Below are 144,179 nucleotides of genomic sequence, written 5' to 3'. Positions count from 1 at the left end.
ATTACATATGCTCAAGAAGTCATTTGGTACTTATTCTCCATGGCAACCACCCCTTTAGATGTTGAATAGGTATTTATGTGACAAAGCTGACCACTTGTAGTAGCTACCGATACATGCAAATCCGAGGTGGTAATAAAGGGCTTATTCATCTAAGATCAACATGAACTATATGTAATTCTAGACTCTATTCAGTGCGCTATGCCTAATTTAGTGCAAATCGAGAGATATATAGGGACTTTGGTGCACTATTTACGTAAAATCGGACGAAAATATATATGGGAGCTATATCTAAATCTGAACCGATTTTCACCAATTTCAACAGGGTACGTCCTTGGGCCAAATAAGTGACTTGTACCAAATTTCGTCCAAATCGAATCATAAATGCGACCTGTACTTTGTTTACAATTTAACATCTACAGACGGATGGACGGACGGACGCACGGACGGACATGCATAAATCGACCCAGAAAGTGATTCTATGTATATTCTCAATAGGAACCATACGGCTATATCGTTTCCTTTTGCCTGTTACAAAAATATGCACAAAAAAAATAATACCCTGTACCACAGTGTGGTGAAGGGTATAAAAATGGAAAAAAATATTGCCGTGAGGTTTCAAAAAATTATTTATGGTTTTATACCATACACAACTATGTTGTCAGGGTATTATAGATTTGTGCAGCCCCAAGAGTTTGTAACGCCGCGAAATATTGGTCCTAGACACACCTTTAAGTATACCGATCGTCATATCTCGACTAGCTGAGTCGATCTAGATATGTGTGTCCGTCCGTCTGTCCATTATAATTTGTAAACATGATACAGGCCACAGTTATGGACCAATCTTCATGAAATTTTGCATGTATGATAGGTTCTGGCCAATGAAGACCCCTATTGTTTTTAGTAAAGATTGCTTAATATTTAGGGGATGAAATGGACCAAAAACTTTATTTTTGTCTGTTTTTCTGGTCGCTCTACAGCCCGCAATTATGGCCCGAACATCGCGAAATTTTACATGGACAAGCGGATCGGGGCAGAGAATAAGCATGCCTGTTTTTTATAAATATTTAGCGGATCAAATGGACCCTGGCTTTTGTGTGAAAAATGACAAAATTTGTATACTGTAGCGTATATATTTACCTTTAAGAAAATAGACCCAAGAAGTTAATAGTCTACCCAAGAGGAGTGATTGACCTTTAAATTAATACCAATTATATCGTCGAAAGTACTCGGATGTGGGAGTTACACTTAAATATTTACAGGTGCTTACGTATTCAGATATTATTTAGTAACCCATTACCACACTAGAGGGCGGAAATATAACGCTGATCACTTTGAAATTTTCCACGGGGATCCTTGGATGAAATGCACCGAAAACTTATTTTTTGTGTCTTGTCGAGTCAATAGGGCACAATTATAAGCCGAACGTCATAACACTATCCACGGTGAAGAGAATCTGTACAAGTAAATAGAAGGGCTGTACAAAATATTAGTAATATTCGGAAAATATGTCACTTAATCGAGCAAGAGGGTGCAAATATCACGAAATATTGCCCAGGCTCGGAATAAACATACACAGAAAGTTAAAGTTCCGTGGTAGTTGTGTAGGGCATCGTATGGTCGGCCCCATCCGACTAGTGCTATATAAATAGCATTAAAAAATGGTTCTTCAAATGATTTTCCCATACAATTAATATTAGCAAATTTCTTTGTTCAAAGGAAAGAATATTCTTCCTTTCACTTAATGATGAGCAACCATTAATCTTGTCATAGTTATTTTTAATATTAAATAATTAATTATTATTCAAAAAAAAAAACTCCCCAGCAAGTACTCAAGTTTATTGGGGAGTTTTATTCATTATTGAAAGAAAATATTTGTGTGTGTATGTGAGCAATCGTGAAATTTAAAATTAAACAAGTTATTCATTAAAACCCCATAATTTTTGTATTCGACAGCAGCTTTACAGGTGATGGTGATAATAATAGTCTTCTTCTTCTTTTTGTTTAAATTTAATTGAATATTTAGTTAACTATACGACAGGTGTTGAGGAACTTAACAATGTTTGATGTGATACCCTCCGATTTTTTTTTCTTAATTTAATTTGTTAATTTCAATTAAAACAATAAGTTATTCCTCAGTAAACAACAAACGATGGCAATGAATGGAAATACATTTTTCGACTTGGAAGTTGCATATCAATGTATGTATGTATGTGCATAGCTATTTCACAATGTGTGGAAGTGAATGTGACTTGCAGCAAGTCATACAACAAATATGTATGAATGAATGCATTTTTTTCTCAAAAATGCAACTTGCATTTTTTTCATAGCTTATAAAACGGCATGCACATTTTTTATTGTTTTGCTGTTGTTGTTTTTTTTTTTTTTGTCTTCGTAAAACAAGAGAAACAACACGTTTAATCATATGTATTTTTTATAGCAGTTATTTGCCGTATGTATGTCGATTATTTATAGACAAAAATATATTTTTTTTTTTTTTTTGGCTTTAAATGAAAATAATTATATAATTACCATACAAACAATAATAATAATTTCCTATGAATTTTTAATCAATTTGTTGTAAACAAATTGTGAAGGAAAATTAAATGCCATACCACAAATTAGCATTGCTTATATACCAATCATTTTTCATTTTACTGCAAGGAAGTAATTATGGAAAATCAAGAAAATAAAATGTATAATTTTCTTATATGAATTTTTATTTATAGTGGAGAAATTTTCATGATCACCTTTGATCACAAGAAATTCCCCCCAAACACTCACAAAAAACATGCAAACATGGCACCACCCATTGCTGCTGTGTCACAGCCTCAGACCATCCCTCCCCAAATTTCATTTTAAATACATATGTTTGTTAATACGTATGTGTGTTTTATTTCCCCTTTCGAAAAAACTCTCTTCAAATTTATGACAAATATATCTAGCTGTCATTTCAATTAGCTTGCAATCAACTCCCAAAAAACCTCACTTTTTCTGTTCGTTCTACACTTCATTGATTTTGAAATTTATGAATGAAGGTTTTCATGCATATATTTTGTGATAAATGAAATTGTTTTGAAAATCCATGATGATGATGTTTGTGTGAATTTCTATAAAAAGACTCGGAAACAGATGAACTTCAAAAGGCAACAGAAGCAGTTCACTAAGAACACCCAAGACTGAAAAAAAAGAAAGAGAAACAGAAACAATGACGCACATCAAAAGGTAAACACGAGCTATTTAAAGAGTGAGTTATACAATGGCACAAATGTGATAAGAAAGAAAATATTTGATTTGATGAATAGTCATCTCAGATAAAAGGGGAGTGAGTTTTGTGCACCCTGTAAATATGGCAGACCCACAACCAAAATATTTTTCCCTTGACTACAAGTAGGCGTGGATTTTTTCAAAATATTTTTTCGTGGACTACAAATATGGATGGATTTTTATACCCTATACAACTATGTTGTCAGGGTAGTATAGCTTTGTGCAACCCCAAGAGTTTGTAACGCCGCGAAATATTGGTCCTAGACCCACCTTTATGTATATCGATCGTCATATCTCGACTAGCTGAACCGATCTAGACATGTGTGCCCGTCCGTCTATCCGTCTGTCCATTATAATGTGTAAACGCGATACTGGTCACTGTTATGGACCCATTTTCACGAAATTTTGCATTTAGGATGGTTTTGGCCATTGAAGACCCTTATTGTTTTTGGTAAAGATTGGTTAATTTTTAGGGAATGGACCAAATACTTAATTTCTGTCGATCTTTGTGGTCGCTCCAGGGGCCGAAATTATGGTCCGAACATCACGAAATTTTACATGGAGAAGGGGATCGACCTGTTTTGATAAAGATCGGTCAATATTTAGCGGGTCAAATGGACCTTGACTTTTGTGTGAAAAATTACAAAATTTGTATTCTATAGCGTATATATTTCCCTTTGAAGGACATAGTCCCGAGAAGTTGATAGTACACCTAAGTCTGTTTTTACACGGTCTCTTTGTACACGGGTTTGATATAACACGGTTTGAAAATCGAATATTTTTAATTATTTTACACGATTTTATTCCATTTAGCACGATTTAAAATTTTATGTACTTAATTTTTTTTTTTTTTTTTTTGTCAAATTTAATTTTTGCGAAGTACGTTTATATCACAAAAAAGTATTTATGAAAGAAAAAAGTCTGAAACCATCGATAGTATCGATAGTTTGCGAGCACTAGATTAAAGATTTAAGTGAATTCCCCTTTAGCGCGTACAAACAATTTTTACTGGTCAAAGCAAATGTGAATAGCACTAATTTAGGGGAATTCCCTTTTTTACACGGCTTCTTCTGGAACCAATCTACCGTGTAAAAACAAACTTAGGTGTATATCCAAGAGGAGTGGTTGACCTTTAAATTGATACCAATTATATTGTTGTAGGTACTCGGATGTGGGAGTTACACTTAAATATTTACAGGTGCTTACGTACTGAGATATTATTTAGTAACCCATTACCACACTATATGGTGGAAATATGGCGCTGATCGCTTTGAAATTTTCCATGAGATTCCAGTTGTGGTCAAGGACAACGCCTATAAATTTCTGTGATGATCAGATAATAATTTTGGGTGGAAGTGAACTGAAAACTTAATTTGTTGTGTTTTTTTTTTTTTTTCAAGTTGATCTATAGGCCACAATTATAAGCCGAACATCACAACACAACTCACGGTGAAGGGAATCTGGACAAGTATATAGAAGGGCTGTAATATTAGTAATATTCGGAATATACGTTAGTGTAAGGAAGAGGTCCGATTGACCTCTAATCGGGCAAGAGGGTGCAAATATCACGAAATATTGCCCAGGCTCGGAATAAACATCAGCTAAAAGTTTGAGTTCCGTGGTAGTTGTATAGGGTATCGTATGATCGACCCCGTCCGACTATACTGCTCCTCTCACTGGTTAAAAAATATTTTTTCATGGTCTAAAAATTTGCGGAGATTTTTTACAAAAAATATTTTTTAAGTCCAACAATTCAAATCAAAATGAGTTTCCCTAAACTCAAAACATATGTTTGAAAAAAAAAATCCAAAATGTTTTATGATCTTTTCAACAAAAATACTCAAAACTTCATAGCCCCTAAATATAGACTTATTTTATAGCCTATTAAGGGAAGGGGTAATTTGAAAAACAAAACAAATGTTCATGCTTTTGGTCACAGACCATTAAATAATTTATTGATGTAAAGTGACAGATCTGAGCACCTATACTTCAGGGCATTGTTTAATTTATTAAAATCTTCCGAATGGATGCTGGCTACAATAAAAAATTCAGTGAATAGAAATATCATCGGGGGAAAGTCATGAGCCGTCAACCAGCATTTAAATTTCGTTTCATTCATTTTAAAGAAAACTTCCGTAGAGTTTGGTAAGCCAAAGAAAAAAAACCGAAACAAAATATCTTTTGTGTTTGTGTGAATACTTTTTTTGTTTCATTTTAAAAACAATTTAAATTTCAAAACGTGACATTTGTTTATATTTTGTTATCGATATTGCTGCTGTTGTTGTTATTATTATTGTTTTTATTATTTTGTTTAAGAAATTTAAACAATGCAATTAAATCACTCAGGAAAATAGCTAAACAATTAACTCTGTCGCCAGTCACATTTCTTAATTTCCAGTTTTTTTCTTTGCAATTCAATTTCAGTCTGATTTTGTTGGCGCTCTGGAGCAGTGATAAACGAGGCCGGTCCAATTTAATAGAAATCGAGCACCGAAATATGAAGGCTCAGTAACTTAAAAATTCGTCATCAAAAAAATAAATAAAATATTTACTTGGTGTTGTTGCTGTTGAATGCGATAAAATAGCAGATAAACAGAGGAAAACGCCAAATCAAATACAAACAAATGAGACGATATTAACAAAAAAAAAGCGGCCGAAACAACAACAACGAACTCAATGCTAACAGTTTGTTAAATAATTAGCATGAAAATTATTATCAAAATTCGCCGCATTTTATTTTAGGCGAAAAAAAACGCCAAGGGGTAAAAGAGAATCAGAAAAAAATAAACAAAAAAACGTAACGAAACCAGACATAACTAAACTAAAGAAGAAAGCAAGCGGAGTGCTTGGCGGATTTTTGTAAAACTGAGAAATTCAGAAAACTAATAATAAAAACAAATCAAAAGTGATAAAAAATAATAATAAAAATCAAGGCCTTATACAAGTGATTTAAAAAAATATATATTGAAAAGCCGAAAAAATGTGCCTTTAAGTGAATTTAAAAAAATTTGTTTAAAATATTTTTTTACTAAAAAAACATACACAATGTCTTTACCAAATCTAAGTATACTACCAACAACAAATTCTCCCTCCCCCACCACCACTACCACTGTGAATAATAAGAAATCCGCATTATCGTTAAACAACAAATTGCCACCACTGATAGTGACACAATTATTGCCACCCGAAGAAGAAAGAGAAGGGGGTGGTAGCACAACATCCTCACCACCCATTACCGATACCACTGGGATCTCCACCACCACCCTATCCTCCTCCAAAGATCTTCAAGATACTTCCCGCAATTCGGATAGCGGCAAGAGCAGCAGTTGCAGCCCCACTCTGCTCGATTGCAGTTTTGACAGTGGCATAGCCGGGGTGCTGATCGACACCAGTGACATGCAGCTGCACAAACGTATACAACAGTATCAGCGCATACTGTTGGCATTGGAACGGGAGCGTGAACATTTCTCCAATTTGAGGAGTCGATTAAGGTAAGTCCTTTCACACAATTTTTTCTAAAGTTTTGAATAGAAATAAATAAACCTAAGAGGTCAGTATTTCTAAAAGATTATTTTTTCAAAGCCTATCCTAGGCGTGAATATTAGAAAATATGTTTAAAGGACCCAGAGAAATGAGGATTTTTTAAGAATATTTTTTAAGGCCTATCCGATTTTTCCAGGGGTGGATTTTTAAATGTCTATCCGAGGCTTGGATTTTTAAAAGAATATTTTAAAAGGCCGGGATTTTAAATAGAATACTTTTGCAAGGTATATCCGACGTTTGGATATTTAAAAGAATATATTTCTAGGCCTATCCTAGACTTGGATTTTAAGGGCATTTATTCAAGGCATATAGTTTCTTAATAATTGTTTTTCAAGGTCAATCAACGCCTGGGAGTTGATTGTTTAAAAGAAAAAACCATTCAAGCTCTAGCAGAGGCATGGATTTTTATAAAAAAATGATCAAAATCTATTTTAGCAGCTCGAACTTTTTAAAATTTTTGTACAAGGGCTCCGATAAGCGCGAATTTGCTAAATACGATTTTTGGAGGACTCGGAGGTACAAGATATTTTAGGGACTCAGAGATGTTTGGATGTTTTTAAAAGTATTCTCTCAAGACCTCGGAAATATTGTGACTTTTTAGAGACGATTTTTCCAAGGAGCCAGAGAAGCTTGATTTTTTTCATAAGGACTCAGAGAGGCTTAGATTTTTAAAAGATGACTTTTTCAAGCATTCTGAGGCGATATATTTTTTAGGTACATCGAAAATTTAATTAAATTGAGAATTTCTAAAAAATATTCAAGTAGAAACCTTAAGTTCTTAATGAAAGCTGCAAGAACTATGGCAAGCGTGGATTAAAAAAATGGTCGTTTTTCGGAAGAAATAATTGTAACCCATGTTTTTCCTGAATTTTTCCAACTCCTTACTCTCTATAGACCCTTATTAGATTAAATGAAACGTCGACCATGCGCCACCAACGCCTTTAAATCTGGTCTAATTTAGACAATCAGACAAACTTACATGGCCCCCACATCCGACTTGGGTGCATGGAGTGGGGTGGGTTTTTGAGAGCACATAAATATGCATGTAAACGATGCCATGGCATGGCATGACAAAACAGCCAAGCCCTACCTTTTTCCTCCATTACAACTGTATGTCTAGCTTTTTGGCATTTCATTACTACCGGCTGATCTGTAAAAAAATTAAGGCCCCAGAGTTCAGTTAATGTAACCCACAAAACAATGATTATATTTTTTGGGCAACAAAAAAAAATAACAACAACAAAAGCAACGTCAGTGCCACCAAAAAGAGACCGACACTAAATCAAGCGAAAAAACACATCAGAATACAATAAATGTAACGACGAACGAAAAAAAAAACTTCAAATCACAGACTCACTGTCATCATCATTATCTTATTGCGATCTGCGTCATTCGAAACAGATATGTAGCAGGCAGTCAGGCAGCTGCAGCTAGGTTGGGTCATAGTCATGTCAAGCAAAAAAGTAACAACAATGTCTGCTTCATGTAAAATATGCAGACATGCAACATTGGAAATAGATGTGCAATTTTTGGGAGAATTCGACCAAAAAATCTGGAAACCATAAATAAAGACGTAATATTCCATACATACAAACCGATGGATCTCGAGTTCGAATCCCATAGGAGGAGGCAAAAGTCTTCCTACTTATACATCAGAAGCTGTTGGAATGACAACGGAAAATGGCAACACTAAATTAGCAATGACCCCAACCATTGCAAGAATTCAAGGAGGCATTGTTTCTAGGCCATGATAGATGGCAGTCTTATTACCAAGCACAGGCTACGGCAGACCAATAACCTAATTAGCTAGACTAAAACCAGTGAGCAAAGCAGTATAGTCGGACGGGCCGACCATACGATACCCTACACAACTATCACAGAACTCTAACTTTCTGTGAATTTTTATTCGGAGCCTGGGCAATATTTCGTGATAGTTGCACCCTCTTGCCAGATTGGAGGTCAAAAGCACCTCTTCCTTAAAGTGACATATTTTCCGAATATATTCAGTACAATCCTTTTAATTACTTGCCCAGATTCCCTTCACCGTGGGTTGTGTTGTGATGTCCGGCGTTTAAATTGTGACCAATAAATCGACCAGCGCTATATTTACGCCCTCCAGTGTGGTAATGATTTGCTAAATAATATATGAATACGTAAGCACCTGTAAATATTTAAGTCTAACTCCCTTATCCGGGTACATACGATAATATAATTGGTATCATTTTAGAGGTCAACCACTCCTCTTGAATATACTATCAACTTATCGGGGCTATGAGCTTCAGGGTAAATATATACGCTATAGAATATAAATTTTGTCCTTTTTCACACAAAAGTCAGTGTCCATTTGATACACTATATATTGACCGATCTTAATCAAACCTTGCATTTTTATTCTTTGGCCCAATCCCCTTCTCCATGTAAAATCTGCGGCCTCTGGAGCGACCAGAAAAACGGACAAAAATTAAGTATTTGGTCCATTTCATTACCTAAATATTAACCGATCTCTACCAAAAACAATAGTGGGCTTCATTGCCAGAACAAATAATAATGGACAGACGGACGGACGGGCACACATGTCTCAGCTAGTCGAGATATGACGATCAGTATACTTAAAGTTGGGTCTAGGACCAATATTTCGCGGCGTTACAAACTCTTGGGGCTGCACAAAGCTATAATATCCTTACAACATAGTTGTGTAGGGTATAAAAACAGTGATATAAGGGTCCATTCTACTGATAAAAAAGGCTTGCATCTTCCTCTAGATGAAATACAACCGAAGCTGCTTGATACAAAATAGAAAAAACATAGGGAAGTGGCAACACTAAATTAGCAAGGACCCCTACCATAGAACAGAATTCAAGGAGGCATTGTTTCTAGGCCATGATAGATGGCAGTGTCATTGCCTAGCACAGGCTACAGCAGGCCAATAACCGCTAGAATAAAAAAACAACGATATAAGGGTCCATCCTACCCATTTTAAATATTTTAGTGCGAAACTCTTGGCATAGGAAATAAAAGTAAGTTCTTTTCTTAATTTTTGGTCGAATTTCCAGGAAAATAAAACATTCGTTCAAAAATGAATATAAGCAATGGTAACTTGCAATGTAACAGCAGTTTGTCAGTCATATGACAGTGACAACGATTTTTTCTTCTTCTGAAAATGACGAGAAATAATCATAAAAATATGTATTTTTCCCCAGTCATCGATGCGTTTTATTTGCAAGCCAAATTTTCTATTTCTCAATTATAATTGCCAAACATAAAAAATAATGTCAAATTTTACATTGCAAAATAGTAACACAAACAAAAATGACATGCATATGAATAGTTACAAAAAAAAAAGGCAACAAATTCAAGATTTTTCCATCCGACACGAATGTTATGACAACAGATATGTTGTGCAAATTTCATGCCTGACTAGTTGCAACAAATAATGTATTTTTGGCGAAATCTTTAGAAAAAATGATAATAGTAATTAAGTGAGTTTTTTTGTTATTCGGATGATAATAATTAGAGGTCTTAGAGTCTCTTGTTTTTGGATAAATGAACTTTTTGTGAGTTTCGTGACCGGTACCCATACTTAATTTTTGTAACCACATCCCTTCATCAAATGTCTTGATTTCAACTTGCCTTTTCGTTTGTAACTAATGATACCTTTACTATAATATTGACCTTGCTCAGAGATAATTCATCATTTTCGATAAGATTACTCAATTGTGGCGGAGATAAAATTGAGATTGTGGATGTTGTGACTAGTTATGTGTTGCAGGCAAATGGGTGAGTAATAAAGATTCAGATGAAAAATTATTTAGAAAAAAGTAGTCTGACAAAGTCAAGTGTTGCAAAATAAAAAATTATGAATGTATTCAGAATACAAAATATATCTGAAGCCCCATGACATCCTAATGAGGATAATATAAAATAGAAATGACAGTATATATTGCCACCCAGAGGAAAATTGCAACACTAAATAAGCAAGGACCCACACCAATTCACAAAATGCAAGGAGGCGTTGTTTCCACATTGCCACAGATGGCAGTATCATCACCTAGGATCAGTTACAGCAAATCAATCATTTACTTTGTTGGAATAAAAAAACAACAAGGAAACAGCACAAGGTCTAGAGGAGCAAAATTGCGATACTCTTTGGAAGCCTTATGCTCCCAAGATGTTTAACAGGACAAACATAACAATATTAACGATCACAGGAAAAGTCTAAGACAAAATTTTACCGAAAGAAATGTCTCCTGGCAGAAAAAGTTGTGATATAGGTCCCACATTTTAGGTATTTTGAAGGTAACATTTGCAGCTTCCTGAGGTTAAAATATATTCCGCAGAAAATATTAAGTATGACAATATTGTGCAAAAAGTACATATAAATGTCTCGCAACATTGCTGTAACCATAATTGGGATATTCGGATAGCTTTTCAGGTCACTAGATAATGAAAGATCTCCTTGTAGAAAAAATACATATCGTCAGCTTAAATGCAAAAACGCGTAACTAACAAAAGCATAATTGTGTGAGAGAAGCAAAAAACTGCTTTGAATAAAAAACTATAAACATGTTAAAAAAAGTATGCCCGGCAGGGTGATATTGCATATGACGAATAATAGACTATAATTTTTTTAACAAATTTAGTTATTTAGTTTAATGGCAGTCATAACAATTAAGTAAAAACGTGAATTTTTTGTTAGTTACGCCTTTTTGCATTTATCAAATAAACCCACTTGTAGTTATGTCTTTTTGTTTTTTGTTAATAGAAGCTCCTTTTTTGACCGCAGACGTGTAAAACTTTGTCAACACATGTAGTTTATTGACATTCACAATATTCATTCAAAAAGTCAATTTTCAATTTTTTGTTAGTTACGCCTTTTTGCATTTTAGTTGACGATATACAAATTTGCAATATATGTCAATTTTTAGAGGGTAATAACCAACTGTATAGAGAATTGCCAACATAGATCCGGGCGTTGCCTTTTTTGAAAGTCGCATTATTCAAGTGAAGTTTGGAACTCCGAGTTCTTGGTGGGGTGAAAGTCAGGACCTTCTTCATTTGCGGTGCATTTTAAAAGTTTTTACGGTATTTTACCACCGAAGTAACTGTTTGGCATTGTGTGTTCGTAGCAGTTACAAAATTTCTTCATCGATATTCTTTTCTTCTTTATAATAGTATTCGCATTTTCCCACCTAAGTGGGACATTTCCTAATCTTGGAGGGTCAAAAATATTTCCAGAAAAATGTTCATATAAAAATATGCATTGACATAGCCCCCATATAAAGATTCCGTCCAGTTTTATCAATTTTTCAATTCCTAAGCGTAATTAAGCATTCCGGGTTCTTGGAGGGTGAAAGACAGGTACCTCCCCCTTTACGGTATTTTAAGTTTAGACCACATTGTCCGTTAGAGAGTGACAAATATTTTTGTAGAAATTTGACAAATTGACAGTCAATTTCCAAAAAAATCTCAATGCCTTAGGCGTATTTCCAACAAAATTGCCATTCCAAGTTCTTGGTGGCAATTAGCTAAATAGGGTACAAATCCCTACCGACTGCAAATATTTTGAATCCACACTCATCATGGTATAAACAGTTCGGAACTTCGTATTCATCAAAGTTGCTACTTGTTTCTTTTTGTGGTGATATTTAATGGTGGAGAGTAGAAAAAATGTTGCCCAGCCTTCTTTTTGGAGGCACTAGAAGTAATGAACCGATATTCTCCTTTTTCGAACATGCTGATTTAAGTCTGGAAGAAATATTACTATGTACAAAGGTCCAACCTTTCGGTTAGTTTCTTTAAAAGTTATTGTGCGCACCAATACAGACAAACTGGCATTTCTCCAAATTGTCCGAAACGGATCTGGTTCAGGACGCATGTAAGGCTGAACGTGTAAACAAAATACCTCTATATGGAGGTTATGTCAAAGCATTATCCTATATTCGGTCTGAATACCTAATAATAGGCACATCCAAGAATATGAAATTACTTCCGCTTCGTTTGGTAATTGTGATTTAAACCTGTTAAATACCGAAAATGATAAGGTCTCTAAAATATAACGGGAACATTTCCTACTAGGACCGATATGTCCCCTTTACAAGTTGATCACCAAAGTTATAAATGCACAGGTCGAATTATGGAGAAATTACATTAATATTTCGGATTATCTCAAATAGAATAATGCAAAAAATAAATAACTTAAGGGAACCCCCTCCCCTTTTTTAATTTTTCAAGATTTTCAATGGGCTGGTAAATCAATACCAATGCTTGTTAATGTTTGTAACTGTGCACATATATATTTGAAGATTTAAAAAAGAAGAAAAATAATTTACAAACAATTTTTCTTATTGTTTTGTTGTTGTTTTTTGTAATTAAAGAAAAGCCCTTATTTTTGATGGCGGGCATGGTAACTCCCCAATGAAACATCGGAATCCGAAAATTCCAACGGTGTTAGAAAGAGCACATCGCCGATTTTTGGCCAAAAACCAAGTTAATAAAATAAGGAAGATCTTCACCGATTGGCTTTATCCTAGTTCATACGATAGCTATACACTCACGGAAAAACGTGTAAAAATTTGGAATCGATTGGGTCATTAGTTTTTGAGTTATCGTGCCCGCCATTCACAAAAAGAAAAACGCGTTTAAAGTTTGATAAACCCTTTAGCCGTCACTTGATGCTGACACAATAAATCGGCTATATCTTTAAGAGTTCTTGAGATTTTCTCTTGAAATTTTGTAGGGACTTTCTTTAATTAGTGTAGATTCGAATTAAATCAAAAAAAAATTGACCCCGAGAATGGGGGGGTCCCCTTAAGCCGATCAATAGGAATAAAATCGTCGAAAACATGTGCTCTCTTTGAGCACATGTTTTCGATGCTGAAGACATTCGCTCCACAGAAGGACCAAAGAAGGTCATCTATCTGTATAAGATCTATACAGTAGGTCTTTAAGGTATAAAATACTCGCAGAAGGGTATAGAAGTAATGTGGTAACATGACAGAGGTGACCAGAACTTTATAACCTAATCCCTGGCGGCGGTTAATATCCTCATTAAATTACCGGACATTTCTGAGCATTTTTTTTCTTGTAAAAAATGTCTATATTCAATTCTTCTGGCAATAAGATTCCCAAGATTTCGGAAGTTCAGATAAGCAGAAAATTCATTATCACTGAGCTAAACTAAGATCAGGATACAATCTTCCAAATGTCGTCGATGTCGACTAATCCATTTTTATATAAATTTTCTCTACCATGTACGAGTTGTGACTTCAGATTAATTTCTTTATTATGGATAATACCATAACATTTTTTCCTATTTGTTTTTTGTTATTCTTTTTTTAATGTTAATCATCTTCGCGGCCTAAATTCTATCCCGCATTCTATTGTGAATATAAATTGAATCCCAATAACCACCTCTGTTTCAATTTACATGTCTATTATGAGCATGTCATAATGTCTGTAACCCCAAAAAGCGAACATTCTAATATTTCTATTGACTTCTAAGATTACTACGGGTACTCATATGCCCCATAACACTTTTCCTTTGGGCTGGGGGACTACATTTTGTATGCAGCTCATTGACATGATCCACTTGTAAAGCACCACCAGCATTTATTCATTCACTCGCTCGAAACTACCTTCTTGTATTCTTGTCATAAAAATACGACTTTCTTTCTGCACGTAAATAGGAGCAGTGGCACCGAGACGCACCAGACAAGTGACAAGAGCAAATGGGGAAAAAATACATGACAGAAAGCTAGAAGCAGAAGAAGACGACATGTCTTTATGAAATTGGTTATTATTGACCGAATCGTATTCAATTTCAATTGTATTTTTTTCTTCAGTTTGTCGTCTTCGTTATGTATTCGGATTATTTACACTTCTGACATTTGACTAGCTAATCGCATTGTAATTGTTGTTGTTTTGCTGCTTGTCTGATATTTTCTGGTCTCGTTTCATGATTTCTTTTCATTTCAAAAGAATTCTTCTTTTACGACAAACACAAATCAAATTTTTCGAAAGAGACAATAGCCAACAATAGTGAAGAAGAACAAACAAATAGGAGAATATGTATGAATAAAATTCGAAGACAAAGAAGCTGAAGAAGAAAGGGGGAAATACAACACAAAAATTATAATAATGGGTCATTCAAGTGGTTGTTTTGTTTTTACTAGGCATTTACATGCTATCCATCAACTCTACATCACTAACATGTTCGATATTACCCTACAGGGGATAATAAAAGTATACAATTTTTTGAACTTGACCTGTAGTATGTATTTTCTTCATAGAAGAAGGCATGCAGATTTTGGTGGGTAGAAGACCTATAAAAGTTCCTCAGCCAGAAATAGAAGGTCTTCTGTCAATAAAAGACCTGTAGGAAGACTTCTGAATACAGAACACCTCTTCGGTCTATAGGTCTTCCATCTTTAGAAGTTATATATAAGGTATATTATCAATATAAGGTCTGTCTTCAGAAGACCTGCAGAAGGTCTTCTGCCTATAGAAAACCTAGACCTTGTCTGTACAAGGTCTTCTGTCCTCAGAAGGCCTGCAGAAGGACTTCTGTGTACGGATGATCTGTAAAAAGTGTTCTCGAGATGGTCTTCTGTCTACAGAAGACTGCCTGTAAAATACATTTAGAAGGTCTTCTTTCTATAGACATCCTGTAAAATGCCTTATATCCACAGAAGACCTGCAGAAAATCTGCAGAAGGTATTCTGTCTATAGAAAACAAGCAGAAGCTCATCGGGTTTTGTAGACGGTCTTATGTCTATAAAAACCCTTTGAGGGGTTCTTTGGACTATAGAAGGCCTATAGAAAGCCTTCCTTCTGTAGAAGACCTGTTGAAAGTCCTCTGTCTATATAAGGCTAGTAGAAGGTCTCCTGTCCATAGAAGGCATGTTAAAGGTCCCCTGCCTTTAGAAGATCCGCAGAATGACTTCTGTTTATAGAATCCTATAGATAGTATTCGGTCTATATATGCCTTTAAATGAGTTCGGTCTACAGAAGACCTGTAGGAGGTCTTCGGTCTATAAAATGTCTATAGAAGGTTTTTGTATGATGACATCTTTCTATAGAAGACCTCAAGATGGTCTTCTTTCTAAAGAAGACCTGTTAAAGGTCCCCTTCCTATAGAACATCCGTAGATGAGATCTGTCTAGATGAGATCTGTAAAAGATCCTGGGTCTATGGAAACCAATAGACGACCTGCAGAAGGTTTTCTGTATAGGGTCATCTGTATATTGAAGACCTGAAAAAATTCTTCGATTTATGGAAGGCCTTTAAAGTGGCTTCTCCCTGTACACAAGACCTGTGAAGTTTCTTATGCCTACAGAAGACCTGTGGAAGATCTTCTGCCTATAGAAAATCTATAGAAGGTGTTTTATATTTAAAAGACCTGTGGGTGGTCCTGCGGACCTACAGAAGATTTTCTGCCTTCAGAAGACTTGAATAAGTATTTTCTGTCTTGCAGGAGATCTACAGAGAACCACATTACACCTTTTGAACTATTTATTTTATACAAGATATAGGCCTTCTTTTTAATCCTGTTACACGTCTCCTGTTGATAGCAGATCTATACTAAATCCTCAGCATCCGAAATATCCTATTTGTAAAATGTATTTTCTATACAGATTTGAAGAAAGTTTTCAGCCTATATGAGATCTGCCGAAAATCCAACCCAATTTTTATTCAACGAATAGGGCAACAATTTGTCGACCTTTCACTATTTACATATTCTTAAAATAAGGTTATTCCACCTAAACGATTTCCCCAACCTGAGATATCTGCTTGTAATACCGTTCTGGTGTGTGCGTGCTGGTGGAGGCTCGGCAATCTGCAATGGTATTTTGCCATTTTCCAGCTTTAAGGTCTTATATTTCATGTAAATCTGTGTTCTTTTCTACTTCTTCCCGTCGTTTTTCTTCTCCTTCTTTGTTATATCATTTTACAAGGGTTGTTGTGAAAAGAACACAACAAAAATCACAAATGGTTAAAAAAATCAGGCAAAACATGCAATACCGGAACATAAAGAATAAACCAAAATCCATCAATTGTTTAGTTCCGTATTAGTACTGAACACGAAACGCACAGATTTTTTTTGTTTTTTTTTTTAAGTCGTGTGAAAAAAATTTCGAAAAAAATCTTAAGCAAAAAAATTTACTCCCCATAACTTTCCCCTAAACTGCTGAATTTTTTTATTTATTTTTTATTAAAATTATTAATTTTGAATTACAAAACAAAAAACTGTGTAACCGTTTTCAATTAAAATTAAAAAAAAATAAAAAAAGAAATAATTACGTTTGGAACACTTTAGAAAAAAGCTTCGTATCGGAAAAGCTAACTGCAAGAACTTCACACTTATCTAAGGCGTTTTTCTAACAATAAGAAGTATATATGTGTTAGTGTGTTTTTTTGCATTTTTGTTTGTTTATCAAATTTTATTAATAAATGAACGAGCGAAAAGAACGTTGGAGATTGCAGAACTGGAAATCGGCAGCGAAATTAACAGCAGCAGCGTTTCAGTCGCCAACGACTAGCGGCTGCTTATCACAAAATGAATATCAGAGAAAAACAGAAGAAGAAGACGAAAAAAATACAAATAAATGAAAAACAAACACTTATTTATAAAGTTGGACTACTAAAGTTAAAAAAAGGTACACCACTGAGGTTAATGCTTTTAGAAGTTTAGTATTAAACGCGAAATATCAGTTGACGTAACGTTGTCACATACGCGTTCGTAACCCACGTCTGTCCGTGTCCCGATCTAGCCAAAAATTTCAAGTGATACGCGATAATCGTCGAATAACATCGGGTATTGAAACGAATTTTGTTGGACGTCTATCTTCTAACAACAAAATCACGTTCTTTCAATTAGATTTAGTGTCCCGCTGCCATATAGATTACTTCGATATTATATCATATCTTCAGACAGAGAGAAACAAATAATAACAACAATTTCATCTCAAATAGTGCGTAGAGAAAAAGATCAAAAGAAAATATTGAATAAGAAAAAAAAAAACAAAATTGTGTTAATTGAAGTTAATGGTGGTTTCAAGAATTTTGATTTTAGTGCCGACTAATTTGTGACATTTGTTTACATTAATTAGCATCGATATTCAAATTGGGGTCAAGGTTGCAGCCAAGGTTTAGCGTCATTAAACCTTACCTCAGAAAAAATAAAATTCAGATTTATTAAAATAATTTTATTTTATTCTGAGTACAAGTTAAATGGTTTTAAAGTTTGCGCCGACCGATTTTCTTTATTCCCTCCACTATAATGTGGGAATTCAAAATACCTAAAATCTCTCCGGACTTTTATATGGGGGCTATGTCATTGTAAATTGCTACCGAATAAAAGGAAATACAACAAATTGCATGCGGTTAATTTTGAAAGAAGTATTTTTATTTACAGAATTCCTATAATGAATGTGAAAACTTAGTCACGTTGGTTGGAAAATGTGCCTAGGTCCATATAGCCCAAAGGGCTATGCCCCAAGATCGACCTATATTATAATTGTTGTTAGGAAGATTTCCGAAAAAAATAGTACCTGTAATGGCCTCCAATTTTTTGCTATTCAAAAATGAGACCAAAAAAACTGCATTAATTGTTATGAAAAAAAGCATAGATTAGGATGGCTGGATGTATTTATTCTGTATGCAGAAGATCGGCTGAGACACGTCTTTTGTCAATATGAGACATGTAGAATGATATCTACCTATGGAAGATCTGTACAAGTTCCGCTATAGAATGCCTATTGAAGGTCCTCTGTCTATCGAAGTCTTGTGCCTAAAGAAGGTCTGTTGGAAGTTATAGAATATTCGTAAAAAGCCGTTATATGTTCGGTCTAAAAAGAACTGTAGAAGGTTTTCGGTCCATAGAGGATTTGCAGAAGGTCTTATTTATATGGACGGCCTATTGGATGTCCTCTGTCTATAGAAGACCTTCTGTTTATAGAAACTCATAGGAGATAATCGGTCTATAGAAGAGCTTTAGAAGGTTATCGGCCAATCGAGTTTCGTCTATAATAGTACGTTTACATTTAACCGGATTTCGTTAACCCAGTGGGTTTCAATTGTTAATTCCTTTGCATATACGTCAAATAAATCCTCATAAAGTAGGTTAACCCGGTAAAAAGTTCTAATGTACAAGGAGTTTAAAAACACTTAGAAAATCTTCTGTTTATAGAAGCTCTTAGAATGTTGGTGGTCTATAGAAGAACTATAGAAGGTCTTCTTCTATAGAAGAACTATAGAAGGTCTTCTTTCTATAGAAGAACTATAGAAGGTCTTCTTTCTATAAAACACCTGTTGAAAATCCTCTATCTATAGAAGACTTGTAGAGGGCCTTCTGTCTATAGAAAATCTGTTTAAGATCTTCAGTCTATAGAAGTACTGTTGAAGGTCTTCTATTTTAATTCATATATCGAGATTCGTCTATAAAAACCCTTAGAAAGTCTTCTGTTTATAGAAACCTTTAGAATGTTGGTGGTCTATAGAAGAACTATAGAAGGTTTTCTTTCTATAGAAGAACTATGGAAGGTCTTCTTTCTATATAAGACCTGTTGAAGGTCTTCTTTCTATAGAAGACCTGTTGAAGGTCTTCTTTCCATAGAAGAGCTGATGAGGTCTTCTTTCCATAGAAGACCTGTTGAAGGATTCCTTTCTATAGAAGACCTGTTGAAGGTCTTCTTTCCATAGAAGACCTGTTGAAGGTCTTCTTTCTATAGAAGACCTGTTGAAGGTCTTTGATTTTAATTTATATATAAGAGATCGGGCCTAGAATGAACCGTTATGATCTGATCAAAAAATTAATGGTTTATTTGTTTATCGATATATGTTTAAAAGATAAGACCACTTGTGTTGGTGTACCGATAGGATTAGATTGATCTGGGATTGATAAAAATATTCCTCTGTGCAATGTTTGGATCAAATTGGAAACCGAATCAGTGTCATATGATATTTACACAGGTCAAAATGTTTACACCTTGTAAGGGAGGAACCATAATGATAGGCTCCATATTCACAAAACAAGCAGATAGGCAGTCAGATGACGATGGTCAATCGACTCCAAACTCTCTTATTTGGTCAAAAGAAACCTGGGGTTTAAACCCAATATTTCATATGACTGAGAGTATAAAAACATCTTTTCTAACAAGAAGACCTCTGAGCCGATAATGAGTTTGAAATTTCAAGAGTATGGCAAACAATAAATATACTTTTTGTTATAAAATTATATAATATTATACGTTTAAATAATATTAAATACAAAAACACAAAACAATATTTTACTCTATAAAGCTTTGAACACCATAGGTAAATATTTCTTTGTTGAAGAAATTCTTGTAGTGTTATTCGAGTTTTATTCTACAAGTGTTTTTGTATAAAATGAGTTTCAGCCACTTTCATTTAATGATGCTCAGGAGTTTCAGAACGTTATCGATTTTGTTGCATGAAATTATCCATTTCTAGTCCGCACTAGTTCTAGTTCTTTCGCACTCTTCTATTGAATTATTGATTTTTTTTCAATTCATATTTTTAAGCTTCATAAAATGTGTGTAATATCGGCTTGTTTACACCGGGTTTAACGAAAAAAGCCATATTAGAACGCATGTTTTCCAAGTGGAAAGGTACAACAAGCCAATCAATAATTAGGTAACTATTGTTCTCGAGTGTCTAAGCCAGAAAAAACAATACAACGATTGCATATTGAATGGTGAAATTGGAAAATATATTTTTATAAAAAATTCTCAAAGGTAAATCAATATGTTCGTGGCTCTTAAAAATTTCAATAAATGCAATCAATATTCGTAAAATAACATCAAAAATGTTGAAATTATTGATTGAGAATAGGCACCATTTTATTTTCAATTTTTTTCAGCTTTTCTCGTGACTTAATGCTAAAAAAATATTTATTATTCAAAAATTGTAGGTAGATATGCTCAACATATTTTGTAGACATGTTAATATTTAAAATTTTTATTGTAAAAATATAAAACATCATAATTAGAGAATGCAACTATTTTTATAACCATCAACATGTCCTTGAAAATTCAGATTCACCATCTAACAACTGTGGCCTTCAATGTTATGAAAACATTTTTTTACATTTTTATTGCATGGAGTGTGTAAAAGAGTAAAAAAAAAATATTTCGAATTGCATACTGTAAAAATAACAAAAACAATAATATTGTCACAAAAAAATAAACAATGGATGGCACTGGAAAATCGCAACTCAGTTATTTTTTAATTTTAGTGGGATTTTTATGTATCCGAACCTAATACAAAATCTAAATATTTACTTAATATTATATAACACACAAATTGAAACAAGCAATTTATTTTTCTTCTTTTTGCATATTCACACTTCACTAATGCCTATCAGCAACGACAACAGCTTGTGGTCAACGACCACGTCATTGTCTACCCCGCCTTTAATTGGTGTCCAGCCAATTACTTGTAATCAATCAATTCCTATCAATGATTTGTAGTCGGTTAGTTTTCATTTCGGCTTATTGTTGTTTGTTTTCTTTCTCATTTTGTCCATTCATGGAATTTTGTTTTGTGTTGAAAAAAGTCATTTCAAATTATTTTTGGCATTGTCCGATATCAGTTCAAAAAGATACTAATAATGGAAAAAATGTGACAGATAACAACTGACAGACAATAATAAATTACATGACAATATTATTATATATATTTTTTAAATATTAAAAAATAATTAACGTTTTTTTACTTGATAAGAAATAGAAGGGGAGAGAGAAAATTGAATCGAAGAGGTATTATTGGATATAGTCCATACATGAATGTAAATATATGAACATGAAAACACACACTTTGGACTGAAATATTATTTCTTATTTGGGTGTGTTTTCGATAAAATATTATATTGACTAGTACTCTAAGTCTGTCCGTTAAAACGCTTTTGAATTAAACAGTTTAACAAAATAATAAAGTTCATCACATTTAGAACTCGGTATAATAAATCAAAACAAATATTATATACGTTTATTGGGGCCTAATAATGGTCATGGTATAAGACATTTTAATCTCCAAGGTCATAATTCACTTATCAAAAATACCTCCTCCTTCACCTCTCAAGATAATGTCTAATTCAATCATTTTTTGTGTACGCTTAGTAATCGGAAAACGAAAAACATTTTTTATTGGGGTGGACACAATCCATAACATTTCTATTTATATCAAGTCAATTCGATAGAACAAGGTTCAAAAATATGGGAATTTCAGAAAAAAAATCATCCAAACCATTTTGGGAATTTTGTTTGTTCCTATCCGCGATGCTGTGACACAAGTTACAAATTATATATTGACTTACCAGTTAACATACAACTTCTGGCAGAGTAGATTGCCTATTCGGGCCAATAAAATCCGCATTTTATATTCTGCAAAAAAAAAAAAAAATATATTATTGAGAAATTTGTAATTTCCTTTGACTTTTTGAGTATTGAATTTCGGCACATCCCAATGTACATATATACACCTGAATAATTTTCAAATCTAAATCATATTCATCAAATCTAAGCGTACAATAAGGAGTGCACGTTCCATTTTTTGCTACACCAGATTAGATTTGAAAAACAAAAAATTACCTAAATTTAAAACTATGAACAATTAATTAGTGGAAACTATTTAGTCAAATGTTTAATGGGGTGGAATGAAAAAAAAAACAAAAAAATGAAATTTAAAAAAATATAATTTTAAAAAAGTAAAGAACTATTAAAAATTTTAGATTAGAAACAAAACAGCAATTGTTCGTTATTCCAAAGATAGAAATCTATTAGTGGAGTAAGGGAATCCTATTTCCTTCTGGGTCATGAACTCGAATCCTTTGTTCCGCATTAGAAATAGAATTTGGTTCGTCGTAAATACCCTTATTTTGAATTACACTGTACAGTCAAAATTACCTAAATAGTTTTCGATTTTTTTTTTCAAATCGAAGGACACGTATCAATGCAAATTATAAACTCGACATACGACGTAATCCTCAGATGCTCTAAAAACATGCAAGATCTAAAGGTCTTGTAAAGACAGAGAGAGAGAGGAATCTTTAGAGGACTTGATCTTCTATAGACAGTAGTTGTCTTGTATACCGAAAGAATATTTTATCGGAGTGTTCAATAGACAGAAATACTTCCAGAGATCATCCATGGACAGAATACCTTCAAAATTTCTGCTATAGACAAAAAATGTACTGAAGCCCAAACCGAAAATCTTAAAACGATTTCATATATACAGAAAATATTCTAGGAATCTTCTTAAGACAGAAGAATTTTCTAGTCAAAGCTTTTCATATCGACAGAAGAACTATAAAAAAGCATTTTAAGGCATAGGACATACTAGAGATTTTCCGTAGAAAGCATAGCTTCTGGATATCTTCTATAGAGAGTTAAGGTCTGTAGAACTTCAAAAGGGAGAGAAGGAGAGGAAGAAGTATCTCTAGAGGACTTATTTTACAAGAGGGCCACCTAAAGATTTTGATGTCGTCTAGTGTAGTAGTATGACCTTCTAGAAGTCCTTCAAAGATTCTCTAAAAAAAGAATAACTTCAAGGGCTATTTTATAGCAAAGCAGCTACCAGAAGTCTTCCCTATACATAAGATCTTCTATAGGTCTTCTGTTGTCATACGACTTTTCTATAGATCTTCGACAAGTCTACTACAAACCTTCTAGAGGATTTCTTTTTATTGAAATTTTAATTAAAGGATCGAATTATTAATAACAAATTTCTCTACTTAATTAATTGGACCCCCTTCTGAGCCCCGATAAATCTTTGAACTCGTAAACCGAAACAAAAACAGTCTGCCATCATCAGCCAAGCCTCTCAAACAAAAAATATTCATAATTTACTTTTTTTCCGTTTTTTTTTTTATTTTCCTTCGTTTCAACCTATTATACACAGAGTTAGGACTTATCAAAATAAATGAAAAAAATATATTAACGATAACAAACTATGGCAAATTATATGAGTGAGTGATTATTATCTCTCGGTTAAAGTATGCCAAACAGCAAAAATTGTTGAACACTGAAAAAAGTGATGCAAAGCCAAGATAAGCACCACCACCACGAACCCTATTTACAAAGCCAGGGTAACCTTCAGCGAAATTCCCCAAAAAAAAATTGAACAAACCAAGAGACCTAAAGAAGGCAAACGAAGTTAAACAGCCAAAAAATTATTAAATATCAGATATTGTGATAACCGCTTACGAACAAGTTCGAAGAGGCGTTGACGGGTTTTCGTCAAAAGAATACAAAAAACGGACGATCGGAGCGGTCGAAGCTAATTGTGAAATAATTAACACAGAATAAATAAAATAAATAAGCGAAGATAAATTTGTAAATAACACACACACACCTTTGCAAACAGAAAAAAATGACATGTGATTGATCCATAAAAATACGTTTTTTTTTCCTATAGAGTCTAACAAAAAACAAAGTTGTATAGTTATAGCAAAATATTATGTGTAACAAAAGTGTATTAAGTTAGAAAAATAAATAAACAAAACAAAAAATAGTTTAGTTTTTTGCTAAAAAATAAAGTTAAGTGAAAGAAAAAGTGCAAAACCAAAACAAGTGAAGAAATAGAAAACCTCACACCAAATTAAGAAATTATTACAGCATAACTACAACAACAACAACAGCAAGAGAAACAAGAAAAAAACAACTACAACAAAAACAACACCAACGAAATGCGTAATCACATGCATATTGTGGAATTTCCACCGATCCGTTGCAATAACCTGGTGGCCGGCATAACAGCCGTTGTCGGCATCATTGGCGGTGTCCTACTCTTAACGCAAACAACGAAAACCTATTTGGGGTAAGCAGACAAAATGAAAACACCGACGGCTGGACGGACACACACATACACACAGTACAAATAGACCGACACACTAAGCTAACAAGCTTGAAAACAACACCACCACCACCACCATCAACAACAACGATATGTTACAATTAATTGGATAACTTAAAATGTATTATTATTTTTGTTATTGTTGCTATTTTTTATATTTATTATAAAACATAATTTAGTTACGAGGATGCATTTGTCAGGATCTTGTTAGGGTCTTATATAGACAAACGTCCTTCCAGAGATCATCCACAGGCAGGATACCTTCAAACTATTATCCACAGAAATTGAAAGTTCTTCCGAAGACACAAACCCTTCTGGAGTCTTTTCCTTAAAAGAAACTCTTATAAGGGGAAACTCTTATAAAGGCAGAAGAATATTTTTCAGTCAATAGACCAGACTTTCTCATGGACAGAAGATCACCTAGAGGCATCCTATAGACAGAGAACTTGCTAGAGGTTTTCCATAGAAATTATAACTGAAAGCTCTTAAGGTCTTCTGAAGAGAGAAAATATTATTAGATATGAGGATGCATCTGCGAAAATTTTCTGGACTACTAGTGTACGAAAAATTATGTACATTTATATCGGTATAAAGCTCCTTCACGGAAAGAAGACCTTCAAAAGTTTCTCTATATAGAGAAACCCTGCTGGAGGACTTTTCCAGACAGAAAATCATAGAGATAGAATGACCTTCACAGGAAGAAAAGCTTCTAAAGGCATTCTGTAGAGAGAGGACGTAATGGAGGAGTTCCATTGAAATCATAGTTTTTACTATAGACAGCAAAGGTCTTCTAAAGAGAGAAATAGAGAGAGAGAGAAGGACATCTAGATGGTCTAGACATTTTTATAGACAGATTTTGATTTCTTCAATAGACAGAGGTTGTAGCATAGTAGCATAGCCTTCCATAGGACTTCTGTAAAAGGATAAAATAACAGGGTGTTTTATAGACATACTAGGTTTCACAAATCTTTTATAAACGGAAGTTTTCAATAGGTCTTCTATATACAGAAAACATTTAGGGATCTTCCAAGGGCAGAAGTATATTTTCTAGTCTCCTATAGTAATGCTTTCCTATTGACAGAAGACATCGAGAAAAAAACCTCCTGTATAGAACGACGCCCTTCCAGAACATCTTTAAAAAGTCTCTGTAGTGTGAAAAACTTAAAGGGGTACTTTGTAGAGAAAATAGGTTCCCGAAGTCTTCTATAGACAGAAGATTTTTCGCAGACCTTCTGTAGTCATACGATTTTTGAGAGTTTCCATAAATTATAGACGAGTTTTTTACAAACCTTCTTCGATAGACAGAGGGGTTTTCAAGATTTTTCAAATATAACGCCTATGGATGTCCTCTATAAAAATAAAACATGAAGACTTTCTTGATGCCTTCTACAGACATAAATCCTACTAGAAGTATTCTACATACAGAAACTAAAGACTTGCTAAAGGCATAATACAGTCTAGATATGTTCTATGGTCAGGAGACCTTATGGAGGGTTTGGAAAATTGCGGTTTTCTAAAGTTAAAATAATTTCCTACGTATTTCTATAGTCAGGAGAAATATTGGAGATTTTCGATGGACTGAAAACCGTGGGCAGTAGACATTGCAGAATGCCTTCTAGGGTTCTCAATAGACAGATCTTCGACATGTTACGTAGAGATACATTTTACAGATATTTTATGTGCTTAGGACAGTAAAAATACAATATGTCTTCTAAAGGTCTACTTTGGACAGAGGACATGCTAGAGGTATTCCGGATACAAAAGAGCTTCAGGATATACCCAAAAGAATTTATAATGATCTATAGACATCAGAGGTTTTGCTACCTTTTCTAACAAAGGATACATTTTTTCGACACCTTCTACAGACAGAAGACTTGTTAGATTTCCAAAAAGCAAAGGCTTTAATAGACAGTAGAGTTATTGGGTGGTCTTCTATAGACTTAAAAACTTCTAGAGGTATTTTAGTCAGGCTCTTCTATGGATAGGAGTTCTTATAGAGACACCAGCACTTCTGGTAACAGTTGACCTTTTGTTGGTCTTATTTAGACAGACTGGAGACTTTCTTCCCGCAGAAGACCTCCTGGTGGTTTTAAATAATCTTAAAACCTTATTGGGCTCTTCGTGGAAAAGAGACAGAAGGTTTTCTAGGCATCTGATATAGTCAAAAACCATCTAGAAGTATTTTAAAGACAGACCATTTTTTGGGGGTCTCCTATGGACAAAATACTTTCAAAAGGCTTTTTTTAACAGAAAGCCTTCTAAGGTCTTTAAAAATTATGACTTTCCACAGGACATATGACCTTTACTTGTTAAAGTTATCTTATGGGAGATTTATATTTACTTCAGAGTTTTTAACGGTTGTAATACTCCGAAGGCATACTTCATAAGTTCGATATCCGTCTGGAAATCCCTTTCTCCAAAATTAAGATCATCTGAAGGTTTATACAGAAAGAAGGCTTTCTAGAGGCTTTTTACAGACGGACAATTTTCTTGTGGAGATTTCTATTAAACGAAGATCTTGTGGAGTTTTCTATAAACTGTAAATCTTTAAGAGGTCTTCAACAGGCATACGTTTTTCTACAAGTACTATATAAAGTACTATATGAGGAATTAAAGGACCCTCTGAGGGTCTGGGTCTCGACTTTTCTTTACAGCTAGGAAGTAAACCTTCTGTAGAAAGAACACTCTTTTAAGTTTCAAACACATTCTGGTCTACCGACCTCGAGAGACCACATATTTCATCTACGTATTATTTTATTTCGTCTAAGCATTCCAAAGCAAATATATTTGTAGCGTATTGCAGATGACGTATTTAGATAACACGATATTTGAAAATGACGCAGAAGATCATGCTATTTATCTTATCTGGCATCTGTATATTATAGCTATTAACATTAGTTTTTCGATAAAAAAAAATTCTTCCGAAAATAGGTTCAAATTAGAATCCACTACATCTACAAAAATCCACGCATCTGTAAAAATATCAGACCATAAGAAAGAAATGGTGGCAGAACTTCGTGAACTTCCCTTGCAGTAATATTTGTCAAGTACATTTCAATACTGAATATAAAATCCTCAACCTCAGCTAAAAAAGAAAAAAATCGTAGAAAGATTCTGATATTTCAACATGAGTTAGCCTCCATAAATCACCACAAAATGTTCCTGCAATCTAACCCCAACTTTCCAAACTCTCTCTCGTACTTTCATAACAGAGACAATTAAATTACAACAACAACAAAAATTACTTCAGTAGTGACAACAAAATTATTACATAAACTCCCCATTTATGGGAACAGTGAGTGATACAGAGAGACAGGAAAACCTGCAAAATGACAAAAAAAAAAAAAAAATGTAAAGCCCAAATAAAAAAATCCAACCATAACTTGGCCATTAGTGGTTAGTTGGCTAATAAAAATCCAAAAGTAGAGGCAAACTCTTTTTAATAATAGTCCCAAGCGTATGAACGCGGATCGGCTCATATTACCTAATGGTTCCATTTAAATGCTGGGGACGTTTTTTTTTTTTTTTTTTTTTTTTTGTCAGGAAAGTAGAAATAAAAATAATTAAAACAATTTAAAGAAAAAAACGACTTTAAGAAAACAACATCATTATCGTAAGCCAACAAAAACAACAATCTATAATGGTCAGAGCGAGCAATGCGTATAGTTATTGTTTCTTTATGCAGATCACCACCACCACGGGCCAGGCCATCACTTTAAACGCCGCATTAGGTTTGCCGATAAACTATTCAGGTCTCCCCTCAAGTCATCAGTGGTCGCCATTCGCTACCTCTTATAGGTGTCATTTGTGCAAATAAAATGTCTTTATTTTCTTTCTCCTGTTTTTGTTATTATTTTTTTTCATTCTCTGCCTTTTTGCCATAATTAATTATGCCACACTGAAAAACGTTGAAATGAAATAATGCCCGTTTATCCATTGAAATTGGCGAAAGACTGTCGCCAAAGTCATCAGTATGGAATACCTATCTCTTCTTCCTATCCACCACCTTCCAACCACCTACCAACCACCTCATGCTGAGCTGACAAGCCATCATTGACATGAAACGTAAATAACATTATAATGAAATGAAATGGAATGCAAAAAATTAAAAAAAAAACGAACGAATACAAGAAAAGCCAAACCAAACAATGAAGTGTCAATATTTTTTCCATTTGAAGACAAATTGAAGACTTCCGCCACACTTGAAGTGCATGATTTTTATGCTCTTTGCAAGAAGTTAATATTTCTGCCTCCGATATAGCTGGAAGAGGGGAAAAGGAGGATTATCGTAATAGTAAATACGTAAACTATGGCGTCATGGGTATTTACAAGCAGGAAGGCCAAGTACTTCTATTCAGAACGTTAAAATTGGGTATTGATGCAATTTCCAACTTCCTGAAAAAATATCGTTTAGCGTGGCCATATTCCAAAGCAACTCTCGTAAGAGCGGTATGAATACCTTGTCGGAGTCCAGGCATTTCTAACAAAAAACTTTCGTCCAAATGTAAATAAAAGAAAAAAATCGACGAGAATATCTCGAAAGGGGAAGTCGATATAAGATACAATCTACAGAATACCTTTCGAGATGTTGAATTAGACTGCTAAACGCGTTTTAGTCGGTCTCATATCATCCCAATAGAACTTATTTCAGATGATGTATTATTACATTCTCTCAAACCTAATGGTCTTCTATAGGTTCTCCGAGTCAAAGGTATTCTATGAGAAAAAATCACTTGCTCTGAAACTAATTGGTTGTCTATCATAACCAATGATCCTAAACCATAATTGCCTTATGTCAAGCCAATAATTTTAAGACACTTGGTGTTCTGTGGAACTCCCGAGTTTACTATCAAATACAATTTCTTAGAGGGCCTTCTATCTAGACCGTTATAAATACTTTTGTCAATAGAAAGCTTCCAGAAGCTATTCTGCCTAAAGGAAATATTCATAAAAAAATTCTGTAGATTATCTTCAAGTTTAGAACCCAATCATACCGTGTAAATTTCGTCATAGTCCCCTGAGAAGAAGCACTGTAGTCAGATTTGCAGAAGCTCTTTTATTTTTTACTATTTATTGAAGACTTCTAGAAGATTTTCTGTCCCCCACAATCTTTATATATTAAAGGAAATTCTAGAAGGTCATCTATCTAAACCTACAAAAGCTCTTTTGTCAATAGAAGCTCTACTGCCTAGATAAGATTTCTAGAAGGCCACCTTTCTATAGAAGTCCTGTGGATGATCCTAAAAGGAAATAATCTAGAAGATTTTTTGTCTACAGGAAATATTTAGAGGGTTTTCAGGCAACAGGCTGGCGATCCATTATTTTCTGATGGATGAGTAAACCTCCTCTTCCTCCTGAGTAATTTTACACAAAGTCACACCGTCCCATTTTTATCATGGTCCCCTGAGAAGAAGCTTTGTTATCACGATGACACAAAACATGCAAATCCTTCCCAGATTCCTAACGAGGAGACTGGAAAGAATAAAAAAATCTTATGATGATAACGCTTAAAAAAGAAATAACCAGATTTCAGGTATTCTCACAGGGCATATTAGTCTGCAGATACATTTACACAAGATCGGGTACGGAGGAAGCAGCAGGTGTAGAGTGAGTGGGAAAGAATTCGAAATGCTGGAACATTGTCTATGCCACTGGCCAGCCTTTACAAGACTTCGTACACGATTCTCGAGAAATTACGCTATCCACGAAATAACCGACATATGGGGGTGTGCATGAAAGTATAATAAGTCTAATCTTGTGATGCTTCTCTTCCAACTCTCTTTCTGGAACACACAACAGGCCTTTCACTGGTTTATGTGATTATACACAACATTATTGCATATGTGGTGGCCTAAACCATTCCTCTTTTCCATCTAACCTAAGGAACCTAACTTCTGATGTATACGTATTACCTAACAAATAACTATGTCATCTGGCTCATTCCATTCCATCTGTGGGTCCATTCCAGGATTTTAAAGATCTAATAACAACCATTTGCTTTGACGTATACTTAATGAAATATGCATTAACTGATTGTTATTATAAAATCCATTGGGTCTTATTAAATACCGTTAGCTCCCACAAATTACAATGGCTCTTTTATTACGATTATTTTTTCTCTCAATTATATTTTTTTTAATTGACTTTAAGCCAAAAATGCAAAGTTCTTTGACTTATTGATTATATATTGTCTACGCTTTATAATTCAATGCCCCTTTTTTGCCGTTTTTGGAGGTGGTTTTAGCACAACTGATGCCACCAACTCCTAATATATTTGGCTTCCTTCCGCGATTTATAAAAACAATCATAAACAAAAAAAACATTGCCAAGACGTGTCTGGAAATTAGAAACACTTCGACACCCACCAAAAGACACGACCAACATCAACATCGATCGTCGACAATATTAACGACAATTGGTGACCATATTTGCCAATATTTTATTGGCAAAATGCCGGTATGTTCATTAGACACAAGCGAACGAGGCAGACTGGTTGAAAGAAAGGCAACAACACAAAACTCATGGCTGAATTTGACTAACTGCAAATGCAGTTGGCTGGCAGTGCATTTGCAATCGAAAAAGGTTAGGAGGAAGAAGAGAAAGAGACTCACCATCACCAACGAAAACACATGTCAAAAAGCCATCCGCAACTATTTTTGGGATTTAGTTGGTCGCCTTGTGTTGTTGTCTTTCGATTTTGGGTGTTAGATATGGAATAGTCGATAAATAAGTGGAAATTTATAATTTTTGTTGTTTGCTGCTCTAGCGGTTGTGTCTTGGTGTTTTCATTGCTGTATTTCCGGTTGTTTGGAAGTTAACTGGAAATACCACTTTTCTTTATGGGAAGTTGGGTCTTTTGTTAGTTTTCCCTTTGGTGGCATGGTGGCAGACCAAAAAATTAGTAAACAAATTAAATTTATGTTTTAATATGACATGATAATGGTTATGTTAACAATATTACATGGTCATAATTATGGTAATGATGATTTCGGTGATTTCGGTTAATTGAAGATATAATGGGAGTATATTTTTCGGCTTAACTCTAGTTTAGTAAAAACGATCAGATTTTTCTGAAAATTTTTCCAGAGGTAGGTATTTTTACCCTAATTATGGGGATATCTTTTTTTCTTGGTTGACGTACCCGGTTACCCGGTTATTTGACCCGGAAGTTCGGGTACGGGTACCCGGTTATATCCGGTTCTACGGATCCGGTTAATTTAATATGGGTATTATTTTAAAGGTTATAAAAATACCTTTCCATTGAGTGGTAATATGATGGGGTTATCTCAAACCATTTAGGAGATATAGTCAAAAAACTGGGTTTTGGTCCCCGATTTTTTTGAAAAACTCCCTAAAAGTCGAACTTGGGCCCATTATAGTACCTCTCTAACCCAAACTCAAATGATAGACCACAATTTGCCCTTTCCAAAATGGTGCGATATGTGGCTGTATCTGTTGTGGATCAAAAGATATGGGCCTTAGAACCCTACAAAAACAAGAAAATTCTGTCGCGTAGCCGGTGTTGGTATCTGTCCATAGGAGAAAGTCTTAAATCCCCGGCCGAAGGCCGGCTACACAAAAAATATTATATTTAGAAGGATTTTCTGCCGCGTTAGCCGGTGTTGGCATCTGTCCATAGGTGAAAGTCTTAAATCCCCGGCCGAAGGCCGGTCACCCAAAAAAATATTCCATTTAACAAGAGATTCTGTCGCGTAGCCGGTGTTGGTATCTGTCCATAGGAGAAAGTCTTAAATCCCCGGCCGAAGGCCGGTCACCCAAAAAAGTATTCCATTTAACAAGAGATTCTGTCGCGTAGCCGGTGTTGGCATCTGTCCATAGGAGAAAGTCTTAAAATTTCGGCCGAAGGCCGGCTACACAAAAAACATTCTATTTAGAAGGAATTTCTTTCGCGTAGCCGGTGTTGGTATCTGTCCATAGGAGATAGTCTTAAATCCCCGGCCGAAGGCCGGTCACCCAAAAAACACAATGCTATTTAAAAGGAGATTCTGTCATGTAGAAAGATTTTCCTTGTTTTTATAGGGTTCTAAGGCCCATATCTTTTGATCCACAACAGATACAGCCACATATCGCACCATTTTGGAAAGGGCAAATTGTGGTCTATCTTTGGGTCTTTGGACTATAATGGACCCAAGTTCGATTTTTAGGGACTTTTTCAAAAAAATCGGGGACCAAAACCCAGTTTTTTTACTATATCCCCAAAATGGTTTGAGATAACCCCATCATATTACCACTCAATGGAAAGGTATATATACCCTTTAAATGATACCCATATTATATTAACCGGATCCGTAGAACCGGATATAACCGGGTACCCGTACCCGAACTTCCGGGTCAAATAACCGGGTAACCGGGTACGTCCCCCAAGAAAAAAAGATATCCCCATAATTAGGGTAAAAATACCTACCTCTGGAAAAAATTTCAGAAAAATTTGATCGTTTTTACTAAACTAGAGTTGTTCCTTCGTAAAGTCCATATTCCACCCTACAATTTCCGAATTAATAAGAGCTTTAAATTGATGTGATTTAGGAATCCTATAATTAATATTTTGTTTCCTGTTACTCCTCTTGCATATAATTTGTTTGCTGTGATGAGACTGCCATCTATTGTTGTCTAGAAATGACGTTTCCATGAATTTGAATACAATGGTCAGGGTCTTCGCTTATTTCGTGAACCCATCTTCCACGGGGTGGCGCTTATCCTAATGTACTGAAGTTGATGGCGAGTTTGGATATTAGAATAGCATAGATCATATGGAGGGGATATACGTCTCTTCTTAAAAATATTCGATAAATAATTTAAAAGAAATTGTCTTCCTCATCTGGAACCCGGTTTGTAGTCTTGTACACTATCCAATGCATAGGCCCTATAATTAATAATTTATGTAATTCTGTTAGAATAGGGCTTCCACAAAGCATAACCATCTTTTTGATTTCGTTAATCAGGTTGTTTTTATTCCAAATAAATAGACAATTGGTCTACTGGAGCCTGTCCCTGGAGATGTGGCTGTCATCTATCCTTGCTTATTTAGAAAATTTTCATTTAATTCTGGGTTAGTGTCCAGTGATTATTTCACTTGTTTTGAACTTGTTCCTAGAATGATCATCTCCTTGAATTTTATGCAATGGTTCGGATCCATGCTTATTTAGTGCTGCCATTTTACTCTGGGTGGCGCTATTTCCCGTAATTCAAAATTGATGCTGATTTTGGTTTATAGAATATCAGGGCTTCAGATGCATTTCATCTGGAGGGAGATGTAGTTATCTTTTTACAAATGTACAAAAAACAATTTTGAAAGATCCCAATGACATTCGAACCCAATTTGTATTGTGGCACACTATCCATTGTTCGGTGCCCTATCATTAACAATTTGTTTCCTCGTGTTACTCCTCTTGGTTGCATAGGACTTCTACAAAACATCGATAAGTCCTTGTGTTATTTCCGATAATTAATGTTTTTATTCCAGCTAATTATTATTTGTTTGGTCTGATGTAGTCTGCCCTAGGTAATGGGGCTGCCATCTGTCGTTACCCAAAAACAATGCCACTTTTAATTTTGTGCAGTGTTTGTTTTTCATTTTACACAATGGCTGATTTGACAAACGTTGGTCATGTAAGTCGTTTTGGGAACGTAGATTCCACTTATCCGATTTGCAAGTCCGTGTCGGCCTGTGCTATCCTCATGTGTTAATGAGGAGATTGGTTATTAGAATGTCTGAATAATGAAGTTGTAAGGATCTTTTTACAAATATTCAAAAACCAATTTAAACGAATTTGTCTTCCTCCGCTGAGATTTGAACTCGAGACCCACTGCGTGGTACCCTATAAAAATATTTTATAATGTTATCATATTAGAGAAAGTGCCAGGCATTTTTAATAGGAAGATCCACGACACTTTCAGAATATCCCTTTATAATAAATCAATTTGAAGTTATTTGTCTTCAATCGGTGACTTCGTTGGACTTTGTCGATAACATTACCATTTATATTAATTTTTATGTTCAAATGTCTTTTTCAAATTTCTAACGGCCATTCGCATTTAAAAGTCTTAAGCCTCTGGCCAGCCAGCAAAGTCACAAACCATTACCCTCAATGAATATTTAATAACTTTTTTCGTTAACAAATTAACATTAAGCTTAAGTTATTTTCAATAAAAAAATTCTCATTCCCTCCTACAAAAAAATTCCCTCTTGCGAACTCTCTCCCATACAATTTCTCTCACACTTGACCATTTGCACTTAAACGCTTATTAATTTCGATCGAACATTAGGGTAACTAAACTTCTAAAATACCACGCACGGAACAAATGCCATTTACCAAATTTAGGCATGGACAGAAATTTCTATTGGCACTTTCCCCCAAATCAAACATACGGATACACACACAGTCACCCTCACACACTTCGAAAGGCCGTATTGATAGGTAGCATGGTGGTTAATGTTGATCGCCGGTCTTTTCGTTTTGGCCCATATGAAAAAAAACAAAATACCAATTAGAATATAGGAAGTGATGCAAATGTGGTATAGGTTGGTAATGTGGTATAGTCACTTTTTTTGTAAACTGAAAATTTTAGAATAACTGAAAGATGTTTTATATTTTGCTGTTCTCAAAAAAATAAGATAGGAATGATCTGTTTAATTTATTTAACTCACGTTGAGAGTCAGTAGCATAAATTAAATTTTTCATGAAATTGACTTTTTTTCTGTTGAAGTTTAAAAATAATTTTTTGTTTTACAGATTTATTTTAATCTTTATTATGAAAGCATTAAAATAATCAGTAAGTACTAAAAATCAAATAATATGCGCGATTGCACCACATATTTACTAATTTAGGAAAAAAACTAGACAATTATTCAGTGAACACAAGTGCAGGTAATGTGGTATACCTGGAGTCTGTATGAAAAAAAGCCAGCACAAGACAAAATTTCATTACTATTTGAAACGTTTGTCCTCTACGGATGAAAAACAAAGGTTATGTGATTTTAAATACTTCTCCGTACAAAAATTAAATATTGCCATATGTAGACATTATTATATAATAAAAATTAAAGTTCCACTCAACGTATCCGTTAAAAATCTTAACAGACATAAATCTCGAGCTAATTCACATTCATTAAAAACAATAAATTATATAAGATATCAATTGGAAGTGAAAATTATACTATACCACATTAACATCATGTGGTATACCACATTACCAACACTTTTTTTAAAATCACTTTTAATGGAATTTCAAAAATTTTCTCAAATATCTCTTAAATTGTTAGAATAATATTATTTTCAAATTGATACATGGAAAGACAACACATGTAGCTTGTTAAGTGTAAAATTTCAATTTAATCGGATAAAAAATAAAAATTTGGCAATCTAAAAACAAATGGGTATACCACATTTGCATCACCTCCTATACTAATACCAATCGACAATTTAAGTACAATTTTAAAAATATGACTGTAGAACTGCAATGGGTGTAAGGCAAAATAGCCTAAGTCGTGTTTCTAGGGAAACTTGATATTTGATAACACCAAGATTTTTGCTTTAAAAGTTTGGGACAATTTTGTGGTATTTTCTAAAGACAAAGGAATGCCAACAGATTTTTCATAGATTGAAGACTTTCCCAGATATTTCACAGACATGAAACCTCTACTATACACCAAATACATCTCCAGACCTTCTACAGATAGAACACCTTTTAGGGTCTTCTAAACACCTTCTATAGTCTAACACCATCATCAGGCTTTTTATACGGATATCTTAAGGTCGTCTATAAGCAGAATGTTAGTTCAGGTATAACGACTCCCTTCAGTTTCTTTTGTAAAGACCGCATACAGCTTGTCCGTAAAATTTTATTCCAGCTCGTTTATAAAGACATCCTCAAACTTGTCTATAGAGACTGCATCCAGTCCGCCTATAAAGGCTACCTTCGGTTCCTCCATAAAAATTACCATAAGCTCCATATATAGGTTTTCTATAGACGAAATACCTTCCACAGGTCTCCTGCAGACGGTAGGACTTCTACAGGTTTTCTAGAGAAATACCTTCTACAGATCCGCTATAGCGAGAAAAACTTCTTCAGGTTTTCTATAAGCAGAAGACCTCCTTCATGTATTCTGTACACATAAGACCTTCTTCAGGTCTTCTATAGATAGAAGACCTTCTTCAGGTCTTCTATAGACAGAAGTCCTTCTTCAGGTCTTCTTCAGGTCTTCTATAGACAGAAGACCTTCTTCAGGTCTTCTATAGACAGAAGACATTCTTCAGGTCTTCTATAGACAGAAGACCTTCTTCAGGTCTTCTATAGACAGAAGACCTTTTTCAGGTCTTCTAAAGACAGAATACCTTCTTCAGGTCTTCTATAGACAGAAGACCTTCTTTAGGTCTAATATAGACAGAAGACCTTTTTCAGGTCTTCTAAAGACAGAAGACCTTCTTCAGGTCTTCTATAGACAGAAGAACTTCTTCAGGTCTTCTATAGACATAAGACCTTCTTCAGGTCTTCTATAGACATAAGACCTTCTTCAGGTCTTCTAAAGACAGAAGACCTTCTTCAAGTCTTCTATAGACAGAAGAACTTCTTCATGTCTTCTATAGACAGAAGACCTTCTTCAGGTATTCTATAGACAGAAGACCTTCTTCAGGTCTTCTATAGACAGAAGACCTTCTTCAGGTCTTCTATAGACAGAAGACCTTCTTCAGGTCTTCTATAGACAGAAGACCTTCTTCAGGTCTTCTATAGACAGAAGACCTTCTTCAGGTCTTCTATAGACAGAAGACCTTCTTCAGGTCTTCTATAGACAGAAGACCTTCTTCAGGTCTTCTATAGACAGAAGACCTTCTTCAGGTCTTCTATAGACAGAAGACCTTCTTCAGGTCTTCTATAGACAGAAGACCTTCTTTAGGTCTAATATAGACAGAAGACCTTCTTCAGGTATTCTAAAGACAGAAGACCTTCTTCAGGTCTTCTAAAGACAGAAGACCTTCTTCAGGTCTTCTATAGACATAAGACCTTCTTCAGGTCTTCTAAAGACAGAAGACCTTCTTCAGGTCTTCTGAAGACAGAAGACCTTCTTCAGGTCTTCTAAAGACAGAAGACCTTCTTCAGGTCTTTTATAGACAGAAGACCTTAAAAACATTCTGCAGATATTTTTTTTTTAATTTTCGACTTAATCACAATTGCCCGGCAAAGGCACTCTCAGCATGTATTTAACCTGGTTTATTGTACACATAGCAGTTTATTTTTATTGTAATTTCCTGCTGGAAATGGCAACTAACAACCATGGCTTAATTGGCCTCTGCACATGTGTATATGTATGTGTTCGGTTGTTAGTTCCGACCAAATATGAATAAAACAACAACACAAAAGAATCGATCAAATGATGTATGCATGAATATATATAGACAGCTGCGCATGCGCACCCTCATAACCGGTGAAAAGCCCAGCGCATACTATAACAACAACAACGAAATGGCCTCTGTCCAAATGTATTGTTGTTGTGCTTTGTTGTTTTTATGACAAAGTTTCGTTCCACACTCCAAGAATTCTACCATTTCACCTGTAGCTTGAAAATTTTGCTTTCAGTTCAATTGATATGCGTTACGAATTTAGTGCTGGCGGTCAAAAAATCGAGTTTAAGTTCTTTCGTAAAAAAATTAAAAATAAATAAATTTATAATTTTATAAAAACAAAATAATATTTTTTTAAAAATAAATACAAAACCAATTTGTCCATGTTAAACCTGTGCCCGCACCAAGTGATGTAATGACGACCATCATAGAGTTTTATGCCACCATCCGGTAGGTTTTGAAATTTGTTGGCGAATGTGTGTGAATATGTGTATTTGTGTTAGTGCTAAAGTGATTTTCCACGAAAATGCAATATTAAAAAAATAACAACAACAAATATTTTGTTTTCGCAATAAACACCTGGTTCGCTTGATTGTTTTTCGAAATTTAGATTCGTTTGGTTTTTATTAAAGCATTTCCTTCCAAAAACAACAACGACAACCCCACAGCCTCAATCACCATGAAAAGCGAATATCATTTGTGTTAATTAATTTTCAGTTTTGTTTTGTGAAACGTTGCAAAAAACAACGAAAATGTTTATGGAAAACCATATTCACATGTTTTTTTTTCAATTTTCTGTTCACTTCAATTTGCTTTGTTGACAGTGGTGACCAGAGGCACCAGACCAGAGTGAAAGAGGCGTCGCTATTTGAAATTTATTCAGTGAAAGGAAAAGTGCCACAATTTACAATATTTTTGTTTTTCATAAAGAAATCAATTAAAGTGTTAGTGAAAGGAATTCAAATAATTTGTTTATTAAAAATAAAAAATTGTTTTCTTAAAAATATTTAAGTGAACAAAGGTGACATTTTGAAAAATGTTAAACGATTCAGTGGCTTCGATAAGTAAATGAGAGCTTTCATACACAGAAGTTGTTTCTTTTATAGACAAAGGTCCTCCTTAGAGCCATTTATAAAAAGAATGCCTACATTGAAAGACAGAAGGGGCCCTGAAGGTCTTCCTAGATTGTGTTTTGTATACAGAACATTAAAGGTGCGACGTCCTTCTTTAGGCTGAATATTTCTTTGAAGCTTTATATGACCAGACCAGATCTACTAGATGTATTCTATATACCGAAAAAAAATTGAAGCCTTTTAATCACAAAAGACCCCTTTAAATCTTCTTTAGACAGAATACCTGTCGGGGTCTTCTCTCAAAAAGACCTCACAAATTCTTATACAATGGAAGACCTCTTTATGTCTTCTTAAACAGAAGACTTTCTGTTGTATTCTGCAAATACAAGACTTTCTGAGGTATTCTTTAACCAGAAGACTTTATGAGGTCTTCTCTTTCTAAAAAAATAATACTTTTTGAGGTTTTCTAAAGACATAATACCTGCCCTTCTATAGGCAGAAAACCACTTGAGGCCTTCTATAGACAAAAGACCACATGGGGTTTTCTATAGACAGAATACCGCTTGAGGTCTTCTATAGAGAGAAAACCACTTGAGGTCTTCTATAGACAGAAGACCACTTAAGGTCTTCTATAGACAAAATACCTCCTGAGGTCTTCTATAAACAGAAGAGGTCTATAGAAGACCTTCTCTGTAGGCAAAATACCTCCTGAGGTCTTCTATAAAGAGAAGAGGTCTATAGAAGACCTTCTCTGTAGGCAAAATACCTCATCTATAGACAGAAGACCTCTTCTATAGGCAGAAGACCACTTGAGGCCTTCATAGACAAAGACCACGTGAGGTCTTATATAGGCTGAATACCGCTTGAGGTCTTCTATAGGCAGAAGACCACTTGAGGTCTTCTATGGACAGAAGGCCTCTTGAAGTTTTCTTAAGACATAAAACCTCTTGAGGTCTATAGAAGACCTCATATATAGGGAGAAAACCACTTGAGTCCTTCTATAGACAAAAGACCACTTGAGGTCTTCTATAGACAGAATACCGCTTAAGGTCTTCTATATAGAGGAAACCACTTGAGGTCTTCCGTAGAGTGAAGACCTCTTAAGGGCTTCTATAGACATAAGACCTCTTGAGGTATTCTATAGAGAGAAGAGGACTATAGAAGGCATCTTCTATAGACAGAAGACCTCTTGAGGTCTTTTATAGACAAGAAGAAGTCTATAGACGGAATTTTCTACAGACAGAAGACCACTTAAGATCTTTATAGGAGTTTTCTTTCAATGAACATTTTTATGCATGGAAAACCCCCTAGAGGTCTTGAAACCCTTCATAGATAATACGTTTTTTTTAAAGATGGAGAAAGATAGGACTTCTATGGACAAATTACGTTCAAATCGTAATTTTCGTCCAAAACACCTTCCATAGGGTCCCTGTAGGCCCCATACATATATGCAAAGGATCTTCTGTATTCTACTCATAAATAAAAATAGGCTTCTATTACAATTTTATTCGTAAATTTCCGGTCAACTCCAAGCCCATCCGCCCATAGCTGATTGTTACATCTAAACATAATAATGGTCATACAATGACCTTCAACTAAATTTCAGTCTGACAGTCAGTAAAAAATATAATTAAAACAACAACAAACATTTGTTTTTATATTGAAATGTTGCTGATGCTGTTGATATTTTAATGGCTTTTCAACGAACTATGAAAAACAAAGTTAAAACCTTTTGTTTTTCGTTTTCAGTTTTTGGGAAATGAGAATCAGTTCGAAAAAACATTACAAAAAAAAAGCTTACACACCCAACCCTCCGCCATAGTTGTTAGTGATGACGGTGATGATGATGACCCAGGTTTTATGAGAAAGATCGTTTTATTGTTTTTTTTTCTATTTTTCATGGTCAATGACTGGTGGTGTTCGCGAGCGCTCTCTATTAGCTGCATACACCTGTCTGCCGCCGCCACTGCTGCTGCTGGTCAGGCGAATTATGAACTTAATTGAGATATTTGTTTCGTAAATTTTGTTATTGTTTAGTTTTGGCTTTATCATTTCATTTCATTTTGGGTTATAATGAAAATGTCATTAAAGCTGGTTGGGAAGACTTTATGGAGCAAAGTCATAATTTTCATTAGTTTGGCTCTGTTTTGCCTTCGTCTTATGAGAAGGAAATACAAAAAACTTGGCTAATTAATCCTATAAGTTTAGTTTTTTTCGTAAAGGAATAAATTTGTACTTTCTAAAATTTTGTAATATTCGGTAAGACATTCACATCATAATTGAGGATATATATTTGAGTGTTATGGCATATTTCCCCAATTTGTTTGTGAAATTGTGGAAACTTGCGCAATTTTATAATAAATATCTGCAAATCGAATGATAATTGGATTTACTTCATTGATTGCTGAACATTTCATTTTGTTTCCTTAATTATGTATATATTTTTTAAAACATCAGTGATGAAAGTTTTACCTGCAATTAGGTTGTCAAATTTAATAATTAACCTTTTTTTTAAAGATTTATCTATCAACAAGCGAGTATTGTTGTTAAGTAATTAAACTACTTTTTGTAATTATATTGTTGTTTCTTTATCATTGCAATAAAAGTTTGCACATTTTGTATTATTATTATTAAGATTATCTTTTAAGTTATAAAAGCCAAATGTGAGAAAGAAATACTCGTATGTGTATGGGAAGTAAGTTGTAATGAAAGCTTTGATAGTGTTTGTAATTAAACAAAACAAAAAATATTATAAATTATTGCAAAATTAAATGAATTATGGATCATTCTAATATTTTTCGAAATTTAAAGCTTGAAAGGAAGGGACATCAATATAAAACTGGAATTTAAAACTGGGTATTATGTTTATATATGTACATCTTTAAACTAGAATTATTCTCTATGGAAGCCTGAAATATTAAATTCTGTCATTCTAAATTAACAGACCTGTATACTGTAGCTGTTTTAAATTTAATTTGACTTGAGCTACCATGTGCGCCTAATTAATTTAATTGTTAATTAAAGATTTTTAATATTTCAGTATTTTTGAAAAATATTCACATTAAAATAAATTTACTTCAGTTTCCATATTCACGTTTATGCTTAAGAAACACCCCAATGCGTAAAGGTTTACTACTCCGCTAATAACGCTAATCTATATTTCATAGCATACTTTCAGGCTGGCAATACAAGTACGCATTGCCAACCAAAGCCAAACTCAAACTCAACATAAGGCTGAGACCAACAACTACTCAATTGATTTTAAAGTAAAATAATTACAAAAAGTTGTTGTGTTGTGTCGGATCGAATATTTTATACCCTACACCAATGGGGTTAACATACAAAAATATCAATAAATAACCGAATTCGAATTAAATCTTCAACGACCAGCAACTTTAACAGGGCCTTTATAACTAAACACATGAACCGTTATTAAATATATTCTGGTTAATGGTATCTTATTTATCAGGAATGCGAAACGCCAACAAATTATAGGCACTTCGGAGCAAAAACCTTCAAAATATATATACTGGGTTCTTCTTTATATAGGAGGATGTCAAAAGATGGACTTACTCCGAAAACGGCATAGAATGTTATTCTGATCTCCGACTAATATTTCGTATTATGGGAGGATGTCAAAAGATGGACTTAGGAGGATGTCAAAAGATGGACTTACTTCGAAAACGGCATAGAATGTTATTCTGATCTCCGACTAATATTTCGTATTAAATCATTTCGTATTAAATCAAGTATTAAATCACAAATAAAATCAGGATTACCTATAGCCGATATATAACATCTTCTTTCTAAGACCTCTTGACATTATTTACATATAGAGGACGTCCATAAAGTATTTTATGAATAGAGCTGCTCAAAAAGCCACATATCTATACAATACCTTATGAAGATCTTCAATATAGCCTGAATAATACCTTCAACCTAGTGAAGGCATACAAAGTTCACCCGAAGAAAGTTTTACATTTTCGTAAGCTTTGAAGACAATTTTTAACCCTTTGAGCCCCAAAAATTTTTCCACAATCTTAGAACAAATTTCTGTTCACAGATTTAACAAATTTATCCTAGATAGGATATGAACAAAATTTGACATTGCTACATCCTTGCATTCGGGAGATACAGTACATTCTTTCTGAAAAATAAAAGCCCAATATCAAGAAAACCAAATGCAAAATCGTCAGAAAAATCATTTAAATTATTCTCTATATTCAATTTTACAAGAATCAAAAATAATTCTGAGGGTAGAATTTGTACAATTTGAATACACACTGTATACACAAATTAGTACTGTACACAAATTTACCATCTTCTCTATATTGAAAAGCTCATAACTTTACCAAAATTTTGAATTTTTTTGATTTTTCTTTTGATATGTGTCGTCCATAATCATGACTTGACATATGAAATCCAAAGAATATATATCTACTAGCAGTATATTAAATATAAGCTCTAAAACATTTTGTTGCCTGTGGGCAACATTGGGCCACAAAGGGTTAATCTATAGTCGCCCTAAGAACATCTTCAATCAATAGAGCATATTAAGAAGGAATAAATGATATTTATAGAGGACATCAATAAGTCATATACACAGAAAAGCATTTTAATAACAAAAAATCACCAGCACAAACAACATTTATTGTTCGACTTTGGTATCGTTCTCCGCCTCTCCTCTTACACAGTGTTTGTCATTTTTTCAACCGTTTATTGGACTACTCTTTCTGTGGCTAAGAACCACCTAGTTGTGACTATTTTTGTACTCCATTTTTTCTTTATTCACTCTGAAATACCTCTGAATTGGTGTTACAAAATTCGCATATGTATTTTCCAATTTTTTTCGATATGAATGCAAAATATAATATATCAAACAAGTATTGTATATGATTGTTCTAATATGGGAGAACATGAACATATGTATGTAAATAAGAAGAAACAAGATGAAACATAATAAACTAGAAGAAAATATGAAATAGAAATAGAAAAATTAAAACGACAAACTGTTTCTGGGGTTAGGGGAGCTGTGTAAGGTCTCCTAACCATAGATTACACCAAAAAGGCCTGTAGAATATTTTCTATAGATGCCATGAACAAGGTCATTAGTAAATAGAACATATTCTCTCTATAAAAGATTGAATGTGCTGTATGTCTGAAGGAGGTATTACCTATATAGAAGATTGAAATAAACCCAGTTATCTATAGAAGGATTCAACCAATAGAAGATTTCTTGCAGGTCATAAATCTTTATACGTTTTTCAGTTTATATTTTCTCTGAAGAAGATCATTACAGTATTTCTGATTAAAAGACTGGAAATTTTTGGCTATTCAGTGTATAAACGAAGAATAGAAGAAAAATATAAACTTGGGCGGTCTATAAAAAAACTCTTGTTGGTCTTTTATTTTAAGAAGATCTCTATTATGTACTTTGTCTATACAAAACCTTTAAAAGTTATAATATGAAAAGGTTTACAAAGTCGTATCTCTTCAGGATATCTCCAAAATGTCTTATATTTTTTTTTTAAATTACGCTTCGAATGTCCTTTCCGACATTAAATAAGTCTAAGAACATACACTAAGTTATATACACTCTGATACTAACGAAATATTGGTTTTATAGCACAAGTGCCTTTGGAACAATTTTTAGAACATTTTAAGCGGAATTGCAAAAGTCCATCATTCTCACAGTTTGGTGTGGACGATGTCTCGAAGTAACGAAATGATTTGTCCATACATTTCACCGTCATATTTATTCCAAAGTTAAAATAAATTCAAAGGTGGAGAATATCAGTCCTCTCCTTCTGGTATTTCAACAATAGACCTGTACATGGGATTGTATACCATGAAGGCCTTCAGAAGAGATTTCTATTTACAGAAGACCTCTGCAATATGTACTTTGCAAGAGACAAAAGACCTTCAAGAGGGTTTATAAAATAACATTAGAAGTCCCACACTGTCTATGAAGTACCTACAGAAGGTATGTCAATAAAATACGGCTAGACGACTTTTATGTAAGAAGCTCCTGAAGGCTTTTATTGTAGATACAAAATACCTTCAAGGGGTAAATTCTCTAAACAAACTCTCTAGATTTTATTTTGCACATAAAATATCTATAGCAGGTCCTCAGCAATTAAACAAATTTAGAATTATTCTTATTTGAATCTATTTTTAGTCTAGTAGAATTATTTCCCATTAATAAAGAAACTCTGTTTCGTCTTTGGGAAGTTTTTTTTATTAATGGGGTACCTTCAGAAAAAATTTACTGATTATAATGTGGGTGTTCAATCTATGATAAGCCTGTGTAAGATCACCTATACAGATTTGTTATCACATTTTACTAGACAACCGTATTTCGATGTTTATTAAATTAATCCTTAAAATTAAACAAAACTTCGCATTCTACACTAGTTTTCCTTTTCAATGCTTTTTTTTTTTTTTTTTTTTTTGTTATTTTGTGATCGAGAATCTTTCTTTTCTTTATAGTTGCGAAACACTGTGTGTTTTGCGAATAGAGAATAGAAATGTCTAATTTGATTTGTGACGCCTCGTCGTACAAAAACAATTAATTAAGCCAATAAACAACGACACACAGCGACAGTGAAACGATGATATGAATCGATTTTGTTTTTTGAATTTAGGCCAACATATGTTGTTGTTACTACGAAATAGGTAGTAAAAGCGGCGGCGCACCTATGTCTATACGCACGAAGATACCACCCTACCCCATTTTCAACAGCAGAATAGTGCGTCAAATGTAGACTCAAAACTGGGTGTTGGAGAAAAAGTATTTTGACTTTGAAATGATATGGAAATTAATCGATTTTGCAAAATGACTGGCAGAAATAAAAAAAAACTACAAAAAAAGTAGAAACAGTTTAATATTCTAGACGAGGTGTTTGGGAGATCGATGATAACTACGACTACAACGGCATGAATAAGTGGTACAAAAAACTATTGGCAAGGTTTTTTTGCTGGTTTGGCTGTCACTTTCAGTTACATTACGGAAAATAGTTGTATAGTTTTTTTTTTTTTTTTTGAAATATTAAAAAACAAAAACAATTGTTGCACATAATTAGCGAACAGATATTTCTAATGGATTTTTATAATTCTAAGGTTATTGCCTTCAATTATAATAAAATAAAAAACAAAACATCAACATCAGCGAGTGTTATAAAATGTTTAAAGGCAAACGTGCCTAATGACAATTGAATGGAATTTTTGTCGACAAATTAAATACACTGTAAGAAACAATAGAAGTAATTATTTTTCATTACAACTTTTTTTATTAGAGCACGTATTTCGGAATGAAGGTTATCTGTCAGTCATATATCTATATTTATTAATCTATTACATTAAATATCTTTAATGGTACGGAAACTTTGCAAATATTTAAAGTAGGATTTTCAAAAAAATTCTGAGAAATTTGTTCAGAGTCGAAAGAAATATTTTACAGTAGCTGAAGCAGATAGTATCTACGGGCAATCTAAAGTTTAGAGGTTAAGGTCTATAGCAGAAATCATTCTTTAAATCGACCTGAATCCATGTTCAATAAAGACCTGTAGATTTTTTTTTTTTTTTGAAATTGGAAGGGTTTACAGGCGAGAATGAAGGGCGTGTTAATAGACAACCTGAAGGGAGTCTTTTTAGACGAGTGGAAGAGAGTTTTTATAGATAAGCTGAAGCTCAGGCAGGGTTTAAACGCGTTGAAGGTTAGGGTGTCTTTGGAGATGAGCCAAAGTTAAGGGTGTCTTTATAGTAGAACATACGATCAGCAGGTCTTTGTCGATGTGATACAATCTGTATTATATATAGAAATCCATTGCAGTGAAGCATATGGTAAATATGTTTCCTAGCAGATGTAGACGCAGAGCTTCTGTAGGTAACTATCAATCGACGAGGGTTTCATAAATGTAAGTACATTTTAGATGCAATCTAACCTGGACGATAAAAATATTTTTTAAAAAATTGAACCCTAATAAAAATATTATTAAAAAACGCTAATGGATATCCCCTAAAAATTATCTTAAAAAATCTACGCTGATCATCTAAAAGTATTCTTTAAAAAATGTACCGTTGTAGATAGACCCTAAAAATATCCTTATCAAATATATTTCTGAAGAATCCACGGATAGGACATTTTTAAATATAAATATTCTTAAAAAACTCCAAGCCAATAGATAGGCCCAAAAATATTCCTTAAAAATTGACGTTCTTAGGCAGACCCTTTGTCAGAAGGCTCCAACCTATTTAATTATCTCGACCCATTTTAGACTTTCTTAAGGTCCGAGTGGCATTTCAACCCAAATTAGGTTTCCAGCTTCTTAGGATACATTATAGAACATTTTATTTTGGATTCTTAAAAGTTAAAATTTCATCTCTTGCAAATTTTTAATATGGGCTGTATTAAGTTGGGGAAAAAGAAATCCATTATTATTTTATGAACTACAGGAAATTATTTAACATGCATCAGAATGTCAGATTTGGGCCAAATATGTACCGTTTTGTTGTATAATTTTTTGCCATTTTAAGGGTAACTTCATAGTCTCTCTCTCTCTCATAAAAGCCCTCCTCTCTATTTGCAAAAAAATCTAGTAGTCGATTTTCACAATCCTCCCTAGATATGAATTTTTTTGCAATGAAAGAAAAATATGATAATCGCTTGGTGCCAAGTCCGGATTGTATGGCGGATGCATTACAACTTCCCAACTAAGGTCCCGAAATTTCTGCCGAGTCACTGTAGATGTGTGTGGCCTATCGTTGTCCTGGTGGAACACGTCGCATCACCTCTTTTAAATTAGTTTTATGGATGATTTTTACCTTTGGCTGGTTCAAAACAGTTATGTTTGATTTTTAGCTCCTGGGCGATGTTACGACTGCGTCGACCAGCATACCTGCGCGAGGTTCATCTTTAACATCAAAAATTCCTGAACAGAATCTACGAAACCAAAATTGCACTTAATTGGCTGTTACAGTATCGGAATTCACATTTTAAACCGCTTGGCTTGCATTTTCGCCTTTGTCAAAGAAAAACTATAAAATCTACCCGAATTTTCTCATTGTTCACTTCCACACACAACGGCAAAATCTCATTAACCGATTTTTTTATTTTCGTTCCCTATTGTGGAGATTATAAAAAATTAATATGGATACAATTTCTTATGATTTTTTTTCTTAAAATCTCTCCGTGTATGACTGTCACTTTGAGGATATCAACAATTATTTTATTGCCGCTTTAGTTGTTCTACAACAATATATCCCAACATGGTGATGTTGAAGATATTGAGGGGGATGGTGAGTTATACAAAACTCAATTCACATAGAAATTGTAATCAGCAAGCGTACTATTAAATTGAAACACAATACGAGTAGATCTTTGTTCATTTGATCATTTGATTTGTTTTATTGTATTCTAATCTATTGCAAAAATTCTAAATCTTGTTCTCATCACGTAAAGGTGATTTTGATTATGGCAGATAACAATAAACTTTATAGGAAATCTGTGAGAGCGAACACATCGTGATCATCACTATTGAGGTGGGAAATTTTGAAATGCAATAAAACCCGATATCTAACTACAGCTGTCATGACTTGAGACATCAATAAATTGCCTAGCTGACATTTCGAAATGATGGCAATAGAATTTTAAAACAGGGTCTTAGGATTTCAGATAAGCAGTTACTGTTTCTATGATTATTAAACAAGTTGTAATAAAATTGTAACAAAGTGGTTTTGTAATAATTTGAAAATTTATTGGATTGTAATATGAAATAATTTTTAGCTTGTTAATTTTTTTCATACAAGAGCCAATAAATCTATGAGCTGATACTGTAAGAAATCTCAATCACGTTTGTCTAAAATAATTATTGATACTATGCCACATTTTCTTCTACCCTGCACAATGAACCTTCTCTAGCGTATGGGTATATTTGATTTCGAAAAATTATCTATTTTTTCAATTCCACCTAATTTTTAAAAATTTTAACTGATTTTTATTTTTCTTCTTTCTTTTCAGGTATGTATGTTATGACATATTTAATATTAGAATAAGTAACGTAAGTCGCCAAAAATTAATAAAAAATTAATTTTCCATTCTGAATTATTGCCAGGAGTCATATATCAATCAAATCGAAGCTTGAAAATATACTGAATATTCAAATTCTTTCTTTTCTTTGAAAATGAAGCTATATTTCATTTCCAAATTCTCCTCATGACTCTTTATATTAAAATGGAATATTACCCGACATCGTGTATTAATTAACAAAAAAAAAAAATCCACAAAAAATTGCATACGAAGATCAAGGTCAAATCCAGTATTTTCTTCTTCTTCTTAAAAACTAAATGCATCTAGCTAAATCAAGTTCCTTGAAAGATTGCGCAATTACCGATTTCATTATGATCATCACCATTATCGAGGAGTAATTAGTTTTCAAAATGTCAAATAGTTAATTGCCATCTAACGTATCGAGAAGAAAGTCAGGTTTTATGTTAATTATCACCACCAAAAAAGAAAGGAAAGAACAAACAATATAATTTTTTAACTAAATAATAATTATTAAGAAACTAACAAATTGCATGTCCGGTTTGGCTTGGTATGGCATTTAGAATAAAATAAACAATTTTTTTATTGGAAAGGCAATAAATTTGATAATTAAAAGAAGTTGCACTCGACAAGTTCGCATTTAATAGATGGCATTTATAAATTAATAGAAGCAAATAGTGAACAGTGGAACCCAATGGAAAAGTTTTTAAAAGTGAAACTGGTTGAGAATTAAATTTAAAAAAATTATGTTAATCCATTTGATCGGTCGAAAATGCATATGTATGCATCTGCACCAATGCAATAACTTAATTTTATGTTCAATTTTTTATATAAAATGTCGTGTCAATCTGACAAGCTTGAGGAGTTTGGTGTACCATATACCTACAATTTGATATCTTAATCTAAATATATTTCAACACAACTTGACACACATTGGGCTATGCAAACTTCAGTACATTTTACATAATGGTATACCAATCGTCAAAACTTTGACACTTCGGTGCACCATTTAACGAAAATATATATGGGAGGTATTTTTATTCCTATTCATTAAAATATCCAAAATTAGTTTGCTAAGTTCACACCGCTTTGTACGACATCTCTTTACAATTTTCGTTAAACCTTTCTTTAGCAAAAAAATTACACAAAAACAACTAATATTTGTTTTCACACTTTTAATTGGGCGCCAAAATATCTATTCATGATGACCAGCAAAAGAAAAAGTGTTTGTGGTTAAACAATAAAAAAAGTTAGATAGGAAATTTCTTAATTGGCTCAATTACATTGCGGAAGCTGGTAGCCGCTAGGTAACCAAAGAGGTCATTGTACTCACTAACAAAATGAAAACACCCGTGACTAAAATCTTACAAAATAACAATAAAAATTCAATAAGCATGTGTTAATGAATGCTATCCATTTAAAAATCTGAATTTTAAACCGAAGTTTTTATAATTCGTATCCCAGTTATTATCGGTGGTGACCACCCGTCGTTTTTTAAACGATTTTATAAGCCTTCGGCGATACTTCCCAGAAGTGACTGCGGCAATACTCCCAGGAGTGACTATGACGATACTTCCATGAAGTGACTTCGGCGATAATTCCTAGACGTGACTACGGCGATACTTCCAGGTGTGACTTTGGCGATACTTCCAAACATGACTACGACGATACGTCCAAGAAGTGCCAATGGCGATACTTCCAGGAAGTGACTTAGGCCATACTTCCATGAAGTGACTACGACGATACATCCAAGAAGTGACTACGGCGATACTTCCAGGAAGTGACTTCGGAGATACTTTGAAGAAGTGACATCGTCGATACTTCGAGGAGGTGGCTTCGGCGACGATTCTGTTTTATTTATATATATGTACATTGCAATTATATCGGTGGAAAAATGGGGCCAAATCTTTGCAAATATCGAAAATCGTTCGGTACCGTTATCTATCACTTAAGCTATCACTTATGCCTACACCCCGACAGTAATCCTCCCATCAAAGTTCAGGATTACTGCTCTATCGGTTCTTCCCAAATTCAAATTATACCAAATTTAGTACCATTTAGTACCCATAAGTATGAGTTTCCAAAACTACAGCCATATCCCCTATCCTACACTTCAAAATTATTTCCAAATTTCAGTGTTCGAGCTTTATCGGGTTACCCAAATTCAAATTATACTAAATATAGTACATTCGTATACATAGATACACATTTCCAAAATCTACACTCCGACGGTAATGTTGATTTCAAATTTCAGGATTCCAGTTCCATGCGTCTTTCCAAATTCAGTTCTTTGGTATACATGAGTATCTCTTCCGAAACCACCTCCTTATGTCGACCCTACTTCCTTTTTCGTATTCCATATTTCAAGTCTTTAAATCTATTCATTTAGATGCTACGAAATGTACCAAATTTAGTACATTTTTGTACTTTTCGGATACTTACTCGAATGTCCATCAATTCTACACTCCATCAGTAATCCTTATTTCAAATTTTAGAGTTCTACCGGTTCGCCAAACACAAATGGTACCACATTAAGTACTTTTTAGTATTTTTGTACAGTTCTAGTACGAATTTCCAAAAACCCAGCCTTATCTGACACCTTTAAACCAAGAGTGACCCTCATCCCAAATTTCGAGATTTTAGCTTCAGCCGTTTCGTCTGGGTGTAGATGAATTGAAAAGTCAATCAATCAACAGCCTCTGTCCAGCTTTATAGCCAAAGCTACTGCCATTAGACCTAATAGTAGTAGAATCTCTACAATGGAACAATCGCTGAACATGAAAGAAGGGACTACCAACATATTTCGATATTAGCAGACACCTTGCCGTCTACCCCTCTCAAATCCCCTACTTACTCTGCACGTTTTCGTAGCCGAAACTATTTGAACTAATAGTTAAAGGCTCCCAAAATGGAACAACCGATGAATGAATGAATGCCGACTTCCACACAGCCCCCTTGCATAACATACGTACGATTCACAAGCTTAGACTATGTCAATATGCAGTCGAAATATAAATTTTTATAACGACGGTATCAAAAATCCCGAAGAAGTTTGTATATATTGAACAAATACCCCGACCCCTCTATCGCCGTTATAAGCTATTTCGATTAAAGTTTAAAGCGAATTCTCTGGCGTATCAAATATTTTTTGTTTGTTTTCGTTTCTGCATCCCCACCGGAAATCCCAAATCATTAATTTCAAAACTATTACGAAATTCAAATTAGTTTGACATTTCATTATTTTGTATTTATTAAACAAAAATAAACGGCGCCATTTCATTTCAATACAACTAGTATTTGGGAATTTTGTTAATTCTGTGAACTACCCCATGCTATATATGACACACAAACCACAGCCCAAACGAGAATTATATTCAAATGCCAACAGAACTACTTTCCAATGAAGTCAACTACCTTGTGAAATAGAACAGGACATATGACCTTGAAATAAATAAACATATATTTCGTACTATGAAAAATATTTCTAATCGCCAAATAAATTTAAAAAAAAAAACAAAATTCAAATGTCAGTCGGCAAATAAGAAAGTCAAATTTATTAACTATGCAATTTGTTTGTTATTTATTTTTAGTTTCACCATAAAAACATAAAATTGATACCTTGACAATCAAAAACAATTTTGATTGTGTTGAGAAAAAAGTAGAAAACCAAAAAACTAAAACTATTTTTAATTGTTCATTTGTTTTTAAAATTTCATATAAACAATTAATAGTAAAATAACACAGAGTGACGTAAAAATAGTTTAAAACACAAACCGGATTATCGTTCACAATAATCACAAACTGAAAAAAATAAATATATTAAAACAAAAAAAGTCACGACCAAGAACAACGAATTGCGTTCATATCATGTCAATAGTTTTACCGGTATCCATAATTCATTCGATGCGCTTAAATGTTAAAATATTGTAAGCAAGTTTCGCAAAAGATAAAAATACAAAACAAAAAATAAATTAAAAAAGCGAACAACAACAACAACAAAATCTGGCGCCTATCGAAGTTATTCGCTAGGCGCTAGCATTGCCTAGTGAATGACTTTGACTACGGTAGCGATCCGCTACAATTTACAAGTTTACTTTTGACAAATCGCCACACATCTTATCTATAGATGGATGGATGGACGGATGAATGGCTTCTAGCCATTACCATATGACGATTTGTTTCCATGTAAACCTCTCTGAATTGTATAAATAATCGACTCTCATATGCAAAACAAAACTGGATTTTGAATACAAAGTAACAGTATGGAACGAAGTTTTTATAACATCTCCATTGACGACTATAATAGAGTGTGTAATAGTGTTGTTGAATTTAGAAAACTGTTTGAATAATATGAATAGTCGTTTATATCTGGAAATTATATTTGATAACGCGATAACATAGAAACGTTTTGGAATAGCGCCACCTAGAGGAAAATGGCAACACTGATAACTAATGTGTTAATATTAAGTAACGACAGATGGTAAAATATGAATGGCAGGAGATAGCGCCGCCCACTGCACAAAATTAAAGGAGGTGTTGTTCATTCGCAACGGTAGAACCAGAAAAAAATTTCAACACTAAATTAGTAAAGATCTTAACCAATGCAACCAAAATCAAGGAGGCATTGTTTCTAGGCAACGATAGATGGCAGCCCCATTACCTAGGACAATGCTACAACAGACCAATAATAATGGAATAAAAACTATTTAATGATTATTAAATGAACCAAACTAACACAAATACTAATCCAGTAAGATGGCGAAGTGTTGTGGAAGCCATATGCTTCTAAGAGGAATAACAGGAGAAGAGAAAACGTTCAGTTTACAAATTAGCAAAGACCCTACGTGCTGATAGATGACAGTCCCCTCATAAAGGATATGTTACGACAGACCAATCATCTGCTAACTTAACATCATTGATTAGGTGGAAAATGGCAACACTAATAACTAAGGATCGCAATCAGCACTAAATTAGCAAGGAAACTAACCTCTGTACAAAATTTAAGTAGCCGTTGTGTCTACGCAATGGTAGATGGCAGCTCCATTATCTGGGACAGGTTACGGCAGCCCAATCACCTACTTATAAATTTAATTTAATCGAATAAGTTGTCGATGCTTTGTGAAAGCCCTATGTTCCTAGGAGTGTATTTAGATACCCCTGGAAGTTTTCTGAAATTCCATTCTCCTTCTCATCGATCTGAGTCTCCAAGGTAAATTTCAGTTTAAATCATATACTTAAGTTAATGTCGGAAAAACAAAATGTACAGATTATTTCGTTTATCTAGTTCCTTTTTCTTTTGTGGTTCATTTATGGCCTCATTCACTTGAAGACTTAACAAACAGAACCCTGAAAAATCTGAATCTAAAAAGGAATCATAACAATTTTTTTGCCACAGATCAATCTGTGCCTTATATAGAAGGCTACAGTTGGGTCATTCCTGAACGAACTAGTTAAAAGGAACTATTCGGAGAATGGAACTATAGGTTCAAGTTTTGGTTTTTTCTTTCATCTGATCCTTTTGCTCCAATCTATAATTTTTTGGTATAGTTTGCCTAGTTTGTTTTGATCGAAGGATGATTACGATGAGGGAAGAAACCTTGTTCTTAAAAATTATGCGAAGAAGATTAGGCTATGTTAAATTAGTTTATATAGTTCTTATATCTTAAAAAATATTTCACAACAAAATCGGAATTAAATTACAGCCAAAATTAGGTTGTGTTCACAATTTCTCACTAACAACCCACGTAGAAGCCTTCATTGCATACATTTAGTTGAAGTATTAACTATTTATGCGAAGGTGATTTCCGAACACTGAAATATATGAAACTAAATATTCCAACGGGACTGAAACGATGGGAAAAATGCAACGATGTGAACTAGGATTTTCAGTTTGGCAAATGTCGAAACTTTGGCAAATTCTGTTTTATTTCAGCCACAAATCAATCTATAACCTTATTCTGAAGTCTAGAGTTGGGTCGTCCCGCAATGAACTAGTTAAAATTAACCATTCATCAATAGGAATGATCGGTTTTAGTTCCAGTTCATTAGTTCACTTGTTTTCTTTCGCTTCAATCGTTCGTTTTTTGGTCTTGTTCATCTAGTTATTTCCGTTCATTGACAGAATTCATTGACGTATACCAATGAATTATTTAATATAAAGAAAAAAATAAACAAAAAATATCGAACAGATTATTTTCTGAAAAATTGAACCGACCCGATATAGTGTATCAAAAAATCGACTTTGAACATTTCATGACTTTCAGCTTAAAGGTCGAAACTTAAAAAGGAGAACAGTTTTTTTTTTCTATGACAAATTATGTTTTGTTTTGACTCTTTCAACCAAAACCGGTTACTGAATAACCAACCAATTGACGCAACACTGGTCAACTAGAAGAGATTGCTGTACAAAAACAACAACAAATGCGAAGCTATATTCGCAAGCGTAACAGCTTTTTCAAACAAACCAACAACGACCATAAAGAGAGCAAGCGCTGGCGGAACGACAACAAATGGTGTTTTCAAAACATTTCATTGGCAATACAAAAGTAACAGTCGGACGAGAAAGTTGTGTTTTCAATTTCGTAGCGGCGGAATGAGCGAAAAAAAATTAATAACAAAAGAAAAAGAAATAAAAATTGAAAAATCAGAAATAATCAACTAAATATCGAATGATGTGGAAAAAAGAATAATTGCAGAAAGAGGAAATGTGTGCTTGAACAAAAACAAAGAAATTATTGAAAAACAAATCAAAACAGAAAAACAGAGTGTAATTATTTATAACGATAATTAACAACAAAATATAACGGTTAACGGTTATTAATTACAAAGTAAAAAATACAGACGTTCGCTTAGATATACCGTTCCAATTCCGTTCTGTTTCGTATCGTTCGTTCGTTTGGCCGTCGTTCATCTAAAGTACCGTTCACAATGATTTTATCGCCATCCCTAGTCGGTGGTTGGGAAAAACTTGAATTATGGGATCATACCCCAGCCATTTTGCTGGGCCTGCTGTTTATGGTGTGTACCGTGGAGGTGGTCGTTTGGAATATGACCAACACCTTGTTTTTACGTTCCAGTCCATTTGTCGAGCAGGATGCCGACTACAATGGTTCGGATGAATATGAAGATGAAAATATCTACTATGAACATCTGACAAATGAATACGATCGAATGATTTATCGTATGCAACGGCAACAACAACGTCTCATGGAGGAGAGAAGACGTCGTTTCTATGAAGATGATGATTTGGATGGTGATGAAAGTTCTAGAAGTTCAATCGGTGGCAGACGGAGGCGGTTCTATCCCGGTCATTCATCGGCAATTGGATTATTTCGGTTTTTCAATTGAAATTAAAAAAATGTTTTGGATATTTCCATGAAAAGGAAAATGGGAAATTTCTGAGGATATTTGTAAAGTGTTACAGTGAAAGTCTGCACAATGGGGCAATGTTGTGAATTGTAACCATTAACTTCGGCCAATGATACCAATTAATAATGCAATGCTAGAATTCCATATTGGGGTACACACATTTTTCAAAACCCCAATGTCCGTCTGTGTTAAATTTTCCTGTACAGTTGTTTTATTGTATATAGTGTAATTAATAATTAATTAGTTTTTAATTAGATTTAAAGTATAATTATTCTTTATGGACTTGTGTGTGCGTGTTTGAAAAAAAAACTATTGGAAGTGTCTACGTCTTATTAGAGAATTAATGGAATGTTGAGTTTTTTTGTTAAAAAACTTAAAATTATATTTTAAAAAATAGTCTGCTAGTGAACAATAGTGTCTGGATATCGCCTGACTTAATGGAAAAATATTTCAAATAAAAAAAATGCAAAAGAAATTGTTTGCCATAATTTGCAATGCAAATTAGATTTTTTTTTTTTTTTTTGTTAAAGTTGCTGATCATCTGTTTTCTTTGTTTTATCATCATCAAATGTTCGAAAATTTAGAAAAACAAGTTTTATGCAGAGAAATTTTTGTATTTCGAATAGATTCGTCATAATAAAAATAATCTTCTAAGCGTAAAACATAACCGGTTCGGAAAAGTATAGTCACTGTCTGTGGTCACCACAATAGACGCCGCCTCAGCAACACGTCAGTGAATTTTTTCTATAAACAAATACCAAAAAAAGAAATAATAATAATAATAAAATGAAAAGGTAAATGGAAGTGTGAAAATTCAACGCTAGTCTCGAGAGATTTTTTGCCATAAAACAAATAAAAAAAATTTAGGGCGACACTCCAGACTCTAGGGAATTTATTATGAGTTCAATGGACTCCAAAAAAAGTTTATAACATTTGGGAATATTATTTTATCAATTGATTGGTACATTAATTCGACCATTGACCAATGGGATCTACATGAACGCTGGGATCAAAAGGAACTAGGCGAACGAGAGCCGAAAGAAACAACTCAAGCAAAATGAACTAGATGAACGAAAGAACGGATCATAGTACCGATCATTGCTTTACGGAATAGTTTTATTGAACGAAATCGTTCCGGAACGGTCCAGTACTTATTATACATTTTGAAAAAATGGATCATAAATCGTACAACATATTCTAAGAATATATCTTTTCATGTCGCCAGACAAAAAAAAATGAAGTAACAAATTTTATGATTAGATTTCTCTTCACAGTTTAACTTTCGAGTTTCAAAGTCCATTTATTTGTTTTGGTAATAAGCATTGGTCTTTTGTTCAAATCATCAGAAACTTTGGCACAGAATCATTAGTAAAACTAAACTATGAATATTTTTATTTACGAGGACACGCCAGATTTCTACCTTAACTTACAGATATTATTTCAAACTTTAAATAATTTATTTAATAATTCAAGAATTCCTATCCATTTCAGTTAAAAAATTGAGCATTTAAAAAGTACATCTCAAAATTTAAATTGTTGTGTTTAAAATCCGAAATATTTCATTTGAAAATCAAAATAATACATTAAAAATTCAAATAATTTCATTTGTAATTCAAATAATTTCATTTGTAATTCAAATAATTTCATTTGTAATTCAAATAATTGTATTCGAAATTCAGGTTATTTCATTTGAAAATCAAAATAATGCATTAAAAATGCAAATAATTTCATTTGTAATTCAACTAATATTATTCGAAATTCATATTATTTCATTTAAGTTTTATTCGAATTTCAAATGAATTACTTGAATTACAAATTGAAATATTTGAAATTCAAAAAGAAAACTCCCATAAAAATTCTAATTACCCATTTACATTTTAAAAGAATCACATTTGAAATTCCAAATTATTTTAATTCAAATTATTTGTAATTCAAATTATTTCATTTGCAATTAATACAATTTAAATTGAAATTCACGTAAATGTAAGCCATACTACAAAATATTCTAAAAAATGTTTTGAATCTGATAATATGAATTACTAATAAATTGTTTAAAATTGAAATAGAATGAAATTCTTGAATTTCAAATTAAAAGTTTGGAATTTCAAATTGAATACAAAAGAAATCATTGAAAGAAGTAATACAAAATATTTGATATTTAAAATATTTAAATTGTAATATACTTAAACATTTAAAATTTAAAATTTTAAACATTTAATTACAAAATTAACTGTAAATGTTTTGAATTGCAATTGTAATAATACGAAGTACATTATGGAATTATTTGAATTTCAAATTGATTAAAAAAATGACTAATCAAATTATTTTGAAATTATTTTGAGTTCCAAATAAAAAAGTTTCAGTACAGACATTTTTATATATTTTTTGTTTGGACATATATTCTAATTTTAATTCTAATCCAATAACTAGATTTTTAAATGTCCCAATTCATCGATTGAAAGTTCATTTCCAGATATTTAACGTGGGTTGAGATATCCGAGAATAAAACAAAGACATTGTAAGCTAGTGTATTATTCAAAATCGCCCATGCTCTGAAACAAATAATGCTTGCAAATTGACATTTCTTAAAAAGGAAAAATCTTTAATAACAAAGTCACTCCTATTGTTTTTGGTTATTGTGTTCAAAAACTATCGGTTTATTTCTCCTTCTAATGACTTTTGACCGTTTTTAGAATAAAAATGGTGGGAATTTGTTTTTATTTTTTATAAGTTGTACAATTCCATTTCGGATACATTCAATGTCAAACACGTGAATTTAGATCTACAGTAAGTTGCTTTGCAAATGTTTAAGAGTTTCTATTAAAACAAATATTGCAGAATCATCATAATATTATGCCTGGATTGATTCCCTAGTTTTTTGATCTCTTTCACATTTTCAAAATCTTTTGTTTATTATATTCCCTGAAATCTCACATTCAAACTTGTCGATTAGCTTTGTTTTTAGCGTATAGGCAAATTTCTAAATATCTCATATTAATTGTTCTGTAAGCCGGCTCGTGTTTTGAAATGGGTCAATACTCTTCTTAAAATATTGATAATTAATTGGATTGGAATGAAATCTTAAAAATATTCTGACAACTGTTAAATGCCATATTTATGAATATAATTATTGGAACCAATTATCTTTGAATTTTGGAACACGTGTATTACTATTGTGTATTGTTGCCTTCATAATTTATGTATTTCGAATACACGCGACTTCATTTTTTTTTAACTAATAAGAAAAATGAATGAAAGAAATTGCACCCTGGGCCCAATTATAGAATTTTTTGTAAACCGGTTCTAGGATTTTAAGCCCGGGTTTCAATTTTTTTACAAATATATAATTTTTAAATTTTTGTTATTAAATTCTGAAACATTACGAATTGTGGAAAATTGAGGATTATTAAACCGAATTTTCGGTTTTTAGAACCGGGTTATCAGTTTTTAAAACCGGGTTTTCGGGTTTTGGAACGAATATGTGTGGATTTTTAATCACATTTCATTAGAAATTACACCCTGGGCTTAATTATTGGATTTTTTTGTAAACCGGTTTTTCGGTTTAAAACCCGGGTTTCAAAAATTTTTTCAACGAATATTGAATTTTTAAGTTATTTTCTTCAAAATCGAAAATATTACCAATTGTTGAAAAGTATTCCTATGGATTTGTGCCACGGTTCTTATCGGGTTTACTTTGATACCACATACGAAATTTTCAAGAATCTCGTCAAACTCAATTTCTTAATTAATTTCATTAGAAATTACACTCCTGGGCCTAATTATGGATTTTTTTGTAAACCGGTTTTTCGGTTTTCATACCCGGGTTTCAAAATTTTTTTTACCGAATATTGATTTTTTAACTGTTTGTTATAAAATTCTGAAACATTACGAATTGCTCTTACGTACCACTGGTTCTTATCGGTTTTCCTTTCATATCACATACGAAATTCTCAAGAATCTCATCAAACTCAATTTCTTAATGAATATGGTTACAAACCCTAATATGTGTCTGTTTGTAATTAATCAAATGCTGTAATTGATTTGATTGTTTTATAGATTTTGTTAACAATTAAATAAAAAAAATAGACCTATTTAATTTTCATACATACGCACCCATACAAAAGCCAGGCACCCTCCATATACCTCAAAACGTTACTTTTTTTGTTTATAGTATTGTTACGAATCCATGTTTCTGTTTTTGGTATGCAAATTGTAAAATAAATTATTGACGAGGGCCGGCAATAGATTTAATTAGCCGTTTTATATGCAAACGGTGTTCAATTGAAAACAAAAGCCTTTCACAAATGGCTGTCACATCAACAAATGATAAATCAAGAAAACCGAAAGAAAGAAGGTAGAAAAAATATTAGTAAAATGTATTCACAAACAAGAACCAAAATTGGTTATGCCAAAATTAACAAAAAACAACAACAATTTCATTACAATGAACTCTCTTTGCCAAATATAAATTATTCAAAATCCCAAGCAATATAGATAACCACTAGACTGGTCGGTACATTTTTTCACATATCGCTTGAGGTTTGCTTGCGCTTTATTTGAAAGTAATATGAAGTCATGTGGTTATTATTACAAAAAAAAATTATTATTAAAAAAATATATGATAAATTACAGAAAATATTGATACGTCTTTTTGTTAGAAATACAATATAATATCTGATTTTAATTCAAAATAAAAATGCAAAATTTCCAATTAATTAGTTTCTTAAATACCATTTAAAAAAATATTACTCCTTTTTTATGAAGAAACTTTGCAAGAAATTTTTTATGAGACGATCCACTCTTTTTTTCTTCAGGCACACACACACACACATACAAAGGTATACCTTCTCTAACTCATAAAAATGTTTATTTTTTAGCTTTTACGCCAGACCATTAAAAATGTTTTGAAGTTCAACAAACTGATAGACTGACTGACTGAATCTGATCAAAATCAAGACTCTACATTTAAGTTCTAGCCAATAATATAGTTAATGTATGTAGTTAACTATGTGTCTGTGTCTCTATATCTTCTTTTTCTATATATTCATCTAGTAATTACAACCTGCCAGTTAAATATTTAGATTTAAGCAAAAAAAAAAAAACTATACGAAACAAAAAACAATCTCCAAAACGAGAAGAAAAAAAATTTTCCTTTGTGATATTTTTTGTTAAACAAAACTATTTTTTTTAAAAGAACGAATATTCTTAATATTAAGAAAAAAAATTTAGGTTTATGAAACGAACGAAAAAAAAATAAAATTGAATTAAAAACAATTAAAAATATAATTTATGCGTTTGTTTTAATTACAATAAAAAATGCATCGGAATATATGGTATTGAGTGGTATAAGTATTACTTTGATTTTTTCCTCAATATAAAACAAAATATATAAAAAATTATTTGAATTTAATATTTCTCTACCAATTTTGTAATAATTTTTGAAAAATATATTAATTTGTTTGTTTTAATTATGATAAAAAAAATAACTTAAAAAGGGTATTGAATGTATTTTTTATTATTTCAAAATAAAAAATACATAAAAATATATTTGCTGTCCAAAAGCGAATTGACTTCTTCTTTGTAAAAATTTATTCCCATGCTCATTAATATTCAAAATGTATTTCAAAATGTTTTATTTATTTGTCTGTGTTTATGGTGTCTTTAATGATGCAATGACATGTCTTATTTTGAAATTTATATAAAATAATAAAAACAAATTAATGCATTGTACTCCAACCCTTCGATGGAAAATTTCAAAATATATTTAAGAAGGAGTCAAACGAACAGAAAAAAAAATTAAATTCATATACAGGCACATTGCAACATATATAAAGGGTGATTTTTTAAGAGCTAAATATCGGAAAAATGCTTGAAATGGATATAACACAATTTCTGGAGATTATGTCATGCAAATATTGACCGCGACTGCGGCTCAAATGGTCCATCGGCGTCAGTAATGTCTTGTGTCAATTGAAGCGGATTTGTCTTTATAGACTTGGGTTTTCAGATATCCCTTTTTAAATTTCACGATCTAGATGTACAATTGACCGGCTCCGAACGTGAAATAAAATCATCTTTAGCAACGAAGCACATTGTTAGCTCAATATGTTCGCCAAGAAGCAACATATGCATGACTGGTCAGGTGAATATGGACTTCATAAATGAGCACCTCATATACAACAAGTGTTAGGTATGGTTTGCTCGTCGGCAGTGTCTTTGGGACACACTTCTTCGCCAACGATGCCAATCGCAATGTTACATTGTTATGGACCTGGACGGCATGTGGTTTAAAGAGGACGGTGCCCAAAGCCATGCCTTTCAAATTTTACAAAAAAGTTGATTAGTCCCTTAAGGATCTCCTGTTATGACCTATGCTTTTAAAAATATTTTATCCATATTTCATCCGACACGTAGATTTACCCAATTTTTTACAGATACCCTATACGTACTGATTGATGATCCTTGAGAAAGACAATTTAATTTTTTTAGCTTTCTTCAAACTTTTAACAACCGGTAATATATCGATGGATGACTGACCTTGAATATGTTTTTTTACTATGGAAGACTCGTCCAGAATATTATTACCATATAAACCCCGGGATTTATAAGGCTAATTGAAGATCCATTTTTTTTATCACGAGCCATCCCGCAATAACCTACACAAGGCCCAATGCAAATGTGGTATGTATTGGAGTCCTACAAACGTTCCTTTACATATAAAAGCTGAAAGAAATACGAGGGCTGTTCGGAAAGTTCTTAGCATAGCACAAAAAGCGCGGTATAAACAGAAAAAAGTTAAGTGTTTTGGAAACTTCCATCTCTGTTATGAAAACATTTTAAATTTTGTTTCAATCTGGCAACTCATTCATATAGAAACAGGTGTTCAAAAAAGACGCATCCGCAATTTTTTTACAATGAAAGCACGCATTTCTATTTTTTCCATTGTCAAAATTGCGGATGCTTCTTTTTTCAACATTTGTTTCTATATAAATATTTAACAGTTTCCAAACTGCCCTCGTATCGTCATCGTATCGCGGAAAAGCGTTTTCCACAGAGCCACTTTAGAAGCCAAAAACACGTATATCTAGAGAAGATCTCTAAAATAAATTCAATCTGCAGAAGACCAGAAGAAATTCTACAGAAAGATATTGGAAGAACAATATCCAGGTGCTTGAGGGCTATAAACTTGTAGGCATTCCAAGCAATAGCTTGGTAGTAAATTCCGCATAGACTACTATGGCGGACTTTGAAACAATAATGAACTCAAGCTGTTGTTATTTTGGTATATTTGTGGCAATTACGAACGGAAAATGTGAGAAGTTTTATTTATGTGCGTTATGCCCTCTTATAGTTCGTAGCTGTTGACAAATCAGTCCCGAATCCTCATGTGTTTACTCTACCCTAAACGTCCTTTTAGGAAACGTGACGACGACTAAACAATCATAGATTCAACTTACAGTTATTCCGAAGTGGTGACAGTGATCAATCCTTATTCATCCTTTAATTTCTGACGGGTTTCGAACTATTTATCTGAACACTATAAATTCTACCTTTGTCGGGCTGAAATATACACTATGACTATTTTCGGGCTTCAAAGTTGCGGACTACGACTGCAAAAACTGAAAAACTTCGATCTCAACTATAATATCTGTTCGTAAATGACCACCTTTATGACTGCATATAAGGACCCATTTACTGTCATTCGACACATCGAATTTGGAACTCTCTGAAAGACATTCATGTTTTGAAGTTTGTGATTAATATAATCGGCCATAGTCGAAGGCTGTGGGCTCTAGGCTTCCGTTGGGAAATTTCATTGCTTTAAAAGTCATATTATACCTTCCTCTACAACTACAACAACTTAAACATTTTCATCTAAACTATTCGACTTCAAATTGCAGACTACATCTACGATTACAAAACCTGAAAAACTTTGACCTCAACTATAATATCTGAGTCGTTTATTTTTAAAGTGATTTAAGTAAGTTTAAATCTTTAGGTATAAGTACATTTTTTATATACTGACATATTAAAGGTTTGATTTCTGAAATATTGTTAAGTGGTATTATTTTGTTTGTGGCTTTGTGGCCTTAAACATTACAGAATATATACGTATTATGTTTTGTAAATTTTCGTAGCATGGACTTAAACCCTTGTCAAAAAAAGCATTTGAGAGAACATCACTCTTTGGAATACCCTGTTAATCCTTCTGTATTTTATTTTATTATTTGCAATTGTACTGGGAATAAGCCTTGCTTTCCGGTACCCTGATTCCCGAAACAAATTAATCTTAACTTATCTAAACACGCACTTATCTAAATATGTCCCTAACGCAAGCGATCTAAAAACAAACTCGTTAAAGGCACTTTATCAAAAGAATATTCGAAAAACATGTTAGAAAAAATCGAAAATTATATATACTAACTTGAGATTATATATTTTGTAGAAGATCTACAGAAGGATTTATATTTCCAAAATATTTCTAAGATTCCCATAAATGACCTCAAGATGATATTTTCTTTATTCACTCTTCGCAAAAATTCTAAAAGTCAATTCATAAATCACATTTATTATTTCATAATTAGAATTAAAACAAAAGAAAAACTCAACCTCCCCCATCATCTTCAAAGTAGTTGGAAGACTTATTAACCATGTAATTAAATAGTTCAGAAGTTTGTTAAAATTACTCATTCATTATAGGGGAAACGACAAAAAAAATGAGAACTGTCTTGTAGCAATTTGTTATAGATGTCTTTCATTGGAAACAAAAAAGTGTGACCAGCGACACTTTGGTCAGTGGCGGCCGCATTAAAACAAAAACTCAAAAAAAAAACATTTTTCCAACTACTCCTCAAACCCCTTTAATGACCCGACAACAAGCACTATTTTCCAACCATCTCCAAAATTTAACATCTGTCGAATGGAAATGCGCCCAAAACAAAAAGAAAAACAATGTTCACATAATAGAAAGAAAAAATAAAAACCCCTTCCAGTCCCCCTCCATTAGGAAAAACCAGCTGTATTCAGCATAAAAAGCAAAAAAAAAGTTTTGCGTGCCAGTTAGAGACCAGCAATCGGCGGCAATTGTTTGTTCGCTCATTTTCGCTTTACATGGAAACTTGAAACTTTTCCTACTTGACCACTTTACGCTAATGTTGGTTGGTCGGTCGGTTGGTCCGGGGATGTGTGTGGTTGTGGTGGAGGGACCTAATGGTTGGCTAGGCTAGTTAGTTTTACTGGTATTATATTATCTGTGAGTAGTGTTTCTTTATTTACGTTTTCGAGTTGCTGCAGCCAGCCAGCGATTATGACATATGCTTGAGTGTAGTTTTTTTTTTTATTTTTTTGGAAAAATACGGAAGTTTTTCGCATGACAGATCACAGTGATTTCAAATGTAAACAAAAAACGTAATCAAACATACACACGTTTTATTTATTTATTTGAAGAAAAAGGTGGTTTTTATTAGCAACAACTTTTAAATGTCTTGGGTAAATATTCGAGTTTAGAATTTTATAATCGCTTGGTGGGAGATGTGAAATTTAAAATTTGATTACATTGAAAGAGTTGAAATTTAGGAGGGTATTTCGAGATAATAGTTTGGAATGTAAGAAACTAGAATATATTCTATATTATGAAGTTAGAATTTTTTAAATTTATTATATATAAAATGGACTCATTTGGAACATTAGGAAAATTTAGAATTTCTACAAATGATACCCTTAATATATAAATGTGCTCCAATTTTAAAGAAAATCACCTTCCTGATATTGTATATGTAGAGCAAGTATGGGTTAAAATTTTTATAGAATATTTGTATGTCAAAATAAGTACGAAGGACAGAAGGATGATATTTTTTAGAAAAACATTACACAATGTGTCAATTGATGGGGATTTCACGATATAGGCGTCCAATTGAACGGTTCCGAACGTGAAATAATCATATTTAATAACGAAGCACAATGTTGGCTCAATATGTTCGCTATGATGCAAAATATGTGTGACTGGTCAGGTGAATAAGGACTTCATAAATGAGCATCTCATCTACAACAAATAAATGATTGGTATGGTTTGCTCGCCGGCAGGGTCTTTGGGACACTCTTCTTCGGCAACGATGTCAATCGTCACGTTACAATGAATGAACAAGGCCGTACCGTACCATGCACAATGATTATGTTGTCCTGAAATGGAAGATATGAACCTGGACGGCATATGGTTTAAACAATACGGTAAATCTTACAAAAAAAAAAAAGGATCTCCTATATATTAACAAGGCTGTTAAAAATATTTCATACATTTAAAAATTCCGACACGTAGTTTTAGCCGATTATTTAGAGATACCCTATATCTACTGATTAAGCAAGTATCGGATAAAATTTTTATAGAATACTTGAATTTATGAGGATACGATATAACACAACCTTATGGGTACAACCTTCAGTATACCAAGAATCTTCCTGAAATATCAAGTTTTACTAATTTCGTGCAGTTCTCAGGACAGGTCTGAACATTTCTCCATTGCGCAGCACTAGTACTTGCCAAACAATTTCCATATAAACTGATTACACTCTTTTTTGTCCACCTTTAATGATTTCATTGCATACCTTTATTGATTAATTAATTAACCAAATAACAGAATTCTCATTTCAACTAGATTTTATCGGTTTGGTATTTTCCAATTAACAATTAATATTCTTTGTTCGAACAACTCAAAACAAAAGTCTTTGTCTGGTTACTTTCTTTTAGAGTGATTGTATTAAAAACTAACAACAAAACCGAAAACTAAATAAAAACTAGTTTTTCAATTTAGTTGCAGCAACTAACCAACTGCATAATATAATCGTCAGCCAAAATAGCGCTTCTATTATTATTTTTTTCTTTCTAAAATTATTAATCTTTTGTTAGCAGATGTTAGTCTTCTCTGGATCGGAATAATTAGCATAAAAATTTGAATAATAAAAGCAAACAAACAAAAAAAAAACTTGCATTCTTTATGATTACTCATTTTGATAAACAAAGAAAAAAAGAAGAAAAACCAAAACATATAAACAAATCTCCAAATCCAGTCTTAGGAATCCGATTTAATTCAGTGCATAGGAATTTTTTTCGAAAAAACCCAAGGCGCCTTTTTCTGGTCAATGCATTTTAATGTATTCGATTGAATTTTAATTGTTTGCTTAGCTAGTTACTCATTAGGTTTCCAAAAAGAAAAATTAACCTTGCCATTAGAAGAGTTCATTAACATTTGTTTTTTTTTTTTCTAAGCTTTCTACGTACTTCGACACATAATAATATTCGGCTGTGATGATTTATGCTGGAGGCGACATGGCGATCTCTGACCCGTCGTCGCCACCATCCATATATTTATTGTTTTCGAAACAGATGTTGTTTCTTTTTTCAGGTTGCTTCTTTATTTTTCTATTGGCTTCTTCTATTTATAATTCAGAATTTTTAAAATGTAACGGAGAACTTAGGCTAACTCCTAAGGAGAGTGGCTCGTTTAATCTGAGATTCATAAATATTAAAAACATTCCACGGAAGCAAGTTATGCAAATTAAAATATGAATGTAAACAAAACTTTCAATTTCCTTACAATGTGGACGAACATCAGATGTTTGTTGATTTCGCAGATCTGAGAAAGCGAATTTCTAATGATTTTTTGTAAAGTTTCTGGAAGTTATCGAAGTCTAGAGAAATTTCATGTCGTAATTAACAAAATAATATATAAAGGAAATATCACACTATTATTTTATTTGATTTCTATTTGTGATAACTGGTCAACTGTAGTCTGTCCTACGTGATGGACCTGCCATCTATCGTTGTCTATTAGCAACGCCTCCTTGAATTTTTGCAATGGTTTTGGTCTTTGCTTATTGAGTGTTGCCATTTTCCTCTGGGTGAACTATATCCTATATCTATTTAATGATCTCCTTATATGTTGATGTTGGTTTTTAGGAGATATAAGCACATTTTTAAAAATATTTGAAAACCACTACACCGGTTTGTAGCCTGGCATCCTATCCACTGCAGTACACCAGTGACCCCATAAATTATGCTGTAGCCTGTCTGCTGTAGCCTGTCCTAGGTGATGAGGTTGTCCTTGTTTATATAGTATTGTCATTTCCCTTTTATTTCTGCCATTTTTTGCCATATGTCCTGGCTGATCTCTCTTATACAAAGACTACCTTCAACGCCTCTATAAAGACTTCCTCAGTTCCACTATACAAAAAACTACTTCAGCTCGTCTATAAAAACTCCCTCTAATCGTCTATAAAGACTCCCTTCATTTTCTCTATAAAAAGTAGATTATTAGTCAAGCTACAATATGTTCTGCCAGCCTAGAAACAATTCCTCCTTAAATGCATACAGTGGTTGTGGTCGTTGCTTATTTAGTGTTGCCATATTCCTCTGGGTGGCGCTATCTCATGTCATTCCTATTTTGTTTTTGATTCCGAGGTTGGGTATTGAAATGCCCGGAGACTTTGGATTTATTTTGTCTGGAGAGGAATATAAGCCAGTTTTTACAAATACTCCAAACCCACTTTGAAAGAATGTTTCCTTCTTTGCTGCCATTTTTTCCTTCACGACCCATGGGGTTGCCTATCTACAGCAGAACGCCCTTGTAGATCTATTCATGATATACAATTGGTGAACAAAAGACTCTCCTAGGTGGTGTGGCTGTACTCGTTTATATAGTGTACCAATTTTCCTCTAGGTGGCGCTATCACCTGACATTCCTATGTTATACTATCCTCGTGTGTTGTTAAGTTCTGTAGAGATTGGTTATTAGAATTTCTTGTAGAATGGTGGCACATAATGATACTGAATCCAAAAAATGTCAGGCTATAATATTTAAAAGTCATCATATACGGATGATTCCATCCGATTTTAGGTATTTAGTTCAGGTATAAGGTACATCGCGGCCGAACTTATCGATTTTTTCACTTGTAATGGACCACGAGATTAACTTTCCATTCCACGAAAATGTTTTTGAGATTCGAAAACGGAAAACTATTCGACTACAATTAGCCATATCGTTGGTCTATACAGCCTCACTTTAGCTCGCCTATAAAGTCTCCCTTCAGATCGATTATAAGAACTTCCTGAAAGACTCATTTATAGGGATTCCATATTTAATATAGACTGTTTCTCCCTAGTCTACTGACTCCTCCACTTTTTATCACGCATCAATCAAAACTTCATTACGTCTATAAAGACTTCCTTCAGCTCAAAGCGATCATATTTTTCAGCTATTTTTGTCACTTTTTCTTTAATTAAATGTTTTTAAACCATTTTTACTAATTTGTTTGTTCTCCTTCGTCTCTTCTTTTCACTTGCAGCAAAATCTCAGATAGAAAAAAGAAGAAAGCCCATGATGGGGCGGATTATTTATGCAATGTCTGCTGTGCAGATATTGATCCTGAGGATTCAAAAACGTAAGTAAATAAATAAAGCATATACAATTAGAGAACATAATATTCTGGTTTTTTAATGGATAACAGATCATTATCAATAAAAAATCGAGGTTTTGGATATAGAAGACCGACTATATCTAAAACTGGGGCACTTCTAACGTGTCAATAAAAAATGGATGACATGACAAGACCCAAATATGTGTTTTTTATAAGTCGTATTATGAAAAATCTACTATAGAAATATATGCTGATGAAATTTTCCACATTAAAACATATAAATTGAATAAAATATGCAATTTCCATAACAATTTATGACGCCCAAATAAATAAAAAATTAGCTGCCCAATATTATTTTTAATATAATTAATTTAATAAATTTATTTTAATATGGGTCATCACACCATCTCAGACAGAAAAAGTATCTCAGGAAAACCAGTTCCTTAACAAAATTTGCAATATCATAGGAGGGTTCATTTATTTTTATATATTTTTTTAAATATATTCATGCCATTTATATTTGTTATTTTTATTCTTATTAAAATAAATTAATTTACTGACGTTTATATAAAAATTGGTGTCTGGATGAGAAATGTAAAATTCAACCTAAAACTTGAAAAGACGTCGGTTGGGGTGTTAACCCTTTCAGTGTTTTTGTCCAATATATTCGACATTTAAAATTACTCTCTTTCTTTGCGATTTTTCGGTTATACTAGGTACCGTTACAATTGATGTTTTAGTTTTTGCTGAAAGACGGACAAAACTGTACGAGGGTTAAAATACAAATTGCTTTTTTTCTAAACTCTGTGCCTTTATTTGATTTTAAATACAAACTTTTAGATTTTTATTCCGACAAAAAAAAAATTGTTAGCACTGAGAGGGTTAATTCATTGACACCATGGATGGATGAATGATTTTTAAAAAATAAATGAAAGGAAATGTCAAAATAATTAATACAACAAAAAAAGATTAACAAAAATAATTTAACAAAAAAAAAATTATTAAAAAAATATATTTAATAAAATTGTTTACAAAGCGTGGTTAGCTATTTAAATTTTGGGACCAATGCATATTGAAGATGCCAGTAATGGACAATACAAAGTCCTCGATCAATATCTCCCTTCAGCTCAGCCACAAAAACTGCCTTCAGTTCTTCCCTTCGGATCGTATATAAAGACTACCTCAAGGTTATATATAAAGTCTACTTCAGCTCGTTCTTATTTGCTTATTTGGTGTTATCCTTTTCTTCTGGACCGCGATATGTCCAATCATTCCTATTTTATGTTTTTTTAATGTGTAGATTATGTTGCTTATTACAATTCAGGGGGCTTTTGGAAGGACTCTTTTAAAAAATATTCGAAGAAAACACTTTCAAATATTTTTATATCAGAATATTCACTAGGTGACATCTTGAGGTGCCTAGAAACAACGTATCCTTGAATTTTGTACATTGGTTGGGGTTCATCCAAATGTAGTGTTGCCATTTTCCTCTGGGTGGCGCTATCTCGTGGCCGATTTCCTTTATATTTATACTCCCTTGAACTCTTCTATAAAAACAGACGCACTATAGAAAGAACCTTCAGTTCGTCTATAAAGGTTCCCTTCATATCGTCTATAAAAATTCGCTTTATCTCGCATACAAAGACTCCCTCCAACTAGTTAACAAAGACTCCACTCAGCGGGTTTATAAAGACTTCCAAAAAATAGCACCAACTGATCTGTAAAAACTCTATTCCGCTACTCGCTTCAGAAAATTTATAAAGTTACCTTCTGCTGGTCAATAAAGAGCCCCTCAACTGAGTTATAAAGATTAACTTCAGCTCGTCTATAAAAAACCTTCCATCTCCTCTATAAATACTCCCTTTCGCTCATCTTTAAAAACTCTTCAGCTCCCTTCAGCTGATCTTTAAAAACTCTATTCAGCTCATCTATAAAGAACTCGCATATTAAAACACCTTTCAGATTGTCTTTAAAAACTCCATCCAACTAATCTATAAAGACTCCCTTCAGTTCTTCCCAATTTCCTTTATTCCCTATATTGAATAATCTTCAAATTTATTTATTATCCACTTTTATTTTCCTCCATAGATTTGTCAAATGTTACATTTGCCAGAAACACATTTGCCGGAGTATCAAATGTGCCGACTGGTTACCAAAAACCGCCCAATGGGAATGTGAATTATGTCAATCCTCAAAACATTCAATGGCCCAGACATCATCATGGGTTGCCGATCAACAATCATTTAATCAACAGAAATTGGTCTATCCGATGAGGGCAAGAAGTGAAATATTTATACCCATATCCGAGTGTAATGATGGTTCAATGCGTAAGTACAACAATATGAGGATTAAAAAGTTAACAGAGTAAATAATAAAATTTTCCATTTCATTTTTAGACTTTGAAAGTGTTAGTCAAATTGGTGCCGCCACAGCTGTTATAACGCCCGAACAAAAGCTCAAAATACGCGAATATGTCGAAGAGCTGGTGGCAAAAATGTTGGGTGGAAATTTGGATACAATTGTTGTGAATCAATTGTCGAGAAGTGAAAATTGTAAGTAAACTGTTTTTCTCAACTAAGAGGCAAATATTTAACATAACATTAACAGAGAAATATGCATCCATACCGCCATCTAGTGGTGATAATGGAAACCTGTAATGCAATGATTTGAAATGTTTATAACATACCCCTCTGACGGTTATAAACATTTCATCCATGTATATCTCTCTGCCACTCTCTGTTATATGCTATGTTAATGTAGGCCAAAAAAGCATAGCATACTTTTAGGCAACAAATAACCAAAAAGCTTATTGAATTCTATTTCAAATGAAAACAGAAAATTAAATTTTGTATATTATTTTTAATACAACTTTTTCTTCTCCTCCAATTTCTTAAATGCACACTCACACATTGTCCAAATATATTGTGGTGGGTTTGTTTTACACGTAGATTTGTTATTATTTCATAAATACCACTCCAGACTGAGTAATATTTTAAAAAATCTGGAAAATGGCTTAATATTTCGTGCCATCAATAAAGGCGGTGAGTTGAGTTTCAAGATGATGTTGTTGTCATTACAAAAACATTATCATTTCTACCTCCGTTTAATAACAAAACAATTGCTAACCCTTTAAAAAATAGTTTCCATTGCGTGTTTTTGAATGAAACCGAGTACTAGTAATGATGTCTTCAAAATAATAGTTCAATGTGTAATTTTCCTAATAAATTGACTTACCTTTTTAGTTGTCTCCCTCCTCCTACTTCTCGGACTCTGACTTGGCCTTGTTGATGATGCAAATTGTTGTTTGAAAATAAGATATTAACCTTTTTGTTGTTGTGTAGTTATTTTTTGTTTACGTCTCTAACTGCTGCTAGTTTTGTATTGTTGTTGCTGTAAATACGCTAATAAATCATAAACTATACTGCATGACCTTTTAACCGGAATTAAATAAAAAATTCCTTAATATGTATTAAATTATTTGTTCGGATGATGTTCGACTGAAATGAAATTAAAAAAAACAATAATTTATTTTGTAATTAATAATAGTATAACAAAATTAATAACAATTAAATATTTTTAATACTAGAAAATATTATAACAATTCTAAGTCACTATAACCGCAAAAAAATTAATTGCAAATCGATCGATTGATATTTTAGGTCCAATGAATACTGAATTTTCAAATATCAAATAATACATAGTCATTAATGGATGTCTTCATTCCCAGCTTCTAAAAAGTCTACCTTCAGCTACTCCATAAAATATACTACTCCAATAAATATACCTATTGAAACTCCCTTGAGTCTGTACAGATCCACTTCAATATAATTACTCCCTTCCAAAGGGCCTCCCCCTTCAGCTCATTTATGACTTCCTTGAGCTCGTCTATAAATACTTTTTTCGCTGTCTTCAGCTCATTAATAAAGACTTATTGTATCTCTTTCTAAAGAATCCCTTCAGCTCGTCGTAAAGATTCCCTTTAGGTCGTCTATAGAGGCTCTATTCGGATCTTAAATAAATGTTCTTCCTCAGCCAATCTAAAACTTATTGCAGATTTTATTTTTTTATAGTTTCCTTCAGGTTATTGTACTTAATTTGAAGATTCCATGTCATATCTATTCTCTATTTGTATGGAACGAAGATAAGTACATACTCCTTATCATATTTGTTCTCGAGTAGTTGTCTTCAGTTCACCCACCTGTATTATATCATTTATAAATAGATTTTTACGCCAGTATTTTGTATTTATTTTTGGATTGATAAACAATAAAATAGAGAGGTACCAGGACAAGCAAAAATGTCGTTAAGTTTTGCCGGGCAGAAGTTTTTATAACCTCCGCTATCAGGTGAATATTCGTTATAATTAAAATCGATCGGAACTTTTATGTGAAGGCTTTCCATAGCTTGAAAGATTTGGCCACCCAAAATACTGAATATTTGGATGTGCCGTTTTATGGGAACTACGCGGAAACTTGAGTAAATTGTGATCATTTTTGGTATGGATCTAAAATATTAAATTACTGGTAATACCAATGAGTGGAGCAGGCACTGTCCTACTACTTCTGCGGAATTAAATCCAGAGCCTGGGAAAAATTCTTTGGTGTGGTAATCGTAATTTTAAACCATAAAAGAATATGTATACCCCATCACAAATTTCAGTATATAGGGGATATACAAAAGCCCTCAACCATCCACATTTATAGACTGACTATTTTTCCACATTTATAGACTGACTATTTTTCCGGACCATATCTTTCCGTACTAAACATATAATATGCAAATTTTAATCACTTTTTACACAAATCTCTTGATCCAGCTGACTTGCTAAATATTGGGCGATTATCATTAAAAGATTCTTGTTTATCTGTTACCCGGATCGCCTTCAATATGTACCTTTATGATCTACAAAGCTACCAGAAAACAGACAAAACAGTTTTCAGTTCATTTCACACCCTAAATATCATGCGACCTCTATCGGGAACTGGAGATATCGTCCTTGACTATAACTGGAACTTCATGCAAATTTTCATAGTTATCAGCGTGACATTTTTGTTTTCTGATGTGGTAATGGGAATACTAAACAATATCAGAGTATATACATCAATATAATTTGTATCAATTTAAAGGTCAACCACTCATCTTGGATTTATTGTCAACTTCTCCGGCCTTTTAAGTTGAAGAGGAAATATATATACCCCATAGAATAAAAATTCTGATTTCTTCTTCACACAATATCTTGGGTCCAATTTACCCGAGTGCATTAACCCCCCATTAACATTAGGTATCTCTGACGAACAGACACAATTGTCAAAATTGTCAAATTATAGCCAATTTGGTTGAAAAGTGACCAAAATCCACAAAGTACCGAAATTTGGGATGTATCGTTACATGGGGTGCTATCCTTAAAAGTGGACCCAATATGGATAATTTTTGGTAGAAAGATTTGTTACCCAATGCGAAGCCAAAATACAAAAATTCAACCAATTCGATTGAATAACTACCAAACTACCCTACACGAACGGACAGGACTATGGCGGAGGAAATAAACAATTTTTAATTTCAAGAACATAACGAATATTGCGTTTTTTAAAGAAATATTTTTCAAGGACTAATGGAGGAACAAGACGAAATATTAAAGACAATTTTTAACGACGATGTGAAGATTGATTTCCATGTGGTAGATTGAAGTATATTTTATTAATTTTATGGGGTTTTATGAAAAAATACATAAGTCAGTTAAAATAAATTTATTTTTATGATTTTCATTGACCTGCAAATGTCCAACTCATTTATCTTGAGTTCTCGCTTTAATACCTCTCTTCAAATACATGAGATAATAATGCAATGTGAGTGAGACACACAATAAATATTGATTCATTGCGGCCAACAGTGTTTACACTTCAGAATATAATAAAAATTTCAGACCCCTTCAACTCACCTGCAAAGAAAAATAAACAAAAACAATAACAACAACAACAGCAAAATCCCCGCAATATTAATTTATAGCGGTGGATTTCAATTAATTGCAAACTAATGAGAGTAAAACGCGTAATAGAGAGAGAAAAAGAAGAGATACGAATTATACCACACACAAGGGTCAAATTGTCAAATGTTATCAATAAAATAAAAAGAAAAAAACAACAATAACAACAAAATCTATTAAGAAGGCTTGTTGTTGTTAACAACATGCTGCTACCCCCAAAACAACGAAATTGCAATGGGGAGTCATCCCCACCAGCCAACTATTCTATTGATGACAGACAACATTGTTAATAGATGTTTGATATCAATAAAAAGAGTCGTCGGTACACACAATACAGAGAGCGAAACGCACTCACGCCGCTTTACTCATTCAATATGCCAAATATAACTGCCAACAAAATTCTCTTAGATCTCTCCAACGCCATGCCAAGCCAAGCACGTTAGACGGACGACATTGAAATTGAATTTCAGCAACACAAAAAATCAGTCGTTAAACGCGCGCCAATGTGGAGATAACAAAATAATATTTATATATTATTATTATCAATTTAAAAAAGAAAACATAATATATTTTTTGTATATAAAAATAATAATAAAAAATAATCCAAAGATAAAAAGAATTCATAGGAAAAAAATAATTAAAACAAAAAGTAGCAAAAATTAAATTAGAAATTTAAAAAAAAAAAATCAAAAATTCCGAAATTGTAATAATTAAAAAAAGTTCAACGTTTCTTTTTTGTTATTGTTGTTAAAGAAATTGTATACATCAACGGCAACAGCAACAACAATTGTTGATTTGTCTTTCTTGGCCAATTTTTCTGCGGTGATATCAGTGCGTAAATATTGTTATCACTTGGAAGATATTTTTATTGTATCGTCGTTTTGTGTGCCACTTTTTTTTCGTCTTTTGTGTCAGTGAGTGAGTGTGTGCAACAATAAAAACAAGTGTCTGAAACATAATAGCCTAAAAACTGATAACCATAAAAAATCAAGAATGTTCAAAATAAAAAAGAATAAAAATCTGCAAAATACCAACGAAACAAAAAAAAATATCTCACAAACACGCGCACACAAACAATCAGTGAAACCCCACACACACCTTTGGCATGCCTCCCATCAAAGTGGAATTCATGAATAACCTACAACAAAAATTGCAGTGAAATAAAACAAATGACAAGCCAATAAACAAAAACAAAAGAAGCTTCAAAATACTGAAAACTTCCGTCTTGATTTTAAATAGCTCTCTTAGAAAACACATGAATATTAAACAAATCAAATATAAAAATCATCGAAAATATAAATAAATATTAAAATAATTAAAATATATTTGGAATGTAAATAATAATCATTTTTAATAGAAAAAACAACAACAAGAAAAACTAAACTTGACCTTTACAATTAGCCGGTATTATCACGATCTGTCTGGGCAAAGCAACAAAAAAACAAACTTGGCAAACAACACACCAACAACAAATACGAAGCTCCACTAAATCATGCAGTGGCTGAAATAAAAGATGCATCAACCAACACCTTGCCTGCTTGTCTTGTGGATTATAGAAGAGTCGGTTGGAAAATGGGGCGGGTGGTGTGTTTAAACATTTTTGTATGGTCTTTAAAAACTCGTAAACACTTCATAAAAACGGAAAGAGATTATTTTTGACGTAATAATAACAGGGGGTTTATCATCAATTTTATGGAAAATGAAATGAAAATTATTATTGTAATGGAATATTGCTGCATTATTGAAATTTTGTATTTATTTTCCCCTCCAATATGGTTAGCGCAATAATAATGGAGGAATAGGAAACCTGGAAAAATACTCCACCATGAGCACACATTCAAACAACCTTAAATCGATCGGGATCGTAAATATTATCGACTCTCTGGTTGGAAAATTAGGCTAGGTCCTTCAACATACCAGGACCAAATAAGCTCAAAACTGTACCCAAAATCGAATATTGGTGGTTACCTTTATATAGGGGCTATATCAACAAAGGACCCAATGAGAACCCAAAATATCAAATTTAATTATGTATTGTTGAAAACATATAAACCTATATTGATTATTTTTGATAGGAAAATTTTTCGGCTAATGAGAATGCAAAACATAGCATCACAGCCAATTTAGTTGAAAAACGTGTCCAAAACACACCAATGATGGGGGCTAACCTGAAACTTGGATTAATATTCATCATTTTTAATAGAAAGATGTGCTACCCCCGGCTAATTATAGACAATTCCAATAAAAATTCGTAAAATACTTAATAGTAGGGTGGAACCTTATAAGGGGGCTACTCCGAGAAATTTGGGCCAATATAGATAATTTTATTTTTAACAAGTTTACATTTATTATATTTACAAGTTTTGATCGGAACATATGGTACGCAATGGGAATCCAGAAAAAGGCTATGTCGCAAAATCGAAAATCTCCAAGATATCCAAATCTGGGAAGTGTATCGTTATAGTAGTGGACCAATATTTTGGTGGAGAGATTCTCTACATAATGCGAACCAAAATACGAAACTAAATTAATTCGATTGAAAAAATTTCCCAAAATATCAAATATTTTGGGTATCATTATATTGGGGCTATGCCAAAGTTGTACGTATCAATGTATTTAAAAAGTCGCAAAGCTCTACCTTAAATATTGCGAGATCTATCGTAATTTGAACAGCCGGACAGTGCTACATCGACATATTTTAATCCAGATAATTGTCGAATCACTATCGTTGGGCTCATGCTAAGCTACTTTTACGAATGTTTTGGTGCTAAATTTTGGCCAATAACAACGTCGATCCACATTATCTCAAAACGGTTCATGGTTGTACCAAAGCCCTACCATCCCGAAAGACACGTTCAGGAGAGCCAATATTGAAAAAATCACGTCAAGTTCAGTCCAATGTTACGGGTTTCTCACTTTTTCTGGGACTTCAATGGGTGCGCATAATGAATTATTGCCGCAAGGATTACTTTTAAGGGGACAATATAGTTAAATATAAATAAACACTTTCTGAAAAAAATTAAACTAATGACTACTCTTTGATTTGTTTGGGATATGATTTTTTGTCTCAATATCTAACTATCAAACTTATTTTGTTGTTATTGCCAAAATTTTTAAAAACTCTGAAAGTTCCGACGACTTTAATTATGTTCATGTATTATTATTGCTAGTCTCCTGAAACCCCAACGATTAAAGTCCATGGAATTCAACCAGAAAATGATAAGAATTCAGTTCTCTGTTTAATTTTTCGTACTACAAAAAATATATATTTGACAATTATCATTATTTTTGCTATTTCCAATAAAAAACAAATGGTTGATTCTATAATTCGTAGTATTTTCGTTGACAACTGATACTAAAACAACAACCAATAAAATACTTCATAATTAACCTTGACCCTAAATTTGTGTCAAAAAATGTTAAATGCAAAGCAAATATTAAAATAAAAAAAAACAAAATATTCATTTAGTTTGGTCAGATGAGTTAGTACACGCTTAGCTTGGCCGTAGGTGAAAACTAAACTCCATTAATACAACAACAAACAAGCACTACTACATGTTGCTAAAACATTAACTAAAAATGCCTCCAAAAAGGTTAATAAGTTTGTCAAAATAAGCAAAAAATAAATAGATAAAATAAAGTGTTAATTAAGAAGATACACCAACTACGTCAACAAATTATTAGCTTAAAACAAATTGTTGATATGTTTTCACATATGTAGTATGTATTACAGCAGAGTAGGGGAAGTGAGGATAATTCAAAATGGGAATGTCAAAAAAAGTAGTGCCACCCAGTGCAAAATGGCAACACTCAATAAGCAAGGACCTAAACCACTGCACACAATTCTAGGAGGCGTTGTTTTTCGGCAAAGTCAGATGGCATCACCATAACATAGGACAGTATTATCAGTATTTTTAATATATATTTTTACCCACAATAACTAAATAGATGAGTTTCACTATTGAAACTTGTATTTAGGTATGCGATGTTCATTATAACCATGCTTGACTGTATCTAGAAACACACATGACATACAAATTCCACTTATGAAAGCGTGCCTGACGATTAGACTCCGATTTTTTTTAAATAATGACAATATTTTTCGTATTAATGATGTTGAACTGGAATAAAGTTCTAGATTTGATGAGACTTGTATGCTGGAGACATGTTTCTCTACTAAACAGGTTGCAAGAATGAATTAATATTATGAAAAAGTGGAAATAAATTTAAAATAATGATATTATGATCACCATTTCATGAAATGAACGTCGTTAACTTTGGCAGGTAAGATTTAAAACCACTTTTATGTGGGGGCAAAAAATAATAGTCAAATTTTAGTAGAAAATTTTTTTCAATAAACACCAAAATATCCAATTAGGGGCAATTCGGTTGAAAAACTCCTCAAAATAGTTAAATTGAATTAATATTCCTAATAATTGGGTATAATGTTTAGCTAGAGGATTTCCCAAATTTGGGTAAATATAGATACTTTTTGGTAAGGAGATTGTTTACGGAATGAGAATCCAAAATATCAGATTAAAGTCAATTCGGTTAAAAAAATTGTCTAAACTTCCCTATAAAAGCCATTCTGTTGAAAACCCGAAATATTTGTACAATACCCTCGTTGTTTACCATAAATCTTCTATCTAAAAAATGTCTGTAACGGAATCTTCCGATTTTACTTCTTTTGACGTGTTTGTAATTGTTCAATATATTTTTTTAATCTAACATAATTTGTTTTGAATGCCGCATAACCTTGGGCGCCATTTCTAAAACAAACCTATTCACGCATAATTCATTCAATTATATTTAAAAAAAACTATTTTAACATAGAAATAAAAACCATTGATAATCATTGTATTCTAAAATAAAAAAGAACAAAACAATGATGACAACATGTTTTTTTAGTACCAATTCTAAAAAATCCCCCTACTTTCCACCCCACCAGCTATCATTGTTTCAAAATAGCAACAATTTATCATTTGCAAAATTAATTGTAAAGTTATGTTAATTTCATCAAGAGAATCTAGTTCCACTACAAAACTAAAATAAAACAAACCGTCATAACTATTTCAATCACACAAAAAAAGAAGCCATAGATATTATAAATATTGAATGAATGAATAGATGATTCTGCGCGGAAATTCTAAAACAAAACAAAAATTATTTAAATTTCGAATACCATGGAAGATGTCAACCATGATGATTCTGGTGATGAGAATATAACAGCTAATGCGGAACATTGACTATGAAACGAGACACCTTTTCAAAATGCTTAAATCAATAAATAATCGTTTTGTTTGATTTTTTTTGATTTAATGCTTATATTTTTTACATTTATATAATAAATTTACACTTGACTTATAGCAATTAGTGTGGAAATAATAAATTGTTTAAACAATTTAAAGAGAAAAGTTCAAATACGAAAGTAATAGACGTCAGTCAGTAGCCCTTTAGAAATTCCCGCCTGTGTAAAAAAACAAGTTTATTTTCTAATTATATTATTATTGTTGCTGGAGCAAAGTCGAAATTGAAATCTTTAACTTTGTTTATTAACTTTTGAACAATGACATGACATATTATTAGCATATGCAGCTCAATTGCTAATCGATGCAAAAATGTTCAGAATAAACTCGCCGACAATAATGGGATCTGGAGTCCATGGTGTCTACGACGTCTTTGAATCCCTTATAGAGGCATTGTATTCTATAGTTCGACTATAAGAATTTTTTTCTATAAAAAATGCCTCTAATATTTATATCGAAACAAATGTCTTATACGGAAGACCTTATACAATGGATTTTCGTCCACAGAATTTTCTTTAGAGCCATTTTCTTCTATGCACAGCCTTATAAAGCTATTATTTTTAAAAATCTTCTATTATAGTGGTATTGCCAATTTTTGATACTTTTTTCCAATCGACGTGATCGGGATCTTTATTTGCGGGTGGCGCAGTTTGGTGATCTAAACAACAAACTGATAAGAATGGCAGGAGATGGCGCCACCCTGAGGAAAATGGCAATACTAAATAAGCAAGGAACCCAACCACTGCACAAAAGTCAATGAGACGTTGTTTCTAGGCAACGATAGATGGCAGCCGCATCACTTAGGACAGGCTACAACAGACTAAATCTCTACCTTCTGAAATAAAATGTTATGATTACCGAAATACTAATCGATTAATATAACGATGCTTTGTGGAAGCTCTAGGTGTGTTTCCCAATCGAAGTGGTTTTAATTTGACAATCCGGGTTTTAGAGGCTAGTTAATGTGATCGCTGTAAATTTTATGTTTGAAATAGCCCTTCCCATGAATTTACAAAAGACATTTAATAGGTCTATGGTAGAAGACCCTGACTTTCTATCCATAGTACATTTTTTGAAGGTATTCAATTTTTAGAAGCCTGTAAAATGATATTCCGTCTATAGATGACATATTGACAAATGTCTGCCTTGAAAGACCACTTGAAGGTATTCCAGAGGTTTAGAAAACTATTGAAAATTATATATCATTAAAATATGTCCTGATGGTTTGCAGAAGTCCTGTTGAAAGTCTTTTGTGTATAAATAAACGTTATTGGAGGACTTATGTCATATTGGTGGAGATCTTATGTATGCAAATATTTGTTTGAAGGTTTGTAGAACTTATATTTAAGATCTTCTGTGAATGGACATTTTTAACAGATTTCTATCTATAGAATACCTCTTTATGGTGCATAGAAGACTCGCTGACGCTATTCAGTTTATAAAACTCCAGTTGAATGTCGCATGTCTGTAGAAAGCTTGTTAAGGGTATACTGTCTATAGAATTTCTGATGGTCCTGATGGTTTGTAGAAGTCGTGTTGAAAGTCTTTTGTGTATAAAAAAACGTTATTGAAGGTCTTATGTCCTATTGGTAGACCTCAGTATAGTCTATTGGATAGACTTCTAAAGCTATTGGAGATCTTATGGCCACAAATAATTGTTTTAAGGTTTGTAGAACTTCCATTGAAGATCTTCTGTAAATGGACATTTTTAAATACCTCTTGATTGTGCATAGAAGACTCGCTGACTCTATTCGGTTTATATAATTCCAGTTGAATGTCGCATGTCTGTAGAAAGCTTGTTAAGGGTATACTTTCTATAGAATGTTCGATGGTCCTGATGGTTTGTAGAAGTCCTGTTGAAAGTATTTTGTGTATATCAAAAAACTTATTGGCGGACTTCTATCCTATTGCTGGTCCTCAGTATAGACTTATCATAGGTCTTCTAGAGCTACTGGAGATTTTATGTCAGCAAATAATTGGTGGAAGGTTTGTAGAACTTCTATTGAAGACCTTCTGTGACAGGACATTTTTAAATTACTTCTATCTATAGAATACCTCTTGATGATGTATAGAAAACCCGTTGACGGTATTCGGTCTATAAAATTTCAGTTCAATGTCGCATGTCTTTAGAAAGCTTGTTGAGGGTATAATGGTCTATAAAATATATATGTTGCAGATTGCCTGTCTACAGGAGACCTGTTAAAAGACTTTTGGATATCTTGATGGTGCATAGAAGAGCCGTCGACGCTATTCGGTCTATAAAATTCCACTTAAATGTCGCATGTCTGTACAATTTTGTTGAGGGTATACTGGTCTATAGAATATCTGTTGGAGATTGTCTGTCTACAGGAAACCTGCGAAATGTCTTTTGTCTTTGGTAGACCTATTCGAAGGTATTTTTTGTGTCTATAAAAGACAATTCAACGGTCCTTTGTCTTGTGATGGTCGGCAAAACCCCTACTTCCAATAGAAGACTTTTTGAAGGTATATTGTGCTCGAAGGTCTCCTCCCTGAATTCTACAGAATTCCTGTGAAAAGTTTCCTGTCTATCGAAGATGTTTTGTCTATGGAAGTCCTGTCGCCTATATCGGACAACTTGAAGATCTTATGTTTGACGTATTAAATGTTCAGTTCTGAACTAGATTTGGAATATTTTTGTTAATCTGTGGAAGTCTTTTAAAAAATATTCTTCTGTGAGTTATATTTTATAACAAGACAATTGCAATGTTGGTGGCTTACATTAGTGTAAATTTTAGTGTCAATTGGGATCTCCTATTAATCCTAAGGATTAATATAAAGCTTCCCAATATATTTTAGCTCTTTGGATCATTAACTAATAAATTTTGACAACTGTGTCATTGCTCTCTAATTATTGGGTCATCGACTGAAAAAGAGTTGCATGATTTAAAATCATCAATCCAATTTTGGAAATTCCCAAACAAGCACTTCTCCAAACATCCAACAACAACTGGTTGCACTCGCTTTAGATTAACTGTCTTCTATTTTATGGTCCCCAATAAAAATATAACACCACCGACCAAGTCAACATTCGAGTGTGTTTTGGGCCTTATTATGTTAATTGGCATCTTAATAATGCGGCTAGTTTTGTCGGAGACCAAACTGTGTGGTTGTATGAAAAGAAAGAAAAACTCACAACTACCGACCATTGAGGAAAGTTGTTGGCAATGACATTTTTTTCATATTTGGAAATGTTGGTGGTGGTAAAATATAACTGGACAGCTTTTCTTCCATTCAGTCAATCATGCCTCCATTCATTGCACTCATATGTCGTCGTGAAGATGTAACCATAAAATATTTATTGTGGTTATACCATCACCGGTACTGACCACTCCACTCCAAACGGAGGTTACACAAATAATGTGTGGCTTTGAATGAAAATGAAAGTATTTATGTCAAATACCGTTGACATTTGGGAGGAGACACATCATCGTATCGTAATAATGAAAATGCTTTAAAAACAAATGATGTGTGAAGAATATATGGTATGGTATTTGGTTCGAAATTATGAAAGAAAAATACAAACGAATATTTATAAATGAATATGTTTGTCAATAGTTGTTTAAATGAGTATTTAAAAAAGACATTTCATAGATTTTATTAAACAATTTCGATATTAATGATATTAGATTAACCAAATGCCAATTAAAAAAAAAACATATGCACAAAGACTTGATACCCTATACCATAGAGTGGTGAAGGATTTAATAATTTTATTAAAGATGTACAAATATTCAACAAAAAAATCTTTCAAATTTGATTCCAACATTTAAATAAATATTTTTTAATACACATTTCTTATAAGTAATCATTTTTAGGATTTCTTCTAAGTCTGAAATGTTTTGTTCTTAGTTTCAAATACTGAAATTTTTGTAGAGAACATATTTATAAACTCCCAAGGTAGTCTAGTTTTTCTCCTCCCTCTCCTGACCCCCTCTCTCTACTCCATGTTTTATCAATTGACTTGCATTTTGTTATCAAAGCCTGCCTTTACTTTAAATAAATAAATGCACATACATTTCATTTTCATTCATAAAGAATTATGTGCATTTTAATAACAACGGCGATCACTCAAATGTAGGTAGGTTCCAAAGCCTCAGATCACAAACAATAATACAAAAAGACACCAAAACACCCAAATACAACAAACAGCTCTTGGTTTTATTTCAGGGGTCATTGAATTTCATTGCATTGCATGTTGTATAACATATTTGAGAGGTTTACTTTTTTTTGCCACAAACTATTTGATCGCATTGCAATTAAATGGTATTTTAAACGGTTAATACAGCAAGTGTTATTGTTGGCAAGAACAATTATAATAACAACAACAACAAAAAATAGTTATTTTGTAACACATTAAACACTTACATTGTTGTGCAATTTTTTTGTCGGAAAAACTTAATTAGATTTATTTCTGGATGAAATTTGGAAGGTGTATATGAAGGAAATCACAAAGAAAACCCTGGTCTCTGGTGCCAATTTCATGAATGAAAAATTATAAATGACAATTGTGTTCTCTCGATTTTCAGAAATGGTATATACAACACCATCAGATATTTTATTTCATTAAGTTTATATTTTGTATAGAATTCTTTAAAAGATATTTAATGAAAAAACTAATTATATCCAATGAGGATTTCCATACCATTTGCACATTTTTCAATTCCAATATTTATGAATGACTACCGGAAGAGATATCATTACTTAAATTGAGATCAGATCTTTGATATATAAATATTTGAGTTTAAAAACTATATACGCTATCTGAATTATAGGCAGTTTTTTCCTTAAAACAGTCGAGTATGCTTATAATGAACGCCGGTTATAAGAACTTCATTTATAGCGAACACCTTTTTGATACATATTTTTTATACAAATATTTACCCTTATAACAAACCGCGGATATAGCGAACTCTTTTTATAACGATCTATTTTATCGGTCCCTACATTCAGTTTTCTTAAGTAAAAAAACTACCCGTTTCTAACTGAATATATACTTTTTCTGCAAAGCCTATGTCTACCTTGGATATAACGAACTAATTTGGTTGATCCCTGCTAGTTCGCTATAAACGACTGTATATATACCTCTTCTGTACCTCAGAAGACCTCTCCTATGTATTAGGACACATCTTTTCTTTGAATACCTCTTCTATAGCTTCGAACACCTCTTTATAGCATCGAATACCTCTTCTATAGCTTCGGACCACAGAATACCTCTTTTATACCTCAGAAGACCTCTTTTATGGCTTAGAATACTTCTCCTATATATTAAAAAACCTCTTCTACAGATTTGAAGCTTAGCTTAGAAGACATTTTCCATAGCTTCGAAGACCTCTTCTATAACTCAGAAGACCTGTTATATCGCTAATATATTAGAAAACCTCTTCTACAGATTTGAAGACCTCTTCTATAGCTTACTTTTCCATAGCTCCCAAGACCTCTTCTAAAGATTGGAAGGCCTTTTCTATATATTAGAAGACCTCTTTTATAGCTTCGTAAAACTCTTCGATAGCTTAGAAGACCTCTTTTATAGCTTCGAACATCAGAAGACCTCTCTATCGCTTAGAATAACTCTCTTATATCTTATAAAACCGCTTCTACAGATTTGAAGATCCCTTCTATAGCTTGAAGATCCCTTCTATAGCTTGAAGAACTCTTCTATATATTAGAAGACCTCTTCTATAGCTTCGTAAAACTCCACTATATCTTAGAAGACCTCCTACAACTTCGAAGGCATCTTCTGTAGCTTCGAACACCTCCTCTATAGCTTCGAAGATCTCTTCTATATGTCTTTGATATCTAAACTAAGGTCGTGGATTTTTGTCGTCTTCAATTACTCCTCTAGGGAGCATTAGGCTTCTACAAAGCATTTTCATCTAATAGTTTGTTGGTTTCGTTATCATTGTTGTTATTCCAGCAAAGTAGATTATATTGGTCTAACTTGCTCTAGGAAATCGGACTGCCCTCTATCTTTGCCTAGAAACAGTGCATTTTTGAATTTTGGCCCTTGGCCCTTGCTTACTTAAGTGTGACCATTTCGCACTGGGTGGAGCTATCTCTTGACATTGCTATTCTGTGTTATCCTCATATTCAAACCCAGGAACCCAAAAAATATTTTTAAAGACTGACTGGGCTGTATGAAATAATGCTAGAATAAATATTAAAACTGAAATTGTGGATTTAGAAATGAGAAAAAGTTGAAAGTTGCAACCTTCTGATATTTTTAGCACTGACTAATAAATGTCAAATTATTATCGCAGTCCTGCTACTGTTTAATAATTTCTAAAATTGCAATTAATTTTGACAGCCTATTACAATTTTTTGTGAATACAACAAAATCAAGTAATGAAAGTATAATTACCATTATCAACAACAAAAATAATACGGATACATATGTAATCAATAAACCAGTTACTTATTTAAAAATATATAAAATCAATAAAATAATTAATAACAGCAACGAATTGACGTCATTGAATTAAACGCGTAATGCATTCAACTCCCAAACCAAAATTGAGAAAACCCCAACCAACCGTCATAGACAACGTCATTAACATTAATGTAAATTAAGTGATTTTGAAAATGAATGAAACAGGCCGGGCAATGAAAGTAAAACGAAAAAAATACACTCTAATCTCAACACCCTGCCACACTCCTATCCCCGACAAACAGACTTGAAAACATAATTATGACAAAAAATCCAAATACGACGGCTTAATGCAACAATTCCACAAGACAAGATAAACAAAATCAAGATAAAACGGCAAATAAACAACTTCCCCGAAAAAAACAGTTCGATGTTTGCAAACATGTAAAAGCTATGTATGCAGCGCCACGCCATATAGCTTCCTTAAGTTGTGAACATGAAATATGGAAATTATCCAACATGAACATATATTTTATAATAAATAAAATAAAAATATTTATTTATTTATTTCGAATTATAGTACCAAAGAAAATTAAAAAAATTAAAACCAAAAATAAATATTCCCAAAAAAATATGAACACTAAAAATTAAAAATCAAATATTAAAAAAAAATATTGTTAAAAACAAGACATATAAATTGTTGTAATGTCATCATCGCATGGTGGTGGTAACAACATTACTGTTGCAACCACTCCAACTACTGTCACCTCGTCGCCGCCACCAGCTGAAGCTATTGCTACCACTTTTATGCCCCATCACCAATACCTCCCATCATTCTCAGCCGCAGTTGTTGTGACCAGTCCATCATGGACTTTATGTTTGGCCTGATAACGGGCATATTTGGAATTGTGGTGGCATTAGCATTGTTTGTAGTCCATGTCTTAAAAGTAAATTTAGGTAAATTGAGTCTTTAACGTGTCTTTTATTTCATTTCGTTTGCATTTTATTTATGTTATGATTTCATAGCAAAACCATAGATGATGACGGGTAGATAGCAAAGCAAACAATAACAAAATATTGTAGTAATAGTGGCAAAATTAATGTTAAATCTGTGAATGAATGCATGTTACGAGGGTAGAGCGATAATTATGGGAAACTAATCTTCTATAACATACAAGACTTCTATACCACAGAAAACTTCTTCTATATCATAGAAGACCACTCATGTAGCTTGGATGGACCTCTTCTAGAGCTTAGAAGACCTATTCTATAGCTTTTTATACCTCTTATACAGCTTCGAATACTTCTTCTAAAGCTCAGAAGACATCTTCAATACCTTAGAAGACCTCTTCTTAGCTTAGAAGACCCCTTCTATAGCTTCGAAGACCTCTTCTATAGCTTAGAACACATTTTCTATAGCTTCGAAGACTTCTTCTATAGCTTCGAAGATCTCTTCAATAGGTTAGAATCCTCTTTCATAGCCTGGAACACCTCTGCTATACCTTCGAAGACCTCTTTTATAGCTTAGAAGACCTTTTTATAGCTTCGAAGACATTTTCAATAGCTTCGATGACCTCTTCTTATAAGACCTCCTCTATATCTTAAAATACATCTATATCTTACACTACCTTCGAAGACCTCTTCTTTAGCTTCGAAAACCTCTTCTATAGTTTCGATTCTCCCTTCTATAGCTTAGAAGACCTCTTCCAAAGCTTCGAAGGCCCCTTTGATGGCTTATTCTAAAGCTTAAAAGACCTCTTCTATAGCCTTAAAGGCCTCTTCTACAGTTTCGAAGACCTGTTTTATAGTTGCGAAGACCTATTTTGTAGCTTCGAAGACCTCTTCTATAGCTTCAAATAACCTCTGCCATAGCTTCGAAGACATATTCTATAGCTTCGCAAATTTCTCCTATAGCTTGGAAGACCTCTTCCATTGCCTCGAAGGCCTCTTCTGGACCTTAGAATAACTCCCCTTTAGCTTAGAAGACCTCTCCTATTGCTTAAAAATCATAGAGGAACTTTGAGCAAAGAAGACCTCTTCCATAGCATAACAGACTTGTTTTGTAGCTTAGAAGATATCTTCCATCGTTGAGAAGTCATCTTCTATAGCTTCAATACCTCTAATATAACTTAGAATATCACTTCTTTATGTGTTTCCAAATTTTCCCCATAATTATCACACCACTCCTCCTTATCTGTGTGTTTATAAAATCTAGTTAATGTGCCATTAGTTAGTCCGTATATACTGTAACTCACATACACATAACATAATTATCGGTATTATTTAAGTTGCATGTCATTAATGTTATTATTGCATTTTCAGTAAACCTAACCTAAAAACAAACCCCTCAATGTTTACACTTCGTTAAACAGCTGCATTAACTTGTCCACACTTTTTACAGATTTACCTGCGCCACCACCAAAAACCAATGGCCACCTGCACCCACATCATCACCCTCACATCTATACAAATGGCTCAATTTCGCATGGTGATGGATCACGCGAATCAACACCGGGTCCAGATTTTACAGACATTTCAGAAGCCCGCTTGCGTAAGATGATCCAAAGCATCATTGAGGAGACAATCGATATGCCACCTCTATCCAAAACTTATGCTGTCTCTGAAATAGCTCTAGATCGGCCGAGTAAAATGGCCGATATGAATTTGGCAAATGGTGGTGGGCTACGTCGCCATCGTACCGAACATTATTTCGAGCCAACAAGCTATCAGGATCTATTGGCGACAGCTGTGCTGAATAAGGTAAGTTGGGATTTTTTTTTCAAGAGGGGCATATTTTTAATTTTAACTGGGAAAAAATGGGAAATAATCCACGAACTTTATTCCCTTTGGCTGCGATTAACTTATTACAGTTATCCTCCAACGCCTCTTCTATAGCATAAAAATCTTCTCCTATAGCTTTTAAGACCTATACTATGGCACAGATGACCTCATCTATAGCATAAAAGGCCTATGATATATCATAAAAGACCTCTTCAATAGCCTGGAAGACCTCTACTATAGCCTATAAGACATCTTCAATAGCCTAGAAGACCTCTTCTGTAGCCTAGAAGACCTTTTCTATATTCAAGAATACCTCTTCTATAGCCAGAAGGGCTCTTTTATACTGTAGAACATTTCTTTTATATCTTAGTTGACCTCTTCTATAGTAAAAAAAAACCCCGTCTATAGGATAAAAGACCTCCTCCATAGACTAGACGACCACTTCTATAGCCTATAAGATTTCTTCTATAGCCTATAAGACCTCTTCAATGGCATATGATGAATGACATAGAAAACCCTTTCTATTGCTTAGAATACCTCTTAAAAGCAATAGAATACCTATTCAATAGCCTAGATGGCCTCATTTGTGTCGCATGTGTCTTCTATATCCGAGAAGCCCTCTTCAATAGCCTTGAATACATCTTCTATAGCCTAAAAACCCTCTTCAGTTGATTGAAGACCTCATCTAGAGCCCAGAAGACCTCTTCTATAGCCTCGAAGATCTCATCTACAGCATATAAGACATTTTTATAGCCTAGAATACTTCTTCTATACCATAGAGGACCTCTTCTATAGCGTAGAAGACTTCTTTTATAGTCTAGAATATCATTCATTAGCCTAGAAACCTTTGAGGCATATATATAACTATAGGACTTAAAGAGCCCGTCTAATATATTATACAGCTTTTAAACATCACATATATCGTAGAAGACCTCTTCTATAGGCAGAAAAGCTCTTCTATAGCGTATAACAACTCTTCTAAAGATTAGTCGAACTCTTCTATTGCATAAAAGACATAATCTATAGCATATGAGACCTAGAAGACCAGCGCCATGGCCTAAAACATCCTTCAATAGCCTAGAATATCCTTCATTAGCCTAGAAACCATCTTCTGTAGCCTACAATACCTCTTCTGCAGAACCGAAGAGCTCTTCTATATCCTCGAACACCTCTTCTATAGCAAATATACAAAAAAAAACTCGATTAATTTAATAGTCGAAATTCGTCTTACGTATCCCTACTCATAGTACCCTGGCGCCTAGTCATCAAGGGGGAGATTTGTAAAATCGAATTTCTCGTTTCATAATATTGCAATTATGTATTTCTAAGGTTTATGGTTGTTGTCTGTACTATGTATTGTATTGGTGGTTTTCCCTTCCACCCTGGAAACCCCCTCAACTTACAAAACCAAATTGTATTTTTAGAATTTCTTTTTGAAAACAGCTGACCTCAAATTTCCGATTTTTCCCTTCTGGGTTTTGACCTGTTCTCTATTTGCCGGGAGGGAGAGAAGAATTTAAACAACTTGTTGATTTCTTCAAACATATCGGTCGGTATACAACCGGCACCGCTTTGAGCTTAAAATAATAAAATAAATGTGTGGCATTTTGACGCCAAGTTTGTGGGGGTGCCACCCACCTTTTGGCCTCGCGGTTTGTTGTTTGTTGTCTTTCGGGGGTATTCTATGATTCTTCGGAACATGATTTCGACATAAGGGTTGTAGGCATGACAAAAACAACGAAATGTATTTCGTTAGGTTATTCATTGAGCACTTTTGAGGCTTCGTACCGGACATGGAACAGTTTAGTTTTCCCCCTTCTTTTCATTCTGAAAATCCAATAGAATGTTAAATAGAAAACGCATTTTTGTCCAGTTGTCCAACAGCTACTAAAGCGTAAAGACGTCGTTATAAATTTCGCGAATCGAAAATAAAAAGCCAAAGAAGTGATAGAAAATTGCACCAGCTAATTGGATCAGCGCTCTTATTAGCTGGGTGAAAATTCCCACTCCACGGAAAGGGAGATTTTAAGCAAACCCCTAAAAAGGATTATACATTTCCCGAAAAAATCAAAGTGTTTGAAAGTTCGATTTCGAATTGAAAGTGTTAAAACCAAAAAAGCAAGTAATGGATCAAGAAGAAGCTAATCAAAATGTAAATTTCAAAATCGGTTATTAAAAAAGAAAATAAATTAAAAATTAAAACTAAAAATTAAAAAATCTAACTTCTAAAATTATGTAACGAAATTAACGCCTGATATTTTAATGAGCAAAAATTATGAACATCTTCGACATTGTATGGGTCGTTCGTTGTACAAATTACAACCTCCAAACCTACTGGGCAATGGAATAACCAAAAGGAATCCCTATCGATGACAGCGGCTTAAACAAACAACAACAGAAACGAAACAAAAATCAATATTTCCGGCGACAGTTTGACGCTTACGCACAATTTTTTATTTTGTTGTGTCACACCGAACTTAACGAAACTTAGCCATTCAGCCACCCACCTGTCGGCGACTTAACTTTCGTTAAGTTCCCTGACCTGGGCAACAAACCACCCTCACACCACATGCTTTTTGCGAACAGCTTAACACACCAGCAGTCAATATGTGTTAAGTGGTGTGCAGGTGTATTGGTTGTCTGGTCCCTGTCTGCTTTCCATTATTTATTTTTTTTATTCTTTCAAAGTCAAGGCCGTAAACTGATTATCTAAACAACAATTTATCTTTTATGTTTTCTCTCTTTCTCCCTCTTTTTTTGCTCTATTTTTAGATTGTCGACAAACAATCGAACAATAATCGCAACATGACCGAAAGTTCACCCAATTTGACACGCGTAATGGCTGATGGCGCCGAAGATGTTACCGATATGGTCGACGGCTCTGGCGATATGGATCAAAATTATAACATGGAAAATCAATCGATAACTTCGGGTAGTTCGGTGGAGCCTCGAAGTGATTTAAGCTATACGGATACTGAACCTAATGTTACGGTAAGTGATTATGGACACCTTTTTTGAATTTTTATTAGGGAAAAGTAACCCGAAGGATTTAATATCGAACGAAAGACTGTAACATAAAAATACGACTCAAAAATACGCCCCTGCGTACGTCCCTGGTTCTGACGTGTACCAATGAACAATTGAACTAAAAGAAACTATGGCACTAAATGAATGACCTAGTTTGTTTTGCGGAGCTAGCCAATAAAAATCTAACCGCTTCAGGAACGATATTGTCCAACACCAGATGTTACCTATAACATTGAAATATCGTTCGGTTCATGCCAGGCATTTTTGCAAGTGTTTTAGGTTGTATGTGGCATCGGATAAGGTTATAAAATTGAACAAAATATCGCCACGAGAAAATACCTCAGGATATTTCCAGATTACCTCAAAAAGTCATTGCTGGTGACGAAGCATGTGAATCTGTGACGTTGAAACCAAAGTCAAGACCCAAGAAAAACACGTCAGGTTCGGCCAAATGTGAAGGCTCTCTGTTTTCTTCGACTCCAATGGCTTGTGGGGTTCATAAGGAATACTATATTGAAATTATGTGCCGTTTGCGCAAGGCAATACGTCAGAAATGCACAGAATTGAGAACTTTTTACCAGCTCATTAATGCTGGAGGGTTTTGACCAAAAACAAAACGATAACCTTCCTCAACCATGTATTCACCGAAAATATCGTCCTCTTACCAAAACTGAAGAAAGGAAAGCATTTTTCTACGCTTAAGAAGATAAAAAAGAAAAGGCAAATTGGACCTGTTGGCCATACCAAAAGGAGGGTATCAGAAGTGTTTCGATGATTAAAACCAATCAGGACCATCGTACTATTTTAATATTTTTGAAGGACTATCATAGGGACTATCATATAAGGGATTAGCGATGATTTGATTTAGAATATTTTTTTCAGGGACTACACCTTAAGCGTGGATTTGCTTAGCATATCTCATGCATCCGTTTTTTAAGAATATTTGTTCAAGGGATACCAAAAAGGGTCTATCTAAAGCGGGAATATTTTTGGAAGGACTATAAAATGCATGGATCTGTTAAGTATATTTTCTGTAGGCCTATAGCACCCGTGAGAATAATATCTAATCATAAAAATAAACTTTTTTGAAGGACTATATATTTATCTTATTATTTTCTATTTTCTTTCCAGACTACTGAAGAAAAATCTCCTGAATTGTTGTTGAATGCTGGCCGTGAATCTGTTATGAGTGATTATTTGGCAACTCATATGGTACCATTACCAGATCTATCTGTCGTAGCAACGGAATCTGAGATGGAAGATGGTGAGTATTATTAAAAAATCTATTCAAAATCTTTTCTTTTTTCTTCCTATATCATATCACCCCCCCTTGAGAGCATAAGATGATTGATCGGTCCGCTGTAACTTGACCTAAGTGTTGGGTCTGTCATCTATCTTTGTCTAGAAACAAAACCTCCTTCAATTCTGTACAGTGGTTAGGATCCTTGCTTAATTAGTGTTGTTATTTTCTTTTGGATGGCGCTATCTCCTAATATTCCTATTTTATGTTATACACAGGTATTGATAGCGAGGTTGGATATTAAAATGTCAGGGGATTAGGAATTTAATTTATAAGGGGATATAAGCCTCTATTTTACTTTTAATATCATGTTGTATTTTTTATTCGCATTAATTTTTTTATTTCATTTTACTCTTAAATTTTACCGCAATTTAACTTCAACATCAGGATTTTTTTCTTTTTATTTCATTTTACCTTAAAAATATTTAAATATATTATGGCTTTATTTTCATTTTCTTCTTGCCTTCGTTTGAATATTATTTATGTATAAATGATTCATTTTCTATATAATTTCTTTTTATTCCTATTTAATTCTTCAGATTACATGTCTGTGACTTCAAGTGCTGTCGGTGACAGCGCCTGGGAGAATAATTGGCTATTCAAAAAGAAGAAACCCTCTCTGGCTGGAGGTTCAATTTCAACATCAAGCGTCGGTATGTTGGTACCTGATCCCAAGGAGGATGTTCGTGCCCAAATCGGTGATAAAACGGCAGATGAAATTAGTGATCTATCCGAACTGGGTTCCGACACAGATGATTCGTCAATGGATTTGTTACGTGCCAATTTGGATCCAGTCAATAATCGTTTATTCAATAAACATTTGATTGGTGGACAAAATAGTAAAATGGTTTTAGATGAATTGATCGAGCGCAGCAGTATGATTTCAAATACTCTGCCATTGGATCAGGAGGAACCATATGCCGAGACACGCAATGTTGATGTGGATGCTCCCAGTAAAAATGAAGCCATAAACACAAATGTTAACCAGCAAAATAATAACAACAATAATAACAAGGAAGATCAAAAGAATTTAGAGGTTCTAAATCCACCAACGGGCTTTGAGGATGACAGTAGCAGCAGCAATCCCTTGGCAGGTATGTCAAAGACTTTTCTTTTTTAATCCCACTTGTGCCTAGTTTTAGAAAATTTATTATTTTTTTATAATCACCTATCAAACAAGTCACATCAACGAAACAATCCTCCTCCCTGGTAAAACTTTTTTTATAGATGAAATGCTAGTCTAAACATCGTTTGTTCTCCTCCATTGTTGTTAGATTTTCTCTTCAGTTATTTTTTGTAAGGTAAATATTTTGCTTTGTTTCCCTTGTACGTCTTGAAAAGAAAATTTCCCAAAATATAAAAGAATTCTATGCATGAGTTTTGGGCTGACAATTTCGTCTCTTCTCCTTTCGCGACATATGCCACTTTTCGCCGATATTTTATAACAGGTGATGATAGTTCCGACACAGAAGGTTGTACCGGTTTTAGCACAGTTGAGGTGGTAGACCCCTCCGAACGTATACCTTCTGTTGTTGAAATTCTGGCAGCCATGGCTTTGGGGCCAATGTTGGCTGTACCGGCTGCCGACGAACCAACAGCTTTAACAGCAGCCGAACTAATTACAATGAATGAATTGAAAAATTTAGCATTAGCCGAAATTAAGGCACGCTCACATGAAATGTATCCACATAGTTTGGGTGTAATACCGGAAGAATTGACGGAATTTGATTTGAAAAATTTCCCAACTCCCGATGAATTGCTAGAAGAACAGGAGGAGCAAAAACAATCGAATGAAAAAAGTGTGGTGGTATTGGAAACGATTGTTGAAACTCCAGATTTGCATGAGAAAATGGAGGATAATTCTGGTGATGATTCAACTGAAAATACTTTGATAACAGAAGAGGATGTAGAAAACAAATCCAAGGAGATTCTGGTAGAAAATATGTCCAATAAAGGCGAAGAATCTAAGGAAAATGATTCGGCATCGAAAGTGGAGGAAGTGCCTAAGTTGGACGAATCTACGGAAAGTGTTTCGGAATCGAAAGCTGAAGAAGTGCCTCCTAAGGTGGATGAATCTACGGAAAAAAATTCGGAATCGAAGGGGGCTGATGTAGAATCTAAAGATGTTAAGGTTTCAGAACCACAAGGTCTCAACGAAGAAAATGTGAAAATATGTGAAACGAAAACAGATGGTACAAGGTAACGAAAACGTGAAGGAAGAATTTGTGAAGGCATGTGAACCTGATGTAGTGGAAACCACTACTGAAGTGGCTGTGGAAATCAAAGAAGTGCAACAGGCAAATGCTGACACAAATTCTGCTAAGGAACCAGAAGAAACAGTCCAGAAGGAGGAAACCACAGAAATAGGAAAGGATACCAAAGAATCTACGGTTGAAATAAATGACGAAGTTGCTGTCCCACAAAACGAATTGTCGGAGGTAAAAGTCTCACAAGATGAAAAGTCGAAAATAGAAAAATGTGTAACCGAAGAAACATGTTCTGTTCAGCAGGAAGAATTATTGGAATCTAAAGTTTCAAAAGATGAAAAGTTAGACAAAGAAGCTAAAGTTGGAGACGAGTCACAAATTGCCGAATTGTCGGACAAACACGGAGATGAAGTTATAAAATTATCTGAACCTTCAAAGACGGAGGCAAAAACTGAAGAAGCTAAGCCATTGAAAGCTGAAAGTAACGAAAAACCAGCAGACATTCCTCCACCCGAGGAGAGAGCTATAGAAACAAAGGCAGATGAGACCACATCGTCAGATGTTCCAACATTGGAAACATTAGCAAAATTGGCAGCTGGTACTGCAGAGGATTCTTCAAAAGTTGAAGAAACGGCGATTCCTGTAGAACAAGTTACTCAATCAACTGAAGATCCTAATATTTCAGCAAAGGACTCGGATAAAGAACCACCACAAGAAGGAGCAAAGGCAAACGAAGCGGAAAATTCTGTAGAAAGTCAGACTAAAGAGACTGAAGCAATTCCCTTAGCAATTGAGAAAGATGTTGAATCGAACGTTGATCAAAATGTACCTTCAGAGGTTCGGGAGGAAGAAACACCAGTGCCTGAGAAAACGCCAGAACCAGTAGAGAAATTAGAGGATACTGATTTACAAACATTGACAGAACTTCCAACCATTGAGTTCCACATTCAGACCATGCCCTTGAATCCTTTGAAAAAGGAAAATAAAGTTGAGGTTGTAGTTTGTGAAACTAAGACTGATGAAGAAAGTGGTGAAGCTGTAGCACCTGCTGAATCCAAAAAAGAAGCGTCTGAACCTCCTGTGAAGGAGAGTTATGAACCACCAACATTGGTCGAAACCACAATAGAAACTTCTGAAAATCCAAAACTGGAATCTGATGTGTCCAATCCATGTGAACCGAATAAAGAGGTAAACAAGGAATCAATCTCCGTTGCAGAAGGTGAACTAACCACTCCAGCTAGCGAAGAAAAAGTTGCGGAATCGAAAGCTGAGGAAGCGATAAAAGTAGAAGAATCTGTGGAAATTGTTACGGATATAAAAGAGACGGAAGTATCTAAAATAGAAACTGAAGATGCAGAAGTTGTGGAATCCCAAGCCCCAGAACCAGAAAAAGTTTCCTCTGTTCAAGAGGAATCTCTAAAATCAAATGTGGAAACTCCAGAAAATAAAAGCGAAAGCGAACCACAAAATGATATTTCGGAGCCTGAAACAGTACCTGAAGCAGAAACATCTCCGCCGACAGCTGAACTCAAAACAGAAGACAAAGTTGAAGTCGCTGAACAGGAACCTCAAAAATCTGCTGTAGAAGAAGTAACGGTTTCTAATGTTGTATCTGATGATGAACCTCAAAATGCCAATCAATCAACCACAATTGCATCCACCAACGAATTGGAACCGCAAAAATGTCCTGAAGAGAAAGCAGGAGACGAAACTGAGAAATCTAGTGAAGTAAATGTTGAAGTTCAGAAGACAACTGTGGAAGAATTACCTCAAATGGTAGTTGAATCTGAAGTAGCAACTGAAGAAGCTGAGAACAAAACTGGACTAGAAAATATAACGGATGAAGTACCCGTAATAAAAACTGTAGCTTCGGAGGATGTAGTACCTCAAGTTGTAGAGGAACCTCAAAAAGAGGCAAAAATTGGTGAATTAGAAACAGAAGTTGAATCTCAAAAACCAAAGGAAAGTGATGTATCATCGACGAAAATCGAATCATCCTCCACTGATATTGAAACACCAAATGATGTTGCTCCGGAACTACCCGTAGCAGAACCTAAGAAAACATTGCAAATTGAATCTTCTTCGAATATAGAAACTGAAGCTGCAGTTGAAACTCAAGAAACTACAGAATCAGAAAATGTTACTGTGACTGAATCTCAAATCACTGCGGAAAATGTAGAATCTTCTTCAGAAGCTCTTTCTGAAGTAGTAGATAAAACTGATGTTGAAACCCAAGACGTATCAACGAAAAATGAAAACACCACTGTTGACGCCCCAAAAGCAATAGTAAAAGAAATTTCTATAGTTGAGAACGTATCCGGAGAAACTCCCGCAAATGAAACTTTAGCAGCCCAAGTAGAAGCTGCTAAAGCCGAAGAAGCAGAGGCAACATCTGATCCTTTGCAGAATGCTCCAAAACCTGAAATAGAACATTCTACTGCTGCAACAGAAGAAACAACGTCAGTGAGTGAAGTATCAGATGGAAATCCAGAAGTTGTTGTACAATCTGAAAGGGCAGAAAAATATGAAACGTCTGCTGCATCTGACCCTCAAATAGATGCGCCTACTGTCGAAATTGAATCGTCTAACCCTGTAGCAGAAGAAACAATAACTGCAGCCGAAATAACTGAAAAGAAAATGACAGTAGAAAAATTGGAAGCGGTCGAAGTGGAATCTTCCAACGTACAGAAAATTGAAACACCTGTTGCAGTAGATTCTCAACAAGTACAGGAAATATCTGGAGAATCACAATCAAACCAAAAGCAAGCGGATACAGTGCAACATCCTAAGGAAGAAGAAGCTGAAACAACAACTGCATCTGAGCCTCCAAAGAATGCACCAGAACCTGAAACAGAGACATCTAAAGTTGTGCTAGAAGAAACTATGTCTGTTGGAGAAGTATCTGACGAAAAACAAGCGGATGTGGTAGATTCTGAAAAAGCACAGAAAGAAGAAAGCCCTACTGAAACTATTCTTCAAAATGCTTCTCCAGCTGCTGAAGATAAATCGTCTAAAACAGTGACAGATGAAACCAAGCCTACGGTTGAGGTATCTGTAGAACCAAAAGTTGAACAAATTCCACAGGTAGAAGTAGAATCTACTAAAGTAGAGGAAGATAAAACAACTGATGCGACAGATTCCCAAAAAGATGTGCCAACGGTTGAAGTAGAAGCATCAAAGTCTGTGACAGAGGAACCAACACCTGTAGTTGAACCTGGAAGAGCTAATGCAGATGCCGTTTCATCGAATCAAACTGAAGCAGAAGCATCAACTGGAGTAGAACCTAAAAATACCACAACAGAAGATCCAACTAAAGTCGATTCTGTAACCAAAAACATTGAGACTCCAACTGAAAAATCGGCTTTAGTTGTTACAGAGGCTGAACCTCAAATAGCAGCTGTACATGAAGAAGTTACGGACCAAAAACTAGCCGCTGAAAATAATGATAATGATAACGAAGCTGAAAAAACAGTAACCGAAGAGTTATCATTAACGGATGTAGAATCAACGGAAGTATCCGTTCAAAAAGAAGAAGACACTCTGAATGAAAAGGTGATAGATACGGCTGTGCCCGAAACAGAAGAAGCTCCTACATCTGATGTGAAACCACAAAAAACTGATACCGAGAGTACACCCGAAGTTAAAAGCGAGAAATTATCAGAAAACGTGACATCTGTGGCAGAAATTGAACCTCCAAAACTAGTGAGTGAAGAAGTTTCCGCAACTGAAAAAGAGTCTCCAGAAGCCAAAGATAAATCAGAAGTTTCAGCGAAAGAAGAAGTGTCCGCAATAGAGGTTCAAGTTCAATCAATTGTCGAAAAATCTGAACCTAAAACAGAAGATTCTAATGAATCTGACACTACATCCAATAAACCCGAAGAAAAAGAGCCTGAGCCTAATGTCAGCGAAGCAAAGATTGACAAAGTAGCAGAAGCGGAACCCCAGACTACAGCGGAAGCTAACGGAACTACTGCAGAAGTTGAACCACAAAACCCAGCGGCTGAAAAAGTACCAGCAATTGAATCAGAACCCCAAAAAGTAGCAGAAGTTATAGCGACCGAAGCTGAAGCGAAAATATGTGAGTCCAATGTAAGCCAAACTGCGGAGACACAAACCCAAAAATCAACGGTTGAAAACATATCTGAAGAAGCAAAAGATTCTCAAAAATGTGAAACTACAACCGATAATTCCGAAGTCAAAGAATGCGAAACCGAAACACAAATACCACCTGCATCTAGCATTGCAGAAAAAGATCCTCAACCACCTGAAACTACAGCCGATAATACAGAAGGCAAAGTGTGCGAAGTTAAAACTGAAGCCGATACTCAAATACCCGAGAAGGGGGAAAGCTCAGAAACTACAGAATCAGAATCTACGTCATGTGAGTCAAAAGTTGACAACAAAGTAGCTGAACTTGATCCACAATTAACAGAAACTGTTGCAACCTCTGAAATTGAATCGGATACCCAGAAACCATCCTTAGAAGGCAAAAAAGTTTCCGAGATAGAATCTTCAAATGCTCAGGTTGCTGAAGATTCTATAGTGTCAGAACCTCCCGTATGTGATAAAGAAACCGCAATTAAATCGGATTCCACATTATCCGACGATATTGAAGAACCTTCTACTACTATACCAGATGTTCCAAAAGAATCGGAAATTCCAACAGGAAATTCTGCTGATGCTGAACCAAATTTGGTAAAGGAGCAAATTGCAACTCCCAATGAACAGGAAATCATTTCCTCTTCATCAACCACAGCACCATATAATACCATAATTTCCGAAGAACCAAAAATACTTAGTCAGGAAAAGCCTCCCGAAGTTGAAGAAGACGTTGTTAAGGAGAAAACTGAGGTTTCTAAAGAAGGCGAAGCTGTTTTGCCTGCAGAAACATCAGCAATGAATATCACAAGTTCCGAAGAACCAACTGCACTTCCTGAAGAAAAGTCCTCTGATAAATCTGTACCTACTGAATCTCCTGCTAAAGAATCAACAGGTGACACTACTACAACTCAAGAAGTAACATTGAGCCCAACTACACTCCCGGTTACAGACAATTTATCTCCAGACGTGGAAAATAAAGAAAAAGGAGATGAGCCCTTGAAAAAAGAAACACAACCAAATGTATCTGATGATATAGCTGAAGGTTCTGCAGATGAACCTTCAACCGATAATAATAAAGAAGCTAATTCTGTGGCTGGTCCAACAGAAATTGCTGCAGCAAATATGGAATCTAAAGACCATTCCGTTGCATCTCAAACGGACGCAGAATATGTACCTTCTTCAGAAAAACCGGATAAAACCTCGGAAGATCGACAGGATTCATCGGACATACCACCATCACAAGTTCCTTCGAAAACTATTTCACACCAAGCTTCGTTAGATAAATCAACAAATACTGAAGATCAGCCGTCTGAAGGAAGTGAACTCCCAACCGTTGTAGAAGCGGAGGAAGATGTAAAAGAGAAGGAACTATTAGAAGTTCCCACTGAGGAAACACCAACAACTGAAATAGTAGAGAAGAAATTACCTTCAGAATCTGGGGAGGATACAAAAGATAATGTCATAGTCGAGAAGACAAAAGAATCCAATGAACAAGAACCATCTGCCGAGACAAAGGAATCAGAAGAAAAGACTTCTACTACCTCTGAATCGGAGGAAATACCAGGAGATAAGAATACGATTGTGGAAATTTTAGAAGTCCAATCTGCTCCAGAAGTTAATAATCCAATGGATCCAAAACCAGTATCCGAGGCAACTTCCACGGCAGATTCTGATAATAAAGAACCGGTATCTACTGAAGTTACAAACCAACAAGAAACAGTTGCAGAGTCAACACATGAAGATGAAGATGATAATAAAGAACCGATTTCTACTGAAGTTACAAGCCAACAAGAAACTGTTGTAGAGTCAACACATGAAGATGTGGAAAATCCTATCGTGGTATCTAAAGAAACTTTAAACCCTTCAAAAACCAATCCCGTAGAATCGAATCCAATTACTGTTACTAAGGAGCCGATCGAAGAAAAACCTGCAAAATCTGAGGTACTCACAACCTCAGAACCCACTCCCACGGAAGCAAATACAATACCAGCTCCTCTGGAGACATTCGAAGCAATACCTGAAGCATCGGAGGCAGTCTCAACATCTGTAAAAGATGATTCTGTGAAAACAGTTGAAGAAATCCCGGCCGTTTTGGTGGGAGTAAAAGAAGAAAATGTTACTCTAGTTGAGGAAACTTCAAAAGAATTAACCTCGGAGAAACCAGTCGAAGATGTTCACACTGAAACAGAGACCATACCAAATCAAACTGATGCCAATAATAATCCAGGCATAGAACCAGCTTCTGTTGAAGTATCCGAGCAAACAACTGAAACATCTTCAATTGAGAATAATCCAATTGAAACAGGGTCCACCTCAAGTCAAGTGGTAGAATCCACTTCTCCATCTGTTGGAGTTTCTTCGGAAACGCTTGAACCAGCTCCAATTGTAACAGAGTCCACTCCAAGTCCAGTTAAAGAATCCCCATCACCTGAGGTGTCTGAGAAAACAGACGAAGTAATTCCAACTGAAAAGGAGGAATGCTTGAAAGATTTTAAACTGCCTTCAGAAGCAGAGTCTAAAGAAATAGTAGCGGAAGTTTCAAAATTATCAGGGGCCGACTCAAATGAAAATACTTCTGAGAATATTGTAGATGAATTCTCAGCTGTTCCTGAAGTCACCCCTGTAGAAACTATTTCAGTGGATGTGGCTAAGGATACAGTTAAAGGTAGTCCGCCTCCATCCGAAATCGATCCAATTGCAGTTGAAGAAACAACTTCTTCAAAAGTAGAGAAAGCGAATATTAAGGATACTCTTGTTTTATCAGAGGCAGCTTCAGCAGATCCTAAGAAATCAATAGACGAAAAAGAACCTCCAGCCGAGAAGGATCTCTGTACAGAAACTATATCCAAGGAAACTAATGAAGAAATTTCACAAGTCACATCAACAGAACCAAACTCAGTGACAACATCTGAACAGCCAGTCGGTTCCATGGAATCTGATAAACCAGAACATACTGTAGCGGAATCAACTGAGAAAGAGAAGGAGACTACAGAAGTATCTGAAGCAACCGCTGAAATGAGTTCTCCGTCAGAAGTAGTATCAACAGAACCAATATCGGTCGAATTACCTGAGAAAGCTTCAAATGATGAGAAACCAATAACCGAACCGATTTCAGTAGAGAAACAAACTGAAGATATTACAGCGGAAACTTCATCAGAAGATTCAAAAGTACCTTTAGCAATAGAACAACCTGTTGAAGCACCTAAAGAATATATTCCGGAAAAGGCGATAGAATCCGAACAACCTTCTACTGTAGTACCGGAAGCAACTCTTGAGGAAGTACCAACATCTAAGGAAAGTGATAAACTTACAACAACTATTGTACCCAAATTGACCGAAGAATCGGCATTAACACCTGTCTCTAAGCCAACATTTGAGGGAAATCCAACCCCAGTTGTTGAAGATATTGTTCCCACCACAGAATCAACTTCAGAAATTACAACTTCCATTGAAATTACCAATTCTCCGGATACGGAAAATCTAAAAATATGCAAATCACCTTCTATGGATTCAGATTCTGATGCATATAAAACTCCACCCTCAGAACTACACACAGATTATCAAACACCACTGGAATCGCCTGGTAATAAGAAATCAAATGAAGACATAACCAAAATCATCATCTCATCCGAGAACAATATTGTTTCAGATTGTGGTAATGAAGAAGCAATCACAGATTCCATAAACATAGAATCTGAAGTATGTCAAGATAATGCTAATTCAGAACCACAAGTAGCTGAGTCAACAGAAACTGGTGAAGCAGTTGTTGTAAATCCTCCAGTACAAATTGAAATTAATAATAATGATCTAACCGATATTGCGCCTGATGAAAATGTCACATCGACGGAAGAAATCAGAACAACTGAATCGGCAGCCGATTCTTCGGAAGTAATACAGCCACAGGACGCTTCTAAGGAAACGTGTGAGGGAAATGTCACATCCACGGACGAAGTCAAAACCACTGAGAAAACAGTGGAATCTTCGGAAGCGATACAGATTCCAGATGCTTCAAAAGAAACTTCCGCAGAAGACACAGTGGTGGCAGAGCCATCTCCAAAGAATGAGGTTATTGAATCTACGATAATAGCTGTTTCAACTGAATCTGAACCTTCAGAAACCATGGAATCAAATGTTAAAGATGATTCTAAAATAGAAGTTCTTCCAGTGGCAGTCTCTGCTGAATCTGAACCTCCAGAAACCACCGGAACAAATGTTGAAGAGGCTTCTGAAGTAGAAGTTCCTCCAGTAGAATGTCTAGTATCAGAAGATGCTTCAGTATCGAAAGATCCGGCTCCAGAATCCAAATTATCAGAGAATTCGGTAGCAGATATTCCAAAGTCAGAAGTTCCAGTGTCGGAAGCTTCAGCCACAGAAGCTCTATCGTCAGAAGTTTGTGTAACTGAAGACACAATAGCTCCGGTGCCAGTAGCTCCAACACTAGAAGATCCCTCAACAGATTATGTAGCCACAGAAGCCCAATCGCCGGAAATTAATGTATCAGAATCTACGGTATTACAAGTCCTGCCACCACAAAGTTCAGATACTATTGATTCAGAAGCCGTAACCTCTGAAACTCCAGCAGAAACAAAATCCTCAGAACTTCCAATAGACGAACCTCCAACTTCTGAAGGTTCTGTACAAAAAGTTGCTACTGTAGACGCTACATCCACAAAAACTCAAGTATCAGATAATCCGTCCACTGAAACCGAAAACACGGAAGTCCAACTGTCAGCATCTGAAGCTGCATCAGCAGTAGATGCTGCACCGCAAAATGTAACGACAGAAGCTGTTGATTCCAAAGCTTTAGTATCAGAAGATTCATCCTCAGGAGTTGCAGTATCAGAAACTCCAACATCAGATGATTCTGCCTCAAAAGTTTCAGTATCGGAAATCCACCAATCAATATCAAATGAAGTTGCAAAATCAGAAGATTCAGTATCTGAGGCCTCCAATATTCCTCTGTTCGAAACTGAGGCACTAACACCTTCAGAAACTCCAGCAACAAATATTTCGGAATCTAATGTCACAAATTCAGAAGATTCTGCGAAAGAAACTACAGTCTCAGAAGCTTCATCGACAGAAATTCAAGTGACAGAATCTTCAGCATCAAACGTTTCGGGAACAGAAGAGCCAGTATCGGAAACTAAAAACTCAGAAGTCATACTAACTTCAGAGGCTCTTGTATCACAAACAGAAGTTCCGGATTTAAAACCTTCACTATCTGAAACTTCAATATCAGAAACACCAGCAACGGAAACTGAATCCTTAGTTTCAGTATCAAAATCTGTAGGACCGGAAAATACCGTATCAGAAACAACGGTAGCAAATATTCCTGCAATAGAAGCTGCAGCTCTACAAGCTAGCTCCGCAGACGTTGATGGATCAGGTTGTGAAACAACAAAAGTTTCAGAACCAGAACATCCAGCATCTGAAACATCTAAGTCTGATGATGCACCCTCAGAAGTTTCAGTATCAGAACAGCTAGCAACAGAAACGCATGTGTCCGAAATACAAACCTCAGCTTCAGAATCTGCAACCTCAGAAATAGAGACAACCGCATCAGACGTAACATCTAATGTACAAGAATCCGTTAATTTAAAATCGGAGATTTCAGAGACAACAACCTTTGAAACTATAACATCTGAAATCATTTCACCCGAAGCCCCACTATCAGAAACTGCAGTACCTGAAACATCAGCAACAGAAGTTCCAATAGCAGACACTGCCGGAACTTTGGCAGAAACAACAAATGTTCAAGCACAGGAGTTAGCCCCTTCGGAAGGTTCAATAGCAGAAATTCCAGAATTAGGACCATCCCCTGAATCTACATCAGAACAAACAAATTCGTCTGCATCACAGGTTCAAGATATTGCCGAACAAATAGCTCCTTCTGCATCAGCGATTCAAGTAAGCGACGAAGTTTCAGTAGTAAAAGAAGTGAACGATTCAACAGCACCAGCAGACGATTCACCAACGAATCAATGCAAAGCTCCCACAACCTCTCCGGACACAACTGAAGAAATTTCAGAGCAATGTGAAGTAACAGCTAAGGAATTACCTCAACAGGAAATTTCTACCCCTGCTTTACTTTCGGACGAAACAACTGAGATTTCGAAAGATAGCGAAACTGAAGAAACTCTTAAAATCGTGGTAGTTAAAGTAGCGGAACCATCTGAAGTCAAAACAGGTGAATCACCAGATCCTCTAATAACTGAAATACAAACAACACCTTCTCCAAATACCCTCGAAGATACTATTGTTCCTCCTCAGACGAATGCCTCAACAGTATCTCCCCAACCACAAGACGCAGTTTCCCCTGACAATGTAGAACAATTGAAAGTTCAACCTACAGAAATACCCCAAATAGCCACAGATGCCACACCGTCATCAACTGATCCAATAGAACCAACTCAAGAAGAGGCTATTTCCGATAATGGAACATCCGATAAACCTATTGACATACAGACAACCCCTACTCCAAATACCCTCGAAGATACTATAGCTGCTCCTCAGGCAGATATCTCGAATGTAACTCCTCAACCAGAAACCGTAGTTTCTCCTGACAATGTAAAACAATTAGAAGTTAAACCCACAATTGAGGAGAGTGAAGTCTGTACAGAGTCCCCAATTGAGACCAATACCACTCCGCCCTCAACTGATCCAATAGATTCGAGTCAAGATGACACCTCTCTACCTGCTTCCCATAACCAAACCTCTGATGAGCCTATAGAAACACCAACAACTTCTCCAAATACCATCGAAGATACTACTGTTCCTCCTCAAGCAGAAGCTTCCAATGTATCTCTCCAAACAGAATCCGCAGTTTCTCCAGATAATTCAGAACAGTTAGAAGTTAAATCTACGGAAACTGTACATGAGATGAGTGATACTGTTGTATCCTGTACAGAATCTCCAATTGACACCTCATCTGATCCAATAGAATCAAGTCAAGAAGACTCTTCTGCCAAAGCTCTATCTACTACCGATAATCAAACCTCTGATAAACCTAGTGAAATACAATCAACAACTCTTTCCCAAGTGCCTCCCCAAGAACAAGTTTCAGTTCCTCCCGAAAGTACAGAACAATTCGATACTTACGAAACTCCAGAAGAAAAGACTGAAACTGCAGAATCCTGTACAGACTCCCAAATTGACACCAATGTCACATTACCCTCAACTGCTCCAATAGATTCGAGTCAAGAAGAAACTTTAACTAAAAATCCACCTACTTCCGGTAATGAACCCTCTGAGATACCACATATATCAGTTCCTTCCGATAATGTAGCTTTAGAACTGTCAACAGATGAAAAAACTATTTCCGTAGAGAACGAAAATCCAACGCAAGAACCCGCCGAGGAACTCATTTTAAAATCTGGAGACTCTTCGGAAAATAATCCGAACGTCATGGAAACATCTTCTGGGGCTTCAGAAGCTCCATTATCAAATGTTTTGGTGAAGGAAGTTACTATGCTAGACGCTGTAGCTTCAACAGAGGTAGAAAATGTAAATATAGAAAAATCTGATGTAACCGCGTCCGAAGATTCCGCGAAAGTAACATTAATCCCAGAAACTTCATCGGCAGAAGTACAAGTGTCAGAATCATCAGCAACAAACGATTCCACATTAGAAACTGTCGCACCAATTCCTCCAGTAACAGAAGTTATTATGACAGAAGCTTCGGTATCGGAATCTCATGCCTCAATAGATACTGAAATAGAACCCTCAGAAACAACAGCAGTTCCAAAATCAGAAGCTACAATAACAGAAACAGAAGCTCCAGCGACAAAAACATCGGAAGTAGTATTAACATCAGAAGCTCCAGTGTCAACATCAAACTATACGGCATCAGAAACAGTATCATCAATTCCTCCAGCATCTGAAACTCCTACGTCATCAGAAATACCAACATCAGAGGCTCCAACACCAACAATCCCAAATTCCAAAGTTTTAGTAGCAGTTTTGGCTGAATCAGAAGCTCAGGAAGCAAAAATATCGGAAACACTCTCAGTCTCAGAAGCTCCAGCAGAAAGTTCTGCTGTTACACAGGAGAATCCTATAACTGTGCAAATTGAATGTAACACCACAGATACTTCAGATACTCCCCAAGATTCTTCTGGATTGCAGAATTCAAAAGAGCTAGATAATTTAAATACTGTAACCGATAAAAAAATTTTGGATCCACAGGCTCCACCAACGGAAAATAAGGAATCTGAAGATTCTGCGGCAACACAAGCTCCATCTCCAGACATGAAAGTATTAGATTCCCAAGCATCGGAAGCTACAGACGCTGAAGCTATAGAAATTTCTGTATCAGAATCTTCAGGACCTTCAGTTACCGATGCAAAAGCAGCTGTTGTTGAATGCACCGTGGTTCCCGAAGAAAAAAAATCAACAAAATTAGCATCCGAAGTAGCAGCATCGGAAACACAATTAGTAGCTGCAGCCTCTGACGTTCCTGCATCCGAAGGTCAGGCTGCAGAAGTTTGTATTTCCCAAACTATTATCACAGAAAGTGAAAAGTCAGAGGTTCCATCATCATCGCTAGCCATTGCCGAAGGCGAAGCGTCAGAAACTCGAACTTCAGATATGCAAGAATCTAAAGTTTCAGAAATTTCTGAAAATATCGATATTCCTCAAGAAAATACAAACACAATTCCTGGTGGCAACAATTTTATTGAAGCCCCGGATTCAAAGTCTACAGTCTCACAAGCTGCATCATCTGACGTTACTGCATCCGAGGCTCAGACTGTAGATGTTTGTATATCACAAACTATAGCCACAGAAACAGGAGAATCAGTGGTTCCACAAATACCTGTAGCCGCGACAGTGTGTGAAACATCCGAAGCACGAGCTTCCGATGTTCAAGAATCAAAACCTTCAGAAGTTCCTGAAAATATCGTTATTTTTGAAGAGAGTTCAATCACAATTCCTGATGTGTGCAATTCTATTGAAGCTCAAGAACCAAAGTCTGCAGTCTCAGAAGCTGCATCATCGGAAGATCAAGTAACAGACGTTCCTACTTCGGAAGTTCTTGCAACAGAGGTTCAAATTTCTGATGTCTCTGCACCAGAGACTACAACAACAGAGACTCCAGTATTTCCAGAAATAATTGCGGAATGCAACACGGTATCTCAGGTGAATTCCATCACAATTCATGATGCTAAAACTGTGAATGTATATATAGTACCAGAAAACGGAACAGTGAATGAACAATCTTCGGAAGTGATTGAACAATCTTCTTGTTTACAACAACCGGACACTAGTCATAAACAGATACAAGAACAACCATCAGAAGTTCTACCAAACATAGAAACTTCAACGATAACCGGCTGCACGTCAACAGAAGTAGAAATCCCAACTTCGGAAGCTTCAGCAACACATACTCCTTCATCTGAAGTCACTGTATTAAAACCGGATATTCAAAATGTATCCCAAAATGGAACCGATGTTGATGATGAGACCTCATTAAAGATAGAAACTTCTTCGGAAGTTGATGTAGAATCTACTGTTTTAACACAAGTTAGTCTTGTGCAGGTCGAAGAAAAAACATCACCAGAAGAGCGTTTAACAACAGTTCCTAAAGAACCCGCTGCAGAAGAAGTTCTTTCAATTTCTGCTCCTCAGGAGATTGTTATCAAAAGTCAGGAGGAGTGCAAAGAATCAGATGAAGTTTCAACAGAAGTTCCAGCACCGGAATCTCAAACATTACAAGTTTCAATATCGGAAACACTAACATTGGAAGGTGAAGCATCCGAATTTATACCTACAGGAACTACACCTATAGAAGTTCTAACTCCAGAAACAGAAGTAGCGGAAACTTCAGATAATGCTGTGGAAGGTGAAACACCAGAGACAGATACCCAATCGGCTCCTGGAAGTACAGAAAATGTTACCTCCTCGCAACAAAGCCCTATTGTAGTTCCGGAAGAATCTGCTACAAATGTGCCTTTGGTTTCTGGAGCTGTCGAAGTTTATACTTGTCCTGAAGAGAATTCAATTAATAACCAGGATAACGTATCAAATGCTGAAACAAAACCAGAATCCTCAGTTGTCCCGCAGGTCAAAGAAATATCAACATCAGAGGTTCCCACTCCCCTTGAAGCTGAACTTCAAAATAGTTTAACGACAATTCCTTTAGTTACTACATCATCTCAACCAGAACAAATTATCATTGCGGAATCTTCGACGGTTCCCCAAGAGCAACTAGATGGAATTCAAGATAAAGGATCCGAGGTAGCAGCATCGGAAACAGAATTAGTAACTGCAGCCTCTGATGTTCCTGTATCCGAAGGTCAGGCTGCAGAAGTTTGTATTTCCAAAACTATAACAACAGAAAGTGAAAAGTCACAGGTTCCATCGACACCGGTAGCCAATGCCGAAGGCGAAGCGTCAGAAACTCGAACTTCAGATGTGCAAGAATCTAAAGTTTCAGAAATTCTTGATGAAAATACAAAAACAATTCCAAGTGACAACAGTTTTATTGAAGCCCCGGAATCAAAGTCTACAGTCTCGGATGTTGCATCATCTGACGTTTCTGTATCCGAATCTTCGACGGTTCCCCAAGAGAAACTAGATGGAATTCAAGATAAAGGACCAAATGACTGTGCAGATACAGCTCACAGTTATTCAGAAAAGACTGATAAGGTTTCTTTCGAGCCAACTGCTTTGAAAGAAGTAGAAGGCACTGTACAAGAAACGTGCACTGAAGAAACTTCGAAGCTAGATGACAAGTTGGTGCATGAGAATCCTAAAGAAAAATCTGAATCAGTTCAAGAAGTTGCAGAAAAGAAAGTCGACAATGAAACTACCTCAGAAAATGCTATTGAAACTACTGGTTCAACGGAAGAGAATATCACTATTCAAATAGACGAACAAACAACAGAAGAGAAAGTTCCTATTCCACCATCTGAATCCTTTTCGACTGCTGATGTTACAGATATCACGTCAGCTACGCCTCACGAAGAAATTAGTACAGCTGATACTTCTTCCTCTGTGACAGAAGATCAAATTTCTACTGAAATGCCTTTAAGTACTTCCGTAACGGATACTACTTTTGTCGAAAGTGCTTCAAAGAATCAAATAGAACCGAACACCGGAGAAAATAATTCGACTGAGTCCGCGTCGATATCACAAAATGATTCAGATAACACAGTTCCTAACACGACCACAGCTCAAGAGGTGGCAGATATTTCAGCAACTGATAAAGAATCCGGTTCAGAATCGGCGGAATCCACAACACATGTTGAAAAGACAATAACTTCTACAGAAACTACAATTGACCACGTGAAGGCTTCTGAACTTGAAGTTTGTTCTGCAATCCCTGATCAAGCATCGCTTCTAGAGAAGGTGTCTTCTGAAATAAAATTAGTTGAATCGACAAATGACCAAGTCAAATCTACCGATGATGCATTATCATCTGTACCAGAAGTGTGTTCCGCTACCTCTGCTCCACAAACATCGCTTCAAAAGCCCACAAAAGAATCAACGGAATTGGAAAAAGAACAAACCATTGAAAAGGAATCTTCTGGACCAGGAGAAAGTGATGTGATGACTTCCTCAGCTAATATTGAAACTGTTCCACCTGGGCAGGATTATTCAAATGCAGCTACTATGGAAGCAACAAATACTATAGAAAATAAAACTCCTGAATCAGAAGTATGTCCCATTGAGGATGTCATATCAGAAGATTCCACAATATCACAAACTGTAGATAAAGCTATTGAATCAGTAAACGCTTCTACATCTCAGCCAGATGATCACATTCCATTGCCAGAATCAGCTTTAATTGAAGTAAGTGCAGATGTGGCGGAATCTACTTCTTCTGCAGAGGTTCCTAGTACGGAAATTGAAACAGATGTTGTTGATATTGGTGACGATATGCCGCCAGCATCTGAATTACCACGTAGTGTATCGTTAGCCGAAGAATTGGCATCCGCTATGGAAGCCTCCAATGAAGATAATTCCACAAAGTATATTGTAAAAGAGGGGGAAATAAGCTGCTTGAAACCCGAAAAAGCAAATGTGGAAGAAGTTTCAGAAAATATTAAAGCCGACATTCCAGCATTAACTTCGGAAACTGTGATCCCACAACCTGAGAATGTTACAGCTCCAATATCTGAAGCGAATGCTAAAGAAAATGAGAAACAAATCACAAAGTATGGCGACACCACAGAGGTACAATCTTCAGCCAACATTCCGGAATCTGAGATGCAGCCATGTGAGAAATCTATGACAACTGAAGTGGGAAAAGAAACAGTTGAGGTGGTAAACGTTGCTTCAAGTGAAATTATCTCCGAGTCTTCTGAAAAACCGGAAGTATCAATTCCTTCAAAAACTGATGAAGGAATCACAAAGAATAGCACAGCATCAACAGACCAACCTTCGACAAAAATTTCTGAATCTGTGATTCAGCCCACAGACAGTGAAACATCTCAAGTTACTAAACCTGACGCATATTCTTCAGAAAAGCAAGAAGTTACCCCTGTCTCAGCGAATGAAGAAGAAATTCCACAGGAATTGGTGATTCCGCCAACTGAGAAAACTTCTTTGGAAGTAGAAAAAGAAACAGATACGGTAACGACAAGTGAAATACCCACAGAATCCAACGAAAATGAACAATCGTCGGCAAACATTTCCGAATCTAAGACCGATGCTCCACAACAAAAAGAAATTGTCCGTCCCGCATATGAAGAAAAAATAATAAAGGCTGATGAAACACCTACGGAAACATATTCTCTTCCTTCAGCTTCGGAAATACCTTCACTTGAGGAACCTACTACGAAAGAAGAAAAGGAAACTGTTGAAATTTCCCAAAACCTTGAGGATTCCACCTCTAAAACTTCCGAGGAAACCACAAAGATTACTGAAGAATCAATAGAACAGAATCCGCCTATCGTTTCAGAATCTGTGATAAATTCAGAAAATCAAAAGGTATTCATTCCGGCAGCAACTGTAGAAGAAATTAAAGAGACCAAAGAAATTATAGAAACATCATCGACAAAACTTTCGGAATCTGTGAAACCCGCTGCAGAAAATTCCGCCCAAGTTTTAGAATCCATAGAACAGACTCCGTCCATTGTTTCAGAATCTGTAATAAATTCAACTGATTTACCAACAGTCGATATTCTTAAATCTACAACATCAGATTCGTCAGAAAATCAGGAGGTATTCCATCCAGCAGCTTGCCAAGAAGAAATTATAGAAAAATCTGAATCTACTATTTCTGAAGTCTCCGCAGAACGTGTGGTTCAATCTGATAATCGCTCCTCTGATCTTCTTAAATCTGAAGCAGTAGAACAAGATGTAAACATTCCAGCAGCTACTGAAGAAGAAATTCAAAAGACTAATGAAGTAATTAAAGAAGAACCGATAATAGTTTTAGAAATAGCGATTTCGACCTCTGAGGTACCTTCTGCTGATGGTCCGCAATCTGAAATAGAAAAAATGCCAGGTGAAATTCCTTTAGATTCAAACGAAAACCAAGAAACTTTTACACCAGCTTCCGAAGTGCCAACAACAGAACAGCCACCAACAATCGTAAAGGAATCGATGACCCTGCAACCTCAGAAAGAGATTCCCGATAGCCCCACAGCTGAAGTAGATCAAATTAATCAAATTAATTCTAGCGAGGTTCTTTTAGATTCTGACATAAAACAGCAATCCATAAGTTCACCACCTACTGAAGTAAAATCAGCAGAAGAGCAGTCCCCAAAGAAAGGTTTTCAACCTGCTGGTTCTCCCATTCAAAGTTTAGATATATCGATTGAACCAACAAATACGGAGGAAAAATGTGAAACTTTGTCGGAACCACTAAAACCCACTTCTTCGACAGCACAAGATAGTGTTGCGGAACCAACAGGTTTCCCATCAGGTATCATACAAGATATAAGTCCCAGTAATACTTTCGAAATATCATCTAGAATAGAAGTATCAGAACAAATGCCAAATCGACAACAAATACAACAAAAATTTATGGAAACATTTACAACAGATCTGACATCGAAACAAAATACAATGGAACAGATATCTTCAATATCTGGCACAATAAACGCTGAACAATCTTTAGATGAAGTGACATCGATTGAAATAGATCCAGAAGTTGATACATCGCAATCTGGGGAGACTGAAAAAATAAACGACAAAGATATTAATGAAGTTTCGTCCAATATAATAGAACCTGAGGAGTTACCTCAATCTAACGAATCTCCAGTAGATTTTATAGAGCAACCTTCTTCCATTGGAGACCTAATATCGCAACCAAAAGCCTCTGCCACCACCAATGAATCCCAGAAGAGTTCACCTACAATTTCCAACGAAATCCCCTTTGAGAAACCACTCGAAATTCTTATGCAGCAAATGCCACCTGATCAAATTGTTGAAAATCCCTTAAACTCTATTGAATTACCAATGCAACCACCAGAAGCACTTGACATCCCACCACCTTGTGTTGACTTAAAAGATTTGCTAAAGAAACCTTTAAATACCAAAACCCTTTCGGAATCTTTAGAGGTTCATATATCTTCTTTAGAATCTACAGGTACTACAGAGGATACTACCGTAGTGGAAGATTTTATGCCACCTCCAGATGGTCCCCTGATGATGACAATGAAAACTCCTCCCAATATAAGTTCGCGCATACCTCTGTTACTAATGACGGGTATGCCCATGATGCCGGCATATACACCGAAAAGTTCTTCTGTACGGAAATCAGATTCTCGGGAGATATCTGAAGGCAGTCGGAAAATTGTTAATGCAGAAATCAAAGCTCCAATTAGGGAGAAACCATTCATGGAAGGTATATTAAGCCCCACGCAAATTCCCTTAGTAGATATGCCAACAAGTTTAGAAATAAATAAGAAAATCGAACAGGGGAAGCCAACGGAAAATGTTTTGGTACTTGAGACCTCCTCTACGCATGAGATGGAATTGAAGCAAGAAAATCGTCTTTTGACCTCCTCAAAAGAAAATATGCAGTTTACAATGAATTTGGCGCCCAAATCAACATCCATAGAATATGATATATCGGCAAATCAAATAATTGAATCTATTGCCTCAGAATATGAAATGACTTCGAAAGAACTGAAAAATGATTCTAAAGAGGTTATCGCAAAAGAAAATAATATGGCAAAGGAAGTAATTTCAAGTCTACAAAGGGTCTCGTCAAATTCCTCTGAGGTCCCAACCGCAAATATCAAATCTAAAATTCCAAAATCGAAATTAGTTCCTGCTGAAAATATTTACCTAGATGAAATCTCATTGGATTCATCCTCATGCTCCTCAACAAATCAAGATTCCAGTAGCGGTTCCGAACCTAATGCCGCTTTATTAAATGTGCCGCAACAGGGCGACACAAGAAAGTTGCAAATCCTAACAAGATGCGATGCCATATCCTTGTCATCATGTTCAGATGCATCTGTAGCCACGGTAAATGAAAATGTGCGCGGTGAAAAATATATACCATCATCTGAAGTTTCCTCCGATGATTTATCCATGGAATATAAGCGTAGTGAAAGTTCTGATTCACATAAACGTTTTAAGGAAATTTTTGTACTTACGGTTGATTTACCAGTGCCACCGGAGGCCTCGAGGTATGGTTCTGACGAGGAAGATATAAGGGTTTCAAAAATCGAAAAGGAAAACCAGATGGAAAATACTTCTGGTATCCAAGACGAAAGCCAGCTGATAGATGTCTACGATTTGGTAGACCAAAGTCCGAACTCTACTGCAGAGGGAACTGCACCGAAGCCTGAAAATAATAAAGACGAATTAATAGACATTTCACTACAATCAGAACCCTCAATAAATAATACCTCTACATTAAATTTGGCCGCCCAGGCCATGTCTTCTCCAGCAATGGAATCTGCAATGATAAAAGAAGAAAATACATTACAACTAGATATTATGGATACTCTAAGGTCCGATTTTGAACCTGGTATGATTAAAAAAGACATATCAGAATATGATAAAGAGAATCAGACCAAGGACGATATTATTGAGACTTCAATGCCAGATATTATAAATCAAACCACTTCTCCGAAATCAGAAATAGTTGAACCAGATATGCAAAAGTCGAATTCCGATGTAAAGAAACGATCAAAACTTGAAATTACCAAAACTTCTAAAATCGATATAGTACCTGAGTCGATACTTTCGACTATGACTTCCAACAAAACTAAATCTGAAATGATTATCGAAGAAATGCCGAACTCGGATTCCACGCAAATGATGCAATCAAAATTAGATCCGTTTAACACGCCTACAACAGCTCTGAATATTTCAGTCCTTAACAAGAAAGATATAACTTCTGAATTTGTTTCAGAAGTTCATACAGAATCTGATTATCCTGAATCAGTATTTGTAAAGGAATATGAAAGTACTGACAACTCTACCAAAGATTTGAAACCGAACATATCTACCTCTGAAGAGATATTAACCACACCACAGTGTGCCATTGAAGCCAATAAATTATCCAATGACTATGACAAACCTAAGATAAGTAAAGTAATGGCCAAATCACCTGCCATAACATCTCTAACCTCCATTGAAGAGGTTGAAGAATACGATGCTACTACTGAAAGCAGTTCCAAACACCTTCGAAAACTTCCCCTAAACAAAAAACCTTGCGACAAATCCCAAAGTATATCTTTTGAGGAAATCCATTCTCCATTACAAACACGACAATCAAACGAAACCGAAACAGAATCTGAATCGGAAAGCGAATCAGAAAACGAATTAAAAAGCCCCAACGAATCAACGAAAATAACCCCCAACGAAGAACAACGAACGAAAACAAACAAAATCATGAAATTGCAACGTCAATATGGAATTGAATACACCACACCGAGTTTAGATGATGGTTATCACGCAATAACACCACCAACATCACCACCGCCACCACTACCAACATCTGCTCCCAACAACAATACCAACACCAATAGCTTGGCAACAATTTGCCACAAACACATACAAGATAAACATCTTGTGGCTGCCCTTGAAAGTCGTCGTCGTTGTACCCTGCTCATGCATAGATTTTTAAGTACCATCGATTCATATCATTCCAGTAGGGAGGATTGTGATGAAATATTAGAGGAGAAGGTGGAGAAGGTAATTACTCACAAAACTCCTCCCTCTCAAACTGAGGTATTAACAACACCCAATGTCACCACCACTGAATGTTGTATCCCACCACAAATGAATGTTTGTCCCAACACCACTAGTGCTTCTTCTTCTTCTAATACTACTACTACTACCGCTGATTTATGTTCTAATTCTATGTGTAATCGTTGTTGTTGTGGTTCGACAACAGCAACAACATCACCTGCAACTCCTCCTCTTGCACCCACACTTGCAATAGTAGATAGAGCAACAAGCAAATCTATCCGCCATCAAAGATCATTATCCTGCAATGATTATGATGAGGATTGTAGTAGTGATACGTTCATTGTAACTGTGTCGAATAATTTTCAAATTTCATATAATTTTATTAATGCAATTCTTTTCTCAGATCAATTAAGCATTAATAATACCAGTCAGACAGATGATGATGGTGATGATGATGGCGACGACTACGATGGTAAAAGTCGATTGACCAGCACCGAAGAAATGGAAGATTTAACATTGAGTTCAGATGAAATAACTGAGGAAAGGAAGAAGGGAGGAGGAGGAGGGGATAATACTTTAGTTGATAAGTTAGAGGAGAACAAGAATAGAGATCTAAATAGCAATAGCAATAATACTAATGATACAACTACAACAATAGATTTTACTAATACAACTACTACCACTTCTACTACTAATACAAACTCTACTAATATCACAGCCAATGAAACTATCCCAGATAGTCAAAACGAAAATAAACTCGCAACGAATACTAATCTTAATAGTACACCACCTAACAATAATACGACCACCATAACCCCCACTAACTCAAATACTCCCACCACCGCCATCAACGACCAACAAACCTCTGATATTAACCCTAAAGACCAAGAAGAAGAACAACTAACCCAAACCCCAATAACTTTAAATGGATCTTCTAACCACGACATGACTCAGGAAACGATAACAAAAATGGAAGAAACAGAAACTGATGATGATGAAAATGATCGAATAACCACACTGAGAAAATTCCTGCCAGGTACCACACTCACTACTACTAATACAAAATCATCATAAACTTTGATCTGCAACATCAACCAATCAAAAAATTCATAAACTCGGTGTGGTGTAATAGCTCGCTCGTTTGCTCTCTATATCTCTCTCCAATATGCCTCGTATTATCGTAAAACATCGATGTTGTTGTATTTGTTGGATGTTGGCTCCTTCTTCTCATCATTGTTGTATAATTGTGTTGTGTTCTTATCTGTTTAATCATTAAAGTTATGTGTCTATTTGTTTGTCTGTCTGTGTTTTTCTTATAAAAACGGAAATGGTTATAATGAACAAAATTTGGAATGGAAACAATCTATCCCCTTAATATTAAATTTATAAGGACCATCAATATTTCTTATATGCAAATGAATATTGTATTTGTTTTTCCACTTCCAAAACTTGTCCATTATAATTAATTTTCAAAATATTTATCCATTATTTATTTTATTTCAGCTTTGTTTAGAGTGAGACCACCCTAGGCTAATATTAAATGTTAGGTCAAGGAGTATTTTATTGTTGTGATAGTTATGGATTTCCTATTCCTATTAAAAAAATCATTAAAATTTTCCTTTTCAGGTTCTATTGCAGAACGTGAATACAAGAAATGGTATAATGCTGTTGAAATGCCCAATAATCCATATGCGCCGGAAGCTCTCAAACGTCGCATAAGCGGCAGTCAAGAACGTTTCATTGATCTGCCTAATATAAATGCATCGACAGAAGTCAGCCCTCTGGAAATGTTAACCAAAGACAAAGTTGAAGCTGATGAAGCCAATCAACGAGAAAATGAATATAGAAGGTAAGGTTAAAGTGATGGTATATAAACGACAATCAAAGAATTTAAAAGGACATTTTGAAACCTTTTCTGTCAAAATTCTTCGGAATACTCATCTGTGTCGTATATATTATTTTTCATTCCTTTTTTTATAAGAAGGCGAATGAAAGTTTTATAACTTCTTGGTCCAAGTACTCTGCTTGGAAAATAATGAAATATCTGTAAAAAAATATTAATATATATTTAAGTTGAAATATATGTTAAAAACTTACATTGATACTGGTTCATGCCTTCGGGGTAGTTTGATATCAGAATAGTCATATATTTCCATCGATGTCTATTTCCATGAGGTGATAAATATTTTCATTCCATTCATATAAAGGTCGTATGAAGACTATGGATAAAATAAAAGTCATAAACTATAAAATTAATTCACAATTTTAATTTTGACAAATAATTTGAATAGCTTCGATTGGTTCCATGGAATTTGTGATATTTTTTTAATATTATCCTAATAACACCTAATTTTTTTTTTTAATTTCTTCCCTTTTTTAGATACAGTCGCGATTATTATATCAATGACGGCTCGGCAAAATCATCACAAGTATCATCACCGGTGCGTGAAATTGCTGCAACTAGCAAGGATGTAGTAACAGAGGTAAACAAGCCAAACAATCACACCAACATCAACAACAATATGAACAAGAATAAGAACATTAATGAAACATTTGAGAATCATACAAAAACTAGTAGTAGTAACAGCAAAAGTAAAACAACCACTAACAGCAACAATAACGATTGTCATTGGACGCTATCGACCCCAGTGCGTCGTGCTAGTTCCCTTAAATATTTAAATCATAATTTAACATCCCCAACACCATCATCAGCATCAGTAATGCAACAAAGATTATCGATTGGTAGTAGTAGGCCAGCAACATCGGCTTCAAATTATCATATCGATGAGAGTAATGATGATTATTATTATCCTCAACGTTCATCAAATCGTCATTCACATCATCATCATCGTTATTCCAATAGAAATTATCGGTATAACAATGAGGAAGACAATTATGAATATAATGATAATTATGATGATGAGGGTGTCGATGAAGATCCCCAATTGGATTTAATATCACAACGTTCATGGAAAAGTAGTTCAGCTTTGAATACCACCACCAATAAACGTAGAACCATGAGTATGTTAAGTGTATTCAGCGGTAATAGCAGCAGCAGTCGTTGCGGTAGTGTTGTTAGCTCTAGATCATGCAGTCATCATCAACCGGATTCTAGTGTTTTGACACAATTTGAAAAACAATTACTGCACAAGGATTTGAAACGTAATAGTTTTCGTGCTGTCTCGGCAACGACCAAAGATTTTGTCCTAAATCCCCTGTTTGAAAAGCAACAATTCTTTAATGGTGAGGGGGGACTAAAATTGTCGATAGCTAAACCGAAAATGGAAGAGGCTGACGATGGGGACGTTGATAGTCAGAGTGAAAAACTTAAGCGGCATCAACAATGTGATGATCAAGGCGGTGATTCGGGTGTTGATAGTTGTCTAAATGGTTTCAGTGAAAAAGCCAGGGATGAGGGTAAACTGAAAATTGTTGATGATGGTTTTATATTTTAAAATTTGTTTGGCTAGGAATAACAAAAAATTGTGAAATATGAAAATTGCAGGGGACAATTCAGGGACATAGAAGGAATTCTCTCAAAGAAACATGAAATTAAAGCAGAAGAAAACATAAAAATTTTCTCCTGCAACTGATGAGCCTAAAAGTATGCTCTATTTTTTATGTTAAAGAGGCAATGCTATTTGCATTGGGGAGAAATTTGACTTTGGAAATCAACGAACTGGACTTCAAATGATTAGCATTCCTTGCTGACATATCTATACATAATAATGTTTCTAATTGTGTTTTGGTCCTTCTGATCTGAATCTCAGTCCAAATTGTTCTGCAAGTGCCAAAATTGTGTATTGCAAAAATATGAAGAGATATTCGTCATTTCTAAAATATTAAATTATTTAATTGTTGGTGAAGGGTGTTATAACCTTTCACTTAGTGTTTAGTTTTAGTTCTGTGGGGTTTTTGGTGGCAAGACAAATGATAGGAAAAAAATTAAGCGAAGTCTTCCACAAGAATTAATATTAGATGTAAGTTTGAAGTTGAAACATTCATAGATATCTTACTGTATAAAATATTAATGAAATAAGAAGAAGCATTAGGTTTCCGAAACTAGAATTTAGGAACTATTAAGAGAAAAGAATTAATTTGGTTTGACATTTCACAACAGGCAAAGCCTTTTTTCACATTGTAACCCCTCCTATTTCGGGATGTCAAGATATAACGACCGGGAGTAAGACGCCATTGAGAATATGATTTTCATTATCGATTGACATTTTGATGTGGGTTTTCCCTGCAGGGCATCCAGAAACAGGAACTTTGTAGAATTCAACTAGTTACTAGTCAGACTACACAACGTTTTAGAAAGAATAATATTCAAGTGGTAACAAAGCTATAAATAAAAAATAGGATAAATGTATATTCTGGTAGGGTAATAGATAACTTTAAGGATAAACTACGACATATCTTTCTTCAATTTAATTGAAAATTAAAATAAGCAGAGTTTCCCTTCTTCCCTAACCAACTTCCCTTATAATTATTTTTCTAGGCAATTTAGTTTGAAATTGTTTTTTTTGATAGTGCCATGATATATAAATTTTCCCCCATAACGTTTTCGATACCATTTTTAATTTGAAATTTAACCTCAATTAACAAACCAATATATAATATGACTTTAATATGAAATTTGAAAATTTTTATATCGAAATTAATTTTGAAATAATAATAATAAATTGGCAAAAAATAAAATTGCTTGTTTGTATCAATAATATTTAGTTAATAATAATTTTAGTTATAGTTACTACTTTTTTTCTTAGTTGTAAGCCTACAAAAAATATATGAACATTTGTTATTGAAATTTGAGTGCGCACCTAAACAATTATGATTATTTATAATGCAGAAATTTGTTTTTAATTGAGTTAAAAAAATTATATTATTTTTACTTTTTGTAATCTAACAATGTTTGATTTTGAATTTGATAATAATTTTTTGCTTTGAATTATAATAATATTCCTCTATATACCCCAAAAAATAATATGAAATAAATCAGAACAATTCTTATAAATGAATGACAAAAAACAAACAGAAACAAATGTTTTAGTAAAATTTTTCTTTTTTCTAAAAAACAAAAACGAAAACAATTGACAAAACTAAAAATCAAATACTGACAAAATTAAAACTAAAAAAATACATGTTTTTTAACAAAATTGGTAAGTACAATATAACTGAAAAATAAAAAATAATTGAAAATAATCATAACCTCAATGTTTGTATTCAATGTGAATTATAATCTATTTGATATTGTTTGAATTAATTTGGTTTGCTGGCTCTACAATGTTATAACAAAATTTTACTAACAACATTTGTTTCACTTCAAAATTTAGAAAATTGTAATTTATGTTAATAATTGGTGTGCTTGTAATTTGTAGTAAATTAAAATTAATTGTTATATAGAATTGTTTATATGTAGTGTAGTTGTTGTAAATTAACCCATATGTTTAACATTAACTTGTACAATAACTCTAGCTATAATATTATTCTTGATGTGAATATTTACATTTTGTGGGTTGTATGTTTGTTATGCTGTGTTGTAATATAACATTTTTGTTTTGACAACAACTACTAACAAAATGTTACTAAACCTATTTCGCGATGTCCAACAAAAATTCTAGAAAGTTAGAAACTGTACATTTTTGCTTACAAATAATATGTACAAATTTTATTACGATAAAAATTTTTCCTTTATGATATTGAAAAAAATAATACATTTCTGTTGTACGAGAACAGACCAAAGTAATGTTTGCAACACGGAGCCTGATATCTCAAGCAAAAAAAGTTTATTAACTACGGTTTCAAAACAACTATAAACATTTCACAAATTTCACTATATATTTCATATATACCTATGTCGAAAATGGTGAACGATTATATTCAGAACAAGCAGCTAAAACGCCATTAATGTGATGATAATGGCGGTGATTCTGGTTTTGATAATTGTTTAAATTTTTGGTAATGGTTTTATATTTTAAAATTTTAGCTAGGAAACAATATGGAAATAAGGCTACACAAATATGACAAAATAGAAACGATACAAATTATGGACTTAGAACGGATTCTCAAAAAAGAATTAAATGCAAGCCGATGCAAAAGTTAAGAAGAAATTTTCAACTGCAACTAATGACCCTAAAAGTATGCTCCATTTTCTTTATATTGTATGTACAATACAATTTTAATGTTGTCCTATCCCAGCTAACAATTTGTTGCGAGGTTCATTCTCTCCAAAAGGTTCCGATTTTGATGCCGAATTCGTACCGCAATCGAAAAAAAATTGTGTGAAGGTGCCTCGAATTCTTAAGTGTTGTCGAAAAAAAATCTAACGGGATATTCGATATTTTTACGGGTAAAAATCGGTATTTAAAGAGAAATCAAACATTTTTTGTACAATTTCGGATCCAAATCTATAGGAATATGGGCAGAATATACATATAATGATTTTCGGATACATTTTCAGAAAATCTAAAAAAGGATTGGGCCTTTGGTACGATATTCGGAAATTTTTCGGATTTTTGATCCGAAATTCGTACAATTATCGGCTGTTGCATCCGAAATTCGAAAAAAAAACAATGAATACTTTCGAAAATTTTATTCGAAAATCTAACATAAAAATCCTGGTTATTTTTAAGAAGTTTTAATTGAAATTCTGAAATTATTTTTTATCGAAATGACTGGCCTTTGGTATGAAATTAGGAAATTTACCGGAGTTTGATCCGAAGTTAGGAAAATTGTCGGCTGTTTGTTCCGAAATTCGGAATAAGCTATGAATACTTTCGGAAGCTCTTTTTCGAAAAATCTTTAAGAATCCTGATAACTTTTTAAGACATTTCTTACATATACCGAAAGTGTGAATCGAGATTTAAAATCCTGAATATTTTCGAACATTTAACCTAACATTTGACATTTTCCGAACGAAATTATTGCAATTCGAGATTTTGGGTTCATGTTCTGACAACACCAATATAAAGGTCCCGTTTCTTTTTTTATTTCCATTATCCTATGCGTAGTTTTTAAAGAAATTGGCTGTATTTTGGCCTTCCGAATTCTTACGTGGGTTAAAAACCTATTGGCAGAAAAATTTAGGTTTCAGGGGCATCTAGAAATAATCTCAAAGCTATCGGAACAGTTTCGAGCAGAGTTCCATTTAATAACATAGCTAAATTAACCTTAAGTTTTGTTAAGAAATAACTTCTGAGTGTGTGGGTGTGTGATGGTAGTACTAACTTCCATAACACGAAGTCAAATTTTCTTAATGTCGTAGCACACATAGTGACAGTATCACCAAGAACGTAAATTATAATAAGTGACCATGAATAGAAGCTTTTTCCAGAATAGTGTTGGTTCGACTCATGGAATGGGCTGCGGTATTTTGGTACTTATTTTAAACAATATTATTTAAATTATTTCCAAAATAATTTGAATTCCTAGTCAGTTTGGAAGAATGTGCATAAATTCATATTTTTATGGGGTGATTGTTGTATAGCTATTAGTTGCATAAACTCGACTAATTTTGCTTCTAGAAATTCAATTTTTGTAGAATGGCTTTTTCATAAATTATGGAAAATTGTACAGGGATTTTATTGGAGGTCCATTTAATGTACTTCGATTTTTTGGGCAATATAATGGATGTTCATAATGTTCAACGCTATCTGAATCTGAATAACCATTTTATAGACGGAACACAGTTACTAAAAAAATGGTTCAAGACCCATTACCTCTTGGGAAAATAGCGAGACATACATTATACCACCAAATTGTCATCTATCGACTTAGAACACCTAATGAAATAGATACAAAAATTACGGAATGAAAAAATATATTTTTAAAATTACTTAGTTAGAAAACTTTTCATAACGATTTTAAGCAAATCAATGAAAGGGATGGATATGGTAAACTATTCGAAGGCTATTTGAACATCAAGAAGTTGGCTTTAACGTAAAGGATTCAATGGATGTTTGGCATTTTAATATTAAGATATATTTATAGATTCATATTTAAGCTTCATAGAAAAGTATTGATCGGAACTGCATACTAAACTCTCATCTATGAAGAAATGTCATTATTCTCTTTAGAAATTATTAAACATAAAATTATGTAGTAAAAGTAGTAGATCGTAGAACGAAAGATGGAGTTTTTTATTTTAGGCGAACATATGTACCCTGTTTTCCTTTCATATATGTTTTTCTGTCCTGCATATATCCTATCCTGTTTTATATATTTATTTATTTACTAACAAAATTTATATTTCTATATGGTTTTTATGTTCTTTTCTTTTTCCCACACATTCGCATACATATAACTACACCATATTCTTTAGGCTAAATCAAGCAAATTCGATAAGTCTCCAACAACTTTGACAGTGCCTGAAACTGTACAGCCACCACAAGTGGAAAAATCTGAAACTGCTTCAGATTTATACAAAGCCATACCAGCTCAAGTAGTAATGACGGTGGAGGATAATACAACAACATCATCATCATCTCTTGATACCATGTCGCAACAATCATTACAATCTGGTGTAGGTGGTGGAGCCACGACCAGTGATGATTCGGATACAATAAAAATATATAATTTTAAGAAACAAGAAACAACGACTCTTAGTCGGGAGGGAGATCGAGATGTGGCTGCTAGTGAATCAACGAAAAAAGAAGAGGCGACAAAACAGGCTCCCGGCGAAACAATAGCCAAAGAACGACCAACGATGCTAAATATAAGTCGACAGGAAAGTACAACACCATTGAGTGCGGGTACAACGCCCACACGGGGTTCAACACCGCCGGCATTCAAATTTTTACAACCAAAACGAAAGCTGTTAAATCCAAGTCAAGTTTTGTCCCAAGATGATGATGATGGAGAGGTAAATATTTCATCTTCATTAACCTGCCAAGAATATTTATTTATTCCTGTTTTTTTTATGATAGCAACCATCATGTAGCCAGGACAAACCAGATAAACCTGTCATCGAAAAGGAAGTGGTCCATGCATTGCCTTCGGTAAAGGCCTTGGCCAGAGCCTTTTTAATGACTTCATCATCGTCCCAACATTCAGCCGAAAGAATATGGCCACGAAAGGTGAGGATTTTTTCGAAATATGATATAAGGCGTTATTAAAGATGTTGTTTTTGTTTTTAGGCTAAAACGATACCCGGACAATTGAAAACTCCCACAAAATCCATTGTAAAACCAATTGAAAGTCCAAAAGCCGAGGTAGATAAATCAGAGGAAGATGCCACAATAGCATCTGATTTATCATCTCTGGAAACGTAAGTTATCTTCTATGGCTAGTATATAAGTTTAATAATGCATAAGAAATGTATCCCATTTTTGGGAGATTCCCAAGAAAAAGTCTGATTTTCTAAGTTGTTTTTTCCTCCATTACAGAGATCCATCATCGGCTGGAAAAACGCCAGATGATACCAAAGACCAACCGAAATCAACGACACCCGCAAATACTCCCACCACACCAGTCAAAGCAACAACGACAGCGACAACACCCACCACTCCCGTGCGGCAAGGCGTCCTTAAAAGTAATATTGCTTTCTTTGAAAATTTAAAGTTTAAGTAAATATTAATTTGGAAAGGAAATTCGACAACAACAACAACTAAAACTACTGCGTAGGAAATTCTAAAGAATTGGATACTATTTTCATTTGTAAAGAAAATAATAATTAACAATTCGATCTGCAAACAAGGTGAAAGGAAAAAAAACTAAATTTAAAGTATTTCGAAAAAAAACAAATAGGTGCCATTGTACGCTTTAATTTATTATTTTTTGTTAGTATTTTGTAATGTTTTTTGTTTTTGTGTATAACCATAACAAATTGTGTGTTATATTTATTTAAAAAAATATATATATAAACCCTCATTAATTTTCTCTAAAGAAAGGAGAAAGAGAAGAAGAAAACAACTGTCGTTCGTTGTCACACATTAGTATTCATTAAAAATACTTCCCCCCTGTCCCACCACATACAAACATAAATTGTAAGAATTAAAAAAAAAAGATGTTGAAGAAGAAAAACAAAAGAATGTTAAAAAAATATATTTGTTAATTTAAAAATAAGTATTTATGATATTATTAAATAGTAGTTTTGTTAAAACAAATATCTATTTAGTTGTGTAAGTCTATGAAAATGAATGAAAAAAAAGAAGTTCTATACAATCTATCTATCAAATCAATTACATTAACATTCTGCCCTACCTACACCGCCCGCCCCAAAATCATAGAACAACTTTTTCATCATTTTGTTTTGTTGCCTAATTTATGTAATAATTTTTCATTACATATATATATATATATATTACCTATAATAGAACTAATATTATAAAAAGGTTTCAAAACAAACATATTAATTTTCATTATATCGAAAATAAAATATTATAATAACGCTTTCATGAACAACAATGCCTAAGTTAAACAAAAATATCAAAGATATAACCAAATAAACTAAAAGAAAAAAATCTAAAATATAAACTAAAAATATTTTTTATTACGGGGGAGATTCTTATAGAAGATACCCGGGGAATCGAGGAAAATGAGTCTCTTTATATACGAGCTGAAAGGAAGCCTTTAAAAGATAAACGAATAAAACTCGTTCGCAAACGAGCGAAAGAGATTTTTTATAAACGAAATGAAGGGTGTTTTTTAGAAGAGCTGAAGGAGTTTTCATCGACGATCTGAAAGGTATTTTTATAGACGAGTTGAAAGATATTACAAAGAAATAAAATGGAAGAGGAGTCTTTATAGACGCGCTTAAACAAAGAGTCGTTATAAACAAGCTGAAACAGAGAGTTTTTATCAAGTCAAGAGCTGAAAGGGAGTCTTTATAGACGAGCGTAGTGGGAGTTTGTATAGACTGCCGGAAAGGAAGTCACTATAGAAGAGTTTAAATAGACTTTATATAGAGGAGCAGAATGGGAGCCTGTATAGAAGAGCTGAAGAGAGTCTTTGGATATGAACTGAAAAAAGTATTTGGAAACAATGTGAACAGAGTTTTTGGGGACAACCTGAAAGGGATTCTTCATAGACGGCCTGAAAAGAAGTCTCCAGTCTTTGGAGACGATCCAAATGAAGTGTTTGGAGACGAAGTGAAAGGAGTCTTTGAAGACGAACTTAACGAAGTCTTTTCAGACGGGCTGATTGGAGCCTTTATAGACGATGTTCATATAGGTTTTATATAGACGATTTAAAAATCGAGGAGTTTTTAGGCTCAAATGGGTACGTATGACAAGGAAACGCGTTGAACGTTGGGCAAACTTTTTATATTTAGAATATCGGAAATCGTTCGGTAAACTGTATAAATGACTTGTTATGCCATGATACAATTTTGGTAGGAAGATTCGGCATCCAAAGAGAACTACAGACGTTGACCAAGTAAGACTTACAACAACAACAACAACAGACGTTGACCAATTTTTTTAATTTTTGGTATTCAATGGGAACCCAAAGTACCAAATTATACAGTCAATACGATTAAAAAAACTGTAACAAAACGTGATCAATGCCAAAGATCCTAGTTGCCAAATCAAACAGGCGGACATGCATAAATCATTTGTATTTTGTATTTCATTTGTATTTTTAGAGGATCATTGAGTTTAATCGAACCTTTATAGACGAGAATAATTGCAATATCACAGACGAGAAAGCCCCGGCATTCGAAGACAGATATGAACAAAACTTTCAAGCTCATGAACAAAACCGAACCAACACGCTTCGTGGAGCGCAACGCATGTAACCTATTACTGCCCGCTAAAACATATTTGTGTCGTAGTAGACTGAGTGCAAAACCTTGTATCGAGCGGAACAAAATGTTTATAGGTACGACATTTATCGAGGACCTGCTTATTCCGAACTTAATCAAAATTTCATCTCCTAAAAATATGCTTTCGAATTATAAACAAATAAACATTTAACAGATGAATAATTTGAAAACTTAGCAAGAAATTATCATCCTAAAAATATATTAAAACAATATAAATTTGAATTTCAAAAACACAATTTGAATATAAACAAATCTGAGATTAAAATATTATAGAATGTTATAATTGTTAACTACGAAAAATAAAATCTGTTACTTATAATAGTAAAAATATCTTACCTGATTTATATTGTTGCTGAAATCTTTAATATTTGCAAAAAGTCTGTTTCTTAATTATTTGATTGTTGATCTTGAATACACCATGATGAATGAATTGAATTTTGAATGTTGACTTTTGCTTAATTTAAATGGTTTTGAATTGTTTTATTGATGAGTTATCGAATTGTCTTGATTTTATTTTGAATATATCCTTAAAAGTAATAAAATAAAAAAGAAAACAAAACAAAGAAATTAAAAATTAATTATTAATAAGTATGAATACAAACATTTAAAATATTTTATAGCGTATAAAAAATACACCTTCGTTTATTTGTTATAATTTATTTAATTTAAAATGTTTTAAAAACACTTGGTTTGGAAGTTTTTTCTTTGTTATGATTTAAAATAGAATGCCATTAAAATTAGAAACTAAAATTAATCGTTCCGAGTAGATTCCTTTTTTTTAATAAATTAATATTTATAAACAAATGTAATTATAAATGTTCTTATAAAAAATTTAGTGTTTTTTTATTATATAATATTTCTTTGTATATAAAAAGGTAGTTAAAATCGTTTATTTAAAAAATGTCATCACTTTCCACAGAGAGAGAAAATTGTGGCATTTTCTTTTTTCTTTGAATTTTATTTATTTAAATTATATTTTATTTAATGTGTTTTTTTTTTTCTTAAAGAAAATCCTGTATGCCAAAAACCCTATTATGGTTTGGCTTTTTCTTCTATTTTATTTCGCGAGGAATGATGAAAAATGTTGTGTATTGTATCAGATATTTTGCTTGGGTTTAAAATAAATAAAATAACTGCCACGCCATAATACAACATTTCGTTTTGTATCATGATTATGTTTCTTTGTATAATTACAATTATGTATGTACTGAGTACTAGAGTTTTGTAAAATGTATGCTTATAAAATGTCAATGATGTGCAGCGGAGGCCACCGTTGTCGATGATCCCGTAATGTTGTGATGAGCATGTTCGGCAATATATACTACATAAACTAGGGGTATGACAAAACACAAAGCCAAAATTACAACAAATAAACATATCCATGACATATCACAATCTGAACCGGACCAATCGATGGCACGCAAAGAGGGGCCTTTGATTCGATGTATATGAGGCACATTTGTAGAATCATCCAGGATGTCTGTTATCAGCGGGGCCGAGGCATCATTCATATCGGTTGCAGCCAATTCTAAATATGAAAATGAAGAGGTAATATTTAAATATTCAATTTTTTAAATAAATTATCGAGACCTCATAGAAAAACTCAACAATAAAAGTAGAAGCATTACGAATTATAAGAATGTCGCTGTATTTAAAAGTAAATCTTCCTGACAACCCTCCTTGTGTATGTTTGATCTGTAAACATAACTCCGTTTTCCTATATATCCGCATTAACTAAATTATCCATACGATAAAAAAATAATAAAATTTCATGTTATTTTTTATTAGGAAATTTTTTATTGAATACTTAAAAAATTCCATAATTATATATTACCGAGCAATTTGATTCTTTCATAATTGCTCTTTTCGTTTGATTAAAACTAAATTTTTAATTGTGAAAAAGTAAAGACAAAAATAAGTTCTCTTCTCTTTAGATTACAGGCATGATAATTTTTTAATTGTAGGTCATGTAACGTGGTGTTGCACTGAATTTGGCATAACTCTTAATGACCTTATTGACAGCCTCCAAAAAGTCCTTCTCGGTGGCGACCTTACGACGAGCACGAATGGCAAACATACCAGCTTCTGTGCAAACGGAACGAATTTCAGCACCCGTAGAGTTGGGACACAGACGTGCCAACAGTTCAAAACGTATGTCACGCTCAACGGACATAGAACGGGCATGAATCTTAAAGATATGAGAACGTCCCTCCAAATCGGGTAAACCGAATTCAACTTTACGATCCAAACGTCCGGGACGCATAAGGGCAGGATCTAGGGTATCTGGTCTGTTGGTGGCCATCAAAACCTTGATATTACCTCTGGGATCAAAACCATCCAATTGATTGATAAGTTCCAACATAGTACGTTGTACTTCATTATCACCACCGGCACCATCATCGAAACGTGCCCCACCAATGGCATCAATTTCATCGAAGAAAATAAGACAAGCTTTCTTGGAACGGGCCATTTCGAAGAGTTCACGAACCATACGAGCACCTTCACCCACATATTTCTGTACCAATTCCGAACCAATAACACGAATAAAGCAAGCATCTGTACGATTGGCAACAGCACGGGCGCAAAGAGTTTTACCGGTACCAGGAGGGCCGAACAACAGTACACCCTTTGGTGGTTCAATACCCAAGTTGACAAATTTTTCGGGATGCAACAAAGGGGTTTCGACGACTTCTCTCAACTTTTCAATTTGTTCCTTGCAACCTCCCACATCACTGTAGGTTACATCCGGCTTATCTTCAACCTGCATCATGGTGACAGTTGGATCAATTTTAGGTGGCAATGGGATGTGAATTTGATACTTATTGCGATCTACACCAACACGCATACCCTCTTCAATATCAGTTGGAGCTACTGAATCGGCCAAGTCCACAACAAATTTGGCAAATTGTTTAACATTGATAATGTACTTGGGATCATCTGAGTCGGCATTGATAATCTTTGTGCATCTGGCAACCTGGAGGGGTTGTTCATTTTGCAAAATTTGTTTATCGGCAGCCAAATCCCAAAGGGCTGGTGGTGCCAAACCTGTGTCACTTTCCTTGATGCCAGTCAACTCATTGACTTGCTTCACTGCCTTCTGTATGTCTTCTTCGATGATTTTGATGGCTTTGTGATATTGGCTTTGTCCATAAGTTTTCAACAATTCAATATCGCCTTCATCTAAAGATTTTATTTCTTTCTCTTCCTTTTCTTCGTGTTTTACTTTACGTTGATCGTCTCCCAAATAGTCTGGCATTGTTTTATAATTTTATCTCGTTGGAGTTTTCTCAAAATTAAATTATTAAACAAGTTGTATTTTCGCTTATTTCGGCTTTAGAATGACTATACAAATTGGCAAATTTCTTAGTGCTTGACTGGTTGTCAAAATGCTTCTTCTTTTCTGCTCTGATGGCGGTATGTAACGCGAAATGATAACAAATGTCGTTGTGTTCACAACAGGGTGATTCAGAAAAATAATTTTCGTGTTTAACAGAAAGAGGCTTATAGTGAGAAGAGATGTCACTGCACTTACCGTTATTTGCTGTCATTTGATTATGACTTGGCGTTTGTTTAAACAACATAATTTGTTTAGGTATGAAAAACTAATTTTAAAATGTAGATTATTAAAAACAAATTGCGGAAAATAATTTACCACAATAGTTGATATTTCACAGATATTTATTTAAAAGCAAATATAAAAAGTAACTGTATAATAACTTATGGGGGTTGCAAATAACAAACTTTTGAAGAACCTTCTGAGGTAATTTTCCCAAAAGGAATACAAAATAGGAATGTCTAAGATATTTTAAGTAACTTAATGCGAAATTGAAAAGAACCATATACCCCGAAATTGGAAAGTATATTAATAAAGGGCAATTCAAAAATAATTTTAATGTACACCTCTAAGGAGGGATTTGATGCTTTTGAAACCTAAATGCGAAGAACAGTTGACACTCATGGAAATGTCTCTACAAATTTGAAAATACTTAACATCGTAGAGTAGAGATTGTCTAAACGAGGACATATCTTCTCAAATACATCCATTGGATATACGATATTCTCATTTACAGGCACTTCGTTTGAATGATCTTCGGTATAGTTATGTATATGGTTTGGATTTTAAAACATTTATGCGAACATGCCTTTTACCCCCGAGAATTCGAAATCGAAGATATATGCTTTTTAAATTCCAAAAATTGGAAATAAATATACAATTTTTGTTAGACATTCATTTTTGTTAGTCAATATAACAAATTAAAGTCACTTTCAGTATATTTCGCATACAATACAAATTTATGAAAATAATATAAAATAAAAATATATAGTAGATTCGTACAGGTTCTGGAACTGAGACTTGATTACAAATTTTAAGGGGAATCTACCTTTAAAAATCTGATCCTATAACAACAGCATTTTTCCGAATGTTATTTAAACATTATTAATCGGTTTAATACTTTATTTCATAGCTATAAACTCTCAATTACTGTTGGTTTGTTTCAGATGTTCCACTAAAAGAAAAACCATTTTTCTTCAATTACAAAAAATCACAAATGATGGAATTTACTTATGTGCATTTACCAGACCTATAGAATTTTAATTAGTATTCTCTTGATATACTTAGTGGGGTATTCGAAGAATATTTTAATATAATAAACTGACTATATAGCTATATAATTAACATTTTCATATATTGATTTTATTTTCGATATCGATATCAAGTAAAGCCACCCGTTTTAATTCCAAAAGTTTGTTGAAATATTTCCTAACTATAAATTGTCTTGTCATTCCATATGCAGCTTCCACTCACTATCACAACAAAGGTCGTAAACCCCCAAAAAATTGTGTATGTTTGTCATATCACTTGTCACTCAATTAAAAAATTACCATTTCTCCCATCAAATATACGTATAGCATACGTCACACTTACCTTCATCTGTGTAAATATTGACTGCACCACCCGTCGCCGTTGCTTTCAGTTTCGAATTCATAATAATATTGTTGACATGTTCATCTCTTCCGGTAAAACACCTACTCGTTGATGGTCCATCTCGACTCGATGAATTCACCGAAGCTACCATTAATTTTTCACTCAACATAGCCTCGGCATCATCCAAAGGATTGCGAACAATACTGCTGAGGCCACTATCACTGTCTCGACTGTCGTTACCACTACTAGATTTTTGATTAATTTTCGGACTGCTGTTACCACTTTTATGAACTATGGGCAGATTATCCAATAAGACATTGTGCACGGTGACGGGTATTTTGACAACTTTGCGTGCATGAATCTCATTGTCCTTATCTATTTTATTTAGCCTCTTAATATCTGCCACCGAACAGTGAAATCGTAATGCAATCGCTTGTAAAGTGTCTCCGGGTTCAACTTTGGCCTCTATGGTATTCTCAAAACGGTGTTGTTGTTTATTTTGGCGCGTTGACAGTCTTTCCATTTGCAGAAAATCTTCCGTGCCTGTAGACGTTGATGGGGGCTCTGTGAACAGCAGTGTTGGTGATGTGTGATGATAGTCATCATTTTCATGATTGCTAATTGAACGTCTAGAAATTTGTGAAGATAATTTAAATATTTGAACTTGGATTGTTCCATTACACGTAATTGTGTTTCACTTACGCATTTCTTCGCATTTTATTTTGATTTGAGTGAAATCAGCTTTATGGGGTTTTACTTGTTGCTTTTTCTGTCGAAACAAAGCTGTTCTTGATCGTTTCTGCTGATTGAGTTTGGTTGTGGTGGCGGTGTTGTTGTTGGTTGGCGTCTTTTACTTTTGCAAATCTTATTCTCGTTTTTTGTCTACACTTTTCTGAAGGAAATTAATATTTTTATATTTTCTCCTGTTCTTGATTTTTCTATTTTTAACAATTAATACGTGGTGACTGTAAATAAAACTTAACTTTAGGAAAAAAATAACACACACGAAACCACACGTATGACGTATATTTAATATTACAAAGTCTACATTACAATGTGAACGCCGTTGATGTCAGAAATAGAAGAAGGCGAACATAGTAGACGGATAAATAATTGGATCAAAACAAATAAAATGTAGGGACTTAAAAACCAATTTCTGCTGATTAATCAGCTGTCCACAAATGTCTGTAACAGGGTGACTCCAATGTTTGAAAAATAGGGTTTTAAAAGTCGAATGGGGATAGTTGAGATAAATATACAAAAATATTAATTATATTCTACACGTTTCGATTAAAAAATACTTGGCCTTGTCCAATTTAACAAAGATCCCACATTAACGATTACATTAACTGACTACAATAAAAACCAATTTTTGTCTATTATTGTAAAAAATCGAAATTGATATTTATGCTATGACAAAATTAATTAAAAATTAATTAATTTCACCGATTGCATGTTGGAATTAAATTTATAGTAAAAATATAAAAAAATCAAAACCTATTTAGAATTCATCAAAACTGTGGTATATATGCTAAATTTTGATCACATGTGTCGTTGATGGATTGATATTGAAGCAAAAAAAAATCAAAATCAACTTACCACTGAAAACAGAAACGGGTTTTTGTTAGCTGCAAAGAAATTTCATAAAACGTTATTAAATATTTCAAATTTAATGCAGCAAAAACAGACTTACCTCTTTTATCGAAGTTAACAAATGTCCAGGGGCATCAGCAACGTCATTCGCGCATAATAAATTTTTGTCTAGAAAAAATTACATTTTTGGCACAAAATCAATCAGCAACAAAAATACTCTTGTATTACGATTTCGGATCAAAATTGAGCAAGAATCGTTTTCCCCAACAACAACAAAGCACCGTACACATACACACACACACAACAACACCAAACATAATAGGCAAAAACCTTTGTAAAGACAAAAGAAACACACGAATTGCATACAAATAATTCTTCAGACACATTTTATCTTTAGTTTTAAACATTTTAAGGAACATTACACATTTATTTCTATACATTAATATCAAAACAAAAAACGAAACACAATTTCTAACAAAAATGACGCGAAATTCCAATTTGAAGGGGAGCAAACAATGCTGCCAACTAACGACTGATTGCATTTCATTGACAAAGTGATTACTCGAGAGTACTAAATTTGGTAATCACAAGGCAAGGATTACCACTCGGCCTAATGTGTTTTTATTCTATTATTATTATATTTTTGGATCATTTAAATCGGATTATACAGAAACATGACGATATTTTAATAAATAATGACATTTATTTAAAAAAAGAATCAACGAATAATAAATATAAAAAAAATAATGAAATGTATGTAGTTCAGTTCATCCCATTCTTTGAGTAGTTCATTTGAACCATTTCGTTGAGCATGAATGACACAATTGATAACTCCTCAAAAAAGAAAACAAACAGTCACAAATAACACACTTAATAACAAAAATAATGAGATGGGAGAACAGTAGTGTGCCGTGATTCATTGAAATAAGTTAAATATGCTAAATTTGTAAAGTGTTAATAAACAAATAATTCCTCTTTCTGGTTTTTTGTTATAATAGTTATGTGTTTAGTGTAAAAGTCAAAGAGAAAGTGATCAGTGAGAGAAGAAGATCGTGTCAATTGTCATAAACGATCAAAGCAAGTCATGTCTAACTAAATCCAACGGAATTTAGTTAATTTTTATTTTAGTTGATAAAAACGGAATATTTTGAAAACGAATTTTTGATTAAATTTCGATAAACAGAGAGGCTACGTTTTAATTATCACAATGCATTAATATATACTTTTATTGCATATGAACAATTAAAGTTTTGTACAATGAAATAACGACGAACTACAAAAACGTAAATGAATAAAATACAAAACAAAACAAGTTCTTTGTTTAAAGATAAAAAAACAGGCAAATGTATGTGTGCTAGATTCTAAATTGTTTTCAAAGTAAAGAGAGTTCACATCAAAATGCATAACGACGAAGAAAGATTATACGATCCCAATGATGAAGAAGCCTCATTGGACAATGAAATTGCCCAAAATAGAGATGCAACTTCAACGACCACCGAATCGATTCCAGGCAAAAATGATGACAATAATTCCAATTCAACACTGCCTCCATCTGTTGAGGGCCAACCGGTGATTAAACATCGATTTTTTATATTGGAACCAGCAGTATTTTTAGTATTTCTAGCAATGTATTTATCTGGTAAGAACAAAGTTAATTTTTTTTTTAATTTCGAATTTCGTCACGATCCATTATCATTTGTTTTGTAGGAACTGTTTATCAAAATCAATTACTATATCAAACCTGCATTTACGTTTTCGAGTACAATGAAACCCAATGTGCACCATTGTTAGGCGTTGAACGCGAAACCGAAGAGGTCCAAGTAAGTTTTGAAAATAAAAATATATATAATATACCACAAATGTGTTTGCATACATTTATCTTTTAATAGATAGACATTACAGAGTGTCAAGTAGTTACATGCCACTTGTAAAAAATATTAAAGGGTGTTTATCGTACCATTTCCTGCAACCGCATTAAATGATAATAATGCAAATTTGTTGCGGTTTTCGCTTTTTTATCTTTATTATTATGTAATAAGTATTTGGAAAATTCCAAACAAAAATCTCTCCAATTAAATGAAAAAGCAACAATTAAACGCAACTCAAAATTAAATTAACAATTAAAACATAATATAAGGGCCTTAGCAATTTTTTTTTAAATCCAAGCCTATGATAGGCCTTAGAATAAATTTGAAAATGTTAACCTCAGAAAAACCATTCAAGACTATGACCTTCGGCCTTAGATCAACAACATCGATCCCAGCTTCTATGAACATAAAAACTCGTCGAAATTCAATTTTAGCAATTCCCTCGACATATGATGTAGTGGAAATTTTTTGTATAACAAATAGCTATATAATTGTTTTGATTTTGTTATTTAACATCTACTACAAACATTTTGGTAGTTAACGTTTCTATTTGTGGATAATGACACAGAAAATTAGTTTATTAGTTTTAAAATTGTATTCGTTTTTATTTTGAATGTTTTTGATGAATTCCTAAACAATTTGCATCTAAAATAAAAAACTTATAATGATGACACTGCCATCCCTTTTTCAGTTTAATAGTTAAATTCAAGGTTGAAAATATAAAGGAATTATTGTCGATTGAAAATCCTATAAAAAATTAAATCATGTTTTTCCTATTAATATAGTTTGATAATACTCATAATTTTTTTCTCAATTATAATTAATTAGTTTTCTTTGTTTATTATTGCAATTAAATGTGCATTTTATTGTCACTGCTTCTTTTCCATATTTCCATTGTTTTAAAGTCCCATTCTTAGATTTACATTTTGACATAGAATGTGAATAGGAAATCTGGGGCGTACACTTGATGTTTTCTATTATTCATGTTTACTATTGTTGTTGTTATCATAACTAGTTCTATATTCTTATCTCTTTTTGTTGAATAAATTAATTATAAAAAATGAGCCTAGTTTTATTACAAATTCTCAAAATGCAATGTCACGCAAAATACAAATATATAAACAAATCAATTAACTAGTAAAATTATGTTGTGTTATGTTCAATGTGAAATTTATGTTTTATTTATTTATTGTCACTATAAACATTTAATTGACAAATCGAATGGTATGAATCATACTACGTTAAGCCAATTTTATCAATAAAATTTAACAAAAAAATAATTGCAATAAAAAGGGTTGTTTATCTCTAATTGTTAAATAATACAAAAGTAAATAAAAACAAAATACTTTATCTAGACAATAGATTTAAATATATTTTAATTATTTTTTTTTTATTTTCTATTTATTTAAAGCACATAGAAACCCAGGTCCAACCCTATGTTGCTAGAATATTAATGGCCCGTTCCCTGCTGGAAAGTATAATACCAGCAATTGTTAGTTTATTTATTGGTCCCTGGTCGGATAAATTTGGTCGCAGGCCAATTGTTTTAACCACATTTACAGGTGTGTTTGGAAATTAAAAAAAAAAATTGTTGGATTACTATATATATATTTTTTTCATTATATTCAAGGTTATCTCACTGGTTCCATAATATTAACAATTCTAAGTTTTATTGCCACCAAAACTGTTATAAGTCCTTGGGTATTTCTGTTGAGTTCAGTGCCCTCGGTATTGAGTGGTGGAACATGTGCCTTAATCACCGGAATTTATTGTTATATATCGGATGTGGCCAAAGAAAAGGCAAGAGCTTTAAGGTAAGTTTAATTTATTAAAAAAATGTATATAACTGTTTAATAATTCTGTGTTTATGTGTTTTGTAAATAATTTCTAGAATGGTATTAAATGAAGCCTCTCTGTGCACAGGCATGATGATCGGCAATGTTGTTAGTGGTTATTTATATGCTGCCACAAATACTGTAACTGTATTTGCCATATCATCAGGTCTAATGCTATTGGCTTTAATTTATGTTGCAATATTTGTAATTGAAAGTCTACGACCTAATCAAATACATTCTGGGGTAAGCAAATACTACTTCATTATTATTCATTTAATTTCACAGTTTTTATATTTGTTTTTCTTCTTTAGTCCAAAATTAGAGAATTTTTCCGTTTCGATTTGGTTAAGGATTTGGTGAGGACTTGCCTTAAACGACGTCCCAACTACGATCGTTCCATTATTTGGTTAACAATGATGGCACTGACAATAGCCATTTTTACAATGGAAGGTGATTCGAATGTTACATATTTGTATGTACGCAAACAATTCGAATGGACTTTGAAGGATTTTAGTATGTTTAATGCTGCTCGTATTGTGGTGCAAATCATTGGCAGTGTTTTGGGCATGTTTGTATTGAGGAGGGTAAGATTTTAATTTATAATTTTTTAAGGATTTTTTCATTAATTGTCAATATTGTTGTTGTTTTAGCTATTGAAATTTTCCATTACCTCAATGAACATGATTGCCATAGCAAGTTGTGTATTGGAAAGTACGGTTAGAGCCACTGCAATATATTGGTGGGAATTGTATGTGGGTCTTACCTTGGGTTTAATGCGTGGCATTATGGGACCAATGTCCAGAGCCATACTATCTCATGTTGCCCCAGCCACTGAAGTTGGTAAGTAAAAAAGAAAACTAATAAATCCGATCAAAAAATAGTAATTGATCTAAAATAATTGTATTTAAAATGTTTTTTTATTACTCTATAACATTTTTTTAATTTGGATCATAATTTGTTTTTTTTCTAGGTAAAATATTTGCCTTAACCACTTCGTTGGAATCATTATCGCCTCTCATTGCCGCACCTTTATATACAATTGTATACAATGCCACCTTGGCTTATCATCCAGGCTTATTTAACTTTATAAGCGCTGGTTTATATTTGTTATGTTTTACATTTATATCGTAAGTTATTTAAACCACTTATTTTAATCACTTTTTTATTAATATTTATATTTTCTTTCAGAATTATATTTGGCATACAAAAATCTTTGGGTCACACAGCTACCTATCAGGCTATTAGTAGCTAAACTAAAATCTAATATTGTTTTTAAATAGCTAGCAACAATTTTGTATTTATAATGGACAGTGATTTTTTTTTTTATTTTTCGTTTGCAAAAGTACCTTTTGAGTTTTTGTATATATATAAACCAAATGTTATAAATTACCTCTTACATATCGATATATTTGTTATATACTATATGTATCAATTTATATTATTATTTATAGACAATTGTTTGGGGTTTTTTTATATAATAGAAAAAATGAAATATCAAATGTTCTCATTTTGATATGTGATGATTAACATTTGAGTCTTCCGAATATTTTAAGTATGCAATTAAAAAGAAATAGCAATTTGTGTAATTTACATTGAATGTTCATATATACATAGTTTTTTAATTATTTTTAAAAAGAAACAATAAAAACAATTTTAGTAAATATATTTTTCCATTTTTTGTATAATATCTGTTATTTTTTAGAACGAATAGTTCAAGGTTATTGAGTTTTTATTATGAAAAAAACCTGTTTTGAAAGTGAAGTAAATGATAAATTGTGGCTAATTAAAAGGGTATTTTTGCTTCTGAGAGAATTAAAAAAAATATAGATTTTTATCTTTCACAGATCGTGTTGGCCATCACCGAATGCACATTTTTATATAATCTCCGCCATGATGTGGATACATTTCGTTTATAACACGTCGAAATATTCCATGGGACCCCATATTCTTGATCAGATTAAAATGTTATGTCGATTTAGCCATGTCCGTCTTTGGCTCGCAATATTTAAGATTGAGTTTTGAATTTTTGCACATACTACTCCTTGCTTGTATTTTCGTGTTCTAAGGATTTCCTATATTTGATATTTAAGTTTCTTTATTTGGTGTCAAATCTTTCGACCAAATATTAACCATGGCGTATTTTGAATATCCATCTCAGTATGTTTTATGCCCAGTTTTTTTACAGCTTTATAAAACACAATGTCTAGCAATCTGTGAATCGAAATCTGGCAACCCTAATTGTTAGGGATCTTTTTACAGCCCCATAGGTGTGTGGGAAATATTTTAAAACTCTAATTTAAATATTGCGATTTATATTGACAGACGATTTATATTGACAACAGACAGACGGGTGAAAATAAAAAATCTAAATAGAATTCAATTTTGAACGGGCAAATTTAATAGGGATACAAAAACATTTGATTTTTTTTATAAATAATATTTTTAATTACATTTATTAAAATATAATAACAATTGATATATAATTTAATATTCTAATAATACATATGTACAACAAATTTCATTATTTACAATCATTAATATATTATTTTAACATTTTGCCATAGTGATCCTTGTAGGTTACCTTAAAACGGAATACAACTCTGAAAGAAAAATTAAAGCAATTAAATAGGTATATATATTTTTTAAATATATTGAATGTGTATTTAATACTTACAATATAAATAAAAATGCAATAAAATATAACGACGCACTGACAACATTAAACAGACCAGGGAAAGTGGTCAATGAAGCCTTATAGATCACAGTGTAAAGGGGAGCAGCAACAAAGGGCGCCAACGACTGTAGGATGTTTTTAATGGAAAATATTTTACCTGTGAATAAAAATAATACTAAAATAACTAAATTTCAACAAAATTATGCATGACTTTCATTAAAAAATAAAATTATTGTTATAGACATTTTGAAAAAAATATGTAATTTTAATTTACTAAATGATTTTTAACCAATATAAAAAATAAAATCAGAATTTGCAGATAATTTCAGTTTTCATGTATTTTGTACATACCCAAATCTGTGGCCGGAACAATATTTGAAACAATTGTGCGACACATGGGTCCACCAACAGCCTTCAGAGAACCTGCTGCTATCGCCAAATATAAATGCCAGGGGGCGTATGCCATACCTTGTATAACACTGCGGAAAATATCACTTAAAAATGCTAATAGAGCCAATGTAACCACGGACATGTGGAAGACCTACAAGAACATAATATTAAGAAGATAAATTCATTAATTTAAATTTTTCTTAAATTAGTAATAGGAATGTTCGAAAAAAAATTGTTTATGTATTGCGAAATTTTCTAGTATCTTTAAGTTATTATCTGTCAAGTTAATAATGTTATTATGCTCGTGTTTATTGGAGAGCAAAATCCAATAATAAGTTAGTGTATTATCGAACAAAAACAATAATTTCTAATATTAATAAATATAATCAAAATAATATTTATTATATTTTTAAATTAATAATAAATATCCTTACCTTTCGTAAAATTAAAAATCCCACCAGTGCACCAAACATTGAGGTAACATGACTTATTGTCTCATAATAGGTAAAATTCTCGTACAAACAGATAAAATACTGTCATGGCACCATCCAAAACGAAAATGGCCAAAAACATGGCACCCGTTACCAACAAAATAATACAACGATCATAATAGGGACGTTCCCTGAAGCATGTATTCACATTTCCTTAATGTGAATATAACCGAAGAGACCAGCAGATTTGGCTTTGTTATAATCATTTTCTTGTTTCTCTTCCTTGCTAATATTTTTAGAATTTTCATCGTCTTTGTGAGATTTTGATTTGCTCTACATCGTCCATTTAAATAGGCGTCGTTGGAAATTCTTTCAATTTTGGTAAATTGTCCCATTCTCTGAGTTACTTGTTGATATTTCGCTTATGTTTTCGCTTTATGATGCTGCAGTTCATGGTATTTCATTGCATTTAACTGCCGCCGCCACCACTCTCTTTGTATCATTTCCTGCTGAAGATTTTGATTTCACCGCCTCACTCTGAACTTTTCTGGTACATAAATTGCAATATAGGCAAT

General features: G+C 33.9%; 4 protein-coding genes and 1 pseudogene across 4 annotated transcripts; 2 read left to right on the top strand and 3 right to left on the bottom strand.

Moving 5' to 3' along the window:
* The first annotated feature begins 24,464 nt into the window (after nt 1-24,464).
* Nucleotides 24,465-127,753, top strand: LOC133325270 (serine-rich adhesin for platelets). The gene is made up of 16 exons (XM_061534061.1): nt 24,465-24,642; nt 69,864-69,959; nt 72,024-72,262; nt 72,332-72,487; nt 72,884-72,998; nt 89,982-90,369; nt 93,163-93,381; nt 94,549-94,681; nt 95,257-95,811; nt 118,529-119,161; nt 119,752-119,974; nt 120,506-121,542; nt 126,489-126,985; nt 127,050-127,199; nt 127,260-127,390; nt 127,509-127,753. The coding sequence occupies exons 1-16, from the start codon at nt 24,512-24,514 to the stop codon at nt 127,690-127,692; spliced, it is 4,887 nt and encodes a 1,628-aa protein (XP_061390045.1). The 5' UTR covers nt 24,465-24,511; the 3' UTR covers nt 127,693-127,753.
* A 3,343-nt stretch (nt 127,754-131,096) lies between these two features.
* On the bottom strand, nt 131,097-135,529 carry LOC133325260 (lysM and putative peptidoglycan-binding domain-containing protein 3). Its single transcript, XM_061534051.1, has 3 exons — nt 135,516-135,529; nt 134,814-135,442; nt 131,097-131,414 (listed from the first exon to the last, which is right to left on the bottom strand). Exons 1-3 carry the CDS (start codon nt 135,527-135,529, stop codon nt 131,134-131,136), a joined length of 924 nt encoding a protein of 307 aa, XP_061390035.1. The 3' UTR covers nt 131,097-131,133.
* On the bottom strand, nt 131,834-133,219 carry LOC133325292 (26S proteasome regulatory subunit 7). Its single transcript, XM_061534083.1, has one exon. It carries the CDS (start codon nt 133,140-133,142, stop codon nt 131,841-131,843), a length of 1,302 nt encoding a protein of 433 aa, XP_061390067.1. The 5' UTR covers nt 133,143-133,219; the 3' UTR covers nt 131,834-131,840.
* Nucleotides 135,530-137,935: 2,406 nt separating the features above from the next.
* LOC133325281 (probable peptidoglycan muropeptide transporter SLC46) lies at nt 137,936-141,369 on the top strand. Its single transcript, XM_061534072.1, has 9 exons — nt 137,936-138,045; nt 138,114-138,226; nt 139,686-139,836; nt 139,905-140,088; nt 140,166-140,352; nt 140,421-140,693; nt 140,760-140,949; nt 141,080-141,236; nt 141,298-141,369. Exons 1-9 carry the CDS (start codon nt 138,033-138,035, stop codon nt 141,359-141,361), a joined length of 1,332 nt encoding a protein of 443 aa, XP_061390056.1. The 5' UTR covers nt 137,936-138,032; the 3' UTR covers nt 141,362-141,369.
* A 1,282-nt stretch (nt 141,370-142,651) lies between these two features.
* On the bottom strand, nt 142,652-143,937 carry LOC133325254 (probable peptidoglycan muropeptide transporter SLC46; annotated as a pseudogene).
* Between the last annotated feature and the right edge of the window lie 242 nt (nt 143,938-144,179).

This window comes from Musca vetustissima, unplaced genomic scaffold (assembly GCF_032173495.1).
Source record: "Musca vetustissima isolate MV318-11 ecotype Yass unplaced genomic scaffold, APGP_CSIRO_Mvet_v1 utg16819, whole genome shotgun sequence".
In the NCBI taxonomy this organism is placed as follows: domain Eukaryota; kingdom Metazoa; phylum Arthropoda; class Insecta; order Diptera; family Muscidae; genus Musca; species Musca vetustissima.
Note: the sequence above shows the minus strand (reverse complement) of the source record. Positions and strands in the feature narration are given on the sequence as shown.

Excerpts from the sequence above, each read along its gene's own strand:
- LOC133325270 (XM_061534061.1), top strand. The coding sequence starts at position 24,512 with ATGCGTAATCACATGCATATTGTGGAATTTCCACCGATCCGTTGCAAT. Across the intron at positions 72,999-89,981 it reads GAGTTGAGTTTCAAGATGAT|CTGCATTAACTTGTCCACAC; the intron begins GTTGTTGTCATT and ends TTCGTTAAACAG. Across the intron at positions 94,682-95,256 it reads GGAATCTGAGATGGAAGATG|ATTACATGTCTGTGACTTCA; the intron begins GTGAGTATTATT and ends TTAATTCTTCAG.
- LOC133325292 (XM_061534083.1), bottom strand. The coding sequence starts at position 133,142 with ATGCCAGACTATTTGGGAGACGATCAACGTAAAGTAAAACACGAAGAA.
- LOC133325260 (XM_061534051.1), bottom strand. Across the intron at positions 131,415-134,813 it reads CAATATTTACACAGATGAAG|AATTGGCTGCAACCGATATG; the intron begins GTAAGTGTGACG and ends TTTCATATTTAG.
- LOC133325281 (XM_061534072.1), top strand. Across the intron at positions 139,837-139,904 it reads TGTTTTAACCACATTTACAG|GTTATCTCACTGGTTCCATA; the intron begins GTGTGTTTGGAA and ends ATTATATTCAAG. Across the intron at positions 140,950-141,079 it reads TGCCCCAGCCACTGAAGTTG|GTAAAATATTTGCCTTAACC; the intron begins GTAAGTAAAAAA and ends TTTTTTTTCTAG.